The 144,179-nt window shown below is 38.7% G+C and overlaps 8 protein-coding genes and 4 pseudogenes across 10 annotated transcripts; 2 read left to right on the top strand and 10 right to left on the bottom strand.

Annotated features, from left to right (window-relative positions):
• The first annotated feature begins 836 nt into the window (after positions 1 to 836).
• Positions 837 to 3,462, top strand: LOC111336879 (protein YIPF5). The gene has a single exon (XM_022943047.2). It carries the CDS (start codon positions 934 to 936, stop codon positions 1,699 to 1,701), a length of 768 nt encoding a protein of 255 aa, XP_022798782.1. The 5' UTR covers positions 837 to 933; the 3' UTR covers positions 1,702 to 3,462.
• A 1,048-nt stretch (positions 3,463 to 4,510) lies between these two features.
• LOC111336892 (uncharacterized) lies at positions 4,511 to 8,486 on the bottom strand. Its single transcript, XM_022943062.2, has one exon. It carries the CDS (start codon positions 8,193 to 8,195, stop codon positions 7,002 to 7,004), a length of 1,194 nt encoding a protein of 397 aa, XP_022798797.2. The 5' UTR covers positions 8,196 to 8,486; the 3' UTR covers positions 4,511 to 7,001.
• Positions 8,487 to 11,677: 3,191 nt separating this feature from the next.
• LOC148720029 (adenosine receptor A2b-like) lies at positions 11,678 to 12,992 on the bottom strand. The gene has a single exon (XM_088738320.1). It carries the CDS (start codon positions 12,985 to 12,987, stop codon positions 12,031 to 12,033), a length of 957 nt encoding a protein of 318 aa, XP_088594446.1. The 5' UTR covers positions 12,988 to 12,992; the 3' UTR covers positions 11,678 to 12,030.
• Positions 12,993 to 16,165: 3,173 nt separating this feature from the next.
• LOC111336895 (vitellogenin-1) lies at positions 16,166 to 32,980 on the bottom strand. Of its 2 annotated transcripts, none has more exons than XM_022943065.2 (27): positions 32,844 to 32,980; positions 32,262 to 32,276; positions 31,394 to 31,539; positions 30,702 to 30,995; positions 30,077 to 30,253; positions 29,494 to 29,654; positions 29,090 to 29,133; positions 28,281 to 28,381; positions 27,836 to 27,999; positions 27,162 to 27,330; positions 26,515 to 26,664; positions 25,983 to 26,177; positions 25,332 to 25,573; positions 24,638 to 24,729; positions 24,068 to 24,192; positions 23,204 to 23,416; positions 22,461 to 22,608; positions 21,734 to 21,965; positions 21,446 to 21,628; positions 20,809 to 20,908; positions 20,173 to 20,380; positions 19,667 to 19,941; positions 19,304 to 19,559; positions 18,717 to 18,844; positions 17,973 to 18,209; positions 16,694 to 16,881; positions 16,166 to 16,397 (listed from the first exon to the last, which is right to left on the bottom strand). In XM_022943065.2, exons 1-26 carry the CDS (start codon positions 32,884 to 32,886, stop codon positions 16,696 to 16,698), a joined length of 4,284 nt encoding a protein of 1,427 aa, XP_022798800.2. In that variant the 5' UTR covers positions 32,887 to 32,980; the 3' UTR covers positions 16,166 to 16,397; positions 16,694 to 16,695. The 2 variants fall into 2 exon arrangements, with proteins under 2 accessions (XP_022798800.2, XP_022798801.2); XM_022943066.2 differs by having other exon boundaries at positions 16,166 to 16,394.
• A 12,505-nt stretch (positions 32,981 to 45,485) lies between these two features.
• On the bottom strand, positions 45,486 to 48,388 carry LOC111336891 (neuromedin-K receptor). The gene has a single exon (XM_022943061.2). It carries the CDS (start codon positions 46,840 to 46,842, stop codon positions 45,880 to 45,882), a length of 963 nt encoding a protein of 320 aa, XP_022798796.2. The 5' UTR covers positions 46,843 to 48,388; the 3' UTR covers positions 45,486 to 45,879.
• A 238-nt stretch (positions 48,389 to 48,626) lies between these two features.
• On the bottom strand, positions 48,627 to 66,374 carry LOC111336881 (glutathione hydrolase 1 proenzyme). Its single transcript, XM_022943057.2, has 11 exons — positions 65,949 to 66,374; positions 64,338 to 64,558; positions 63,093 to 63,194; positions 62,292 to 62,508; positions 60,960 to 61,092; positions 60,314 to 60,494; positions 59,819 to 59,952; positions 58,950 to 59,137; positions 58,371 to 58,602; positions 52,906 to 53,083; positions 48,627 to 49,632 (listed from the first exon to the last, which is right to left on the bottom strand). Exons 1-11 carry the CDS (start codon positions 66,089 to 66,091, stop codon positions 49,520 to 49,522), a joined length of 1,842 nt encoding a protein of 613 aa, XP_022798792.2. The 5' UTR covers positions 66,092 to 66,374; the 3' UTR covers positions 48,627 to 49,519.
• Positions 66,375 to 79,760: 13,386 nt separating this feature from the next.
• Positions 79,761 to 100,173, bottom strand: LOC148720028 (glutathione hydrolase 1 proenzyme-like; annotated as a pseudogene). Its single transcript, XR_015993296.1, has 12 exons — positions 99,959 to 100,173; positions 96,423 to 96,643; positions 87,385 to 87,486; positions 86,751 to 86,967; positions 84,785 to 84,901; positions 83,984 to 84,164; positions 83,653 to 83,786; positions 83,316 to 83,503; positions 82,678 to 82,906; positions 82,031 to 82,211; positions 81,577 to 81,707; positions 79,761 to 80,336 (listed from the first exon to the last, which is right to left on the bottom strand). The product of XR_015993296.1 is annotated as a glutathione hydrolase 1 proenzyme-like (transcript).
• A 3,414-nt stretch (positions 100,174 to 103,587) lies between these two features.
• Positions 103,588 to 106,652, top strand: LOC148720027 (uncharacterized; annotated as a pseudogene).
• A 7,784-nt stretch (positions 106,653 to 114,436) lies between these two features.
• Positions 114,437 to 115,049, bottom strand: LOC148720026 (uncharacterized). The gene is made up of 2 exons (XM_088737555.1): positions 114,903 to 115,049; positions 114,437 to 114,676 (listed from the first exon to the last, which is right to left on the bottom strand). The coding sequence occupies exons 1-2, from the start codon at positions 115,047 to 115,049 to the stop codon at positions 114,437 to 114,439; spliced, it is 387 nt and encodes a 128-aa protein (XP_088593681.1).
• Positions 115,050 to 115,284: 235 nt separating this feature from the next.
• Positions 115,285 to 116,102, bottom strand: LOC148720025 (uncharacterized; annotated as a pseudogene).
• A 679-nt stretch (positions 116,103 to 116,781) lies between these two features.
• Positions 116,782 to 117,957, bottom strand: LOC148720024 (uncharacterized; annotated as a pseudogene).
• Positions 117,958 to 126,700: 8,743 nt separating this feature from the next.
• On the bottom strand, positions 126,701 to 137,968 carry LOC111336890 (glutathione hydrolase 1 proenzyme-like). The gene is made up of 12 exons (XM_088738947.1): positions 137,717 to 137,968; positions 135,870 to 136,090; positions 133,427 to 133,528; positions 132,787 to 133,003; positions 131,501 to 131,633; positions 130,811 to 130,991; positions 130,480 to 130,613; positions 130,145 to 130,332; positions 129,528 to 129,756; positions 128,878 to 129,058; positions 128,419 to 128,549; positions 126,701 to 127,149 (listed from the first exon to the last, which is right to left on the bottom strand). The coding sequence occupies exons 1-11, from the start codon at positions 137,896 to 137,898 to the stop codon at positions 128,437 to 128,439; spliced, it is 1,881 nt and encodes a 626-aa protein (XP_088595073.1). The 5' UTR covers positions 137,899 to 137,968; the 3' UTR covers positions 126,701 to 127,149; positions 128,419 to 128,436.
• Positions 137,969 to 144,179: the final 6,211 nt, after the last annotated feature.

The following is a 144,179-nucleotide window of genomic DNA, read 5'->3' as shown; positions in this document are numbered from 1 at the left end:
AAATTGATCAATGTTGTTTCGCAGCTGTGAGCTTTGCGATAAGCGGATGAGTGTTGGTAAATGCGATTACCGAAGCCAGAGTTGATCTGCGCTCCAACCAACTTCTCAAGAACTTTATTTACACATGGTAAGAGAGTTATGGGCCGGTAGTTTTCCTTTGCATTCCTGTCATCCTTTTTGTATACTGGGGCCCAATGCTCATACTTCCATTCACTAGGCCATGCATTCTTGTTAATACAAGAATTGAACAAGGTGGTTAGTGGAGCGGATAATTCATTAGCACCTATTTTTAAAGCCTTTGAAGGAATTCCATCAGTGCCGGTGGCTTTGTTTATGTTCAGCGAATCGAGAACAGCAAGGACTTGTCCCTGTGTAACCAATTCGATTTCGATGGTCTGAGTGGAATTCCTATTTTCATGTTGTATCCTCTGAACACAAGGATGGTCTCTAAAGTCCTCTATTGACTTTCTTTCAATCGCTGTACCGCCAATGCCATCCGCCAAGGTAGCAAAATGCTCAACCAATTCCTCAGCCACTTGTTGTTGATTTGTTATCATACTGCCGTTTATTTTTAAGTGGATGTCGTTTCTTTCAGTAATCCCTCCCTCTTTCAGTAATCCTGTTTTTTTGCCACTTTTTTTTTCTGGCAACCTAGAGCCTGGATACGCTTTGACATAGTTAATCGAGGGATTAACTATGGCTTTGATAATCAACGAAGAGTCTCACCTGCTCTGCGCACGTGCAGATGTTATTTAGCTTGTTTACCTCCGTTTATAAATATAAACGCCTGCACGACGCCTGCGCTGTGTTTGAGGTAATTTTTAAATGTCATGCGCATTGTGAACCGGCGAGTGAAACGTGTCCTTTAAAAATCTATTAACATTGGGAAAGAGTTGCAAATCTCTGCGATCATAGTGGTTATTTAGAAGAGCTATGTCCAGTCACGAGGGTCCTTACCACCAAGGTAATAATTCATTCTATCAGGATGGTTTCTACCCAACGAATTACGATCAAAACACGTCAGTGCCGTATGAAAATTACGCCCATCAATATGGCGGAGCTTCTGGGAATTCGAGCGGTGGATTTTATAACTATTACAATGGAGGCAGTCAGTTTCAATCGCCTTACACGGGGAACATGAATCAAGGGATAACGCAAGTCGATGAAGCCCATGGCACAGATTTTGACAACGAACCGCCGTTACTCGAAGAGCTAGGGATCAACTTCGAACATATTTGGCAGAAGACACTTTCAGTTTTGAATCCTTTTAAAGCGACTGATTCGCATATTATGGATGACACAGATCTAACAGGACCTCTCTTGTTTTGCTTGGCATTTGGAGGTTTCCTTCTCCTCCACGGTAAAGTTCAATTCGGTTATATCTACGGTTTCAGTGCGCTAGGATGTGTGGCCATGTATATCGTTCTTAATTTGATGAGTCTCACTGGAGTGTCTGTCGGGTGCGTTATAAGTGTCCTTGGTTACTGTCTTCTGCCCATGGTGGGACTGTCTGGTGTCTCACTGGTCATGTCACTTCAAGGATATCTTGGATCAATTCTTACAGCAGTAGTCATCGGCTGGTGTAGCTTGTCATCATCAAAGCTATTTGTGACAGCTCTTGCTATGGACTCTCAGCAACCTTTGGTGGCATATCCTTGTGCTTTAGTGTATGGAATTTTTGCACTGTTAACTGTGTTTTGAGAGTCTGCTACAGAGCTCTTGCTAATAGTAATTATAAAACTTTGTGTAGCCCCCACTCTCCCGCCCCCCTCCTCTCCTTGCTAAGAGACAAACTGAAAAACTGTGTTGCATACCAGAGAATTTCTTTAAGGGGGCAATTGAATTATTCTTTTACTTTGAACTTAACTTGCAGACGAGTGTCAAGACATGCATGTACATTTAACCCTTCAGCTCCCAACCTCAGAAAGTAAATTCTCTTACCTGTGGACTTTACACTTCTGTTGGCTAATTGTCTGAATATTTAGTACAGGAATATATCCAGACACATTCTAGGTATTTATCTCAGTTTTATCAAATCTCTTTACCTTACTGTTTATATTAAATTTGTAAGGTGAAGTTGTTGTAGTTATTCTTCTTGGGTCAAAGGCTCGTGGACAAATTGTCATTTTGACATTGGAACAATAGTAGACTGTCAGATCCAAGTGAATTCTGGAACTCAAATGATATTGTCCCTCTAGACTGCTTGACCAAAAACTGCAGTTTGTGAATGCGTTTGCACAAAATCCTAGAAAAAAATAGCAATTTGCCCATGTGATAATTATGTGCAGCTAATTAAATCAATTATCTAAGTATTTTGTCTACAACTCTTCTTTACAAAGCTGAATCTAAAAAGTCTACCAAAGTGAATTTAGAGGAAAGGTTACCAAAAATCTTAAAATGGCATCAAAGTTCTTCTAAGATGGATTAGATACTTTGCATGTGGCAAGAAGAATGCAGTCTGCAATGCTTAGGTCAACTAATTTCATGCACAAAGTGTGAGCAATAACACGTTCTCACCAGTGACTCAATTGCTGTTTAATCCTTTAACTTCCAAGATCAGATTGTCAATTCTCCCCTCTAACTGCGACACATTTCCTTGTAAATTATTTATGAGAGTTTGATGTTAGATCAAGATAACTTTCACCTGATAAGTTTGAGTATTCTCATTACCTGTTTGCTTGATAATCTACATTTTGTATAGATAATATGGGGAGAAGTTGCATGTTGATCACTTCAGGAAGTTAAAAAAATGTTACAGCAAGTCTACAATTTAATTGTCCCATAATGTCTGAGTGGCATGAATTAGCCTAATTTTCGTTACAAACTGGATAAATTTTTAAGGGGTTTACAGACACCCTTGAGGCCCTGGATAGCAGTACATACTTCAAGTTAGTGATTTTAAAGGAAGGGAAAGCAAAATATTTCAACTTGTGAAATTTAAGATGGAATGGAATGAACAGACATACTGATAACTGCATCATTTGAAGACCATGTTTTAATCACAAGTTGGATCTAAAACTACTGGGGTCAATGTTATGAGTTCTGTTAGCTTTTATTCAAAAGTGCTATGTCTAGCGAAAAACCTAGTTCTCAGATTTTAATGTCAAGCTCAATCTATGTGAACTTTGAGTTTTCTTGCAGGGATTTTTACAGGTCTTGGCACTGTATTCAATTTAGCAAAATGTTTATGTAGCTGAAAAAGTATTGAAAGATTTGCCTTGCATGTTACTTCACATTTTGTGCCATTGTGAATGTTAGTGAACTCAGCTTATGTCTGTATTTGTTGCTTGTGTATTTTTGCAAAAAGAACATTATTTGTGTCCAGAATTGCTTCTACGCACTGTAAAGAGAATTTTAATTGAAGTAATAGATATACATGTATATCAAAATCTGCAATTCAGTAGAACGAATACTCAATGCAGTTCAGGGAATAGTATATATTAAATATTCTGTAGATGACAATTGAGAACATTTTTCATAAATAATGTCTATCTCAAATTGTAAGAATGTGATAAGCAATGCTTTTCTGTAATAAGTTGTGAAAGGTGAAGGTACAAGAACAGATAGCTAGAAATATGGGCCTGTGGTTGCGTGGAATTATGGAACAACATTGATCAGTGAAAATAGTGCTATGTTTATGCGTTGCTGTTTCCAACCAAGCAAACTAATTTTGCGTATAATACATGATCCTCGCAGTAGAGAGCACTATTTATGCAATAGCGAAAATCAGACCTGAAAAAAATCAGGCCTCATATATTCATTGTATCTGATTTATCATCACGGGTTTATTACGAATCAACTTAACGACCTGCTCCCAGTTGGCTTGTTAGCTCAATTCGTAGAGCGCTGCACTAGTATTGCAGAGGTCAGTGGTTCGAATCTCGTACAGGCCTGATTTTTTTCAGGTCTGATTTTTGCATTTGCATAAATAGCGCTCTCTACTGCGAGGATCGTGCATTACACATATCTAATACTGCAGTTCAAAATATATGAACCTCATATATTCATTGAAACTAATTTTGGGTTGTCCTCATTAGCTTGCACCAAGATTTGATAGCTATGAACAGCAGGTTGTCTGAGTTTAGCAAGTCCAGTGTTTATTGTACCCCTTTATCTGTTGTAGGAGGCATTTCTGAAATTGCAATTTCTGGAGGAAATGAAAAGACATCGAAACCATTTGATCATAAAAATCATTTACTCTGGGACTACATTGTATGAGGTTGATTAACTACAATTCTTTGTTTGCATATGAGCATTAATTCACTTATACTGCCCTCATTTTTTGCATGGCTTATGTACACTTGTCCACTTTCTTCAGTTATGGTATTGAAAACCAAAAGTGCAATCAGACATCAGCATTTTCACCCGAGTAGCAGTATGCACATTCTCCTTGCAGTTAAAAGGGGAATTTGCTTAATAAATGAAGAGCTTTTTGATCTTGCAACAATTGCCTTCAGTATACATCAGTCACACAAGTGAATAGTGCTTGTTGTGCATGCTCACTGTTTAGTTTGGAAGAGTATAGCAAGTATTATTCATCCCCGAGTAGGCAATGAGACAAACTCATGCATTAATGAAAGAAATTGAGTTTTTGGTAACTGAGTGGTAAGTACTAAAACAATTATTCACCTCAGTGTTAGTAAAAGTGGTGGATATTTACCTCACCGGTTTGTGGTTCAGTAGATATCCGCCACTATTCTTCTCCACTCTGGTAAGTAATTAATTCTTTCCATGATCTCATGCTTGAGTAAGGGGTGACACTTTTGGGAGAGATCAGATGCTTAGCACTCAGAGGTTAAAGGGTAAGATAATGGCGCTGAGTGACTTCACCTCCAAAGTCTATGATCAAAGGTGCCTGCGACTAGGAGAGAATCTTGAGTCTTGAGTGTGACTTGCAAATCAAGAAGCCAGTACTCAAGCCCACCCGGTTGGAGCTTCTCCAGGTTTTCTCAGCATGGAGTATTACTAATCCCCCCTGGATGGGATGCTGATCCACTGCAAGGTTACCCCCCACAGCATCTCTCTAGGCTTCCCTGACAAGTCACCAGTATACCAGTATCCATTTGTACTCCTGGGGGGGGGGGGAGGAGGTTGTGGGGGAGAGGCTCTGTGAGAGGGAACAAGAACACAGCACATTGACCCACCGAGGTCACAATATGGATCTCCACCCAGAGTCCAGTGCACAGACCATAAGGCCACTCTGTCATAATTGTATTTGCAAGTTGTTTCTTTTCTTTTTCCTGTGTATATGAAGCAGAGTTGTCATTAGACTTTAAAATACATGTGAAATATATACTGAGGCAAACAAGAGCAAAAGTCAATTTCAAGTTGCAGTTTTTATCATGTCTGAGAGGAAACAGCAACAAAGTCATTTTGGAAGGAAAATTTTCAACTTGTAGTATTCTGTTTAATCACCTTTCACATCATTTTTCATGTTAATTATTTTGTAAATTTTACACACTATCATTATCATTTACTGATAAAGTTTTCAACATGATTACTATAATTGTTATCTTCATTATTTTTATTACTATTATCATTATCATCATCTCTGTGATAACTGTTATTAGTATTGTTACATTATCATCATTATTATAATTATCATCATTTTTTTATCATCATTATTATCTTTATTATTAACATTGTCATCAATATTATTATTATCATTATTATAAATTAATCACAACTTTGCTAAATCCAAATCCTATCTAATAATAACCCTAAAAATTATATTCATTTTAAACCTGCATAGCTAAAGCAGAATCTAAAGTCAACTGGTAAAATTATCAACAAAAAATGCAACCATTCACTGAATCGAAATATTGCGTCCAATTTGAATTACCATTGTTTTAGACTTACTAGCCTCGTCTTCACGTGGAAACACAAAAGGATTATCACATGTATGAGAGGCTAGTAAGTCCAGAACAATGGCAATTCAAATTGGACGCTATATTTCGATTCGGTGTATTTGGAGGATGTTATAAAAACTATTTTTATCATTACCGTTATTATTTTTCATTATTATTAGTAAATGTCAATTTCTCTTTGTGGATAGAGAAGCATTCTTTTCAGTTTGGTTTCATTTTCTTGGAATTTTCTGTAATGCCTTTTTTGGCCCATGCAATGTTGTCTTAAACTTCTTTGCCATTTGTGGAACCCATTTTGGGGCCAGATAACCTCCTATATATGCACCTTCAGAGCTTTCCGCTCTGTACCTAAAATGATGAAAAATTCAGCGTCATCTTCCCTTTGAAGGGTAAACCGAATATCCTCCTATAATGGAGTCCACTTTGTTTTGGGGATTATTAGTTGAAGATTCACTGAACCTGCAAAGACAACCTGTGTATTTCTCACAGGAAAGGTGATTATTATACATCAATTTCATTTACTTTTAATATCTTCAAAGACATTTCAATTATTTATCTATTCAAAATTTTTAACATTTTGCAAGGGGTTAAAGTATAAACAAAAACCTCAAATAATTATTTGACAAGAGAATAGCTTTTTCGACTGTAGAAGAACAAATAACTTTTATGAAAAAATCTAAAAGCATGTTTCAGCGCCAGATGGTGGCAATTGTGTCATTTGCATTTTTGAGAGACTTCTCAGAACATGGAACCACAACAGCCTACCGTTGCAAAGTGATTTTGGCCTTTCAGAAAAAACAAGTTTGTCTTCCCTTTTGCAACAAAGCAAAACGTACCACTACTTTGAATCAACCTTAAAAGAAGACTTGAATTTGAAATAGAGGAATTAATACCAATTTTCAACATTTTTTCTGCAGGAGAATATTCGGTCACGTGATCCACGGACCCTCTCTACTCTTTCCCTTCGTCCGTCAGAGGCGTCTTCGTCTTAGTTGATAAAATGAACTAAATTATCTAAGCAATGGCACTTCAGAGAGTACTCAAGTTTTCCCCCAATTGTTCCTTCACGAGGACTTCGACGACGATTTCTTGAAAATGGGATTTCACTTATTGGAATATCTGACTTATGCCAGTTTACAAGTTAGGTTCGTTAACTTCAAGTACGGTCGGAATCGTTGGTGATGACGAGCGGGCTTCTTCATGTGGAAATTCTTGCTGAACTTTTCCCAAACGCCTCGACTGAGCTGAACCAATCCTCGGAAGAGTTGGCGAATCAATGCGCCTTTCAGAATTGTCAAATTTCGTTAGATCTGTGAAAGATAGGGAACGTCGGAAATTCGGAAACGGAAATGGATGGGGAACGTTCTTGTTAGCCAGTACAGAATTGCGCTTCAGAAGTTTTGCAGTGGTAACTCCTTTAAAAAAATTCCGACTCTTTGGTAAATCAGTGTTCTTTCTTGTCCTTGTATCACCATTCCTCTGTTCTTCAGATAAGTCCGATGCTGTATCAATCTGCTTGGTTTTTTTTCTGAGTTTGAATGAAGCTGTTAGTTGCCATTCGTAGACTTGATATACCTGTCGAAGTTGATCTTTGTACGTTCTTTGCCCCTTCCTGCAACCAAGATCTTGTTCACAAGCTTTCTTGCCAAAACATTGACTTTGCCTCGTTTGAGGGTTATCTTCTACAAGTGCCCCGCACATGTTGCCCTTGCTCAGACCATTATAGGTTGAATTGTCATTTGTCAACAAAACACTTTCCTGAATTCCCTTCGTTTTAGCCCATTCCAGCGCCGTTCTCTTGTGATTCCAGTCTCTGCTATTGAGGCAGGCATTGCCTTCTGTTATAAGATACTTGGCAGTGATGACATCTCCGTTGATACACGCTTGCATAAGTGGTGTAAATCCTTGAGTATTTGGCACATTCACACTGAGTTGAAACTTCTTAAGTGCTAAAACAATTGCGCTCAAGATCTTCAAATTTCCAACGTCTGCTGCATAAAATAGCGCAGTGTTTCCTTTCTTGTCTCTGGAATTAAGATCAAAATTTCCGTTCTCGTCCAAAAATAAAGCAACCAAACTTTCTTTCTGTCTTTTCACTGCCGTAGAAAATGCTGTTAAACCCTCGTTGTCCGTTATATCAACTTTTGCTCCTCCTTTTAACAAACGCACAGCGATCGCTACTGCCAAGGACTCCGGCTCAAGAAAACACAGTTGAATTAATGCTGTTTTTCCTTCTCTGTCCTTCAAATTCAAATTTGCTCCCAGATCGATCAGGAAACTAACTTGTTTGAAACGACGCTCGGAAATCGCTTTATTCAAAGCGGCCATTTTCAGCACTAGCTAGTTGGGTTATCTGAGACGGAAGTTCAACTGTTCCTAAAAGTGTTTTTCTTTCCTAAAAGTGTATAACATATCAATTCTCCGGCGGCGCAAGACTTCCACTATTTTATTAAGCTTTACAGCAGCTGTTAAGTCCCACATAGTGAAAATACTTTAAATTGAAAGTAAACTGATATGAAAATGATCTCTGAGAATCTTCGTAGAGAAAAAAAAATTGGCATTTGAGTTAAGTTCCTTTCCTTTTTATTTCTAAACTCAACTATATCATTTAGACGCGTATTCTGTATTCTGTGAGTTGTTGTTTTAGTAAAACCAGCGGTGGTTGGATATATAAGCGGGTCATAAAACAAATAACGGAACGAACACCAAAATAAACAATCCCACGTAACGTATAATTTTCAGATTATTGCATATTGACAAGTAAATATGTTAAAGAGCTCTTTCGCTCGATATGTATTTATCCAACTTATTATGTCTAACAAAGGAAAAGAAGGCAAAGCAATTTAAATTTTACCCTGTCGTCTCATTTGATAGCACCGGTTTCTTTTTTGATCTTGAACTTTTCATATTTGCATTTTGAAATAATACCATTAGGAAGCCGGAAACCGAAAAGTCCATTTATATTTAATGGTCTAAGAAAGCTTTAAAAGGCAGGTATTGTTGAACTGTTTAAATTTTTTGATGTTTCAAGTTAGAGTTGCGTTTGAAAAAAAATTGGAAAGGGTAATGTGTTTCTTCTGAAGATTAAAACCCAGACACAATGTAGCTGATTCACCCGCTGTGAACAAAAATAGTTTCGCATTTGATATATAAAGATTAACTAATTCAAAGGCTTCGAAGTATTCCATATGTAAAGATTAACTAATTCGAAGGCTTCGAAGTATTCGATGAATTAAACACGTAAGCTTTGACGAATATAATTACTGACCACTAGTCAGTTGACAGTGCGTTGTCGTGAGACTAGAGTGAATTGTTGTTACGGGAGCTATTTTCGCGGAAGTGTTATCTTTTCCACGAATGATAAGTCCCGTAAAGAGTTAAAGAGCTTCACATGAACCAACTTCTTGAGGGAAGTCAGTTGGCGGCCGTCGCTTGAAATCCACTCGATTCTTATGGTGATTTCTGGAAAAACTTGCAGCGAAAGTTGCCAAATTTGCAACTTCTGTTCAACAGCTTTGTAATATTTTTATTTCGTAGTATCTAGGGTCGTGAATTTAATTGCTTTAAATATCATGTAACATTGCTCAAATTTTTTCTGTTTCTTTTTTTTTTTTTTTTTTTTTTCATTCTCTTGAGTAACAGAAAGACAATTACTTGTATTTACTCTATGCTAATGACACTGCGATAAGCTACAGCAGTAAGAAACCAGATTTTACCTTTTTTTTTCCGCAGGCTAAGTGGTGCTTCAAAGGTCTCACTTTCAAAAAAGGATTAAGCAGTTCAAGGCCAGATAGGTGTTTTAGACAGCGGGAAATATCGGCTAGCATATTATTACTTTAATTTGTCCATTTCCTTGATTAAGCTTTATCAAACTCTTTACTCTTATAAAGGGAAGCAGCATTCTTTTGAGTTAATTCTTCTTTTATAAAAAAAAAAAAAAAATAACAATAACTCTGTGTCAGAGTATGGAGTGGTATGTTGCTCGCGCAAAAAGGGCACCGCATTGAGGTAAAACAAAATATATGCAGTATGTACATTAGTTCGTACCAATATGTTCACCGGAGCATTAGGGTATGCTTGCACCAATCAGAGTCTAAGGGTATTGTCCCTCTTAAGCTTGCCAATTATGTCATGGAATTAGGGTGGCAAAAAATGTTGCAATGAAATCAACTCAAAATTGACGCACACTAAAAATGACAGACAAAGAACTGCGATTTCATTTAAGCACTTAAATGGTTGATGTCCTTCGTGGGAACCTCTTTGCTACTCTCTGTTGGGATTAGAAAGGTAGAAATGGAATTTTTATACCATTTAGAGGTGTAAAACCAATACGTAGGGCCCCACTGAGAACTGCCGAGTCGAGTGAGCTCCCCAGATAAAAATTGATATTTTTTATGATAATGAAATCAATTTTTTCCATTGACTTACTTTTCATGCCCGGCTGTATAGTGCTGCAGGTAATTGTTAATTTATTTTTGCTTCAGGACTGTCTCATTTAGTAAACAGAAGCAAAGGAAAATTAAATGCTAAAGAAATTGTGGTTCAAAAAGATTATGGCATCTTTTTTTGCCGCATTTTCTTCGGCATGAAGCACAGTCTCAAGACACTACGGCTGCATGCGATGTTGCGAAAGAGGTAGAGAGCCAACATGCTGTGCCCAATGGAAAGAAATGGATTGGTAATGAGGAGGTAAAATGTTTCATTCCAAGCTCTCAGGGTTTTTAATTGTCTCATCAAGGACTAAGGTACATTATTGTGACTCAAGTGACTTGAGTCACCGGAGTACTCTGCCACTTCTTTTTCAATCCAATGCTTATCGTGACAACCTCAGTGGTTGATGGTGAGAAAAGCGTTTATGGTATTGATTCGAAGCGAAGTTTAGGAATGACATGTGCTGAGTTCCTTATGCTCTTTAAAACGAGCTTGCAGCTTAGGGAACTCAACTGAGTAGGTTTTCTGTTCTTTTTTTTTTTGTCTGACGCGCGGTGTATGGGAGACAGAAAACAAAAACTATATTAACAATGATAATCATAATAAAAATCAGCTCTACATCAAAAAATGTTGGGGCAAAACAAGCGAGCCAGACGTTTGATTTGGAATGCAGTTGTCGCTTTGTTTTCAGGCCTTTTAACATCATTGTTGTAATTTATCATTATCAATTTTGTTTATAGAGGGCCACCAGTGAGAATACTTTTCAAAGTAATTGGTGTCGCCCTCTTAAAATAAAGGCGACTATATATCATCAAGATGCTCGGCAAAATTGCAAGAGGACAGGTAAAGATACTAAAAACGTTAATAACCGTAAACGCAGAATAAACACAGGGAGGAACGTTTTCTTTTTTTGGGATGAACAGAAAGACGACTGTAACCATATCTAGGTACTAAAATGTTTTCGATGTTGATTTTTAACGTCCTAGTTTTAATTATGCTTTTTTCCATTATTTGATTTTTTTTCTAATTTAATTATGGCCATACTTTGAGCTGAAGGATTCTCCCCTTGTCTCTCATTTAACCGGAATTTTCTTCCATTACTACAACGAAGCCAATATTAGCTTCTCTCTCTTTTTTTTTTGAATAATTTCTATTTTACAATATTCACACAACTAGGATTTATACCATACTTGACAGTACTTTAAAAATTACTGACCTATTCATGACATTAACATTACTCAAAATAGCAAAATTATCTACAATGATAATGGTTGCTACGAATTTCTTTTCTTTGAAGAAAGCGTAGTTTTAATTAATGCATATGCGGAACTAGCCAACAATATAAACAGATAATCTATGTTGACAAGCGGAAAATTGCCCTGATGTTGGCTTTTGCTCTTTGAAATAAGAGCTGTTGGCAATGATTTTAATGCTAGAGAAAGCTGAGAAATGTTTTATTCTGAGTTCTAACAACTACTAAATTTGGCGATGAAAAAAGTCCATCCGTACTTTTCTTAAAAGTGCTGACGAAGACAAGCTAACTTTTCCGCAGTCCTAGTTTTTTATCCGAGTAAAACCACATGTGTCAGGTCTCAAGTGGATAAAGACTTCTTGCAAGGGCTTTTCAGTCTTGGTTTCCTTTGTATCCATGGAGAGAATAGTAAACTTCTATCAAATTTCTTAACTTTTCTCACTTTCTCACTCTTCCCTTTTTTCCGGCTGTGTAATCAGTTTATGCAATTCTCACTCGATTCGTTTCAAAAATCTTTTTTTCAAGTTCCTCGGCTTGAGAGAGAGTTTTTCTTGTTAACATCTGAATGAAAGCTACGCGAAATTGTCTGATTCTTATAGTGTAGATGAGAGGATTCATCGATGAATTCAACGCAACCAGAAATACACTAGGAAGGAAAGTGATATATCCAAAGTCAGAGGAGTCTCTTACGACAGAGTTAATGACAAGAATCTTATGAACACACAGCGGAATATAACAAAGAAAAATTGTCAAAACTATCACAACGGTCGTATTCAAGGCCTTCTTATTCTTGAGTAACTTTTCCTTCTCTGCTTTGGAAACTTGATTGCCAATGATTTGCTTTGTATTGCGACGAACTTCTCGGTATATCACAACATGAAAATAAACGACAGTGGAGATAATGGCTGAGACCAGAAAAACGTTGATTTCTTGAAATATGCTGGTTTTGCTGCCAGAGAAAATCGCTGCGCACATCCACAGCAAACCTGATGCCATGATAATACGAGCTTCAGTTACTAGGCCATTCTCATACGCGAAGGGGTGTTTAATCGCTAGATAACGTTCCCCGCTTATTAAAAACAAGTGGAAAAGCGATGCTCCAAGACATATTCGATTAACATCGTTGGTTACGTCAATAAAAGTGCAGTGAAGCCTGCCAACTATGAAGACCAAACTGAAATTGATTATGCTCAAAGGTTGAACAATCAGTCCCACAGCAAAGTCAGTTGTGGCCAAGCAAGCCAGCGAGATGTTAGATTTTGTACGGAGCTGTCGCTTTGTTTTAACGGCAACTATTACAAGAATATTCAGGAAAATGGCAAAAGGACAAGTTAATAAATTTAAAGCTGCATACGTGGCGAAAGCAGCATACACGCTAGAAGAGATATTTGTCGGAAGATATTCTAAACCACACAGAGATGATGTCGTGGTTGGCATGTTGATTCTTTATGGTCGCGTATTGAGTGGAGCAAATCCTTCCCTGTCTCTCTCTCATCTGTGTTTTATGGTGACTTGAACGAAACAAATTGCTATTGTTACTTGATTCTCACTTCAGTACAAGCGTATTGTCTGTTTGAATGTACAGACAGAAAGCCGACATGCCAAGAAGATCTGAGTAAATGAGGGAAAAAAGTACTTGCATGTTGGCTTTTGCCCTTCCTAAGAGCCACTGACCATAGCTATCGAGAATCCGCCGACAGATACAAAATTTCGTAATCCATTCTATTTTTTCTAAATGACCCTTTTAATGAACCTTTTCGATAGTTATATCGAAAGGATTTATCGTCATTTTAGCCCGAACTCTTTTCAAGCTGGACGCGCTGCTTGTGGCGGGCCAAGAAAAAAACTTTGATGAATTAAACTTTAAGAGTAAAGCCTAAGTTAAAGATTATGTATATTTTGATTTGTAGATATATAATACCAGAACTTTTAAAGGCCTTTAAATTGGTCGTGACAGCTGTTTAGCCGTTTGCACTGCATTTTTGACAAAATAGCTCAAACTCTTTTGAACCTGGGCGCGCCGCCTCTTGCGGGCCAAAATAGAGTATCAGAGGAATTAAAATACAAGGATAAAGCTTTTGGGTGGTGTATATTATGATTTATTACATGGATACTGATGAAATACCTGGATTTTTCCTTTTAATAAAAAATCATATCTTTATCGCGCGCAGTGAAGATACCATTTTCATCTTTCACGTGAGAGGATATTGATGTCGCCATGAAAGTAATGCTCACTCGTTCGCTTCGCTCACTCGCGAGAGATACTTACAGCACTCGTATCCCCACGCGACCATGTAATATCCTCTATTTGTAGATATATTAGGCAGACCTATAAATAGGCCACCGAAGTGGCTTACATAGACTAAACGCAACAGCATAACAAGAAATTTATATTTTCCAAGAGATAAGAAGACAATCTGCCAGCACACATAAGATTAGAATGTATGGGTGGAAAGGTATCCGGATATTGGCCTGCACTCTTCGCAACAATCTAAAGTAGTTTTTTAAGGATTTTAATGCTAACGATGCCGGACAGAAAGCTTGCCAAGGACATGATTCATTAAAAGGAAATGGTTTTTAAGAGCTAAAAATGAAATTGATAACTTAGCGGTAATTTCATTTTTATTTCCACTCGGAAAGCCTGAACAATTTTTTTCATTTTCATCATGTATTGTTGCTAATTGAGAGTTAAAGCGAATGCAACTAAAATAAAAGTGTTTTATACTTTATAAGTCATCAAGAATAGTGAATCAATTAGTAAGGGACTACAAACCAAACTGCTGGTGATGTAAGCTGGATCGTGGAAAGTTCTGATCGAACAAAAATAAGAACAGGGGTACCACATAGACGGAGAGATGATCAAGCTAAGTTGAAAAACGAACAAATCTCTGTACAATGGAGTCCAAATTGAAACCCAGCATGCCAATAAGAACAGCTTTGTTCATCTGTTTGGATTTCACAGGTATGTTTAAGCAGTGAGAAAACAGAATGAGCAGCACTTGTAGATCATAGTGGATTGTCTACTAAGTTCTGCACTTGCATTAAAACATACGATGCAACGTTTTCTTTGTTAAAAAATGATTGTTGTGGTCATGTAGTAAATAAGAGAATATATCAACAAAGTTGAAATTGTAAATAGGCCACCGTTACGATTATAAAAGCTGACGTTTCGAGCGTTAGCCCTTCGTCGGAGCGAATAGGGGAATTGTGGGTTGTGTGCTTTTCATTTAAGGCAGAAAAAGGAGCTACTTTCTGCCTTTAAAAGCCCACACAACCCACAATTCCCCTATTCGCTCCAACGAAGGGCTAACGCTGGAAACGTCAGCGTTTATAATCGTAACGGTGGCCAATTTACCATTTCAACTTTGTTGATATATTCATATTATTTCGTTACCCCCACCGACGCAGCCCCAAACAGTTTCTTTAGAAACTATCAGCCTTATTCATTAGTAAATAAGAGAGCAGTGAGTCTCCATACTAAAAATCCAGAGTACAAAAAAAGCAAAGCGCCATACATTGCCTCACCCTCGTTTTGTTCACTTTGTTATTTGCGATGCAGAAATGTTAAACAAAATAAAAAAAAAAAACATCTCCCTATTTCATTATCGAGCTTAAAATTCACCATACCTGTATTTATTTTCGCTTGTTTTGGCTTTCAATTTATTCTTCTAATTCTTCTTCTAAAGAGCAGTTTGCGCCTTCTAATGTACTTTTAATGTCTGAAAAAGCTTCTTTCGGAGTTCTAACATCGAATAATTGTGACGAGCCAGAAAAATAATTTCCACACTTTTGATGAGTTGTAATAACGGGAAACCGTAGAATTCTTGTTTTTACTATGTCGCCTAGGTCAGTTCAGAGTTATTAACCATTAATTCATGATAAACAATGATCGCTGTTTTTCTTTCGACCGGAAGTGGTATCCAAAGGGAGATAAGTTTTTGTAACTAATCTCTTGCTAAATAACCAAAGGTATAAGTGAACATATATAGCCGGGGACTTCCATGAAATTTAACTGAAGCTGAAGGACGTATTTTTGTGTTCGTGTGATTTTCTATCATCTTTTTTATGATTTTTTATGGTTTTGTCTTTAATAGTTCTCCTTTTAGGCTTGGTTTATTTTGGTTTGTTTGCTTGTTTTTATTTTTGTTTTTTTTTTTTCGAGGGGGGAGGGGGAGGGGTTGCGCTTGAAGACACAGGAACGAGAATGGGGTCTGAGCTCTAAGGTATTGTGTTTGCTGTGGGGGGAAGAGATGGGGTCCTTCTGAAGAGACTACCTTCTCAATCAAAATATTATATTGTTTTGTCTTAATTCATCATGATCGTCAACATTAAGTGATTGTTCTTGATAGGGCCTCTTGTAAAACGTAGTCTGACGCAGGCCATGGTCTAATTTCACTCAGTCAAGGGAAAGTCCTTGAGTTGTCGTTATAAGGGCCTTATTTATTTGAAGACGTTAACTGTTTTTCCAATATTGGCTATTTGCCTTCTTGTCAGGTTCAGATCAAACGCTTGACTCTTTTGAAGATGCTTTAGGGTAAGGTTTCATTAACTATCGTCATCAACGGTCCATAGTCTTTAGGACATAAACAGAAGAAAGGTCACAACAACACCAGAATGCATGCTTCAAATTTATTTAAAATAAACCATCACCTAACTGTAAAATCCCAAAAACGAAAATTTGAGAAGAAAAGAACATTTTTTTTTCTAGCGTTCTGTTTGTATTTCTGATAAACAATAAAAAAATCTAAAACTAAGCGAAAAAAATTGTAGAAATTGAATTAAAAAAAGCGAAGCCGTTTCCGTACAGGTTGGTCTGAGTCTTGGGTTGTTGTTCTTCAGTGTCTCTGCTGGGAAAATTAAATCAAGGTTAGATTCTTAATTTATTGCAGTAAAAAATCTTCTACAATAACCAACACACTGGATCCACAAGACCAAGGGAGGAGAGTGTAGAGGGATAGATGTAACCTCCTCTTTCCTCTTTGTTGTGATTCAGTGTGTTGACTGGATGTATTTTACCGTCAAACAAGGAATCGTTACTGAGAATGGCCATCTATGAGGCTCTGAATTCTCTTTTTTTTTAACGTGCTTTTTCCGTTCATCAAATCTACTTAAATAGGAAAAAAAAATGATGGACTGTTATTGCCTTCAACACTTTTCCTGCCAGGACTTGATGAACTGGTCAAGCTGCTGCACTTTGTCCTTTGGGTCCCTGTACTCATTCCACTCTTCACCATCAGCGTCACCGCACAAACCACAAACACGACTGCGCAGAAAAGGCGAGGCGTACAGGTCGATCCGCTGATCTTGATCCATGGTAGCGTGCAGACCCATCTGAGAGAAGTTACAAAACCACAGAGTTAAAATCAGTATAATATCATGTAACTCACATGGAAAAAGTGTTTTGATTACGATGAGAGTTAAACGAAATATTTGTATGGTTTTGTTTGGCGTTTGGTAAGGGTTTGTTGAAGCGCAAGGGAGTTATGATTTTCTTTCTCTTCAAGACTGCCTTTTTTGCGCTCATTTGTAAATGACTTGTGAATCAAATTCTGGCTTACTTATTCTATATAAGACGACTGTGATAGAAAAAGAGTAACGGTTTTTCAGCTGGATTGGGTCAGGCATTGGGAACGTCAAAGTTTACCTGATATGTCTGTAGATTAAATAAAATTCAAGAACACTCAAAAAAGAAACAACTTTGAGTTTAAATTTACAAGACATGTTTCGACATTCTCATGTCATCTTCAGTTGCAAATGAGCAATTAACTGTTGTACATTTGAATTTATATTAAGGTACGTTACAAACTACGTTTCAGGGCTTACGTTACATTTGAATGTTAAAAACGCGAAAAATGTAAATAGCGCGCGCTTGACTAGATCAAAAAATAATTATATAAATAAATAAATAATAAAAATAAATTAAAAGACCAAGGAACAACATAATTAAAAGGAAAGAGACAATTCTAGATGTTTCAATTGCTGATTAAGGATAGGTTTTAACTTGCAAATTTAAACTCAAAGTTGTTGTTTCTTTTTTGAGAGTTATTGTCACTCTGCTGTCTTTAAGTCCTTTTGGTAACAAAATTCAAGAACAGTATTTCCCATACTCGTTTAGCACTTTGTGTATAAACTACACGATTCTTTTTAGTGTCATAATGATATTTACAAGTGCTGAATGTAACGTAATTGCTACTCATGTCATGTAATTATTACTTACTATTATGGATATGTCTACCACGATTTATTTTGAAGGCAAGAAAAGAGAAAAAAAATTTCGCCCAATTTACAAAAAAGGCGGGAAAAAAACTAAAGATCACTATGGTTTTCTTTGAAATTTGACACCTTTTCCTTCCTGGCTAGTTTTGGCTTGTTTTAAATCGGCTCACATCACCTGCAGGTATTTGACAAGGAATATCTCCTACCTTTGTTGACAGCTGAACCTGAGTCTTCCCATCAGCCCGTTGTGCTTTGTGGACAGAAACTCCACCTAGTTTCGATTTACATGCCTTCTGAGAACAGTCCGCTCTCTTGCCGTCAATCAAAGTGGTGCCGTCTGGTTTAACGACACATCTAACTGACTCTTGGGCTTGTTGTTGGAATGAATGGCGGATGCTTACAATTAGGGTCTTTAGACCTTGCTCGTCAATTTGCACAGAGACCTGACAAGTAAGGAGAATTGAGTCATAGATAATTTTTGGAATAAATTATGATGGGAATCATATGTGTCGAATGTAAGCCAGGTTTGCTACCTCCCCCACCCCTCCCATGCGACAAAAAAAAGGAATACCGCTGAACCACGAAAGGGAAACATCGACGCGCCTCCCGTGAGGGAATATATCGTAACTCTTGCAAATGCAAAGGTATAACCTGAAATGGTGAAATAAGTCGACATTAATTAAATGCAGTGTTAACAATTATAAAATACTGAAATATCTTCAGTCAGCTAAAGCAGTTGTTAAAACTTCAGCTTTTCCTTATACGCTTAGACTACCTGATACAAAATCCAGAGCACCGAGATAACAAGGTGCTGGAGCATCCGATGGTTTTTTGATTACATATCGATCTGGGCATCAGTTAACCATCATGAAATCGGCCTGTGGTGTTTTTGTTTTATTTTATACATCCGACTTTCAAAGTCATCTGAGCTTTGAAAGAGGCAGCCTCACCTGGATTCTAGATTGCTTGTCTTTCCTTTGTTCCTTTGCAAGAGTATATGGACAACCGCCCTTAATGTTGTGTTCGTACTGTAGTTGGTCAAACACCTTAATGTTGTCTTTTTGGACCTCACACTTGGCTACGAAAGAGAAGATAAGACTTCGAAATAAACAATGAATACCTTGCAGATGTTTAAGCAACAACGACGAGATACAGTTCGAAATAAAATGCGGTAACTTTTGCCGTAATCATAGGTTTAATGATTGTCCATGTTTATCGTGTCATTTCATTTGTCTGTTTTTCATTTATCAGAACTTTAGTTGAAGAGGAAAGTTCAAAATTCCTTCAGGAATGCCCGCCCTATTCCAAAACAAAGCTTTACACCCTAATACCCAAAAGCCGAGTAGACGGTCCAAAACTCTATCTTTCTGGCTTTGTTTTCATCAGTGTTTACATATTTTATATCACAATACAAAATAGGATGTTTTGAAAGTTCTCTGAATTCTCTTCAAAACCCCGCAAGGCAGGTAAGGCAACTTTCTCTTTCTTGCGGAACTGTGATAAACGAGAACTCTCAAGCTTTTAATGATTATCTCACCATAGAAGTAGTTCTTGATTTCTTGTAAAGAAGACGGAAAATGATCCACTCTCAAGGGTAGATTAAGGCCAGTTCTCTCAACAATAGCGTCTGGAGTTCTCATCTTCAGCCTAGCAGTCAGAGGCGACGTAAGAGCAAACTCAATCTGTACTTGGTTTTGGGATTGTTCTGGACGCCTGATCCAAGCAAACTGTTGAAGGAAATACCAGATCTGTGGCTCCCAGTTGTAGAAGAAGGTTACCCACTGCTCTGGGACCTAAAAATCATGAAAAAAAGAAAACTCAGCTAAAAAATCTTGGGAAGCAATTAAAAAGAGAAGTAAAGTGTCAATTTTCTCTGGAATTAAAAGGAGTTTATGCTTACTTTTGTCCACTGCAACATCAGACGCGCCGTTTTTCCCTGATCTTGAACCTGCCCAGATGCGGAGACCTGATACTGAAGTTTTCCTCTTCCAAATTCTAGTTTCATTTCTCCGTACCTTGCAGTCATTCTCGCCATTCCACCATCGTATCCCTCGGCCTGGATATCTCCTACTTGGATAGCCATCTGGTAAGCTGCTTTGTCCACGGTCATCCTGTAAGGGATTCGGCGACGAGCAGTTTGTGATGAAGCGTTGATAGAACCTTCAACTTGCCATTCTGTGGGAACAAAGTCAGTGTCATTGATTATCATTACACTGCTCATCTTTGCTGTGCGTAATTGCAAGGACAATTACTATGCCGACCTCAGCAAATAGCGACCTGGACCGCGAAATATGGGGATAAAAAAAAGCCAAAAGGAAATCCACCACAGGATCAATATTGTAGTGATTTCCGGTGTGAATTGATGCTAACAAATTCAGACCACTGTCACGTTTCTTTTTTAGTTACCTTTTTCACTTTTTTGGGTGACCTGACCCCTGCAATGTACAGCGGTTGGTTTGTCCGCGGCTGGTGCCATGGAAACGCGAAGCTTAGTCAAAGCAACTGCTGGGAAGACAGGAACCTGTTGAAGCCTCAAGGTGGGGAGGTCTGGAACCCACCCTTCGGCACAAATCTGGACTCCAAACAAATCCTCTCCCTTACAAGGCACCTGAACCTTGAAAAGAGAGAGAAAAAAAAGGAAACTGGAAGCATTGCTCCTTTTTCCCGCTCTCATTATGCGAATTTGGTATCATTTCACTCGCATTAATTATACTTTCTGATAGGCCCTTGACTTTGATTGCAAATTATGTTTGCCTTCTTAGTAGTCCAATACATGTCTAAAAATGAAAAAAAGGGGACTAACTCTAAGATTAGCACCAAGCAGTGAGATTATATCTTTTAAAATATATCTTTTTGGCATTAAAGGTAATCTCGTATTGGATTAGGCTCGCTTTCCAGTGCGGCGGGATTTAGCCAATCAGGTGTACTCGTGGTTTTCCGTATGCGAAGTGCTCATGACATCCTGTGATATTTGACATTGTTTTTAATTTTCAAAACCCACTCCGAAAGCCCACGACAGTCTAGCTGCCACAATCCTTTTACCTGTTTAAGATGAGGCGTCTTAAAATCAAAACGAAGTTGCTTCTCCTCCTCTTGACAGGTCTTAGGGTCTTTTTCAGCAACAAATCCATGTGCGTCTGACCTAAAAATGAATTCAGTCATATTGATCGCCACATGATTGCCCTTACTCATTGGAAGAGTCTGGTTTGCATCAAAGCAAATATTTCAGCTGATAATTTGCCTCAATCTTTCACCAATGTGGTAATATTTGTGACGGGGATAATACTTGGTTCGAAAAGAGTTCGATTTGTTTAAATTTAATTCATTGTAACATTTTGTGCAGTAAACATTCTTGTTTATCCTGATACTTCATATAATCGGTTTAATTGTGCATCTAGTCAATATTTTAACTGTGCATTTTTATCATTTTATTCTGAAAATATTACCATCCCAACATTTAAATATCCTTCATTGACTCTCACTCGCTAATGCATTAAAAAATCCTTTCTGTTATAACAGGTAATGAAGAAATCAAAATAATATATACTTGATTTAGGTGACAGAACTCAATTTATGGAAAGGTACTGGGGACTATTAGGCGCGGAAAATTGTTTCCTTGTCACCCCATAACTCTTGCCATGTCCTTCCTTCCTCCGTGATCCCAAGGCGCAACACTTACTGCATATTTAAGATATTCCTTTGTTGCTGAGGTACGTTGTAAGTTATTGAGAACTCTTGACCGGCAGCATAGTTAGCATCAGCTTTATGTTCCGTGTTAGAATGTGCAGCGGCTTTCACCCTTACTCCCATGCGCAGGAAAGGAGTGTGAATTCCGACTTGTGCCTGCTCGTGGGCACCAATGCTGAAAAAAGAGTTATTAACAAAAATTACCAAACAAGCATTTAAAGAAAAGAACACAAAATAAAACATGCAGTTTGAGGAGACAAGTAGAAGAACATATTCGTACACTGGTTTTATCTCAGTGGTGGCTGTTAGTTTCTGGAGCAGTAGTAGGGTGGCGATGGAAGGCTCAACGTTAATTTTGGCGGCCACAGTGACCTTGGCAACTGCTGCAGTTCGGTGCTGGAAGTCAAGAGGGATTCCTGCCAGTGTTGGCACCACACGGCGCGCGTTGTTTGCCATGAAGGCTTTCTCAAAGGCTTGCTTAATTTCAATACCTTTCGGTGTGATCACGATTGCTGTGAAATAAGAGCAATTGAAAAACTGATGAACTATGCCAGAACATCTTGGCGCCGTGTAAAACTATATTCCGAGTTTAAAAGAGACTAAAGAGATATTTTTGGTGAAAAAACTCAAAAGAGGCCATTCTAAACTGATATGACGCCATGATATATCCGTAGTTGCGGCCCTCAAAAAACAATGAAATGAAAATTTATGGAAAGCATTTAGCCAATCAGAACTGATACAATCCGACTAATGAATAATAATAATGATAATATGGTATTTACACATACAAGAGTAACATCAAAACTTGTGGAAAATACTTTTAAAGCGTTTATGGTAAAGCAATTATTCGATTCGGTTTAATATGAAGCCGAGAATTTTTTTTGTGGCGTTGGTTTGGCTTTGTCCCCCTCAGCTTTTTGCTCCACCCAATTACCCCAACTTTGGCCTTAGTGACTCTTAGTATCGCGCTCAACCTTATCCTATACTGTTATTTACTGTTTATTTACTTCTGTCAGCGTTTTCAATTCGATCTTTCTTTCCCAGCATAAGATCTGCGACGTCTTGTGAAAACTGTTTGATATCTTCTTGTCTGATTTCCATGTATTTCACCTCGTCACCAAACAACTTCAGGTAAGCTGACATCCGTTGACGATTCTATAAATCATATCAACTGTCTTTTTAGCAAGTTTTGATTTAATTTTATTCGCCTTCTTTTATTATTGTTTTTTCTAATCTAAGTATCATTTCTGAAATAAGTAATGTGGTGTGATTTTCAGTTTTCGCGACGTGCACCTACCCAGGTAACCTAAGTGTGACATATCTACTCTTATATCAAAACCACTTCCCTTTTCTTAATTGTCCTGACAAGGAAAGGGAAGAGAGTCGTAGGGAAAGAAAAATTTCGGTACTCCATGCTTCATATTTTGTGTTGAATACATGACCTCGCATTGAAAACAAAAACTTTCCTTTCTAGTTTAATTAAACAACTACCAAATTTGTTTCACTTGAAATAGTGTGGCACTCAGCGCACTAAATTGTTCGACCTGAGAGGTTATGCGCTGAGTCTCCCAGGACAGTTTTTATTAGATGCCTTGTGCAGAGATTCTGCTGACCCACCAAGGCAATATCACCTAGTTGAATTATGGATCGTCATTTAAAGTCTGCTTTACATTGTCTTGAAACTGTAATGATAATTTATGCGCGGGTCATTGTTGGGAGCGAGAGGGCTAAACACGTCAGGTTGAATTACCTCTTGGTCATGACGAGTAGCGGGACGAATTATTTTTGGGGTGCCTTCTGATTCTCCATCTTCTGATTTCACTTCCTTGGAAGTCTCATCTTCCGAGCTCTCTTTGTTGAAGAAGGAGTTGATTGCTCCCCACAGAGATCGTTTGTGTCGTTTGCGAACTTCGGAAATTACCTGCTCAATAACGTAGTCCATGTTTTCGATTCGAGCACCAAACTTCGAGAAGATAAAATGAAAAATAAAAAAGGGAGTGTTCTGTAAGTTACTGAAATGTTCGATTTAGTTGCGAACACAATTCAAGATTTCTCTTCGAGTTCTTTTTAGGTCCAGGAAACTCTACAACCCTTTAAACAAGATACAACACTAAAACTAATAGTACATCACTCATTCGCATTTTGCCATGCCTAATGTACATACAAGCTGAGTAAATTTTCTCTGAGTTCTCACTGGCTGCTCATTATTTTCTTTTCATTCTGATTGGCTGTTTGTTTTTGCGACAACAAATAGAAAGTTATGTGACACACTCATAGTTAATCTTTGACACAGGTGCGGTCAACCTGTGAAGTAGAATGCGGTGCGAAGTTGCTTTCTGTCATTTTAGATCCATAGCAAGTGACCCTAAAGTCTGTTTCTTAACTTGAGGCTATCTAGCTTTCATTAGACAATTTAAAGAACGTTTATAAGACTCTAATGACATTCATGCGTTTAAAGGCTATCAAAGACGCCATGCCTTTGATACTATGATGCTGTATGGTGAAGTTCGTTACCCCGACATGGTGGATTCATGAGCCACCTGCTAATATGACAATTATATGACACTATTATGAGGTAGATACGGCGCAATTGCAGTATTATTACTATATTTACCTCCAATGCACTCATTTGGTAGCCTAACACCTGCATTCGGATCTGTGCGTTGAGGTTTCGTGGCAGCATACTGTCAGGAACATCCATTCTGTTTGCCTCGAACTCAAATCCCGCTTGGAATTTCTCTGTTTTTTAAAAATGACAGAGAGGAACTTAGATTTATTACAAAGTAACGAGCCTATTAACATGGAAACCTAAAGTATAGATATATCAGACATTTTATCAATAACTAAAAACGATGAATCGACCCAATATCGGATATATCACTCTTTCGTGAGATGGCAAATGCAACCTTTTGAGTCGCGGAGTGGACAAACAGTAAAAGAACAGCGGCAAAGATTACATTCAAAACGCAATACGATGAATCAGGATGTAGGTGATTAGCATGGACAACAGACGATGATATCGAAAAAAGCTAGTTTAGGATTTTTAAGATGTGCGTGATATGGCTCCAAGAAAGCACTTATGAAACCAGCGGTCTCAGGTCTGTACTTAAGCCCACCTAACCATTGATCAGGTCTTTGTTCGTATTAAACGCCTGCTCAGTATTCGTCGGCCAAATTGCCTTACCTGAATATTGCGCCCATCGCATTCCTTTAGAGTATCCTGGACCATAACTCATCTTAGGCATAAGACGGAGAGCCAGGCGAGCCTGCATGCACCTGAAATTAGAATAAGCGGTTCTTACAAACTGAGCATATTTCGAAACAATAATTTGAAACGCCAAATATGTAATCATTTACTAATTAAATCAATAAACAGAGGACATTAACTATTTTAATAATTTTTCATCGCGACTCAATGTGTAAAGGTAACATTTAATTTGCGTCTCTATTTAGTTAAAACTATGAAAGACTGGGCTCAGTAACGATCATCGGTAGTCTACGAACTGTTCAAAAAAATATTGGCATAGTACTACGTCGTCTATTAGAGGCAAATATCCAGAAAGTCTCTCTGCTAGTTGTTTGTAATTACAAAACACATCTACTCAGGTTAGAGTTTTGCTGTTTTTTTTTTCTTTATAAAAATCAAGGAAATCTCACAGATAAAATTTGAATTACTGTGAATCCTCCCTAAAAAGTAAATTTTGAAATAGGATGTGATAACAAAATGTTTAAGCTTTTTAAGCTACCGGCCTAAAGTGTCCGTATGGAAGCAATTTCACGAATTTCTGGTGGAAGATGGTCTCATTTGCCTGAACTGTATTTTTCTTATATTGGTTTGCTTGTTTTAATACATATTCATATAGAAAATGACTCATTACCTGTGCTTCGTCAAGACATTGTTCTGGTAGGCCAAAGCTGCTAGATGAGATAAAACAAATGAAGCCACCTGGTTACTGCGGGGGCCTGGAGCAGCACAAGTGATCTCACGTTTCACAATATTGGCGAGAGCCTGCAGTGTTGCAAAGTTGGGTTCGGAATTCAGCAACATAATGAAAACGGCCATGCGCAGTTCAGGGCTTTCTCTTGCGTCAGCAAAGATAGATATCAGCGATGGAGTAGCCTGGAATAAAACGAAAAGATTCAAAGTTAAAATCAGCCACCATAGTTATTTCATTTGATTAAGATTGTGATTACAAAAATTTGGCACATATCAGTCTCAAAGACTTTCCGCCTTCCCAAGACTGTCGTAGCCGGACCAAAAGAAAGTGTATGTATTGAAGTTAGGTACATAAAAATTTCGAGATGAAAATCGCTTCATCTGCGGTGAAATCATTTCACTTAATTTCGAATCGTTTGGTAAATTGCGCCCGCTAAGCATCTTCGGCGCTTGTACTCGTATCCTCAATAATGGCCAAATTACTGCGTTTCGACACCCCGCGTTTTGTTGCAAAACCAGTCTAATATGGCCGACGCCACGTCTCGTGTTAGTCATCCTAAATTGATAAGTCCTAAGGACTCATAGTACTTACTGTTTGCCTGGCCTGACGGATGATGTGTCTGTGAGCCCAAACACATTCCACCCTGATGTACAGTGACTCATCACGGTCCCTGAGAATCTTTTGCAGAACTGGTTGTGCTTGAGGGCTCGCTGAATTCCCAATAGCTTTGATATACATTACTCTCTCTTGTTCGGTCGTTTTGCCAGCAAGACGATCGAGTATCTTCTGTTGAGAGTAAGTAACGGTCGAAAGAATAGTAATTATCACGAGCATTAAGACAGAGTATGACATTTTTCAATTGACTCTCACGGAAACTTATACTTCCTATGGAGGTCATATGCTGGTCTGAATACACAAAATTAGGTTATAATTAGCTTTGGTTGATTGCCTAGAGTCTTTATGTAACTGCAATTTCCTCAGCACCATGCGACAAATTTCTTAAACACAAATAACCTGTCAAAATGCTCATTATTCAGTCAATATGAACATCGAAGCATTTCGGTAATTCATTATTGATAGATAGACTTGTCATAGGGTGATATGTTGGCCAGGATTATATTACCTGGGTACACTCATTACAAGCAGCCTTAGCTTTGGTGTCCTGCTGGAGACTGGGTCTCTGACGTATCTTTCGCACCAGGGCCCCTAATGTGAGCATGCATTGACGACGAGCTGATATATCCCTTTTAACCTCAGCGTGCTCGCATAGTTCCTAAAACACCAAAATAGAAGAAGAAAACAAACAAACAACCAATCAGTTGCTTCTAATCTATGAGTTTACATGGACTCAAAATATCTTAAGAACAGAATTATCATAGTTTCTTCCTCGAACACTTGACAAAACTCAGCCAAAAAATATTGTAGTATTTCGTAAAAAAAGTTTGTGTTTGTCCATTGTGGTAAAGCACAATAATAATAAAGTATTATCGTTTGTCTCACGATTTGGTCACTTACGACGATGTTACTTTACCATTATTACTGTAGTCGTTTGATCGCGAAAATGCATGTTGTATAGTTATGTTACACTTAGAGCGATATGAGCTAGAGTTGCCTTCGTAAGTTTCCCGCTAAAAAGCGCTTTCAATGGATAGATGATCTCAACTGACGCTTTTCACTTTTTAGAAAGATCGTTGCCTCTTCAGACAATTTATACTGCATTTTTATAGACGTACACGCTAGTTGGTCACTAGTCAGCTTTGTCTCACTTACCCAAGCAGCATCAATGTGGTCAGCGGTTGGTCGTGGAGCGAACGCCAGTCCCAAAAATACTCGTTTGAGTTCTTCTGCTTTGTTGATTTTCCTCTCTTGGATCTTTTTCTTTAGAACTTGGAAAGCCTCACGGGTCCCCACAAAGGAGAGAGCATCGATACAATATTTCCTTGTGAACAAATTTTCGAAACGTTAACCCTAAATGATCCCAATTAGTCTGCGATCAAGAGAAAATGGTTTTATCCTTCAACCTTTTGTTATAAACGGCTGTTAATGATGGAAGATTCAAATTCCAAAAATTTACACTATCAGCACTGGTTTTGTTGCCAAACTTGCGTAAGTCCTAACTAATCATCAGATCTGAGCCCAGTTGTTCCGAATAGTTCCGATGTAACCCAGGGTTAAATTTTAATCCAAGTTTCTATATTTCTCTGTTCAAGAGCCATTTTGGGATATTTTTTTTTTCAATTCTTTTCAGAGCATTCAATCATCAAGTAGTAGACAAATGGACTTAAAATAATTTTCTTTTAAAGCTTTCAGATCTGAAATCAAATTTTCTTTTAAAGCTTTCAGATCTGAAATCAAATTTTACATTAACTCTGGGTTATCTTAACCCACCTTCAAACAACCCGACAAGGTATTCATATAAAACACACATATATTAACTAATTTACCTCTCGGATGCGTCTCGCCGGGATAACATGTTATCAGCCAGTTTCATGGCGGTTTCCTGATTGCATTTTCTCAGCTGCTGTACCAAGTTAGCAAACATCTCAGCTGCCCTTTGGCCGTCTCTCTGGTTAATGGCTTTGCACATTTCGTCTGAAGCATTTTGCGCCTGCACGCAAAATCAGTTATCAAATTTATCCTTAACGGTATGATAATGTATACATAAGAATGATTTTCTGTAGCCGAAGAAAACTCTTTCGAACTATTACACCTTGGTCTTATAGTGATCCTCTGGACCGGGATATGTGCCAAGTTAAAGATGTAAGGAAACCGAAAATGAAGATCTTTTCCCCCAGCAAAAATTTGAGCTTTTTCAACTTTTGATAAATTTAGCAGTGGTAAATTCAATGTGAAAAACCGAAGAGAATTGTAAACTGACACTAGTGTTACCTGTCTGGAAGTTTCCTGCTGACATTGAGTATTATTGCGATCTCGTCGCTCGGGATTCTCAGCGACAAACCGATGAGTTGTTGTCCTGGCAAGTGTCTTAGCTGGTCAAAGCAAAAAACAAAACAAAATTAAACTAAAAAAGTAGGGACACTTATCCACAATTCCTTCAAGTGAAAAATTATCTTAAAAATTTTCCATCCATTCTCTCTCTTTCCCCACAGATGATTATTGTGATATTGACCAATCCTTGCAGTGGGCTCATGTTCAAGAATCGAATTTATGGCCTTGATATTTTCAAATTGTCAAACACTGTTTCGTCAAAGACTCAGAAGTATTAGTTTTCCTAAACCCCCATCGATGTCTAAAAGAACGGTGTTAAAATGAATATGAATGCGATCTTCGCAGTACTGAAAGGTGTTAAGTCCGGCAGACTGTGTATTCTGGGAAAATTGAGCTCATTTTTCAAATTCGTAATTTGCAATCTGTTTCAATCTCTTCCATCACTGGCTATTTTGGTTTCCTCTCGATTCCTCTTTGTTTCTCTATCCTACAGAGCTAATGCTATGTAATCTCCGTCCTTAAATTGATGGTTGTCTTCCCTAGACAAGAAAAAAGATTCAACACTAAAGACCCGCCCGCTTCCTTTTTCGCAAACTTGACATCAACCTTCTCAATGTTACTCTGAATATTATTTCTGAGAGCTTATATTGTAATCCCCGGTTAACGACTATTTCTACTTTCAGTTGCTGTTTTATCGGCAGTGAGTGATCATGTAGTGTAAGGAGAATGTGAACTGTCATAATACTCACATGGCTGTCCAGCGTCAGATGTTCCATGAAACTCCAAACATTGCCTGTTGGTGAGAGGTGAAAACGATGAAGTTTGAGAGATAAATCGCAACCTACTTGATTTCTGACCTGCATACAACCAGACTGAAAGGGGTCAAAACCACACTGAATGTTAGATAAGCCATAAAACAGTGTACGAGCGACTCAACCAACAGAAATCCGGAACAAGAACGAGTTACGTCAACGCACTTTTCTTCCCTTGCAGATGAAATTAAACTTTTCTGACCATATTTGTAACGTTCGTTCAATTCCAAGCCTTCCCGGAGCGTAAATTTTCAGTAAAGTCTTCTTTTAGCCCAAATCATTTCTCCAAAAAGAAAATAATTTTCACATTGCAAAATTACAGATCATAACTGGAACTGTACCTTGCTGAAGCCGTCAGCTGTCCTCCAGCTTGACTGAATGGTGTGACTACATGTTTTTCCACAGCTTCAGCCCATTTGATGGTATAACCGTATCTCTCATTTCCACTCAGGGTATATTCGATCTGACCAGCTGACTGGTGATATGGTACATTACCCACGCTCTGCAGGGAAAGAAATCTCATCGTATTATGCCTACTGCTGCTTTAGGTGTCACTTCTTTTTGGCACAATTTTCTATAAAAGCACAGCACTGGGAGTGACAAATCATCGAATATCCCATTTTTTCTCCCCCTTCCTTCCATGATTTCCAGTAGTTCCTCCATCCTGCACCATAGCAGCGTAAGTTTATCATTTGAAATATGTTCTATCCTCACTTCCTTTTTGCCTTTTCTTTGCCCATTTGTTGTCTGCTTACCCTGGCAGCATGCTGGTTGTTACGACCATTTTCTTTCTCGTCTTATCTGACTTGTTCGGGTTATGAAACATACTTTCCGATAGAAAAGAGTTAAATTCTCCAGAAGTATACTCATCTCAGAAGATGATAGGACTAGGAAAAGTCCCAAACATGTATAAGGGTCCCTTACCTGTTGGCATTTTTCGCACCATCTTCCGTAAAAATTACTCTGACTAAATTCTGGTCGGTGTCGGCATTTCTGGTAGTTAATAACTTTGGTTACTTTTGTAACCTGTTCCTTCTGTCCAGCTTGGCAGTTGTCACATTGAATGACGTACGAAACCTGGCAATCACCCACTGCAGTGGTCTATAAAAAGGTTAAAAAAGAAGTTGGACATGGTTTTGCTAAAAAAAACAAAAATACTGGCGAACCAAAAAGTAGGGCGCTTTTTTTTCCAACTGTAATTCGCTACAATCTTAGAAACACGACGCTTAGGGATCTCGTTTAACCACCATTCTAGTTCTTAGAATTGATAATAGTAGTAATTTTCAGCGAGTCATTCACAAAATATTTCGATACCTTTGTTGCCATTTCTTCCTTACTCGAAATACGAATACTTCAAACTGGTAGGGTACATCGCCAGAGCATAGTAACAATCGTAATCATTATTTTGTAACATCTCCTTACTACATTTACTCATGCTTTGAAACGAACCCTATCTTTTCAAACGCACATGGACGAGAAAGAATTACAGAATTGGTGGTCATATCACAGAAAAAAAAAACGGTAATGAAAGTTTAAATTAACTTCTAACCTCAAATTGAGTGACAAATCGTTTGCCGTTCTTCCCTTGTGATTTGTATTGTTGACGTGGTGACATTTGGAAAAGGTTTGCAAGACCGCGTTTGATGTTCAGCGACCATTCCTGGTCTTTAGGATCCGCATAGACTTGTTTAATACTGCCATCTTGTGCCTTAAAAGCAAGTTTCACTGGTAGGGCAAGGAAACCTTGCATTTTTGCCACGATCTTTGGGTCTGCTTCTGTCTCCTTCTGCTGCTTAGGGTCCTGAAGGTTTCCTTCCACTTGTACAACTTGAATGTTTGCCAGCTGAGGAGATGGAATTAAATTCAGTGCTAACGCATTCATTCCATCATTTGGCCCCATATATTCCTCATCCAAAGTCAATTTTAATGGATCCGTTTGGAATGAATTCACTCTGTTCCGTTAGCCTCCTCTAAGTAACCTTGTTCTCCCAAAAGCATGTCTTAACTCAATTTATATTTTGAATTTCAGTAATGATTCACAAAGGCAGACGAAACGCTGATAAAAAAACAACAACACACTTATAGTAAATCAGTCGAGCTTTGAATTTATGATTATGAACTGCTGCAAACATAATGCTTGGTCTTGAAAACAGCACATATGAATATAAGAAAATCAAAACTTTATTTCAAAGTTTATTTTGTTTTCATTGTCGAGTGATATTAGGAAATAAAATCACTTACCCTCAGTTGAAGCTCGGTTTTCTCCAGTACATCCACATGAGCTTGACACCTCGCCCTAAGTCCTAGTGTCTTTGTTGATCCGCCGGGGATGGCGTGGTATACATCAGTTTGGTAGTTGTAAGTGTAACGCTTTCCCCTTTCGAAAGCTGAAAAGATACAATGCTATGAAATGAAAGGTCTTCGACTGATAATGAGAGCCGAGAATATTTCTGTTTACGGTTGGTTTTGCTTCGCTATTTTCTGTGACTGATCTAAAACGTTCGCTTCTTGCAGCTCAACTAATAAGATACAAAAAAAATCGCGACTTGGCCGCACTCATTTTCCTGAACTTGTAGCCGCTCACGTGAACTTTGCGTTGAGTTTTCATTGGCTCCCTCTGAAAATCATTGTAACTGCTTTCAGTTCATTTTAGCCCCTCAAAAATGGAAGACCCTCGATCAAAGTGGTATGGTATGATCATTAGTGGTATGGGCTTATATAAGAGCAAACCGGAGGGAATTTTCCATCGTATGGGAGAAAGAAGTTCTACCCCCTGCATCAAAGACATTGTTTTTGAAAACAACCAGACAATATTTTCAAAGCATGTACAAATTTTTTTCCACAAAGAGAATAACAAGCTACATGCACATTACAAACGCTGTCGAAAGGATGAAATATTTTCAGAGAAAATCTGATTTATAAATGACGCCATATATGAGTAAACCAGCGAAATGAAGTGGATGATGTCACATACGAACTTAAACAAAATTTCTAGTTAATTAAGATCAGTACCTCTGCATGTGACCCGCCAAAGTTCGTTTTATTTTACTTTCAATAACCAATGTGAAATAAATCTAATGTATGGTGAACACAGAACTATTTCTCTTACCTAAGGGCATTGGAGCTAAAAGAGACAGAAAGGAAGAAGACAGTAATAAATGAGTTCATAAATGAATAGTACTTCCTTAATGTTGGTTAAGGAAAAAATATTACTGGTTGGTGTAATGGTGATAATGATGAAAATAATGATAACGTATTTGTATGACGGATATGCTCTAATACACGTTACAACACTTTGTGTAAGACTCGATTGCATCCCCACCAAATATCCCTTTCAGGAAAATTATAAAATGGTCAAACAAATGTGAAATTCTTCCAAGTCAACAACTTTGCCGTCCCTGAAGGAACTACCTGTACGCCGCAACTTTTTGTCTTGAACCGGAGAGATCGCCAAAAATTTACGGGTAATCACGTCAATCTCCACCATTATTAACGATTCAGATCCCTTCACTGTTTGTTCGTACCCCTTAAAAATTTCCTTTTTTCTTATGCTTTCACACTGTTGAGTCCTTCAATGTGAGAATAGACTTATTCAGCGCGGCAAGAGCAAGCGCTGGAACGTTGTCTAAACATAGTGAAAAATTAGAAGAAACATTAAATGAAAGGAGAAATAAACCTTGTTTGTACTTACAAACTGCGCCAAGTGCAAGGAGAATCACCACAAATGCATTCATGGTGCTAAGCTTCGCTCGTAGCAACTTCTGTCGCAGTGACGAAAACGACAACGAAGTCAACTTTTATACCTTGTCAAGGTAAACACGCTTGCACACGTCGAAACTGGTAGCCACAACATAAGTGAAACTTTGCACGTTTGAACTTGAGGGATTTTATGCCAACTAGACGCTTATTAACCATATTTTGAAGCCATTCGGGAGAGAAGAATAGCAAACGTTACAAAGTAGCCAAAACAGCTGTAAAATTGGGTTCAATGTTCGTTTTACCGGGAGGTTCATAAACCTCACAGGAGACTAGTTTTGGTGAGATTGGTCACAACATACGCTAATTAAGCTAGGAAATTTCATTTTGAACGTTATATTTCTTGTTCGATCTCGTAAATTAGACACAAGTGAATTTGAAAACAAATTTCATTCGCCATGAAGAATGTACAAAGTCGTTCTTGGTCCTCAGCGCTCATCTCTGAATTTTTTGGTGTCACATTTTTGAGAGGTGCTCTCGTTTCTCAGAGCTCACAGGTGGCCTGGTGTTTTTATGGAATGGCTCCAGATTTTGAGTAGAATAGTGGTAGTTAGTCAAGAAGGATGCAATTTTGTTAACTGTTTTACAAACAGTGAAAAACAATTGGGAAAAAAAATTCTTGTGTAACCTTTGTACTTGTCATTACATTACAATTTCTCTTATAATTGTTTCATTTTGTTTGGAAACTGTATTTCATCAGCGACCCCTCGATGGAGGCTGACCTTTATTTCACATCGTTGAGACTGTTTGAAAACGCTATATGAATGAATTAGACGGACCGAATTTCAAATTCTATCCCAGTCTTCAGCATAATATTAAGCTGCTAAAGGACAGTGTTTACCAAGAAGAGAAACATCTTCCGATAGTAAATATAACAAAGAAATTTCAAAGCCATAAACTTGGCACATATCAAAACACTGCCGTGGGCTGTGTTTTTTCCTTTGAGTACACTTTTATTTGTAAACACTCTCAGCCAACGTTAGCGTACGCTCTTAAAAAGTAACATTGTATCTACATCGGCTAGTTTTCTGAAGTTTTACTTCGTCTTTACAGTTGTGAGGCCAAGATGAATTTATTTCATGATTCAATTCTTGTTTTTTCCTAAATATTTTTAAGATATCTGTATTGTAAAACAGACAGGCAGTGAGAATCTAAGGGAATTAATGTACTCAAAGGCATTAATTCTTCTATCAGCTCACAAAACCTTGCAAAAATATTCGGCGTCAAAATACATCGTTATTTGGATTTCCAGTATAATCAAAGAATAATCAAAATAAAATAGGCTTCTTTAAACGCTTACTTTCTTTACTTATAATAACTTTTCGATGGAGTAATTGAAAAACATTTGAAAATTCATTTGCTTAAAATATTCAGAACCACAAAGCAAATTCTCGCTATTCTTTTGACCAAAACCCCCTCTCAAAGCATGTCGAAAATGTTGACCTTTTCATGATTCAGATACAATGAATATACGAAGTTCATATATTTTGAACTGCGGTTGTAGATACGCATGATGCACGATCCTCGCAGTAGAGAGCGCTATTTATGCAATAGCGAAAATCAGACCTGAAAAAAAAATCAGGCATGTACGGGATTCGAACCACGGACCTCTGCGATACTAGTGCAGTGCTCTACCAATTGAACTAACAAGCCAACTGGGAGCAGGCCGTTAATTTGATTAGTAATAAACCCTTGATGATAATAAATCAGATACAATGAATATATGAAGTTCATATATTTTGAACTGCGGTTGTAGATACTTATGATGCACGATCCTCGCAGTAGAGAGCGCTATTAATGCAATAGCGAAAATCAGACCTGAAAAAAATCAGGCCTGTACGGGCCTCTACTGCAGGCCTCTACTGCGAGGATCGTGCATCATACGTATCTACAACCGCAGTTCAAAATATATGAACTTCATATATTCATTGTATCTGATTTATTATCATCACGGGTTTATTACGAATCAACTTAATGGCCTGCTTCCAGTTGGCTTGCTAGCTCAATTGGTAGAGCGCTGCACTAGTATTGCAGAGGTCCGTGGTTCGAATCCCGTACAGGCCTGATTTTTTTTTTTTTTTTCAGGTCTGATTTTCGCTATTGCATAAATAGCGCTCTCTAGTGCGAGGATCGTGCATCATACTTTGCATGATTGTTTAACGAAAAGCTAGAAGTAAAAATAAAACGGACTTTGGACAAATGGCAATGCGTATTCTGATTGGATATTTGGAAGCGTGATGTCGCGTGAGGTAAGTACTGGCTTAAACAGGGGTTAGCAAACGCGGACAAAAAAAAAGAACGTAAAAAATAGACAAAATAAAAAGAACAAACGAGTGAGTATTTGTATGTGTAAAAAAATAAAATATAATCATAGAAATCAAAGCAGCGACATCAGAGGTGCTCAGTTTTACATTACGTGTTGTCTTTTTCTAGATCACACCAGTGAAAACGATCTCCTTTTTTTTTTAAAAAATTACCATACTAGGTGAGAACTAACTTTCAGATTACATATCAGACTGTTTTTTTGTCTGAGTTGAATTTCATATCAGCTTTTGAAAAATGGCGAGCTTTTGAATCCATATACACCAAAGACTCGTTGATTTAATCTATCTGACCTTAATCGAAATACCTCTTTATCGTTTCTTTCAAAACTCAGCCAACCCAAACAAGGCTTTTTTTAAGCCGAATTTTCCACCCCACACACCGTCTCTAAACAAACAACTGCTCTTATCGGGAAATCCATCATTTTCCTATTATGACTAATCTCGTCAACAGACATAGAAATATGCTTTCAAGGGTCAAAAGTTTGTTTTGGTACGAAACTCCTAATACGAGAAACGTGCTGGATTGACTTTTAAGATGAAACGCCACAGGGAGAAATTTTCCCTTTGTTAGCTAATTATGATGTGAAATTGTATTCCGCTTTTTAACTGATAGCTGCAAAACGTTGGAGAGAGAAAGTATGATTTTATTGGGGAAAAATGACAAAAGCGCCCATGCAGAAATTGAAGAGTGAAAAAACTGCACACCTCGATTGAAATTAAATGATGCCCCTAGGATGCCAGTTAAGCGCTACATGCGGCTATGGTACGAAGTCACATGTTAAAAGTGAAAGTGATTTTATTTATAAAAACAACCACCCATAGGTTGACATTCAAAGTGAGAAATAGCAATTGAAAACAACGAAAGAGAACAACTTTAATCGTAAATATGAGCTGAGCTCAGCTACATTTGGGTAAGGGAGATATTTCATGGCTAGTTTGCAAGAACAATTGTATACGTTTGAAATTCAAGACGATTTGTCAAATTTGATGTACAACTGATAACTTAATTGCACTAAATAAAAGGGTAAGGCCAAACTCTCCATTAACCAAACTTTATTTTAACCACCTATCGTTGAGGTTTATAAGTATATAGTATGGATGTCCTATAAGACAGTTAACTGGACGAGAACACCAAAAAAGAAACACTAAACGAATCACGAGGTCCTTCGAAACGGCTCTAAACATAAAACTAATCTAGAGATCCTTCGGAGCTGTTCTTTACTGAATACTCCGCTACTGAAATATACAACTACGCAAATACTACTAATTGCGAACAAGATTATTCGACAGTGTCACCAGGTCGCATACAGTTTTCGACAACTACAAAAGTTATTACGTAATTTTCTTTGTTATTACAAGTTCTTGAACACCTTCCGCACAGGTTTTGTAATCAGTCTTTTCCACCACAGTATAAACTGGTATCCCACAGGGCATGTAACAGATCTCTCCTACTAACTTTATAAAGCCGACTTTTGAGTGTCAGCCATATTCATCCAAGCTATCATGGCCATGGACATAACTTTAAAGTCTTGCAAAAGAAAAATAAATGGTTACAGCTTTGATTTGGAGTTCCTTTTCTTGCAGCGAGTTTTGATCCCTTGACATTCGTTGTTGACTGCGTCAGTCACTGGAAATAATACGTTCAAACTCATTTCTGTGCTATGCAGAGATATTGAAATAATTTTTTCATGTTTCTTTTTTTTTAATTGATCTTATCTTCAACATGTTTAACAGTAAAGTATTTTCTGTAGCCGTGACCTGACTTTTCATATCTTTATCGTTATCATGCAAATCCAGATTCAAGAGTTCAAGAAGATTTATTCACTCGATTTCCGCTTCTCTCTGAGGATCATTCTTCTTTAGGCCAGGCTCCCCTGCCAAACAGCGGTTGATTACTGATTTCCTGCTGTTGTTTTATCTAGGGTAAGAGTTTAGTTTTATCTAGATAAAAAGCTTATTGTGACGCGATGAATTAGGCGCGGTCCTAAAAACTGCACATATGTTATAAGGTATTTCTTTCAACTTCCACCCTGATGCTCATTTGACATTTGTGGTTTATTTCACCAGGCTTTTGACTCAGCTCAGTTTTGGCGGTTAAACATTTTTTTTATTTTTTTTATTTGATTTATTTGTTTAAGCAGGTTGAATTTATTGGCAACTATTAAGCTGATGTGGACCTGCTGTTTTCCCACCCAACCCACCCCAGGGGAGGACATCCAGCACACAGTAATCTCGTGCGTGGGAAATTAACGTCTCTTACCCATTACCCTTAAGAGACGGGACCTCCGGCTTTACGTCTTATCCGAGAGACGAAGCAAAGTGGGTAAAGCATCTTGCTTAAGGATACAGCGACATGTCCCTGGTAGGACTTGAACCCGGGCCCTTCGACCCAGAGTCCAGCGCACTTAACCACTGGACCACTGACGCCCCACTAAAACATGCCACACAATGAAGACATGCAGCGCAATTAGTCATCCATAATGATAACATGCTTTCTCGCTCTAGCCTACAGCCGGAGTCAGGATGTTATACGCTTATGATTGTGCAGCGAAGCACCGTGTATAATTTAGAGCAAAAGGAGGCAGAGAGAGGACACGACAAGCTTATTATCTTCTCTCTCATCCTCAAATCATTCAAAAGAAATTGATCTCCCTTTCCCGCTCTACCCTTACTCTTAGAATCCAGTGAGGCAGCCAAATTTCTCACGAAGAGATTCGTGCTCATTCTACTTTTATGATTCATCCTGTTGAAAAGACTTTGATTACAAGAACTGAGTGGAAAGTGTTTGACACAGGACAATTACGTAATAACTTTTGTTGTTGTCGCATAACTGTATGCGACCTGGTGACACTCTTCGTCGAATAATCTTGTCAGCAATTAGTAGTCATTGCATGTAGTTATAGTTCTCTAGCAGAGTGTTTTAGAGAACCGTTTCGAAGGACATCGATATTAGTTTAGTATATTGTTTTTGGTGTTTCGTCTGACCACATCCAATTTTACGTACAGTCTTTAGAACGACCAAAGTAGTTTTCTAAAGAAGAATAGCACCTATCTTTGATACTCAGGAAGCCTCTAAGTTTCTCCACTGTTCGAAAATAAATATATCTACCTACTAAAAAACAAAACTTACCCTGGTCAGAGCTTTAGATGAGGGGATCTAGTATTGTGATGAGTTAATGTTATCAGATCTCTAGTGTTTTACTGTCACTTGCTAGCAACTTTTGGAAGCAATTAACGTAAAACTTTTCCTTTTAACTATGATGTGGGACGAAAATAGGTCAGATTGGAGTTGTCATATTTTAAGAATTATTGCAAAATTCTCATGATCTTGACCAATTTACAATAAACTAAGTAGAATGGTGACCACTTGGGAGAATTTCGTATCAATTCTTCGAAGTTACGGTCTAAGCAAAATAGATGCGGGAGAGAAATGAGGAATGGATCTCTATCAGCTCGTTTTCTTTCCAATGACTCTCAGAGCATCGTCTTTTCTGTCGCAGCTTATCATGTGTCACTTAAATAGCGCCTGGCGACGAGTTCTGAGGAGGTCATTATTTCTTCTTTAATTTCCGTCATAATTATGAACTTGAAAGACCAAAGTTATGTTTTAGGAAGAAATGAAGGATCTTGCTAGTATCGACTGTCTTTCTCATCTGGACACAACAAAAGAGTTTGAATGAATTTCTAGAGGAAATGTTGTCTTCTTAAAACCTTAATTTTGTTCCTTTGATTTCAAATCGGCGCGATTTTACAACCATTAACCTCTTCGGCAAACTTCAACGTGGTACAGTCAAATAAATGTTATTTGGTGTGCTAGAGTCGTGTTATGGAAAGATTTCAGATTGCTGACATTCGACAATTTAGCTCATGAATAACCTTTCCGTTTCGTTTTTAAGACTCCACAACCCAATGCAAACACAGCCCAGCCAAACCTAGTCGCAAAATAACACCGCAACAGTATCTCGCAACACCGTCAGGGATTAAATTCCCTCTCAAGCTTCAAGCCTTGTTATCATAAAAGAATTAAAATTCTTTCAGGCTTTATTCCACAACTACCTTAGTTAGGTGCCTAGCCGCGATTATCTTTCGTTGCTTATGTTAGATATATATTTATCACGTATAAAAAATATGCCATTTTCATGTATTTTTTTCTAAAAAAAGTCTGAAATGTGTTCGAACGGATGACAAAACAGACACTGACCATAACCCTCATGTGGGGTCGCCCAGTCTAGGAAATATGAAACTGAGTAGATTCCTTGGTAGTTTCGTGATAAACGCTACCGGAAACGATTCTAATCTGTCGCACTTCTGGATAAGAATGTATCGAGCTCAACCTTATTCCTGTCGACTTCCAATTCCCTTCCAGCTAGGATAGAAAGATTACTTAGAACTCCGCCTTGGGACGTCCGAAAGAAATAAGTAAATTTACTTGCTGCTGTTTCGCCCGAGATCGGTAAAGCAGAGGCAGGTTTAAAAGTTCCTAAAAACTACTAGGTCAATGCAAGTCTTGCTTGTCTCTGGCCAGAAATTCACATTTTTTTCCACTCCCAATCCACTAATTCCCTAAATCCTTAATCAACCCTGTTTATTTTGGGTATTGCCTACGTCTTTTATGTTTGTCTTCAGTTAGTCAGAAAAACAATGTTATTATCACTATTATGTTTATTACTGCACAGGGTGAACATCGTTAGGTCTGGAGTTATTGCTAAGGGAGCCGGTCAACAACACGCTCAACTAGGAGAAGGAGCAAGTTACAGGAACTTCGGAAGTGTCTACTATGCCCTTGGCGAATATCAGACAGCTAAAGAATATCACGATCGGTAAAGCAGATCGGTAAAGCACTTGGCAGATCGGTAAAGCAGTTGGTTAAGGTTGCCTACGTTTCAAACGATCCGTCCCCATCATTCAGTGTTCTTCCACCTTTCTTAATATCTTATTGGTTCAAAGGAGAAGAGTTTTTTTGTGTTAGATCCACTGAGGGGGCCACACCATTACTCCAAACTCGCTTTTTCCAACCTCTCTTGCTAGTAGGCCTTTATAGATTATGCTAGCATAATTTTTGGTATAATTTGAGCAAACTGGCATAATTTCTGCCAAGTAGCGATGCTAGCATAATTCGCATATTTTGATAATTATCGGATCATTTTTGATGCTACAATTCGATCATTGTTCATCTCTACTCCCAAGCACTGGGTAACGTTATTCGATGTTTTAAGTTTTAGTTCAAGTAGTAGGATTTGTAGTTCACTGTGAATCATCACTGAGTGGCGTCTGAAATAGGTTTAAAGAAGACATCAAGCACGATAAAAGTCAACGATTTCATTAATAAAAAACCTAACACGGAACTTTTCACTTGCCAATGGATAACTAGCCAGCTAAAATGACGTTCGGCAAGACGTCAAATGAATCATGCGTTTTGTTCCGTTAGACTTAAGTATCCTTCAATTTCGCCCATATTTTCGAGCAACTCTTAAGCTAATTTAAAGCAGTTTTTCTTGACCGATGTTAGCAATTATTGCGAATAACAAAAAAATAAAGCTTTTATTAACTTTTATAATAAAAAAATATCAGGGAGTTTAGGAAACAACTTTTGAAATTTAGTCAGCAACTTTTTTGAATTTTAGCAAACTTTTGGGAATTTTTTGGCATTCCAGTGAGCAACTTTCCAGCATTTTACTGGCACAATCGGGACAGGCGAAAGGGAACCTCATAATGATAATAATTATTTTAGTGATTACAATGGTAGTTATTATGAACAAGCAAGGAAACGTGAGTCCTTCAATCTGACACCGCAGTTCCAGATTGGACGACACGGGTATTAGGGAGAAAAAAAGAAAAGGTTAAAAAATATGAACCCAGCAAGTAGACCTTTATAGATTATGCTAGTAAAAGTAGCATATTATCCCAGTAAAATTGCTTTTTTTTGGTGAAATTAATTATGCTAAAATTATGCTCTTTTTTCCAAATTAAACCCCTTTTTTTAAAATCATGCTCTTTGAAAAAATTGCAAATAAGTTCAAAAAATACATTTTTTAATTAGAAGCCTTTGGTCTACATTAAAGAAACGCAACAAATCCACAATGAAATTCAAATAAACATGTGGTTCATGTTAACCCGGGCTCAGACTTGACTTTGAATTTTTTTTCCATCATCTTAAGAGTTTTACGCTTTCTCCCATTCTTTAAAGCATTTACCTATTAGATGAATAGTTTTCCGCGCCGGTTACACCTTGATACAAGCTATTTCATGGTCATCGTCACCATAAATTAATGTATGTTGAAGAATGTTTAACTATTTGGACATTGACAAAACAACATCATCAACGACAAAAACACCACCATAATTGAGACAGTCTGGTGTTAAACTTTTAAATAGTTTTCGTAAAGGTCGGTTTTACAGGCCGGTCATCACAAATTTCTTGAACGTCTTTAATCCAGGGCCATGCAAATGCCTGACTAATTTCCACTAACCCGCTTACACCACTGATAAACTGATCACGAAAAGTTGCGTATTCCCTTAAGGCTTTGCGGGTTGGAAAATCGTTGTGTGTGGTAAGGCTTATCTTTATAAAACATTCCTTTGTTGAAATTCAGCCAAAAGTGGTAATTGCTCTTAATTATGATCTAGAAAACTAAAATCATTTTCTGCGAAAGTCTCGAGGAATGATTGGTAACAATAAAATTTGTTTTGTTCAAATTTCTAGTCTCAATTAAGTCCAGGAGACAAAAGTCACTTGAAACACATAAATCAATTCAAACATCGTATTTAATAGTCTAACATGAATCAAGGGGAATGAGCAAACTGTCCGCTGTTTGTATGTTAGATCGTTAAATGAAGAAAAAATTATATTCACTAAAATTTCATTTCAAGTTTATAACTTCATTCTACGGCATTATCGGAGAATCATTTCGATCACACAAAGCGCGTACTACAAAAGAAAACATAAAAGAAAATATGCCAAAAAAAAAATAAAAACTTGAAATTCGAAATCCGGTCAATATGCTGATCAGTTTAGCACATACTTATGCCTTAAGTTATACAAGATATTTTAGTTTCGATTCCTTTCAGAGTCCAACTTATAAAAAATTTAAACAGTTTCGGTGCAATGGTGGGTATAGTTTTACCTTTAATTTAACAGTGGCTCAATGCAAGGTCACTGAATGGATCGTTCGGTAAAGGTAGTATATGTTGCGTCAGTGTATGATGTCGAGAGGCAAATATCAAGTACTAAGAGAACTGTTACATTATTACATTGAGTCAATTTATTTGATCATTCGTCCACAAAGACGTGTAAGCTTGTGATGTGTTCGTCAGGGAAACTCGTACCATCCGACAAATGCCTATTGCCAATAAACATCTTGATGCACAATGAAAAGAAAAAAGATTTTGCACCAACAAAATACTCTGTCATGAAAGAAGCATGCTATGTCCCACCCAACCTGTTAAACGAGATGTTTGTTCTTTTGCTTGGCTAATGTTAAACTTACGCCCTGTTTGTTTGCGCGTACTTGTACGCTTGTGATTTAGTGTGAGGCGTATTTCTTCTCAAACTTTTTGGTCATTTTTCCGGCATTTTTCTGTCTCTTAGCCCGACTCTCTGCATTTGCCGACGCTCATTCCATGATCAATTTGTTTTCAATTGATTCATTTCAATTTTTTTTTTCATTTGTGAAATGTAGAGAGGGCAAAAAAAAAAAAAAAAAAAAAACCCAAAAAACCCAAAAAACCAAAAAACACAAAAAACAAACAAAAAAAATCAAAATAAAGGATTGTGTTTGTTATTGTTAATCGGTTACATATACGAACGAAGTAAACTAGAAGTGAGTAAGTGAGTGCACTTGTCATTATGATCCTCAAGGAAAATCTCCTTCAAGTCTATTTTAACGAAAAAAATTTGTTGGAACAGTCGTCAAGAGAAATTCTTTTTGGAGGGAGTTTTCATGGGTAAACAACGCTTCGTGTTTCTACTTTCCTCGCTTGCGTGAAAGGTCACTGTTGATTTTTGCACAGGAAGATATAATAAAATGATCAGTGAGGAAACAAAGATTAATGATTAAATTTGTTTATGTGGCTTAAATACTAATGTTTGTTCTTCATCATTCTAATTACACCCCACAATAACCTAAGCTTTAGGTTTCAACCTATTCTTGAGCAATCTTAAAATTCCATAACTTTTGGCACACTTTCATTACTTTCTGATTGCAGTCTCGCTTTGATGAACCGTTGAAACTTATTTTGAAATAAAACATTTGCTCCAGTTAATTTCAAATTAATGTCTGCTATTTTGGTAAAACCCTTGTCTACTAGATTTCACATCAACTGCCACTGACAGAAATAATTTAAATTATTTCTGTAATCAAGCTGTTGACGAGCTCTATAATATACTATGATATAATTGTTTTGTTAAAAACGTTAAATTAAATTATTAAATTTTATTAAATTTTATCAAATTTTTAGCTCCCTTTTAATTTTAAGCTGACAGGTACGCTTGCCATATTTGTAGATTATGGTATATTGGCAGATATACCATAATGGCTAAGCCAATAAAAAGTCTTGAATTGCATTATCAATGATCTAGTTTTTAATAATTTTATTTTCTTGCGTCTAAAGGATATCCGGAAAGAAAATTATTTATCGGAATGTTCCTTGGATTTCTAATGCTTTGATTCATATCCAATCCTTATGAATTTTTCTTTTCAAAGCAAAATCTTTACGTACAACCGATTCGTGAGGAATATAAAGTATTTATTCAGGTGTCAACGTTTGTTTTGGGAAGGACCCCGTTTTTCCATGAAAGCCGGTTTATTTTCTCTTTTTTGTGTGATGATTTAGCCGAAAGCTGCATTCTCGCTGAGGATCGAAACATGCCCGCATTTCATAAATAACATCGGTACTAATTGGATGAAGACAACGTGACAATTAAATTGAAAGTGACTCATTGATCGGCATGTATGAGTACTATGCTAATGTGGCACTATTTATCATATGCTGTACTGGAGTGGTTCTAAATCGTGTAGTTTAGTTAAAAACCACTACGGGAAACCGTGTGCAATGATTAGTGCCGTAGAGCGGGATCATGGACGATCGTGATCCGTAGAAGGAAATTAATATTTGTGGAAGGATGTCCACAAGAACTGGCTTTAATTGCAACACTTTCGACCAGTTTTAATCGTGTCTAATCAGGTAGTCTGCAAGGACTCGTCGAACACGACGAAGCTTATGAATTGCGGCATTTTTTAACCGTTAAATACCAGTCTAGACCAAGTTTATAGGGGGAAGTCACGAATAAAATGATTACTTTACTCAGTGGCGAGTTAAATTGTTTATTAAGCTATACAAAGTAGTCCCAGCATTAATAACTCTTAATATGAGATTCACCGTATCTCTATTCAAAAGAAATCCAGTGACAGGTATTTTCAGTTAGTATTTTTAGTTTGCGACATCTCCCGAGCAGAAAAATTTTAATTCCAAAAAAAATGCAATCTATCATAGCTTGCACCAGTTGGAAAATATTGACCAAGTTAAGCGGGTCATAAGGGGCGAGTTATCATCCCAAAAATGTATCGCGTGGCAAACTCGACAGCCAAAATTTAATTAACACGCAGCGCTAATTAGATGTCTCAAGATATATTTTAATAAGGTTTTTTAACTGTAAAAAAATTTGTATTAAAAGCTTCACAAAATTGGTGCACCGGCGCAGAAAAACACAAGGCTGCTTGATAATTAGGGTAAAACATGCAAAATGAAGCAAGAATTGTTAGAATGATCGGTGGAGATGGTTTGTAAGGGTAGAAGCGTATCGGGCTAAACGGTCTGACATCCACTGACAGCGGTTTCACTAGGATAGATAAAAAGAAACTTAAAGTCACGCGCTTAAGGTTGAACAATGAAATTTGAATAGGATTTCTTAATGATTATTTTACCTTGGCCATGAAGAATATTTGAAGAATATTTGAAGAATATTTCAATTCCATGGCTCAAACGAAACTTTGGTGACATCTCGTCCCATCAAGAAGGAATAAAGTGGAATCAACGGGAATCGATGAATGAGTTTGTAATATTTAAAAGCGCAAATTGGTTTGGAAATAAAAAAAACATAATTAGATTAACATTCTAATATTTCATACACTGAGAGAACTTTAAAAGACCAAGGTGAAAACAAGGACAAATAATTCTTTCCAGAGACGATTGCATTTAAAGTTTCACTATCTGAGGATCATTCTTCAACATTCATTGTACCGCTAAATAGAGCAACTGTTAATTGCAGGCAGCAGTTTATTCTTAAAATATCATAGGTAAAAGTTTTAGGACTCATTACACATCGCTAAAAATATCATTTTCATAAATTTACCGTCAGCGTTTTATTCAAAACTGTAACCATTACTCTAACTCAAACAATATGTACATCAATCGAAATAAAAAACTTGAGAACCTTCAAGATCTACTACTTGTAATATTTTTTTGCGCAATCCTATAGAATGTGAAGGAATAACATACAACACTTTGTGATATGTACTGAATGACTACATAACATCATCTAGACTACAAACGTAGTGAAGTCTCCTAAAAGAGTAGTGCAAAATGGTATTTCTCTGAAATGTTATTTGCAAAGTCACTGTTAATTAATCCTGGCGAAAGAGTAGAGCCTTAACATCCGCAGGGCCTCAGTCCAACCCTATAATCTTTACTCATTGTACATAAAATTAATGGATTTATGGCACTATTTGCATAAAGAAGCGAAAGACATGTTACCAAGCCAACATTCACATAGGGTGTTCGCTCCATTCCCGTAAATTCCAAAACGAGCGCAAATGTTACGTACGGCAGTAAACACAAGCTAAAGGCCACCACGATAACAATTAACATTTTAACGAGTTTTCGCTTCTGCTCGAGTCGCATGACTGTGATGGAGTTCTTAGCCGTATTGCGGTTATCATGTATTATTCTGACTTTCCACAACGCCAAAACAACTCTGATATAACAGTACCCGATAAGAAACAGAGGAAATGTAGCCAGACACGCCGTTAGCACTTTGTGAATTGTTCGTTCCATATTGCTCTTCCAGTAAGGAAAACACACTTTTACATTACCGTCTGTTGTGACGAGTTTAAGAATGATAGATGTCGGAATTCCTACAACAAGATAGCTGATGATCCAAATGAACATAATGCAGAGTTTCGCTTGAGCCTTCGTGAAACGCGCTTTAAACGGCGTAACTATCGCACGGTAGCGATCCAAAGCGATTGCTGTCAATGTCATGATTGAAACGGTCAAAAACACATCGCCGAAAGGAAAGAATATCTTACAGGCAAGTTCGCCGAACGGCCAAGAAGCAAGTTCTTGTAGAAGTCCGACAGGTAAACTTAGAACCAAGACAGCCAGGTCGCTCAGGGCCAAGTTCGCAATAAAACAACTGCTTGTTGTCTTGGATGATCCTTGTTGAAGAACTCCGTATATCACGATGGAATTCCCGAAGAACCCAACCATAAAGATAATTGTGAAGATGACTAGCTGAAGAATCGCATGAACTGGAAGACTATCCGAGTAACTCTCGGCGGGCACTTCTTCAAGAAAAGAGTCATTCGATGAAATATGAAATTCGTCCGCCATCGTCTAGTACAGTCGCCTGCTTGTTAGTTGATTAAATCTTCTGAAGATACGATTTAGTCCTCACAGTTGGGACAAACACCACCTCTTCAAGCTTTACAAACGAACCCCTCGTCAATAAGGATTGAGTGTTTCCTTGCAGGCTGTGGTTATAAGCATTAAGAGGAATGCTTAAATTTATCATTTGCTGCAATCGGCGCCTCCGCTGTCAAAGGTAAAATTTCCCTCAACTCGGGTAATTAAACAACTCGTCACGAGCCGCCGTTATCAGATCGATCCAAACAGTCTACAGTGAGGCGGAAATCGTGATTAAGCCGCGCTCACTTGAACAACATACAGCACACCTTTAAGATTTGAGGCTAAACTTGGCCTCACGGGCAAAGTTTCTTCGACAGTGAGTCTGAAGGTACGCAGTTGACAGTAATTACTGGCTTGTATCCACAATGAAGATTGCCAGAAATGTTTACATTACACAAAACTATTTTTCTTGAAATCCGACGCCTAGCTGTGTCTTTCTGCTATTCCGGGCCTGTTTTTCTACATTTTAATACCTGCCTGGTGCAGACCATTCACACATCTTAACGTAATTATTTTTCCACTTGGATTTTGTCATGCGAAAGGGCGCCTCGAATTTCGTTCGTGCGCAGTTGGTTACAAGTGTGCTCTCTCCAACTAAAGGATTCCTTTCTTAATCTGGAATGTTATAGCGCTTATTTTTGGTGAAATCTTACTTTAGAGACTCTTGAAAGCTTCAATCTGTTACACGCTTCCGACATATCGGGAAGACATACAGGCTCCAAAATTCCCGATGATAAAATGCTGCTGATAACAGAAAAATAGCCGGAAATGCTCCTTTTGTTTCGCATCAGTCGGAATCACGCAACCCTGGTCCTTTTAATAGGTTCTTTCTCTGAAATGGCGCGATTTTTCAGAGATTGAACCTTGCAGAAAATCAGTCTTTGATTTAAATTAAACAGGCTTTTTTCAATTTTCATTAGAAGCTATTTAAGCGTTATTTTCATTCCAAAATCAGCTTAATCCAACTCACTGAGATCTAAAGGTTTGTTCCATTTTTCGACACTTGGAAAATTTCACACGTAGAGGACATTTGGGTCCTGGCGACAGACAAACGCAGATAGGTTTACTGCTAGAAATTCGATCTTCAACACGTTTTTTTCCTTCTTCTGGTTTGTAATCAAAGGCGTAAGGCGGCTACAAACTCTTTCTCCTTCGAGCGAAACAACAAACGCACAAAGCATTGATCCATATCGGCAATTCAGCTTAATCTGGCGTCTCCCTGACTCGAGGGCCTCGAATGTCCCTGCATTAAAATTAATTTTCCATTCGTCAAACACCGCAATAACAAAAGAGTCATTCACGATACATTCATTGAATTAAAATTCCAGTAATAACCTCCGAGAATTAAGTAAATACGGCTAATTATAATCAGGGAATTTCTTGTTCTCTGTATACGAAGTTATTTTACACCATTCTTGTAAATCCTGGTAAAAAGGCGAAAAAGACTGATGAAATGTCTTCTAATCGCTCAGAGCACATGCTCGAAGGCTACCAGAAGAAAATTCGAACGAAATAGATATTTATTCACCAAAACTTCCCATTGCGTGACATGTAATTATAGATCTAGAGAGAGCTCTGCAAATTGTAAAATTTCAAATGTTCTTTTTTCCTAATTTTCGTTTGGTCGGAAATGTCTCAAATTCAAAGGTGAGGTTTTCAAATTTCTCATGAAATTTTAATGCAAACAATATTACAAGACTGACCCAGTGTACAGCTTTGAAGTGATTTATTACAATGGAAGGATGCGGACTACAATAGCTAATTGCATAAATTGGTTGCTTCTTTTGAATAACAATTATTTACCGAAGTGGAAGTGAATATTGGTGAGTATTTACTAAGCCGCAAAGCGGTGAGGTTAATATCCACTACTTTCACCGCCGGAAACTGAGATAAATTAAAATACACCACACAAAAACAAAAACAAACCACAAGTTTTTTTTTTTCCTGTCGATACATCGAAAAATGGTCGGAAAGTTTATAAGTCTTGAAGCGTGATTTTTTTTTTCTAAGGATGTTTATAAATATTACTTGTTGATGATTTCCGAACTAGCTAAATCGTGTGCGTGAGACTGTATCACTGTGAATACTACTTGATAATATTGTTACATTTCTCGTTGATTTGATCCGTTGTTTTGGTTTTAGGTTACGTAAGAATTAATTCTCCAAACGTCTGTTTTCCATATATGCTCGCCCCGATCTACACTTTCACGAGATCGTTTGAGTTTCCTATACCTTACGCGACGCGATACTTTTTTCAGGTCGGAGCATGTGGAAATCAGGTGATAGTAAGGGTCGTTAGAGAACGTTTGGCCTGGTGAGTTTTCTGGCTTAGAAGGTGACAGATGAAGGTTATGAAGTAAGTACCGTAGGAGGAGTCATCCCACTCAATTTTCCGCCGCTCATAACCTTGAAAGAGCAGCCGGTTCTTTTCCCGGAGTGCAAGATGCCTTGATTTTTAAATTAAGCCTCGCGATACCTCATGAATAACTACAGAGCGTGCATTGTCTTCAAGAGTAAATGACAGCCTCAAAGCAGTATTAGGTTGTGAATAGTGTTGGAACTGTGTTGTAATCTATCATTTTACACAGGCATGTTCGTTTGCTCAGCGGTAACCTGCGGGTTCACCTCCCTTCCTATGATCAGCAAGAGCGAATATCTCGCCGTCCTTGTCTCGATAGACGAGTTGAACCACTCCGACGATTTGATGGGGAGTTCCTAAGTAATTCGAATAAAGCAGTTAATAAATAAATAGATGAACGTATAAACAAATAAACAATTCAGTAAATTGTCGAATGATTGAGAGTTCAATGAATGAGCAGCAAGAATGTGTAGTAGTTCATATCGCATATATAAACATCCTCTGTTCGGAGTGTGGAATCCATGTCTATGTTAACCCCTGCCTGTAGACCGTCTTATCCCCCAGCCTCCCCACCCCCAGCCGGTCGGATAGCAACTGCTGCAGTAATCTGTTTGTGCGCATGTGCAAGAGAAGTTGTCAAGGCAGACATTGTTTGAAGAAATATAGTATTTGTGATATTTTGAAGAAATATAGTATTTGTGATATTTTAGCCACCAGAGATAGCAAACTATGGATCAAGATCACTTCAAATATCACTGCACTTGATGATCTTTAACCGCCGAGACGTACTAGGCAATTACGCAGCAGGGGCCATGATTATATATTACCTAGAGTTCGTACTTCACGTTTTAAATCCACTTTGTAAATAGATGTCGTTTTAGCATTGTCTGCCATTGATAGTTAGTTTTATTTTCTATCTTAATCTGTTTTATATTTCATTCTTTGTAAATAATGACACGGTTGATGCATTATTGCTTTTAATAAAGACCATTATTATTATTAACTTTTCAAAGGTTTTCGCGAGGCAGGAGTTCAAGGATTGAGTTTAGAATCGCGACTGACCTTTCAACACGGCATGAGCGTTTTGGATCGGTCAGATGCTATTTAAAAGTAGAATTTTAGAGTCAATTTTTCAAAGAAATATTGTAACTCTGGCAAAAACAGTGAACGATCAGTTTTAGCAGACTGAGCTCTTGCTGATAATCGAACCATCGTTGTCAGATGAAAAGCACGACGCCCCGTGGCCCAGATCTGTTCTTCACTGTAAAAGCGGCTCTTTATATTGAAGAACATTGAAATTAAAATAGTAAAGCTTAGACTTGTTCAACCTCTTAACACAACCACTCGGAAATTGTAATGAAAAGTTTCTCTCAGTTGACTTCTCAGTTTTTGATTCATCGTGAACTTTGAATGCACGAGGCTGAGATACGTTGATTTTTTTTATTTATTTATTTCTTTTTGCGAAGAGAAAATAACGTTTAAAACAGAGACATGAGCCAGAAAATATTAGTTTGGTAAGAAAGAGAAGCATCCAAGGGTAACTAAAGAATAAATGTTAACCCAATAGCAATGGTGGAGGATGAAGAAGATTACTGTTCAAGAATTGCAAATGAAATGGGAAAACATTCATAAACTGTGAAAGCACGGTAGCCACTCCACGGGCGGGTGTATCTGTAGCCAATCTGATCTCATTAGTTTCCAAAAGGCTTTATACCGGTTGAGGAGAATTTCTAGCGTCCTTTAGTCTTAAGTCAGTTTAACGAGGTTAAATTCATCTGCAGACAGAAGATTTTATGCGATCAAAACGAAAGAGTGAGTACGATAACATAGATAGGTAATTGTCCCAATGGAAACTGAAATTATCTTATAAGGATACACAATGGTTTAGATTGGAGCAGTTTTTCACTAGCTTAAATGGTGATTGAAACATTTAAAGACCAACCGTGACTTAACTTACATTCGCAGCCGATCTGATCTTATCAAACTCGTGAGATGCTTTGTTTAAGAGAAAATCCGGTGTACAGTCTTTTGTTAAGATTAATGAGGTTATCCTAAGACCATTGGTAAACTAAAATAAATAACAGGATCTTTTTTATCTGGCACGAACGACTTACTAGAACATGCGCACGAGTCAATGTTATTCGTCCCTGGAGACTTTGTGTAACTGAAACTGAACGATGAGCAAGGTAGATAATTGTCCAAACGGACACTGGAAGTATTCATTAATGATCCACCTTGATTAAAGTTGGAGTAGGTCGTCATGGATTTAGAATGACAATTGAAACTCCTAAAAATTAACTGTGACGTAGCTTTAATAAATAGCCGATCTGATCTTATTGACTTGCGAGATGCTTTTTCAAGAGAAAATCCATCCATTGTTCAATTGTTTATAATATAATTATTTGAATACTGCACTTTACAAGATTGGTGGTTGAATTGCTTATGGTGCTAAGGATCTGTCAAAGTTGAGATGCACAGTTGACATCATGAAGAATTTTCCAAGTTCTTTGTTTCTCCAACTTGGCACACTATTTTGAAATTGTCGCCAGTTTTCTCCCGAGAAATTATGCGACTCGAAAAAATTGAACGAAAGCTGTTTAGAGGTTAATACAACTAATTCATCATGGTCTTGATAAGTTGTTCATGAGAATAGTTGGCTTTTGCAGCAATCACTTAGACGCGGGACACGCTTCAAACGGTAAAATGAGTGGCGTATATTTTATAAATCAAATCATCTGATTAAAACCCAGCTCAGACTTATTAAATGTTCCGTTTCCTATCTATCAATAGAATAAACTTTCCGCTCCTAATTGGCTATCTAATGTCTTAATTGGGATTTGGTTGAGGTTTCCTTTACCTTGTAATTTACTTCACTTGCGCTGAGAAATGTTTTCATAATGCTAGTGAGGTACGATCTTATAATTTATCACAAATAAAATTTCTTATTTAGAGCACAATTCTCGTTCACCAAACTGAACATGTTCTTTTGTGATGGAAAGATGTGTAGATGTCTAGCCAAGAGTTTCATGTGTACCGTACCTGGAAGTCTTTGTCAGGCTTAAAAGACTCTGCCTTAACACATAGGGTATTAGGTTACATTTAGGAATACAGTGGAATCTCGATTTCTCGAGCCCTCGATTTCTCGAACCTTCCGATATCTCGAACCAAACCTTATTTCCCTTGAATTTGCTTCACTTGTAATTTCACCCCCGATTTTTCGAACTCCCGATTTCTCGAACCAATTTGCGTTTCCCCTAGAGGTTCGAGAAATCGGGATTCCGCGGTAGCTTTTCTTAAAATCATAAGATAAATTAGCATCTCTTTTATACGTAATCTTAGATGCAGGTAAAAAACTGGGCATTTCAGAATTATAAAGCCCTATTTCCTCAAGCTGGTAGCCCTGATTTTTCAATCAGTGGATTATCCTTGTCACGTGAAAGGATTATTGTTGTTGATGACAAGTAACATAGGCGGACATCATCAGTGGTCAGAGCAAAGGAGGAGCTGCTTTGTAGTCAAATCTGACTACTCAGTTTTGCTGTGATATTTACGTGAGCCAGCTTTGATTGGATTACACTGTACAATCGAAGATTAAAGGTCCTGAAATTTTCTTTCCTTTTTGCTCTTACCTGTAATATCTACGGAGTCGTTTGTAATTTTATGTCCAAAACGTTTAAGCTCGTCGACGTACTGTTTAGGAAAGGTTTTCTCGACAAGGACCAGATTCGGAAACAGTTGGCTGTGAAGACGAGTCTTAGACACAGCGTCCTTTAAACTATCTCTAAACCAGAAGTAGTTCATCAGAACCTATGATTATGACAAAGAAATACAATACATGTATTCAGCAGTATTATTGTACTGATATAACATACGAGATGCGCGCGATACCCCAACGAACTGCACGCTGAAGCCTTTAAGAGGGTCTAGATGGGGAGGGGGGGGTACAAATGTCAGTTAAAATCTCGGCCATTTATCAGTTCTCAGTTAGATTTTAGGCCATTTGTCAGGTGTCAGTTAAAATGACAGTTAATGATTAACTTAGCGAGTTAATTATTACTTTCCGACCCTATTTTTGACTGAAAAGGCGCATAAAGCGTAAACTCGAAAACTAACTGAGTCGAAAATTGATACAAGAACTCCTTTTTGTCAATTCTGGATTGAAATAAATCCAAGATATTCCAAGTGACTTTCCAAGTGTCTTTGTTTGAAGGGTTTTTAAGTAAGTTACATCTCTTCTGCACACCAAACTCTGTTTGCCCTTGCGCAACATGTCCGAAAGAAGATCATAAGAAAGACAGAAAAGTTGTGAAGAGTCTTCAGGGTCAATATATTGGTTTACAATGCGTCGATTGCGATTGGCTCCGATGAAATGATAGGAAAAGAACGTTCTTTTGCCTACTTTTCAAGATGGTTATTAGAGACATATATAAAGGGTACCCTAGAGATCCAAGCGAAAATGGGCGCGAATTGGTCGCCCGGATCTAGAAACTGTAATTGGGGTGATACCTTCATCCCCTCGGTCAGAAGTCTTTTTCTGGGTCCGTGTCTGGGTCCGTCTGTATATGTTCTCACCTCAGAAACTGCCACTTCAACGATACAGTCGTCAACAAATGTGACATCTGTCTCATTCCCACCTTCCGAAGTAGCTCGAACGGTACCTTTGTCGCTGCTGAGCCCTACTGGCTGATCTCCAAAGTTAGAATCGTTCCCTGATCCCAAGTTCACTTCGGTGGAATCTTCTTGCGTCGTGTAGACGGCTGGTGGTAAAACCCCTGTTTTATTCTTGGTGGTTTCCTCCCAAACTGTCCTTTGCCTCAACGGACGATACTTCCCCAAAAATTTTTTTCATGGCACTTTCAGTCTCGGATTTTATCTCTTCTGAAGGTAGAGGTAGCATAAAGTTGACATCTGCAAACTCCGTGCAGGTCTGAGGGACAGGGTAGTAGGATTCTTCATGAGTAAAATACTTAGCTGCCCATTTTTTCACTGTCTTCAACGACTCCTTGGTAATTACGTGTTTTCCAAAGTCTTGTGAATATTCCAATGCGGTGAAGGTCGCCTGCTTAAGATGGGAAACTGCGTGTAGATTTTCCACTACTGTTGTAAGTAGTGTTCACAATTCAATGTCTTTGAAATAATCGTTTATGCTGCTGTACAGGCGGCGCATTCCCTTAGACTTAAGTTTTATTAGACACAGTTCCTTCAGGGCCGTTGGTTGCTGTGGTTTCCATGATTATACTGTGCCACTGTTTCACCTTACAAACGCCGGTCTCTTTTCGCGATGGTTTTTAGACGAACTTTCAGTCGCATTGTCGCGACGCTTTGAGATAAAACTTTTTCATAAGGTCACTTTAGCTATGTCATTCATAATCTACATAGAACATAATCTACATGAAATCAAGAGTAACGAAATTCTGAGCTCTTAGACATCGGCATTTAATGGGCGTTCTACAATACACTTTTAGCTGATGTATTTATATCAATACCAAATACCAAACCATTCCAACACATACTGTTTACTTCGCTTCCTGTTCCAGCCACCATGGTCGGAAGCTCCAGATTCAATTATTTGTCAGTAGCCAGGCAAAATTGTCAAAATCTCTGAGGTCATATTTATGGGACAACTCCTTTAGAGCAAGGAATGAAGTAAGGTGCTTTTTCAGCTCCGGTACGGTGTTTGCATTAATAATAGCTATTAGCGCTCAAATGCGTTTCCGAATCAATTCGATAAAACTTACTTACAACAGCTTTTAAAGGTAATTTTAATTTAATTTATTCCATTTCACTGCAATTACATGGGAAAATAAAACAAAAGAACACACAATAATAACAAATTGGGTTACATAACAAGGCAGTGGGGAAGACTAGAAGGGAACTGACGAACCATACGTGCTAGTCAACCCATTATGAAGAAAATATACGGATATATAAAAAACTTAATCAAGGTATGTAACTGGCTAGCTGCTAACTACCTAACTGAGTAATCTAACTAACTTACTAACTAACAACCTTACTAACTAAGTGCTGGTTTAGCCCAGGTGGTACATGGGTGCTCAGGGTCGAAAACCCTATCGTTATAAAAATTAGTGCATAGTCTCTTAAAAGAAGAAACACTACAGCTAGCCGTCCTCAACCCATCAGGCAGATTGTTCCATAGATACGGAATCCTATTAAAAAATGTTCCCTTAAAAAGTTCCGTCCTGAATCTATTAATTCTTAGTTTATTACTTGCATGCGATCTTAATCTCTCATCTGAACAAAATTGAAAATACGACTTAAGTGAAGAGTTAAAATGCCCGCACTTCAGTTTATAAAAAGTTGAAAGATCCTTGACTTCTCTGCGGTAAACCAGTGGTAGCAGGTTGAGACGTTTTAGGCGTTCATTATAGCTAAAATCGGGTAACATAAGCCGAGTCGCACGTCGTTGCACCCCTTCTATTCTTTTTATCATAGTAATTGATTTTGGGCTCCAGATTTCAGAGGCGTACTCAAGGTGAGAACGTACGAGAGCCACATAAAGGGATCTCAGAGTTGGTAATAAAATTTTGCTTCCGCTGATAGTGCGACGAATAAAACCCAGCATTTTGTTAGCCTTGTTTACCTGGGCTTGGATGTGATCATTGAAGCTAGCTGTATCTGACATAAGTACCCCGAGATCGCGCTGGGCTCTCACCCTGCTAAGAGCCTTCTCTCCCATTCTGTAGTTGCAAATTATGGGGCTGCGTTTCCGTGTTACTGTGCAAAGTGAGCATTTGTCAACATTGAAGGCCAGCTTCCAGTTGTTACTCCAGTCAACCAGCTTGTCAATTTCGTCTTGTAGCAAGGCACAGTCAGCATAAGATCTTATGGTGCGGAAGCACTTAGCGTCATCAGCAAACAGAGCCAATGTGCTTGAGTGAGATAACGCACTCGGCATATCATTAATAAACAATACAAATAAAGCAGGACCAAGTAGAGAACCCTGTGGGACTCCTGAGGTGACACTGAACCAATTTGAGCTTTTACCATCAATTACTACTCGCTGTAGCCTATTGCCAAGGTAGCTTATGAACCAGTGCAGCAATGGTCCCTTAATTCCAGACTGATCCAGCTTACTGATTAGATGTGCATGAGATACTGAATCAAATGCCTTGGAGAAATCCAAGGCATTTGTTGACGATCGAGTTGGTTATCGAAGATCATAAGTTGGTTATCGAGTTGGTTATCGAAGATCGTAAGTTGACGATCGAGTTGGTTATCGAAGATCATATAACCAATGTGACATATGACTTTGATGTGGATGGTCCATGCGGTAATTATTAACGAAATATGACACTCTGGCGTACTCCTAATGATATTTAATAAAAAACGTACTTATATTAGTCTTCTCGGATAGGGACGAATAAATGGAGGTCCCGTTTCCTGCAGGGTTGGGGTAGGAGACGTTAATTTCCCACACACGAGATTACTGTGTGATAGATTTCCTCCCCTGGGGTGGGATGGGTGGGAAGGTGAGATCGATAGACTGAAGCGGCTACCAGAGGCGCCTGATTTGCTGACGTCTGTTCTCAACCTTACACTGCACCCGTAATTCAGCGTCTGGGCTGCAAGTGGTCAGATATAAACTATATTCCTATTCATATTCAAATAAATAAACTTTCCTTATTTTACATCCAGTTTTCAGGATATTTAGGGCGATACGATCATTTGTCAGTTGTCAGTAAAAGCCCGCCACAAATGTCAGTTAGATTTTAAGCGATTTGTCAGTTGTCAGTCAAAATTTTGGTCATTTTTCAGTTGTCAGTTAATTCTATCCAGACCCTCCTTTAATCGGAGCGCTGCCCGGACCAAAAGACTTCAGTTTATGTTCACCTCACAACTAAGAGATGAAAGGCTGAAGGGGCTTAACAAAGGACTATTTGTTAATGTAAGAAATAAGGGACCTTAAGCAACCACGACGGCGACAGCAACGTGGACGTGGAAAAACAAGAGATCTAATTGGCAGAACAATAGCCCAGCACGTGCATTTTGAAACTTTGTACATTTCTTAGCCGTCTTATGCAAAAAACAACGTGAAATCGCCAAAATTTGCGTCGTTTGCGAACCGAAACCGCGACGGCAAATTATTTTAATTTCCATTTGGAACTCAACGCTGCTTTTATACGTCATGCTGAAATTGAGCTGTGGCGTCGTATGCAGCCATTTTTAAAATTCTAACTAAGAGTAGAAATTCATTTTTTAAACGAAGTCTTCCTTGGCGTTGCCGTCCTGACTGCTTAAGGTCCCTATAAACTTCTTTTAGTTCTTCAGGTAGGCCTTTCAAGAAAGTGTCAGTAATATTATCATATCATGCTATTAGCATTGCTCGATTTGTTCCAAATTATGCTCAAAATTAATATCTTGAACATAATGCTACTTTTTCTCAATTTTAAATTCATAGTTATTGTTAGTTAAGCTTAACATCGTCTCCATTTGAGTTACACATTCGCCCTGATAAAACACAATTAACTTCTGCATATAATTCCAGAGTAAACACAGTGATGTATAGTGTCAAAATGTATCATGTTAGCATCCCAATTCTCTTCGACGCACGCCATTCTGTTGTCTGTGAGAGCAGGAACTGGGACCGACACAATCTTTACTTACGGTGTGTCCGTTTAGGCGATAAACGACTCAGTGTTACAGTAACCCGCTTCACCCAAGACAGAACAAAATTGAAAGTACACTGAACCATCAATCTTAGATACCAAACAAGCCATAACTCTAATAATTTTTCCATAAAGAAAAAAACTAAAAATATGCTAATTATGTTAGCAACGCTACTTTTCTAAAGATGGCAACTATAGGCTGCTCGCTTTACCAAATTATGCCAAAAATTATGCTAAGGCAATCTAAAAGGTTTCTTCAGGGGAAAAGACCTATCAGATTGTTCCGTTCTTGCCTTTCACCCGCCAAAAAAATTAAAATGAAGACAAGGAAGAATCGAAGAATGTGAAAATTACCAACAAATGCCCAACGCAAACAAAAAACAAACCAACCAAGGGATAAAACAAATCATTCTGGCACTCAAGCCTTACAGCAAATAATAGTCACAGAAAGATTGACATTTACTTACTTGTGCCAAAGCCGTTGTGATGAATTTCCCTCCAGCAGCTCCAAAAACCATTTTGACGTTCCCAGCTTTATCTAAGATGATGGAGGGTGAAGCAAGAGACACGGGTCTTTTGTAAGGTTTGAGTTCGTCAATCGCCAATTTAAATTGCTTTAGCCTTACATTCTCGTAAGTGTCCAGCAGCTGATCATTGTAAATTATCCCAAGCTTAGGACTTCTAAGTTTTGCTCCAAAACTGTAAATCAAAGCAATAGCATGGTTTTAATCTCTGAGGCGTCTGATGTAGCATCGTGTTGTACAGAAATCTAGTACTTTTGAAACATTTCGAGAGATTTCGTCGAGCATCGCGCTCAAAGTCCCGTTCGCGAAGTCAAGATGTTAGCAGTCTGGCCCTCTAACGCAAAAGGACTCCCGAATTTACGAAAAGCATCTGACGAGTCTCTTGGCCGAGACGAAACGCAGCTTCATACCAGCCACGAAATATTTTTCACAAGTATTTGCAAATTTTTCATTGTATATAATTATCTTAACTCGTGCGAAAATTGGGTTCTTGTCAATCTATCGTTCTTTGAATTCACTCACTATTTATTGATTGACGTTGTTAAGGAAACAGCATTTCCTTCTGCATCGAGAACAGAGACGTGAGTTGTGCCATCTGTAATGTCGACATTGTAGTTAATTGGACCATAATAATCAAAGGAATGTGTCTTATCGCTTATCAATCTGCGTATCTGCTCGCTTTTCTCAGGATCCAACATTTCCTTCACAATCTGAGGAAGGAGAAAAATAGGCCAGGTCATGATACTGCATTGGAGTATAAATAGGCTTTAATGTTTTCAAATGAATAAAGGCTGATAGTTTCTAAAAAAACTGTTTGGGGCTGCGTCGGTGGGGGTAATGTTTACATATGGATTCTGCATCAGCGTGGAAAAGTTGTTCCGATGCGCAAATGAAGTTACTGCAAAAGAGTACATTTGGTAAATTTGCCTTATGTGTTAATGTGGCTGTAAAGCTGGGAAAATGTAGAGGTCTGCAATCTGTAGATCAGTTCCACTAAGATGTAACAGGTCCCCTATAATGAATGTGTCGACTCGATGAATAAACGTGATTGGTCAGCAAGAGTAAAGTTACGCTTCAATGAGCAAATAGCGTTTCTGTAATAGCATAATAATGGGTATCAGCATGTAAATGTTGATTGTTGATTGCTACACAAAAAATACAGGTCCGCAATGAGTAGGTATGCTATGCTAGGATGTAACCGTTCTGTAGCGAGAGTGAACGAACAGCTCTTTTTCCACTGAACATTAGATGAAGTCATAAGGTTTTATATAAACCTACATATAGACAATCTTGCCCGTTCAGGATCTGAAACGTTAACAGCACCTTAACGACAAATCTGTAACGAAATTGAACTGAACACATCGATGTTTTTTCAACATCAACTATCTTACCTCATTAACGTCTTCATCAAAGTCAGGATCTGTAAGATAAGTCTGTTTGGCTGCCACGAAGTTAAACGCTTCGATCATGCGATGATACGTCAAAATAGGCTGATGCTTCATATCATTTGCACTAAAATTAAAGCCTGGACCAAGAAAAATAATTTAGTTTGTCGAGAACATATGACGTGATACATGAAAAAATAATTTTAGAGAAAATAACAACATTTTCCTATGAGATGGCTAACATGACATATGGAGTCAGTGTGATCTCTGAGAGCACTATTCAAAGAAGGAAGGCTTCTGGGCTCAAGTTCAGGAAAACTATCCACAAGAGCCAAGCGCGGGAAATCACAGTAGTGTAAGTCATTATCTATTTTTGGCTTATCTTTTCTTTGCAAATTAACTGATGGGCGAAGGCAATCGAGATGGGTGCGGGAAAAAGAGAGAATGAAATTAATTGAGCTTTATTCTGTAATGCTATCAAAACTGAAAGAGTGTGCTCACCTTTGAGAATGTTCAATATGTTGATTAATGCGGCACCACCGGCAGGGGGTGGAACGGTCAGAAGTTTGTATCCTTTGACCCCAGGGAGAGAAACTTCCAATGGTTTAACTTCAGTAGCTCTGTAATCTTTCAAGTCTCTTAGGTTAATACAGGAACCTATGGATTTGACGTCTTTGACGATCTGCCAAAAAAGAAGTCTTCACTTTTCTTGCCTTAACCCATTCACAGCATAACAAATAAATTTTGTAGTCCTCTCAGAGATTTGGGTATCACCTCTAAACTTCAGACAAATCGAGATGACTACTTTGGTTCCTTTTCGCAGGGAGAGATCAGTCCAAGGCATTGATTCCTCTCCTTTCTTTTATAGCATTTTTTTTATCACATCCTCCATAAGAAATCATACGAAAAAGTAGAAATAAACCGCTAATCTACCAAAACTGAAGAACACCAGTCATGCAGTGAAAAAAATGTTCAATGCCTAAAGCCCGACAGATCAAAACGTGACATGGATGATACGGGATGGAATTCTGTTAACAAAATCCCCCAATCAGCATATGAAAGAATAATTTGTGATGATTTATCTATTGTAAGTATTTATTATTCGCATATTACGAAAAATCTATCATGATTTTGGACCTGTCATTACCTTATTCGCTATTTTTCCAGTGTAGAAGAGGTCAGCTCCTGAGTTAGCAATTTTACTAAGGGTTTTTCCATATTTTGTTCTCTTGATGATGTCTCCTTCTTTAATGATTCGACCGTTTCTCCTGAATAACTCTCTGCAATGAAAGTAAATAAACCATGTTACAGACGTTTTTAAGAACTTTAGTCGGGTAAGGAAACGAAAGAATTGCTTGAGACCTAAAGATCAATGGAGATTACCTCACACCCTCCTGCACTTTTTTGAGGGCCTAAGGCTCACTTTATCAATATTTAGGCTCGGGATCGATGAGATGAGGGCATTCAACAATCACCTTGGTTACGAAAAGAACGAATGCCTTTTGAGAAAAAGAAACCGACCTTCGAAAAGACTAAAACAAGAGGATAGAACAATTTTGTTTTCTGATACTGAAAATTAAATGTTGTCTTATTGCGCCATCACTTCGAGGCAACGACAATTCGTCGAGAGGAAAGGATATACCGCTGGGCTGTTAATGGCTGTTCGATCCAAACAAGATATCACCAGGCAGTGGCGATATCTCGTTGGATATAAGCGATACATCGTGGGGCGGAAACGATAATTTATCGCTGTTAAAGCAGTATACTCTGAGATATATAGTTTCTACTTAACCATCGTTCAAATATCATCGATAGCTCGCGATTTTCACGATGATGCTCTATTACCATGTGATACTATAGCTCAGTACTGTATTGCACGTGTAAGACCTAGCTCTCTTTTTATAGATGTGGTCCGGCATTAAAGATAAAGGCCGTAAACGCGATTTCTTTCACGATTTTTTTTTCTTGCTTTCCTTGCTCTTTATTCATTTTATTCCTTTTCATTGATTATTACGTTTTTTTTTTCATTTAATAAATAATGTGATTGGTCCTTAACGTCTTGTCAGTGAAATCATGGTTTAAGAACACCCACCTAAAATATGAAACGGGTTCAGGAGCAGAGGGTTTAAAAATAAAACTCAATTTGCTCATTTAAACGTTACATTATCAGTGAAGCTCCTCTGGGTTTAACTCCGTATAAATGACCTATTGAAACACCAACATTTGAGCATGTGCTTCACTGTCAGAGTATCCATTCTTAGCTATAGCTTTTCAGAAAATCAGTGGTCACTAACGATGCAGGTTTGTAAGAATAATTGCTCATGTGTGGAAAAAAAAAAACTGGCAGAAAACTTGTTACAACGGTATTACATATATCTTATTAACCAAGCGCGAGGGCCGTACTGAGAGAATATTGGCCCTCGGTCTTTTTTGTACGGACCTCGCTGCGTCTAAGTCTAAGAACGGTAGAATATCTCACCTCAATCCAGAGTCGTGCGTAACATTCACCCAATTAATTCGTACAGCCTTCACGAGTGCACGATGCGCTGGAAAGCCCTTTGTTGCAATTTCGATAGCGGGTTGAAAAAGTTTTCGCCAAGGCAGTCGACCGTACTTCTTCCAAGCCAGTTCGAATCCGCGAAGCTCGCCAGGCACGCCGATAAATTCTCCTTCGCCTGATATATTTTTTCTCCTCTCTGACAAAATCGAAATTAAGTAGTTTCAATGAGCTTGTTTAGGCTACCTATGCTCTCTCTCTCTCTCACTGTGAATAATTTTTATACGTGTTATAGGTAGGAGAGTGGGGGGAGGGGGAAAGGTTTGAAGCGGAGAGCAGCGAGGATAAGTGACGTCCTAACTTAAGCTGGTGCCCAGATCTTACTTGCATCATCAACCCCTAGGTTTCTCGGGGCTTTAACGCGAATCCTTATGACAGTGACCCACCCGGTGATTTCTTGCGCCAATCGCGTTGCTTAGCAGAAACTGCTAAATGTCCTTGATGCAGTTGTTATGACCCTGCTTGTACTTGTAGTTTCTGTATACCTGGTATGAATGAATTTTCTATTATGCCCATTCTCACGACTTTCGTAAATCCTTGCGCACCGCCAGCAAAGTCAACGAATCAGTTGCGGGTATTAAATCACATCAACTTTAAGAATTTAGCCCCTCAAGAGCAAAATTAAAATGAAGGGCCATATAAGCAGATGAGTCACTGGACTAAGATGCTGATTTACCGGTGAGCTCTAATTTTAAGATTGAAGTGGATCAAACTACTCTTTACCTCTTTCTTTCCATTTTTGCTTGAGGTTTAAAAAGTCTTTCATCGTTCTAGCATGTTCGTGGCGAGAAACCATCTCCCTGAAGTTTATTGCTGTAGTTTTCGCTGCGAAAAATAACAAGCCCGAGACAAAAGTAACATTGCTACATTCCATCACCAGAAATCGGGGACATTTCGAGCCCGTGACGAAATGTCAGCGGTATATCGTATTACAGACAATTCAATATGGCGGCGGTGGAAGTGAAGTGAACACGTAACTTTCTATTTTCGTAAAACTCCACGAGAGAAAGGCCTAGTACCTTTCTATCCCAGAAAGCCAAAAGAGACGTCAAAACAAGGAAAATGGCGGTCAAATTGTGCAGTTACTGGGACTTGTATCTTTCGTGTTCTTCCTTCCTAAAAGTGGGGCACTTAAAAATGGCGTGTTTGGCTTTTGAACTCTGTGAAAATACGAAGAGTTTTCCCGCTCGAGGAAAATTTGTGGGCCAACATATTCGACCGTTTACGAGCGATTTAGTTGAGCAAACGTCTGCAGAATGCATATCGAACTACGCACTTGCGAATCTTCACAAGGTTGTTCCCACGACAAAAGAATTGTAACACCTAGTCGAAGCAGATTTTAAGAGTTTGTATGGGAAAATGGAGTCAGAATTATGAGTTTACTCGTATATCTTGGGAAAATGTAGGCTTGAACTGGAGTATTTCTTTTTCGTAGCGATGGACGCCTTAACCAATGCAGGCTGCATTTCCAAGTACGCAGCGAAAGAATATCCCATTCTCAGACAGCTATTTTGAAAAAACAATCTTTTCCCATACATTTTCTTATACTGTTTCGGCGCCATTTTGCTTGTAACACGAGAACCACCTCCGCTATAATGTCCCAAATCTCTGGCAATGATTATTCTCAGTTGGGGTAAACGCATGGAAGTACAAATATTCTTTGGTAGTACAAATAGTCCTTTCTTAATTATTAGTTTGCTACGTTGACTGACAGAAATGAAGGTTAAGTTTTTTAGAGAAGAAGAAAAAGTGGGCATGACCATAAGGTGCGAACAGCATGTGTATACAAAGTTATAGCTACAGTGGGGTTGTGTTATGAAATAGCTTTCCAAACGAAATTAAACAATCAAACTCCCCAAATAAGTTCAAAATAAAATTGAAGAAGCACATCTTACAAAACCGATATAATTGCTACTACTATTCGTAGATGCAATTGCAGCACTTTGATCGTTGTTTGCAGTAACTCACCCCTTTTCTTGTCATAAATGATCATGAATCCTCCACCTCCAATACCCGCTGAATGAGCATTCACTACACCCACACACAGAGCAGTTGCAATGGCGGCGTCCACGGCATTGCCATGCTGATCTCGTAAAATTTCAGCTCCATGTTCTGAACATTTTTTATGATCTGCAGCAACTGCCGCAGTTTTGAACTTCACAGGCACGGAGTACTTTGGTGAAAGCGACCTACAAGGAGGCGAAATTTATAATGATATCTTCACGCACAGTCCATGAGATCTTTCCCTCGCGTGTGACTGAATTGAATGCGTCAAGACTGAATACGCCTCAGGTAAACTGTCCAATGATATTTTCCATCATAACCCACCAACTAATTTTTCGATTTTACAGCCTACTTTATTTCACGTGGTGAAAAAACACGCGAAAGCTATCATGCAATAATTCCCATCTGCTTTGATATTTTTACCCCGGATATTTCCCCCGATAATAATCAAAGCCAGAAGAGAAAAGTCAGCTCAAAAGTTTCACCTTTTCATCTCTATTACAATAACCTTACATAGACGAAAAACAAACTCGTTAGGGAATTAAGAAAGCAGGTCGCTCATGAATATTTTCCGCCAAATACTCATTTTTTGGACAATCTCTTAGCCGCGGACATTATTTGCGAACATACAGCTGCCTAATGAGTTTTATTTGCAAAATGTTCAAACTACACGTCCACTGACATAAAATCTCCATCTGGCCCCGGTTGTTGGAAGGTTGGATAACGCTGTCCACTGAAGAAATCTCTAGCCGGTGGATAGCGCAGTATATTTTGTTAACACTTATCCGCTGGATAGTGATTTATCCGTTGGACAGCGTTAATAATAATAATAATAATAATAATAATAATAATAATAATAATAATGATAATAATAATAACATATTTATGCAGGATAACCAATTCAGTTATAAAAACTGCTATCAATATGGGTCCTGCGGAAAGAAAAAAAAAACAGTGTGTAAAAGTCAGAGATGCCACATACACAATCTAAGAACATATATATAAAAAGAGATAGGAAGACTAGAACTAGATTCATAGATAATCATTAAATATATCGGCCCCCTTATACAAAAATGCTCTTTTGGTTGATTCTAATTTAACCCTGTCAATAACCAATCTGTCCTTATTCCTAATGTTATAGTCATGAATATCATTACTATAATACCAGGAATTATCCATTGTTTGAGCAACCGGGTCCAGATATTTTATTCAAGGAAGGGGAACCTTTTGCTATCGTTTTAACACGATAAGAAAAACACTTGAAGACCAATGTGGCCTCCATTTGAAAAGAGCTGGGCACGTGCGCTTTGCAGACCCTTCATTAGCCTATAATTGGCCCTTTCATACTCTGTTTGTGACAAGCGATCCCCAATTTATTCCTCGCGTGTTTTCGGTAGCAGTGTCAAGGTACTTCTCAAGTCCTACTTGACCAAACATCGATTTGAACAAGGGCACTTCAGTAACAAGAGGAAAATTGTTAAGAAAAGCATTTTCTTTTCAGATGACTTGACAGATAATTTCACGGATAATCTGAACTGAAATATATAATTATATAGGTTATTATTCGTCTATTACCTACTCTGTTTTATGTCAGCTCTACTACCGTTCTTGAGAAGCTCTTTGATCTGTTTTCCAGTGCCAGTTGCGTAGTTGCCAGTAGCTCCTCCAATGCAACACAATATGGTAATTACAACCAGGCTTCGTTTCACCAAACACATCCTCCGAAAAATGACATAGTTTTTACTCTTGCACTCCACCACTTGAATTCAAATTTGTTCTACTCAAAACTTTTTGGGCTGAAATGCTCTGAAAGCTATTTTAAACGCATAGGAATTTAGTTGGGGAGCGGACTTCAAATATTCTCTTTATGAGCAATAAGTTGGCGTCGACTGAAACTATAGTTTGGATTAAATAGCAAGAATTTCTCCCTATTTTTCTTTCCTAGTCCTGATTAGGTCCGATGAGTCATTTATCTTATTTTGAAAACAACGTTATCAAATGAATAATTCAGAAAGCTAGTGACCTTTTAACGGGAGCAGGTTGACAATGTTGTGGAAAAAACGTTTTGTTGAAACGGTCTGAGGCAACTGCCATGGTAGACGTAGGAAATCTAGACTTTATCTCTTAATGGAGCTAACATGTAAACTTTCGTATGCGCTTTGGGAAATTTGTTTGTGTTTTAAGAAACTGGTATATGTTTTAGTAAATTGAACTGCATTTTTGGAAAATAATTTTTGTTTTTAGAAATCAATTTGCGTTTTGAGAGATTAATTTGTGTTTTAGGAACTGGTCTGTGTTTTGGTCTACCGTTAATGGTTTAAAGACAGCTATCAAATAAATAATTAAGTGGGCTAATGGCCTTTTCAGCGGAACAGGTTGACAATATTCATTTTAGGTCATTAACGGACGTAATAATTGCTTCTGACTGACGGAACGACCTTGAGTCGTTGAAGAAGTCGTGTTTTAAGCCATTGTGGTAAAAATCGTATTAAGTTTAATGATTCTGTCCGTTAGATGCATGTAGTCACTTCCTGAGCATATTTCGAAGATGTTATTGCATACTGTTTCACTTTCACTCAACTTTGCTCATCAGTTGATCAGGTCGACTGGTTACGCATTTTCTAAAACGCACGATTTTTCATTGTGACTGGTTGGGTTTCTACGCGTGACCTACCCAACAACAGAAGATGCATCAAGAATCGCGTTTTTCCTAAAAAGAACCTGCAAGTGCACGCAGAAGGATCCACGCAACCGACATAATCTACGAAAATCCTAACAGACCAGGAGCTATTCGAGGGAAGAAACATTTTCAAGGTTCAAGGGTATGGTCGTTTTATTAAGGGACAACTGAGGGACCAGTCATTATTTATGGCGTAAAGGGTAAGAGGGTAGGGTTAGGAGGGGCGGAGAAGATGAGGAGTTTGTGGGAATCACACAAATTTCAGGGGAAACGAGGGGGGATGAATGACTACCAATAATCCCCCTTTAGAGGGAGGTTTATAAGAATACTATAGAGGCTTAGGAGGGATCAGTTGAATGTTATCGTGACACAATCTAAATCCTCCATCCCCGACCCCCTCCCTCTCTACTCATGGTAAAATAATGACCGGTCCCTAAATTAAAATATCTTTGTTTTACGTTTAGCGCCCCATTGGCTGAAGGAGATGGGTCGATAACAAATATGGATAGCCACATCTATTGAGATTTGGCAATATAATTATTTACCCTTTAAAAAAAATTAATATCAAAGAGGAGCAAAACAACCATGTCTTATTTTTCAAGTAAAAGAACAACTGGATAATTCATTTAATTTTATCTAACATTAACTCATAAGTAATGTGGCGCACTACTTCTCCTACCATTTATCGAGGTTTGGACTGTGAATCCTTTTGGATCCTTCTGGCGCGACGTCACTGTTGGCTCGAGGCCTTTTAACTTGTTATATATATATATATATATATATATTATGAGAGGAAAAAAGGACGTAACTACATTTCCCGACAAGCCTGTTTCGTGAAGAGTGAAGCGATTCACGAAACAGGCTTGTCGGGAAATGTAGTTACGTCCTTTTTTCCTCTCATAATATTTATATATATATATATATATATATATATATATATATATATATAACTAACTGCAGACAGTACCGTTTCGGCCTTCTGGGCCTCATCAGTGCAGTTTTTTTTATGTTTAAGGTGGACGGCCGGGCCCCCGATGAAGGGCGTGTGCAATGCCCGCCGACCAACAGGACTAATCCCACCCATGGCTTGCGTGCAATGCCTTAGGGTTAGGGTCCACCAGAAACGAGGGTCACCAGACGCCAAACTCGCTGGGGAATCGAACCCCACCTCACAGAAACAAAAATTGGGTACACAGAACTAAAACGAACAAGGACAAACAGACCAGTGCAGTACACCAACAAAGGAGACCAGCACATGGACAACAAAACAAATACTCACGAAAGGCTACTGTGCAGTGCACCAACAAAGGAGACCCAGCACAAGCAGCGGACAGACACACTTACAAAGTAGACAGAACGAACGATACTAGCCCAGTGCAGTGCACCAACGAAGGAGACCCAGCACATGGGTTACGAAACAGATACTAACAATTAGGCTACTGTGCAGTACACCAATGAAGGAGACCCAGCACAAGCAGCACAAAGACACGCTCACTCAAGCAAAAGATCACACGTCACTCAAGCAAAAGAAGAACGAGGCTACTGTGCAGTACACCAATAAAGGAGACCCAGCACGAGCCTAACCGAGACACACTCATTCGAGCAAAAAAGGAAACTAAATAACTACGGGGAGCAGGACTAAATGGAAAAGACAAGGGAGTCGTTTACCACTGAAGCTATGATGCCACGGGCGCCCCACTGACGATGGAAGACGCGACGACGCCTGTCAGACTTGCACCACCTGAAGGAAATTGGTAAATAAAACTTCAGGCGGGCCTTGATAGAAGCAATCACCGCCACAGCGCCAGGACGAACGTTACGGAAACGGAAATCGTTCCTACTCCGCCAAATACAAAACTTAGAAACATTGAGCAGATAGACAAAGACACGCGGGACAGAAACCAGTTCACTAGAGTTGAAACCAAAGAGGACATGACGTAAAGAGATGGCAGGACACATAGGAGAGAAGGAAAACAGCAAGGACTGGACCCAGGCGAGAACACTCTGAGCAAGTGGACAGTAGAAGAACAAATGCTTGAGTGACTCGACCGTGGGTCCACAAAAACACGAGAGAGGAACAGATAAACCAAAAGAGGAGAGACGCCGGGCGGTGTACAGGACGCCGTGCGCAATCTTCCAATTTAGGTCGATGACACGACGGTCAAGATAAAAGAAGGATAGGGCACGCCACGTGGCAGGCCAGTCAAGGTTGGGATAGATAAATAGAAACTTAAGGACACAATAAGGCTGGACCATGTTCTCAGAGAGAAGATATAGGTAGCAAGACTTGGTAGACATAGTAAGAACGGGAGAACAAACAAGAGGGCATGAAGAGCCGTAGACTAAAGAGTTTTTTGACGTGGCGAAGGCCCCGTCGAGCTTACGCCAAGCCAAAACCAGAGCTTGATAGAAGGGCGGCAAGACCCTGAAGTCGAGACTAAAAGGACGAGAAAACACAACAAGAGGAGAGACACCAAACAAAGAGTTAAACCAAAAGGACATGAGAGCGACCCAACTGGATGGGGAGGAGACGAATCTCCTCACCCATTGACCAAGGAGGGCCCTCACCTTGGACTGAATATTAACCACAGAAAAACCACCAAAAAGGGGAGATTGAACCACGGCCGAACGGGAGACAAGCTCAACCTTGCCAGACCAGAAAAACGAGAAAACAAGACGGGAAAGCTTCGCCTCCACCCAGGCCGGCATGTGGATAAGAGAGGCCACATACCAAACCCGGGAGAGGGCGAGAGCGTTAATGACTAGGACCTTGCCATGAAAAGAGAGAACACGAGAACGCCAAGACTTGAGAACACGGTCCACCGCATTAATGCGAGGACGCCAGTTGTCTTCATCAAGGTTACCGGGGCCGACAAACACCCCCAGCACCTTGAGCTTAGCAGGAGACCAGTCAAAAGGAACCGGGGGGTCCGTACGACCCCGCCAACCACCCAACCAGAGACCCTTGGACTTAGAAAGGTTGATCTTAGATCCAGAAGCTAGTTCAAAAAGCTTGTAAGTCTCAAGGGCAGCCAGAATGCCAGAATCAGTGGTAAGGATTAAAGATGTATCGTCCGCGTACTGCGAGATGGGAGACAGTACGGGACACCCAGGGAGAGACAGACCCTTGATACGGGGGTCTGCACGGATACTACACGCAAGAACCTCAGACACAAGAACATATAGGAGGGGAGAAAGAGGGCACCCCTGCCGGACACCACGAGAAAGGCTAAAGAAAGGAGTCAGGAACCCATTCACATTGACCGCGCTTTGAACATGAGTATAGAACAAGTCGACCCACGTGACAAAGGAAGGGCCAAAGCCCATGGTGACAAGAGTGGACCGCATGAAGCCCCAATCCACACGGTCAAAAGCCTTCTCTTGATCGAGGGACAGGATGGCGACAGGGGTGCCAGAAGACTCAGTATAGCTGACAACGTCTCTAAGCAGAGCAACATTTTCTCCGATAAAACGGCCAGGGACTCCGCATGTTTGATCTCGGCTGACAACGAGGTGTATTACCCGGAGGAGACGCCCAGCTATGGCACGAGAAGCAAGTTTATAATCCACGTTTAGAAGAGATATGGGCCGCCAATTTTTGGGGTCAAGGCGGTCCCCCTTCTTGAAAGACAGAGTGATGATACCTCTGCGCTGAGAGAGGGAGAGAAAACCAGAGGAAGAGCATTCATTAAGAACAGAAACAAGATCAGAGCCAACCACGTCCCAGAAACGGAGATAGAATTCCATAGGCAGGCCGTCTAAACCAGGTGCCTTGTTACGAGCCATGCCCTTGAGAGCGACGAGGACCTCTGATGATGTAAGAGGGCCCTCACAACTGTTGGCCTGATCTTGAGAGAGAACAGAAGACAAATTTTCAAGAAGAGAAGATTGAACATGAGGGTCAGTAGGTGAGGCTGTATAAAGACTAGAATAGAAGGAACCAAGAGACGCACAGAGATCGGCAGAAGACGAGACGATAGAGCCATCAGGCTCTCTCAGCGCAGAGATATGACGGTCAGCGGAACGTTTTTTCTCGAGACGAAGAAAATACTGCGTGGAGGACTCACCCTCCTCAACCCATCGGACTCTCGCACGCACCTGAGCCCCCCTCGCAGCATGGGAATCAAGCCGGGCAAGCTCAGAACAAGCAGACCGCCAAGGGTCAATGCAGGAAGTAATTCCAGAATCAACTTTGGCCTGAAGATGTTGGACAAGACGTACCAGGGCATCTCTGGATGAAGATGTTGTGCGGGCTTTATTTGCACAAAGGCGGATAGTAAGCCCCTTGATTTTACTTTTCCCACGATCCCACCACTTAGCTAGAGAAGGAAAGCGGGGGATGGCAAGGCGCCAAGCAGACCATTCATCACGGACTAGTTGCCGATAGTCCGGATCGTCGAGGATGGAAGTATTCAGCTTCCAGTAGCCTGGGCCAGGTGGAACGGCATCGGGAACAGACAGAGATAAACACAAACCGCGATGGTCCGAGAACGGACACACATACACGGAACAAGACGACACTGATGGGACCCACGCAAATGGGACCCCAAAAAGGTCAATACGCGACGCTAAACTGCCATTCCACCTGGTCCAGGTGAACCCAGGAGTAGTGGGGTGGAGATAACGCCAGATGTCAATGACGCAGGACGCCTCAAAAAGATGGTTTAGTGTGGGAGAACTATCTCCAGACAAGGAGGCGGGGTCTGGGCCACGCCTATCTCGAGCCCTATCAAATACAGCATTGAAATCTCCAGCAAGGACCGTAGGGATGGAAGGGTCGATCCTTGAATGAAGGCCATCGAAAAACAGGTCTCGTGCAGGGTTGCAATTAGGAGCATAGACACAGACAACTCGGAAAATTTTATCATGAAACGAGAATTCACATTGTAAGAAACGACCATCAGCAGACCAAGACTTTAGAAGGGAGATAGAGGGACGATAGAGAACAACACACCCACAAGAGTGAATAGAACCCGGGGCTAGCACAGACAAGAAACCAGACGAGGAAAACCACGATGAACATTCAGTTAAGGAAACACAATGAGTCTCCTGAAGGCAGATAACATCCACCTTCACCGGGAGAGAGCGCAACCATTGCACGAGACCATCACGCTTCGACCGGTCCCTGATGCCATTGACATTTAAAGTAAGGAGAGACAAAGCCATGAGGAAGAGATGGATGACCCTCATGAAAGCCAGGGCTGGGGCTGGGGTTTCCCCTTCCTACTGGGAAGATTGGGGACAGCCCTCGTACGCTTAGAGACCGTACTCGCCAACTGAGTATGAGAAGGAACCATGACACGTTTCTTAGAGCGTTTCCTGGAGACAACTTCAAAACCGTCCGATGACATGCTCCTCGTGAGAGGAGAGGAGAATTCAGAAATATCAGGAGACTCTGAGCCCTGAACAGGGGTAGAGTCCTGAGAGGAGAATTCGGTGATATCATCATCGACATTAGTGACACTTTGGCCAACACTAGTATTAGTGGTACTTTGACCAGACTTAACTATTTTACTGGTACTTTGACCAAACTTAACTAATTTACTGGTACTTTGACCAGACTTAACTATTTCACCGGTACTTTGACCAGACTTAACTAAAGAACTGGTACTTTGACCAGACTTAACATTATCAATAAATAATTCACTGGAATTAACTAAAGTACTGGTACTTTGACCAGACCTAACATTATCAATAACTATAGGACTGGTACTTTGACCAGACATAACACTATCATTAACTAAAGGACCGGTACTTTGACCGGACTCACTATTATTAACTAAACTGGTGTTTTGACCAGCGATACTATTATTAGGAACACTATTTATTTCTGAGGCCTCAGATTGTTTAGGAACGTTATTTAGATTACTGATTTCATTATTACTGGCTTCGCCAGGAGCAGAGATAACCATTTCTTCAGACGGAAGATCAACAGATTCGTTGGGTGGACAAGGAACGTTACCCGGCAGATTTGCCACATCTCCAGAAGAAATGGGCGGGAAATCAGCGGCCGGGGGAACAACATAGGGCGTAGAGCCCCAGACATTTCCGGTACGGCGGGAAGGGCAGTTACGGGCGAGATGACCAGCTTCCCCACATTCCCTGCATTTTCCATTGAAGGGACAGTCAGCAGCTTTATGACCCATGGTTTTGCAGATAGAGCAGAATGGCTTGATACCACGATACCAAATGCGCACAGGGTAACCGTCAATGGTGATTTGTGCGGGGATAGGTTTCTCCATGGACATGGTCAGAATTCGTGATCCAGTAAGAAGATGTGGACGCCCCATGAAAGCCTGACGTTTGCAGAAGAAAACTTTGCCAAAGGTCTTGAAGTCCTCGCACAGGATCGCGTCATCCCCTTCAGCGGGGTAGTGATGGATATAGACGAGCGTGTGTGGACGATCGGAATTGGTGACACTACATTCCACACCATCGAGATTTATAAAACCGGACTCAACAAGACTCGCCATATCGTCAGGATCTTTGAAAGTGAGGCGAATAAGGCCTCCCGGAACGAACTGAACCGCAGATAGTCTATTAAGGTCGATCTCCTTTTCCAACATTTTAAGAACAGCTGGTCTAGGGTGGACCGTAACTGCCGCCGTAGCATGGACAACACAAGTTCTAGCACATATTAACATTTTGAAAAGGAATAGGAAGAGAGAAAAAAAACAAAAAGGAAAGAAAAAGGACTACAACAATTGCCAAAAAAGGCAAAAAAGGCAAAAAACCCACCAAGTTCAGCAAAGCTGAAACCTAGATGGGTTCCCAACAAAGTTCGGACCCACCAAAAAAAACCAAAAACGAGATGGGTGACCGAAAACAACAAGACAAAAAAGACTGGCGTTCCACTCCCGGCAGGTACTTAGCACAGTCGAATAAATTTGAAAAATGAGAGAATACTTACAAATCCTTTGCCCACGATGAGGTTTCGGACCAACACTTTACCTTGCAAAGATGAAATCCCGCGTCAGGTAAGTAGGGCGCACACTGTTTCGACCTATGTGGGCCTCATCAGTGCAGTTTTTTTTTATGTTTAAGGTGGACGGCCGGGCCCCCGATGAAGGGCGTGTGCAATGCCCGCCGACCAACAGGACTAATCCCACCCATGGCTTGCGTGCAATGCCTTAGGGTTGGGGTCCACCAGAAACGAGGGTCACCAGACACCAAACTCGCTGGGGAATCGAACCCCACCTCAACAAAAATTAACACACTCACACCAAAAATTGAACACACACACTCGATAACTTAAATAACTTAAACTACTTTTTAGTTTTCATTTTTAGGTTTTAAATTTTTAAACTAATATTAAACTATTTCTTCGGAGTGTACTTTAGCATATGTCTAGGAGGACCATTTTGCGGGTTGAGAACAAAGGCAATTGAACCAGGAGGAACTTGAAGGTGTGATGTTAACCGTAGGAGGTCTACTCTATCACCTGAAAGGCCAGGAGGTGTGGATAGCAATTCGAGAATTTCACTTCTGGACTTGGAAGAAATGACCGACGTAACGGAGGGCGGCACGGTTATCTTATTAGCGACTGGTACGGAAATCGACTGGGTTGTATCCGTTGTAGCAGGCTTCTTTACAGTTCCTTTTGAAACCGGAGAAGTCTGGGGAGCAGCGCGTTTACGGGAGACATTGACTGATGGTACTTGGTCAACCGATGTGCAGGTTGGAAAACGGTCCTCGCTGGCCTCAAGGTTATAATCGCACTCTTCAGACTCAGCAACAACGTCATTAGGGACGGGAGCAATTGACTCAGCTGTCACATCATTTTCTTGAGCTACAGACGAGGGTATGTCCATCTCTACTGATGTGTCTACAGCAGGTTGAGCACCCACGGTCGTCTGACAGTTCCTAGCTAGATGTCCACCTTGACGGCATCGGAAGCATTTGCCCCTAAGGGGACACTCTGCCGACTTATGACCAACTTTATGACAAGTAGTACACTGGAGGGGTTGCCCCCTATACCAAATTTTACAGCGGACGCCACGGATAGAAATAAACGGTGAAATGACATTCCTAATAACCATTTGGACAATGCGTGACCCGGTGGACACTGAAGGCCTTCCGGGCCAAACCTGATTGCGAACAGATTTGACCGTACCATATGCAGACAAAGCTGTGCTGATGGCGTCGTTTGATCCCTCAAAGGGAAACCAAGAGACTACAACAGTAGTAAGCTGGGGAGGAGGAGGAGGGGGTTTAACCACCCTACACTCTACATCCCCCAACTTGATGACACCTAGCTCCTCAAAAAATAACTTAGCAGCATCGCCGTTCTCAGCAAAAGTGACTCTCGCAACACGGCCAGGACATGCCTGCACCGCAGCCACCCGATGGTCAGACTCACGGTCAAAAAAACCCAGCAACAAACCAACCGCTTCCGAGAAAAGTACCTCCTCAGGGAGCCCCTGACAGTCAACGTCGATGGTCCTATTAAAGGACACGACCATGCTGAAACTCGGACCCAACCCAAAGACAAGTCAGAGGGATGGGTGACCGAAACAGAGAAAAAGCAAAAAGGAAAGCAAGTTCAGATCGACCGAGAAATCCAAAAAAAGGGATGGGCGACCAAAACGGAACCAAAGAAAACAACCACTGCCAGGGAGGAAAAAGTCGCAAGTTTTCCCTCCCGGCAGGTACTCACTTATCCAACTCAGACCTCGAAAAACACCAGAACCAACTTCAAACTACAAGAGTATGAAGCAACACTTACCATGCGAGACCTGGGCCTCATCAGTGCAGTGCTAATGCTAGGATGGAGGAGAACCAATATGGTCACCCCAAACGATCCAACCTTTGTGGTATCGTCTAAGCCATGCCAGAGTGCTCAAACTAGAGTACACTAGCGAGCATGCGCAATTGCAGAGCAATGACTCATCCTAGTTAGAGTGCTCAATTTGGACATGAAAGCAAAGCTTTGTATGCCAAAGAGCTATATCTAACTGCAGACAGTACCGTTTCGGTATATTTATTTATATATATATATAAAATTAAGAAATATTACCTCTAGCTTTCTTTTCTTCAACTTCTCTTGGTTTTCATTGAGAGGGAAATCAATAATTTGAGAGATGTATATGGAATACTAAGATCGGTAATCTTTAAACATTGTTTCCATAAAGACTGAAATAAAATTATTTTCTCTGAGATCTTCTTTTGTATTGCTTATCCATACCTTCATTCCTTGCCCAACACGTTTAAAGTATTACCAACTGATCGAATGATCGAATCATTGAATGGCTTCGCTGTGATATGCTATCATCCCTTTTCCACCACTCACGTGAGGAAGTACAGTGAACACTAATCACAATAACTTGCCAGTGATTGTAGCCTGTTACTTCAATAACAGACATAACTGCAATGGCTTCGCTGTGATATGCTATCATCCCTTTTCCACCAGTCACGTGAGTATTTAGCAGGAAGGAGGTTCTTCCTATTCTAGTATCTTTGTTCTGAAACTATAGGAAGTACAGTGAACACTGATCACAATAACTTGCCAGTGATTGTAGCCTGTTACTTCAATAACAGACATAACTGCAATCGGTTTCTGATCAAGGGAGTTTAATGGCCATTTAAGGCAGCGACGCATGTGAGGTCTTCTTCATCTGAAACCGCTGATTTAGTCCATTTTGAATTTATTTCTATTTCCTTATATGCCTTATATTTTACACGTACTTTTTAAAGTGCATATGACACGAAAGTTTTTCTCTTGATTCTTGTAGTTGGATATCTATAGAAAACGACTTGATGCTTTGAAAGTGCCGGAAAATTAAAAAAAAAAAAACATGTTTTTGTTTGCTTTCAAAATTCGTGCAATTTGCCTTCAAATTTGTCTCGGTCATCGCGCGGCCAAAATCGCACGTGATATCGGAACGCACGTTACATTGTGTATCTCATGGAACATCAAATATGGCGGAAAAGGGAAAGAAGCCGAGTGGGGGTGTTTTATCGCCGATAAAGCACGACCCGTGAGTTTGTTGAATGGCTTCAAAAGCGAAAATCTCAAGGGAATATGCGAACTTGTTTGTTTAGCGCACTCGTGCGATAATTTTTGGTTTAGCGTACTGGTGTGATTGTTTTGAATTCGTGTTATACAAATGAGTTTGAAGATGCTAGCACGCAGATGAAGTCACCCTGAGAGTTCTTGTGAGAATTATCATTGAGAGTGGTTTTGGACTGTATGAACAATTCATGACACACCACATGCTTCGAACTAAACGTTTCGCGAGCTAAAAAGCACGAAGGAAGAAAGTAAAATATTCAATGGAAAATGCTGTCCCAAAGTCGACCCGTTCGGTAAATAATAATAATAAAAAATGGGCGATGAAGATTTTTAGGAAGTGGCAGGCAGGAAGAACAAATAAGGAAGCCTCTTAGGAAGAAAGCAGATTTGCTGTGGAAACCTCTCAAACTGAATGCGCTCAAAAAGTATTGTGTAATAGAAGATTTTGCGTCAAATCGAAGTTCTTCAGAATTTTCAACATAACGCTGCGCAATTTCTGGCCTTGGAGGCAAGTAAACAACGATGAATTTTACCGTGTGGGCTTTGTACACGTAAGAAATTCGTACATTTTTCGCTTATAACAGCAAATCAAAAACTGTTTTGAATAAATCTGTCGTCCCGAATTATATCAATATATGTAAAGAAATTTTATTGCAAAATTTTCACTTATTGGGAGCTCCGCTTTTAGGCTTGGCTAAATCTATATGTTATCTTTTGCTGTTGATGGAAAGTGAAATGCCATACGATGGAATTAACAATAGCCAGATCTAAACATTTAGTTGTAACCCCAAATAAAAATGTAAATTTATAACTTTGGGCGATGTTCCAAAACTAAACGAAACCTTTTAGAGGACGGAGGAATTAAGTGGGTAAGTTTCTTAATAAACTGTGATGTGTTTCGGTGGGGGAGTATAACAACGCAAGTTTGGTTTCGTCAACTGAGCTGATAATGTAAATTGGCCACCGTAAAGAGTTTCAAAACTGACGTTTCGAGCGTTAGCCCTTCGTCAGAGGGAATGGACGAGTTGTGGGTTGTGCGTGTGTTTATATGCAGAACATGGAGCTGCACTATTGTGAAATAAACTTAGTAAGTGAAATAAACTTTTAATATTTGAAGTATGAGAAGCAGAAGTAATAAACTTACCGTCTGTGGGGCTGTTTGTCTGGGGTTGTTGTGCTGCTATGACATAAAAAGACAGACCGACTTTGTTTCTCATTTACAGTTTGTGAGCTTCAGTGGTAATCTGAGGGGTAATAACATATTCTTGAATGCAATAAATAACGTCTTCAAAGTACTTGGAGACGTTTTTGTTTTCTCCGAAAGCATTCATTTTGTAGAAATGAATAGACACGGTTGCCATTGCGTAACTTATGTGTCACGCAATTGTTAGATTTATATTCTTACTTTGCAAGTGGTTTGAAATTTCTTAAATCGAAAAGTTGCAGGGAATTTTTCCTACGTGTAAAAACAGTCTATTGTTCTCCTCTCTTACCATAGAACTATTGAGAAATTTTAGGCAATAGATTGGTATTGTTAGGTGTTTGTAGGTAAATTAATAGAAAATACCGGAGTATTTTCCCTCAGAAAGAAGCTGGGAAAGATTATTCAAAAGCAATATCGTCTAAGTGATTATTGCATTGTCCAGAATAAACAGAATAGTTTTAAATAACATACGGGATTAAATCGTTCAGCATTTCCTAAGTAAGTTTTCATGGCCTAAGTTTAAATTTTAACCTGCATTCCCGTGGTTCTTATAACATGTATTCTGAACAAATATTGGAGATGCTTGAACACACTTCTCCGTCAGAAAGTGGTCACATAGCACAGGCTCAGTTGAAGGCCTACTCTGGGACCTTAAGGTGGCTCGTACCAGTTTCCTCGCGCGGGGAACAGACCACTCTTACATCACGCGCGAGAGAAACGTGGGAAGGAAGCGCGAGATTAAAAGACGAAAATTTAAAACAAAGATGGCGACGCGAGGTTTTTTTTCTACTTTTGTGTGAAGTTTACAACACACTTGTTGGAAATGTTGGAATGCCTATAAATCACTCTCTTCGATTTGTGATTTGTAGCTTTCCTTAGGTTCTCCCATCATTCTGTGTGGCTTTATCTCGGTTAAAGAGCCCGGCAAAATGTGTTCTATTGCTTATGTAGACATTGGTAATTTACCAACCAGATAGGGTATTTTGTCGAGTATATTATAAATGTTCCGATTAATTAGGGAAGTGACGAACACGTACAACTGTATTGCAGGACGTTGCATCATGGAATGGAAGGAGATGTCCTGTTGGTGAAACGTTTTGTCCGTGGAAACGACCAGAAAAGTATGGATGTTGTCCTGCATCGTATGTTATTTTTTTTACTTGACCGCATACATGGCCGTCTGGCAGGAGAAATTCTCTTTCATGATGGGCATCTTCGAGTCCATTTCGATAAAGGTCCATTGCAAGTAGACTGAGAAATTAGTCAAGGTCAGCGGTTCAGGTCGCCTGCGTATTCAGGAGTGTAACCTGCATGCAATACCCATACATGCTGCTATCGTAAAACGATAAAATAGGTTGTATTGAAAGTCTTCGGTGTAGCATTGACGTTCTCCCGTTATTTCGGTGCTTGGCGTGTAAAAGAACAGAAAATATATGCATATCTATTAAAAAAATGGTTTTGGTATTATCTAATTTCATCTTATCCTGAATATGCAACACAAATGGATTTTTACTTATATAACTGATTGAATAAAATGCATCAGCACCTATTGTTGCCACGTTAAAATAGCAGTGGCGTAATTATTTCACTGAATATAGAACCTATCTCCTTTGACCTTCACAAACAGTCGGGTGAATGTAGACGGCGCTGGAAATATTTATAGCAAGAAATAATACATGAAAGTAAAAGTACCTAAAGTAGAGTAATACACTTAAAAAAACACTAAAAATAAAAAAATGTATATTCTTGAAGCACCTTGAAGTAAATGACGTTTTGGTCACGAGATTCTTAAAATAGAATGAAAAGTCACCAAAAAATCGCAAACAATAGCACAGATTATCTTATTTATTTCGTTCAGAACTTAGGTTGCCTAAAAGCTCTCAGCGGCATAGATTTTATTTGATAACTCCAAAGCAGGCTGTCTGTTTGACGGAAACCGTATTATTAGACAAAATTCAATTACAGAACTAAATATTTGGCCACGGCTTGAAAGGGCTCAGATCTTGGCGAGTCTTGGGTTGCCTCGTACTAGTACCCAGTGTTTCAAAGTTCACTTCAATGCAGGATCTGCAAAAACGAGACAAATAAGAAAATGCAAAATTTATCGCCATTTATTTGAGAAACTCTGCTCACATTTTTCCCAAATCAACGCAGATAGCATTGTTATGAAAAAAAAAAAAAAAAACCACTTTCAACATCACAACACGAACTCACAAAAAAACCGAGAGAAAGATAGGGGTAATGTTTCTTGGCCTTTCCATCCAATTTACATTGTCGCAAAATAAAAAAAAAATGGTTGCTGAATCGAGGTACATACGTTTTATTTCAAGTAGATAAAATTCAGAGAAATATTGCATGGAGCCATTTCCTAGCTAAACGGACCTATGAAATTAGCGTCATGTGCAATATCATAAGCAAGAAACAGCTTAGAACGTATTGAAAATTTGCATTAATTTTTTTGATAAATCAAAAAGAAACTTTACGACATAGAAATTTTATGGCAACTAGATCTAATTGGTTAAAAATAATTAACAGTGGGGCCTTACCCCGAAAAAAGGAAAATCCCGAAAGAATGAAACCAAAAAAACATTGAAGATTTTTCGAGACCGTCCTCAAAAACTGCACAACGGGATTTCCCAATAAAATTAGCGTTATGACACCGATCACCACGTCACGTCACGCCCACTATTTCAAACCCCTATCCCTACGTAATAACATGTGTTAAAAACGTACGACTGCAAATTAAGGGGAGCGCTCTTCTATATATTGCCAGTTAGACGGCCTAGGAAAGCGTTTCCAACCACCTTAAACTTGGTAAAGGTGAGCTTATTTAGAGATAACACAAGCTATTGTAAATGGTAACTGAGATTTTGATACGAAATCCTCTTTAAAACCAAAATATCGAGAATAACGCCCTGATATGTATTGTCTTGTGCGAAAGTACCTGTGAACTGGAAACTGGGGTTATATCTGTTGTTAGTATAAATTTGCCAATTTATACGCCTAACGGTTAAATAACGATTGACGGTTAACGCCACTGAGACCATCTCAACTGTGCTATTACATTAGGTTGAGCACGAGATCTCTCCCAAACCCTGGTTTGGCTAAGATTTCTACTATTAACCTTTAATAAACCAGACTGGCTCGGCAGCAAACACCTGGGTGGTTACAGAAAGATTCCTGGTAAGTGCATCATTGTATTCCTTTACTATGGCAAAGTGCGAAAACAGAGAAGGCTTCAGGACACAGCTTCATTAAAAGGATCAGAGAAAATAACCGATGTATTTCTCTTCACTGCATATGTTACCTGCAGTCTTTTGATTGGTCAGCGGTAACCAGCCGCGACTCCACCCTTGCGATAATCTGCCAACGCGAGTAGCTCTCCGTCATCCTTTCGCACAACAAGTTGAACCACGCCCATGATCTGCAAAGGGGTTCCTGAAAGAGAAACAGAACTAATGCTTCAGCTACATCGTGACCCTAACTTGAACCTTCCAACTGGTGTAACAGTCCGACCACTAAAAAAAGATGATGGTTTTGTTGCCACGGTGATATTTTACTACTTTAATACTGCGGGCGCACTGGACAGAGAGACTTCTGAAACGTGGCTCGGTCTTCCGCTGTATTTTGAGAAACTGATGGAATTAAATGGTGCAATCTTCAACCCTGCGAGTGAAACATTGGCTTTTCTAATGTTTGCGAGCAACCTGGACACCAAGCTAGAGTACAGACTTTGATTTCTAAAATAAAACTGTAATCACTTGTGAATAAGGTGGTATCTTTTGTGATTCGCTTGTGACCGTAACGCTCCAATCCTTTGATGTACTTTTCTGGAAAATTTGGTTCAACTAAGACAATGCTTGGGAATAATTGACTGTGAAGACGTGGCTTGGATACAGCATCCTTTAAACTGTCTCCAAACCAGAAGTAGTTCATAAGTACCTATGGAGATACAAGATGTGCGTAGGCAAAGAGCTTAAAAAGCTTCTGCGCATGTTCCGTGATTGCTCGGGTAAGGGACACAGTGGCAAAATGAGTGCGCATGCTCAGCAGATAGGACGCGTTCAGGGAGTATTTTGTGGCACTAGCAGGATGGAATTTCTTGAGGAATGAACAGATTATCATTTTTCACTTTTTGTCAGCCAAGTAGAAAGTTTGATAGAATTTGCTCTGGTAGAAAGGTCTGGAAGGTAAATAGCATTGTTTAAATTAGATTTTATCGTAAGCAGTTTTAAATTTGTCCAGACGGCTAAAGCGAGGTAACTCCCCTCGAGTGTGGTAACCTCGCCTCTAAGTGGACACACTTGAGGATGTGTGGGCAATGTACTTGAGGCGACATGGCAATAGAGCGACTTTACCGACAACCTAAAGGTATATACATTCCAAATGAGCGTTAACAATTACTGACCTGTGATAACGCAGTTGCGATGAATTTTCCTCCCGCAGCTCCAATAACCATTCTAACATTCCCTTCCCCATCTAGTATGATGGAAGGAGAAGCAAGAGACATCGGTCTCTTACGAGGTCTCAGAGAATCCGTTTGCAAATTGAATTCGTTAACATACAGGTCTACGGCATCCCACAACTGATCATTGTAAATGACACCGAGTTCCAAGCTGCGCATTTTTGCTCCAAAACTGAAGAAGAGCCAAAAAGCGTTTTCTGAAGAGGATGTTTATAAACTTACTCTAAAAAAGGAAGAATTCTTTGGTGATAGTGTCAACAACAGCAAAAGAAGTGACGATAATTATGATAATGATATTAATGATAATAATGATACAGATGATGATAAAAATGATCACCATTACTATTATTATATATGATTCGTGCTAATGAGTAAGGAATTACTAGATACTCTCCGTTTTTACAAAAGGAATTTAGTTATCTAATGGTATGATTCAGTGTTCTCCAATCATATGGCAGGTCAGAGCCACCTTAATTTTTGGAATTGTCAAAGGCGGCTCAGTTTAAAAGGATACGTAAACCATTATTTTAAAACTGGAAAGGTTAGTTGAAGGTATCTATGAGTAATTATATTTTACACACTATTTATTGATTGACGTCGTTATGGAAACAGCATTTCCTTCTTCATCCAGTACAGACAAGTGAGTTGTACCATCTGTGACGTCAATATGATAGTTAATAGGTCCATAATAATCATAAGGATGTGTCTTGTCATCTATTTTTTGCCGGAGTCTTTCTCCTTCTTCAGGATCCAGCATTTGGCGAACGACCTGTTAAAGAAGATGGGTCGTAAACATTCCAGATCAGATAGAATGGTAAGCTAATCCTGGATGGAACTTTCAAAAATCAACCAACAACGAGTGTTCAAAAAAGTAAAAAAAGTTTAACGAGAGATTTAAGATAACTGTTTATGGGTTACCTCGTCTACTTTATTGTCAAACGCAGGATCTGTGAGATACGTTTCCCTCGCGGCTACAAAATTGAATGCTTCAATCATTCGGTGATAGGTCCGAGCAGGGTGTTTTTTCATGTCATCTGGTCCAAAATTGTAACCTTTTTAAACAAGGAAATAATAGGCCAGCCACATTACTGTCAAAAATTTATTGTAAAAGTGGTTTTAGAGCAATTTTCTACGGTCGTACAAGCAAAGCGATCTAGATAGTCTTTAACATAATATTTTGCTATGACAAAGAAAACGGAGATATTAGTTCTTTTCCTGATAGAGTTTGAAGTGAACTAAGCTGACTCACCCTTGAGAATGTTAAGAATGTCAATCAAGGCTACTCCTCCTGCAGGGGGTGGGACGGTCAGAATTTTGTATCCCTTCACCCCGGGCATGTCCGTCTCCAATGCTTTGAGTTCAGATGCTTTGTAGCTTTTTAAATCTTTTAAGGAAATCTTGGAGCCAGTAGACCTGAGATCTTTAACAATCTTTGAATTTTGATAAATATTTTAGTTTTTGTTAGTCAAAATATCAAAGAGTTAGTTTATTTTTCCTTTATCATTTCATTTGGCTGTTTGTTAGTAGTCTCATCGGTTTATCGTTATTTTGATATCGTTATCGTTACTCCCGATACCGTTGCTTCGTCAAAATCGTTGCTTCCTAAATGCCTTGCGACATACGACCATAATCTTCATCGATTTGTACTACCATCATCATCATCATTTCTGTTACTATTACTTTCATTGTCCATAATTCAGTCCTTATGACGATAACATCCTTTCGCTTACCTTCTTTGTTTATTCTTACCATGAATCACGCTCTAGGTGAGTGAACACATCGTTTAACTATACCAAACAAGTAAATAAAGGCTGATAGTTTCTAAAGAAACTGTTTGGGGCTGCGTCGGTGGGGGTAACGAAATAATTTGAATATATCAACAAAGTTGAAATGGTAAATATACCAAACAAGGACTTACTCAATAGAAGCTCAATTAAGAAGAATCATCTAAAAGCTTAAAACCGCCTGGCCAAAAATACTGTTATGAAAACACAGGCTGATCATCGCAATCTTCAAAATTAAGATGACATTAATCTTGACGTCATTTTACCTGTTGCGCCATTTTTCAGCACCGCCCTCAGCTATCTTAGTTAAAGTTTTTCCATATTTTGTTCGCTTTATCAAGTCGCCATCCTTAATGAATTGACCGTTTGGCTTAAACAACTCCCTATAAGAGAATCCAAAGGGGCTTTGTAACAGAAAACATCTTACATCATTAACAAATATTTCTGCGACAGATTACAAAGAATAGACAAATTAAGCTGGATCATTGAGATGAGAGCAGTTCTGGGAATGACTGTTGTTGACAGTAGTGACTGACGTTTCCAAAACCTGAAACTGAGAAATTTTGCATCGAAGTCAAGTCAAGTCAAGTCAATCCAACTCGACTCCAATAACGACTTCTACTTAGGTTGTCGAAACGTCATTCGCAGATACTGATAATAGTGTCTTTATTTCATTTTTTTCACCAGCGCACATTGCTATAGTACTCAACATACACACTATCAATGACGAAATAAACAAAGAATAGCGCAGCCAATCAGAATGCAGCATTCATCAAAGAGTGCTCCTAGAGTAGGAAAAATAATCAACTGGAGGGTGTGAACCTGATTTTAAATAACACAAAAATCTCTTATTTTAGTTCAGAAGGAAGCGCCAGCAACTAGAAGTTAGATTTTAGGTATTCAGGGGTTAACCTGTCTTTACAAGGTTTTTAGTTTGGAAGGAAAAAAGAATGGGCCACCCTAACTCCATTAGATGGTAAAATTAGATGAAAAAAAATTAGGAGCAATTGATTTTATTTGTTGTGAAAACTTTTAAGCTCATATTCAAGAGAGGCCACACAATCCTTCAAACAAGACGTTTCTAGCACTTTAATAAGACAGTAATGACTGTATATGAGAACGATCCTTCGCAGTAAAGCACTATTTGAGCAATAGTGAAAATCAGACCTGAAAAAAATTTCAGGCCTGTCACTATTGCTCAAATAGTGCTTTACTGCGAAGGATCGTTCTCATATACGTCTCATAACCGCAGTTCACACATATGTTTCATATGTTTGTTGTTAGTAATGACTGTGTTAAAAAATAGAACGCAATTTGAACGAGTAAACATTAGAAAATGGACTTAAAATCTTTGAATATCTTGGTTCTTCTTGATTCATTGGTTTATATTCGTATTGAACTACATATTTTTTTCCTAAAGATTTTCTTACATAGAGTCATATTTAAGCAATAGAATAGATTATTCCAGGCTCTTTAACGCGACAACGCCACGCGGGATGTTGGGAAAATACTCGGAAAGCTTATGAATAACTCGCCTTGGGCTCGTATTCTCCCAACATGTCAAGTGGCTAGCTTTATTACGCTATAGAGCCAGGAAAAAAATGCTTTCTTTTACTTTTAAGACATAATTAGTTACATGCGGGCTCTATTTAAACAATAGTGTTTCTTTCGAGGAACTATCGGCTGATAGTTGCCCGGCGAAAATTTGATGTTCTTAAAACAAATATGCTAGTTTTAAGAACAGCAAATTTGCAAGGGGCAACTATCAGACCGATAGTTCCGAGACATAAACACTCATTGTTTTCATTGTTCACCACTAAATTTTCTTCCGCGCATACAGCTTGTCACAAATGTCAATAATTCGCAACCGTACATTGGCTAAATAATACATTATACCTGTCAGAATTGAAAAGTCACTGTTTTTCCGATCTGTCTAACTTCGCGGCCGTCAAACTATTCAAAACTTTTCACGGATGAGTACTATCAATCCAGTTATTTTCCGCGGACGGGCACTATCCATCCGGGTATTTTCCGCGGGCGGGCACTATGGGCTGATAGTGTCTCTCCACGGATGAACACCATCGCGTCACGTGATCCATTTTAACCAATAAGAACCGGAGAAAAATTAGTGGTGAACTATAAAACCTGATAAGGCATCCGCTTGGAAACTGAATTAACCAATCACACGATGCGCGCTATGTTCATTATGTTATAAAAAATGATAGTGCCCACCTTAATCCTGGATCATTTGTCACATTTGCTGCGTTCTTATTAATAGCGGCTAAGATAGCCGGAGTCGCGGGGAAACCATTGGTAGCAATCTCAATGGCAGGTTGAAACAGATCTTTCCAGGGCAGTCGGCCAAACTTTTTCCAGGCCATCTCAAACCCTCGCAATTCACCAGGCACACCGATGAATTCCCCTTCTCCAGGGTTTCCCGTTTTGATCTCTTTTAGGAAATTTAAATTACAACGGAGTCATGGTATTGTTGTTAAACATGAAATGAAATAAAATGAAAAAAGCAAGAAGACGACGACGAAGATAAAGATTCGCGCAGATCTTCTCTTAGTTTCACGCCCTCTGGATAGGATGCTGAGTCTATCACTTGTTCCCCTGAAGTATTTCAAATTTCCCCCAGCTGTTCCATCCTTGTTATCCATTTATACTCCAGGCATTGTTATAGGAACGTAAGTCCCTAAAGATCAAAACGACTTGAAACGACTTTACCTCGGGCCGGACCTCTCGATCCGAGGACTCTAGCAAGGAGAAACGCTCGCACTGATGAAATGAATATCAAGGAAATAAACTAGGGAAGACACGCCATGAATATCAGTATGAAATCTTTGCAGTTTTCCCTTGGTCTCACCTCTTTCTTTCAACTCAAACATAAGATGTTGGATTTCTCTTGTGGTTTTTGCTTTTTCAAGGGCTGCAACCGTTTCTCTAAAATTGATTGCCCTTGTCTTTCCTGTGATTAAGACGAGTATGTTAGTGTTTCGGTTATATTATGTTGCGGCGAGATCAAGTAAAAGGCCTATATCTGTCCTATTGGCCTTCCTTGTTTCAAACGGAGTTCTTTCAACATTTTAGCCTGAAAACATAATGTCTTCCGAGAAAGTTTTTACATGCGACGGCGTGTTTCTTTTTAGTATGTTATCAATAGACGCTTTGTGAGATTTCCATGCGGGGAATGATTCACGACTGAGGATGCGTTATTTCTAAGCCCTCCAGGAGCCTCTCAAACCCTCTTCTTCACATGAGCGATCTAAGTATAGCCAGGGAAGAATTACCCCAGGTGTAGGGGGGTGAATTGCCTCATCTTTCGCTCTGACGAAGGGTTGGTGTGCGAGACATTAGCTTTACAAAGTCTTTACGACGCTTAAGTTACATTATCAACTCAGTTGATAAAACTTGTTACCCAAGGTATATTGAATGTAGCTTGTGAAGAGGGTGAAAGAGAGGAAGTAACATGACTTAATATTGGCATTGATTACGATTATGTACGATTATGCACTGTCACTTTATGTCGCGGCTAGATCAGAACGGCTGCGCCTGAAAACGTCTAAACTTTGCAGTTTGTATTCCTTGTGTGCTTGATACGACGTGTTGGTGTTCTTTGCGACAAAATCCATTAAAACACTGATCGAGTCGACTATACAGACTGTATGTAAATTTGTTTCGCTGGAATCTATAAAAAAAATTTGCATAGAGGCCGAAGGAGCTTGCGTGACAGTTGAATTTGTTCATGGAGAGGGGAGGGGGGGGGAGGAAGTATGCAGATTTCTCTTTAGATCGCTGATAAACTGTTTTACCAAGAATTTTCCTTTCTTTTTACTTACTTTTTAAGAATCGAACACCTCAATTTTATGCAATTAAATTAACGTCATTAGTGCATGCTTTACTTCCCACGTGAACTAAATAAAAATTCTAAATTTAAGAGAGACAGTACTCTGTGTGTTCCTGCTCTTGGAGAAATGGTGGAGGTTTTTGCTCTTTCGGGAGTATAGTCGCCAGTCCATGTTTGCAAATTTATCATATTATAATGTCGTGCAAATTACGTAGGGTAGTTCTGTCAATTGAAAACCATCAAGACCTCTTTCCTATTTTGAGCTGATTTGATTGAAAACTTCGGAACAACAATCGTCAAAAACAAAGGAATATAGACAATCTTGGCCACTGAGAATACCTTATCCACCCTATGTACCAATTACTGTCACCCTATGTACCAATTACTGATACATTTAAAGGCATTCAATTGATTGAATGCCTGGGCTAGAGGAGACAACTTATCCCTCAGCCTCTTCCACGCGTTCGATTAGTTGAGTCATAGCTCGGAAAATTGGTGAGCGAAAAAATCGGGAAAAAGTGCTTTTTTTACTCTGTTGTGCGTTAAAAGCCTTCAAGTACTGTGTATCAATTTAACCTTACTTCCACCTTGAAATCAGTAAATTTCTTCCAGAGAAGATATTAGATTCTTGTAGAAAAAAAAAATACATGGTCGCGGTCACGGTAGTTGAACGTAGAATTGACGACACAAGCAACCCTGTGCCGTTAAATGGCTTTTTTGGGAAAACATTTTATTTTTATAATTTGATTTCTCAAAGTGCAACTTTACCTGTGTATTGACTTGTTTCTCTATTTGTCAATGTACATTTTTCATCTTACTATTTTTCAGCGCTGAATATCTTTCAAGGTTTTAGTTTCAGCTTTGCGAGAAATTTAGGACGAGCAGTTGACAAGTTGTGAGAATGGTTCAAGGGTTAATTCACACGGGCAGTTTATTTTTGGAAAGCAAAGCTTGAGATTGTTTCGAGGCAGTACGGCTTTCCAGCAAAACCGATGGTGTATTCTACCTCACATTTGCATACATTCCGGCAGAGGTCACGTGAGATAGCAAGCATGCGCTTCGAGCTCAGTGCGAGTTTGACTTCGAGCGCATGGCGATGTAATTTCTTGACAGGAATACAAAATTCACTATTTTAGCGGAATTACCCGTTTCTCAGAGCCAGTTTTTTTTAACTATGGCAGAGAAAGACCTCGACGATCTCTCCTCGGAGTTCGAAGATGAAGGTGACTGCGATTCTCCACAAAATCCAGATGTTTGTGCCCCAGCAAAATCCAAAGGCGCCAAAACGAGTGGCACAGCGTCAACTGAAGAAACCAACAGCAAAGCAGCTCAGAACGTTAACTGAGGCAATCCTGCAATTAACAAAGCCCATGACTGAAAACCCCTCCGTGAGGGGAAAAAAGGAAAATTGAAGGTAGTCATGCTACCGAAGTTCCCGCTGCAAAAAAGGCCAAAGTGGCTGCTAGCCGAGAAAGCTCCATGAGTGAATCGGTGACGAAAATGACGGGAAAAAGCTCCACGAGTAATGCTTCAGAAGATTGCGAAGATCTTTTACAGAATATCTTAAACTCGACCGATTGTCAGGATGGATTGGGGTCTGATAATGACAAAAAATCCCCAGAACCTGAAGATGAGCTCCTGAATGAGCTACTCAGGGAGTACGAATCAGATGACGCCACAGGAGACAAGCTAAGAAGTGAACAACTCACTAAGCTCCTAAACAAAATGTTTCGGAGTAAAATTGCTGAGAAAACTTTGAAAGATAAGATGGAAAGGCAACTAAGGCCTGTAAATTGCCCTAATATCAAAGCAACCCGAGTAAACGGGGGAATTTGGCGGCGTTTAAGAGACTCCACGAAGAAACGTGACATGTATGTTTCAAATGCAGCAGGCCTTGGTGAAGGGAATAATTCCTGTAGCCCGCTTGGCTGATCAACTTATGACAGCCAAAACACTTGATTTAGAGCAAGTGCAATCAATGAAAAAGTTGAGCCTAGAGGCACTATTCTTGCTTACCCATGTGAACTATGAGGTTAACAGGCGTAGGTTGATTGTGATATTTATCCTAGTTCCTGTGTTAGAAATCTCAGTGCATGGTTCGATAATAAGTTGTCAATGTCAGCGCATGTTAATAAAATTTGTAATTCCACGTTTTATCACCTACATAATATTAGGAGGATTAAGAATTATTCATCTCGTAATTCGTTACTAACGCTTATTCATGCTTTTATCACTAGTCGTTTAGACTATTGTAATGGACTTTTGTATGGCCTTCCTAAGTCGCAAATAGCCAAAATGCAACGTGTGCAGAATGCTGCGGCTAGACTTGTACTGAGTTTAAGTAAGTATTCGCATATTTCTCCTGCACTTTGTCAACTTCACTGTTTACCAGTACAACATCGTGTTCATTTTAAGATCATAATTTTAACATTTAAAGCTATTCATGGATGGGCGCCTAGGTATATCATTGAACTAATTAACATCAAGCCTAGGCCTGTATATAATCTTAGATCAAATCAAAGTTTATTACTCGACCCTCTAAGGGGAAAATGCTTACCACGTTGGGAGACAGATCATTCTCTGCTGCTGCCCGTACTTATGGAATGCTCTGCCAGCTGAATTACGTGATATTCAATCATTTTCCATTTTTAAATATAAGCTGAAAACTTATTTATTTCGTGCAGCTTTCTCAAAGTACCCTGTATGACAATTACTTTTATTAGTCTTACTAATTAAGTTCCTTATTAAGATCCTTATTCCTAATTAAGATCCTTATTATGGATATTCCATATTATTCTTATTTTTAACATACATTGTTGATATTAATGTAAATGGAATTAGTTTTATAAATTTGAATTTACTGTAGTATTCTAAGTTGTTAAGCGCTGCTGATGATTGAATGAAAATAGCGTTCTAGAAGTTATTAAATTAATAAATTAAAAATTAATTAATGTAAAGGAGGTTTTTGATGAAACCTGATATTGGAAAAGAATTTTCATCACTTTGCTCACCTCGGGTCCCATTCACAGACTCTCTGTTTGGGGACGACTTACAAAAGCAACTAAAAGATATTGGGGATGAAAATAAAATTGGAGTGAAATTACACAAGAGCAAATACCCATCCAGCAATGGAGGCTCTTACGTTGGCAAAGGCACATATAATAACAGGGGATCATTTAGGCCAAAAAACTTTTATGCCCGGGGGCAGAGCCACCCTGGGAACAAGAATCACGAAGGGAGTTACCAGAGCACCAAATGATTTCTCTGGTGAGTAATTGTTTACGTATTGACAATGAGCCCTTCCAGGCTGGCAGGTTATCTTACTATCCGCCCAAATGGAAAGAAATTACTAGTGATAATAGAATCCTTGATATAGTCCAGGGCTGCCGTATTGAGTTTGATTCTGAGCCTATACAATCTGGTGTTAAAACACAGTTTGTGTACAGTCAGAAGGATTCGCTTATTATTTCGAGTGAAATAACTAAACTTCTTAGAAAGGGAGTCATACATGAGACAGAAGCCATCCAATTACTGAAATCCTTATGTTTTGTATTACATGATTCCAAATCATGCACTAAGCCTTCAAAGGTAGTCAAATTCCTAGGTTTCATCATCAATTCAGATACTATGTCTGTATTCATGACTCCTGATAAGATCACTAAAGTTAAGGAGGCATGCTTGTCAGTTTTAAATAAGGGTTCTGTCACCATAAGAACGGTTGCCTCGCTAATAGGGCTAATGGTATCAAGCTTTCCTGGAGTGTTTTATGGGCCCCTTTTCTACCGAAGTTTGGAGAATGAAAAAACGGATGCTCTAAAGATGAATGGGAGGAATTTAGAGGCTAAAATGTCCCTGTCGACTTTAGCCAAGCAAGACACAAGTTGGTGGGTCAAAAATGTTGATAAAAACCCCCGGCCTATTACATTACCACCAACAAAACTCACCCCTAGGTGTGACAGCTCACTACAAGCGTGGGGGAGTGTTGTTGAAGGATCAAACAACCCATCAGGGGGCAGATGGACAGCTTCTGAAGCCTCTTTTCATATAAATTACCTAGAATTGAAAGCCATCCAAATGGGTCTGCGTTCTTTCTGCAGTAATTTACACAACACTCACATTAAGATTCTCTCTGATAACCAAACTGCTGTTGCCGACATGCGCAACATGGGTGGAACACACTCTTCTCTTTGCAATTAAATCACAAGAGAGATTCTCCGTTGGTGTAAGGATAGGGAATGTTATTGTTACAATATTCCACTTACCTGGACATTTAAATGTATTAGCTGACAAAGCCAGCAGGGAGTTTAATAATGATGTGGAATGGGCTCTTGACCCAAAATGGTATGAAATGCTAACAAGGAAGTGGGGGACACCACAGGCTGACATGTTTGCCTCAAGGTTAAATTATAAAGGAGAGAGATATTTATCTTGGAAACCTGATCCCTCAGCATATGCAGTTGATGCTTTTTCCCTTAACTGGTCCGATTTTGTGTTAATTTACTGTTTTCCATCATTTAGCCTCATTAGGAAAGTTTTACAAACACTGCAATTGTATCAGACCACAGCAATAGTGATAGTCCCAAAATGGGAAACGTAGTTTTGGTACCCCGTGTTGCTGAAGATGCTGATAGAACAGCCAGTGGTGATACCAGTTCACAAAACCACTTTGACTCTAGCTCACGACTCAAGCAAAGTGCACCCCTTGTATCCGAAGTTGCAACTTCTTGGGTGTCTTGTATCAGGTGAGTGCTTCAAAAACATGGAATTGGTCAACAAGCTATAGAAATTATGCTCGACTCTTGGAGAAATGGAACTAAGAAACAGTGTACTTCAAGTATCTCTCTATGGATATCGTATTGCAAACTATACAATATAGCCCTACAACACCCCCTGTGATACAGGTTTAGGAGATTCTCACCCATCAATCGAACCACCTAGGATACAGTGCTATTGGAACAACAAGAAGTGCTCTATCATCCTTTATAACACTTCATGGTGTTAATTTAGGTGACCATCCACTGGTAAAGAGGTTTATGGCAGGGATTTTCAATAGGAAGCCTGCCCTCCCTCGTTATGTTGAAACTTGGAACCCTCATATTGTTCTTGACTATTTCAAGAGTCTCCCAGAAAATGAAAGTTTGGAATTGAAACAACTGACAATGAAGCTTACTGTTCTGCTTGCCCTTATCTCTGTACAACGTTTCCAGACATTAAAAGCCTTGTCTCTTGATGGTATGTCAAACACTGAGGATAGTTCTAATTTTAGGCTGCTTGAAGTTCTTAAGCAAACTTCAAGACATGGGGGTACGAACAGACACTTGGCCCCCATAGTTCTTAAAATGTACCCACATGACTCAAAGTTATGTCCTGTTAGATTGTTAAAGGTTGTTAGAGTCGCTGTTCTTACCAGAACAGCGACTCTAAGAACATCCCAGCAATTGCTACTTTGTTACAACAAGCCACATGGACCTGCTTCACGGGACACCATATCTCGTTGGATAAAACAAACACTAGCCACGTTTGGCGTCGACACTACAGTATTTAAAGCACACAGCTGGCGCAATGCAACAACATCTGCGGCCAAATTGGCCGAAGTCCCTATGGAGGATATTCTGGCAGTTGCTGGATGGCGTTCAGACTCTGTTTTTGTTAAATTCTATAATAAGCCAGTTAAACATGCACACGATGCCTTTGCAGAGGCAGTGCTTTAAAGTTTATTAGTTGCCTGTTTAGCAGTCTCCCTGTTTTATTCTCTTGGAAACTCTGTGTTTAAGTCTATATTTGGTTTTACTACTATTGTACACAGCTGTTATTGACTAAGACTGTTGTTATTCAGACTGGAAGTATTAAATTGTGTTGTGACTTTTCCATGTAACTTTGTTATTTGGTGACATGAGCTCTGAAGTCTCACGTGACCTTTGAATGTGTGCAAATGCGAGGTAGAACTGTGAAATTAAACGAGACTTACCTGTAAGTTGAAGTTTGATTGAGATTCTACCGTAGCATTTGCAGAAATGAGGAGGTCACACCCACCCTATACTTTACCCACCATGGATATGTCATCAAGTGGAACACTTGGTCACCAAATAACCTTGTCTTTAAAGCCTGAGCTCGAAGCGCATGCTTGCTATCTCACGTGACCTCCTCATTTCTGCAACGGCTATGGCAGAATCTCAATCAAATTTCAACTTACAAGTAAGTCTCGTTTAATTTTGCAAATTCCTCGCATTTTCTAGACATGGTCAAAACTGGACTGTTCTTTACTTTTTTTTCCGTAAAAGTGAACCGTGAAAATGTTGAGTTTAACATACCATATGAACAGTCCACTTCAGGCGGCGTGAATTTTTTAATAATAATTTTTTTTATTTCTTAAATTTCTATTTCTAGTTTATCTCTGTATTTAACTATTCTTTTATTTCTTTTTTTAATATTTTTTGACTCCGCACTCCGCACTCCGCACTCCGCACTCCGCACTCCGCACTCCGCACTCCGCACTCCGCACTCCGCACTCCGCACTCCGCACTCCGCACTCCGCACTCCGCACTCCGCACTCCGCACTCCGCACTCCGCACTCCGCACTCCGCACTCCGCACTCCGCACTCCGCACTCCGCGTTTTCGGAACAGCCGATTTTGATCGTGGCTGCAGCGGCGGGCTTCTCTGTTCATGATAAACTTCACGAATGAAATTAACCAAACGGTAAAATGAAGCACTTTGAAAATTCGAGAATATCATATCCAAGTTGGGGTCAGGATATTTGTATTGTTCTTTACGATTTTTGAGTTGCCATGATGGCGTGATTTTAGGTATTTCCTTGAAGATTTTCAACAAATTGTTAAGAATCCGGAATTCATTTCCCCAGAGTAAACTTAAAATATTTTGAAAGATCGTTAACTCGGGTATTGTCACTCTTAATCTTACGAAATTCTAATCAAAGGCACATGCTCAAAATTATCGTTATTCTTCGCCTACCGTTTTACGTAGCACGGGAGAGCCATAACTCCTTTACTTCTCTTGAATGCTCAGATAAATCTAATGTTTATGAAATCATGGTCTTTAGACCATGTCAAGTTATACAACAAATCGGTACTATGACGGCTTTTTCTAGCGAAGCAGTTTTGACAAGCGAGTCAAGTGAATCATGACTAATTTCTACCCTGTTTGCACGCGTTTGGGATCGCCAAATTGTGCCTAAGTTGAAAATGGCTTCCATCGTTTTTCTCAGGAATTAACAGATATTTCAAGGAAAAAACTCCATGGCATTCATATACTTACTAAAGGCTATTTATATGCAAAAGACGAGTGAATTTGATTTTTTTCAGCTTTGCCGAAGATTTGCGATTTTGTTTGATTCTTGCACGTATCTGCTCTTAAAATTGTACCTTAATAATATCACTAGTAAAGCGTGGCACAAGATCTTCGATCATCGAAGCGCCTCCTATTTTTTTGTGACCACTGTAGTGTTACTGCAAGGTGTAAATCCTTTATTTATTACAAACGTATTACTGACCAAGTGTCAGTTCAAGATGGCTGGATATCGTTTGAGCTCTCTTTTTGGCGTTTTTATGGACTTCTACTTCGTCTTGGTCCAAAGAAGAATAAGGCTAATATCCAGTTGCCTTGTCCAATCACATAGAATCAATTACATGGCAAAAGCATTTCGCTTTGATATAATCGTGAATGACTTGTTTAATTGTAGAGACGGGAGAAAAACTCGACCAACTGTGTTTGTCGCACGATTAACCCTAGAATTAGTCATTTATGTTTTCTTTGGTTTTATCCAAAAATTTCGAACTTTGTAAGTCCGCTTTCTGTTGTTGCTGTTGTTTATCGTGTGCGTTTATGTTTTTTTGTTTGTTTGTTTGTTTGACGTAGGAACAATATCCCGACAATCCCGAGCGGGTAAGATAGGCCCATCTCTGAACGTTAGACAGCCAATCAGAACAGGGGATTTGCTTCCTATTGCCCACGGGAGCTGCCAGCTATAAATTAAATAAAACTGCGGCATAGTCGATGGCGCAGAAGTTAATAAACCATTTGGATGGGAAAGAAACTTACCACTTTTCTTATCATAAATGATCATGAATCCTCCACCTCCAATACCCGCTGAATGAGCATTCACTACACCTACACACAGAGCAGTTGAAATGGCAGCGTCTACGGCATTTCCATTTTTATCTCGTAAAATTTCTGCGCCGTATTCTGAGCACTTCTTGTAATCTGCTGACACAGCCGCAATTTTAAACTCCAGGGGTTCTGAAGGCGGTGCCATAGGTGGACTAGAAAAGAAATATTTGTTGTAAGTTGAACCTTATGCCTGGTTTCCTGATCTTTCTATTTCCGCAAAAACTAGGGCGATAGTATGGGAAACATGATATCAACTTCGGAATAGTTCCGATCGTCTTTGCACTGTTTCAGACAGTTAAGGAGATCCAGGCCATAACATTTATTGTTCCATACCTTAGTTAGTACTTGCGGTAAATATATTTCAATGTACTGTACGTCATGTAAGTGTTTATCTACGATATTTACTCACTTGCTTGGTTTCACAAAACGACGGAACAAGGGAGGCTTTAAGGTGAGCAAGTAAGTAAGGTGAAAACACTTAAGCCGATCCTCCACTCGGCAATGTTTCAAACAATAAGTTTTTAATGTCTGAGCGTTTTAGCGATCTGCAAACGTCCGTATTTATATTTGTACTACTGGCTGTAGGACGTACTTAAGACCTCGGGCAGAATTTTTGCCAATACGGACTTTAACCTCGTTCCCAGGGTCTCCCATCTTCTCGCCCCCTGGAGCGAGCGAGGAGAGACCCTGGGTTTAGGCTGGTCACGTGTCTCCCAGATTTTAGGAGATTTCAAAATGGCGGTTTGAGGGAGGGGCAGATAAGTGGGATTTTCTCTCCACTTAGTCCACTGGCGAGTATAGCTTATTGGCAATAAAAACAAACTACACGTGAAGCGCTTCGAACCGAATGTCAACTGAGAATATTCAGCAGACGCCCAAAAAGATCAGTAAATCTTCCACTACGGTAAATATCAATTGTTGTGGGCGTTGTAAATCAGTTGGAGACGTATCTTTCTCGAAGAACATCTATGCGAAAGGAAATCGCGCATCGCTCGCTGCCGCCGAGGACATTTATGGCCGGCCGTTGAGACGAGAAAAATTTTTCCACATCTATTATGTAGGCCTTGAAAAGACGCTTGAAAATTTTTATTTCTTTCAAAACGGTGATCAGTGAAAGTTAGAGTTTCATCGAGACGGTGAAGCGATGTACAGAAATATCACAGTCTATGTCATACCCCCTGGCTATGATGCAAGGAAATCTGAGAGAAGCCGTCGCGGTCTAAATTTCGTAAAAGCACCAACACAAATGCAGTCTTTGGCTGGAAAACAGGTAAACAACTGTATCTTCGATAGTGTTTTGCCAGATTTGTTTTTTGTTACCTCTCGACGGTCCCGAATACCTCTTTGCCACTTCTGAGTTGCGAGTTTTTTTACGAAAGGTGACAAATTTCTTTCAGAATTGGCTGCCTTCGATTGACTCAGCCGCTGTCAGATATGCCGGTGCTCGTTCTTATTTGATCTTTCAAAGGCGAAACAACATAAACAACTGGACGAAATGACAAGTGAGGTAAAGGTCGTTGACTGTTTAACTTCTCGAAGAAGAGTGAAGAATTAAGAAGTTGAAAAATCAAAGATTTACCGTATCCCGTCGGTATAACGGCCACAACATCTCTGTGCGAATACATCGCTTCTAAGCACTGGACTTGTTTGGGTTTTAAATTAAGGTAAAAATACCAACTCCGAGATATAGCGACTTGAAGGCTACTATAAAACGTGGCGACGATTTGAAGATCGCAAAGGATATGAGGAAAAAATCGAGCAAACAAACGACTCGTCCCGAAGGAATTTTTTTGCTCTCTAAACTCGTGAGCAGCTTAAACCAGGGTCTCTCTTCGTTCGCTCCAGTGGGCGGGAAGATGAGAGACCCTGGGAACAAGGTTGTACAGACTTCCCATTCGGTAAAAACTGTTTGTGGTCATTTTGAATCACAATTATCAAATTCCATGTAGCAACTTCATCAAACGATTATTATTACAGCTGAAATTCAGATTCTAATACTGAAATGGCAGTATTTACAGATAAATTTGTAAGAAAGAGAGACAAAGAAGGCAATATCACAACAGGTTTAGCCAGAAAAACTGCATCTGAGTGTCACTGATTGCATGCGAGACAGACCACCCTAAGGATAAATATTCAAATCATAAAAATACACAAGAGACCAGTTATTACTTAGACCCTAACGAGAGGGGGGAGGGTGGGGGATTCAGGGGATTTTGGGGGATTCAGTCGTCGCCAACAGGGGATGAACGGAGGACTCTATAAAGTTGACTGCCAATTAACTGCCAATGAGGGGCGATCGTATAGAGCCTTATTGGGGAATCAGATAAACTTCAAATATTGACAGCTCCCTAATGTAGATGTTAGTGGTGTATCTAGTGGGACGTCAAGATAATCAAGTACTGTTGTAAAGCTGATCGTCTCATGATCATGTTTTGTGGGATTGATTTCTATCTTGTTATTGCTGTTTATCATGAAGGAATTAGCATATTGAAATATTTTGTATCCACCACGCGATATTTGACTCCCTCAGAAATTAACCATGTTCAATTTTTCTCTTTCTTCTTGTTTGATAAAATGTGTAAATTTTCATTGCAGTAACTCGCAAATGTCCGGCGCCCAGTATGGGACATCAGATGAAAAACACTTTTTTTAACACACTGCCACTTATTTATCTAGCATTGCCACTTATTTATCTAGCATTGCCACTTATTTATCTGGCACTGCCACTTATTTATCTAGCACTGCCACTTATTTATCTGGCACTGCTACTTATTTATCTGGCAGTGCTACTTATTTATCTGGCACTGCCACTTAATTATCTAGCACTGCCACTTATTTATCTGGCACTGCTACTTAATAAGTGGCAATGTGTTACTAAAAGTTTTTTCACCTGATGTCCTTTACTGGGCACCCAGTACAAATGCAAACAGGCAAGAACGCTATTTTAAATTTTTCCCACATCATTGAATATAATTTGTTCCAAGACAATTTGAAATGTTTCAGATACTTGTTGTGATCAATTTACGCAGGATCCTTGTTTTATTGCTTTCCTAGCAATATTCCTATTGAATATTGTAGCTCCATTTTCTGCCTTTAAAAGCACACGCAACCCACAATTCCACTATTAGCTCCGACGAAGGGCTAACGCTCGAAACGTCAGCTTTTGTAGTCGTTACGGTGGTCAATTTACCATTTCAACTTTGTTGATGTATCCAAAATATTCCTTTTGAGAGATGTTGTAATACCCTTCTTTTCCGAATCCGAACTGATTTCTTTGCTTTTGTTACCTACCCTTATGTGTGATTTGTTTCGAACCATACTTTTAGAAAGGGACATCTGAGAAACATTACACTGAGCAAACAAATCGATCAGAAACTTGTCCACGTTTCGCTTGATCCAATTTTAAACATGTGATTCAAGAAATTACTTGTTTACAAAAACGTGTTTGTTATTCGTTTATTTCTTACCTTCTTCTTTTTAACGGGGCTTCCTGTTGTGGGACGATGAAATGACCTATAGCTTGATGAATCTGTCTACCAATTCCGGTTACATACACAACTCCTCCCAAGGCACACAATACTATTACAAAAGCGAGAAGCAGGCGACTCACAAAATGCGATTTTCCGCCAGAAATTGTTGAATCGGCCATGGTCATGAAAAGCCAAGACCAGCCAGTGAATAAAAAGCCTTATTCCTCCCACTCGAGAGAAGTGGAAATTAATATTTAAAGCAATCTTACAAGCGTTCAGTAGGCTTAAATTTCACACTAGCTCTAACTTTTCTACCTGCTATAAGACGCCCGTTTCTTTCCCTGTGCTTAAAAAGCGTAAACAAACGTGCAGGTTAAAAGAAACTGACACAGCTATTCACGCAAAACAGTAGAACGGAATAACTCGCGAATCAAGGGCCCACGCGCGTGACAACCGCTTCGCTTTTATCTCTGCTCGCCGGAGGCCTTATCTGTATGAGAACCTGCAGCAAACCTCCCCCCTCGAGACAAATTGACGCGAAGTAAACGATCAGCAATCTCTCCCGGGTAGGTTGGCTATTGTTTTCCCGCCTGACAGAGTGATCTTGCCTGCCTACGCGAGAAAAACCTGACTACCCAAGTCCCCCTACCGAGATGAAATCGCGATTCTCGTGTAAACAGCTTTCTGAATACTTAAAATAAATAGCTGAGGAGTCAGTAGACTAGGGGAGGGGGGAAGCTTTTCTTTTTGAACAACGTAAACCGAACAGATAGACTCCAAACATCTGAGAAAAAATTAAATTAACTGGAGTAATTTCGATCCTATGGCGACCGATGGCTAGAAGCTTTGGAAAGGTGCAAAGTTGTGAGAACATCCCTGAGACCTTGATAAATATTAGAAATTAATATATAATAAAACAGTGGATAGCGTTGAAGGCGCGCTCTGATTGGCTCGTCAAACTCCGAATATCTTTTGCTATTTACCTCCGAGCAACTCGGGAAAAAATGGCGTCCCGGTTTGCATTCGTGACAAGCGAAGAAATCACTCAAATCAATTTTTGGTGGTGTATATCATCTCACTGTTTTAGTATATACTAAAACAACTATTCACCTTGATGTCGGTTGTTAGCGGTGGATATTTACCGAGCCGCTTCGCGGCTCGGTAAATATCCACCACTAACCACCTCCACTTCGGTGAATAGTTGTTAATGATCTTAAGATTCCCACAAGCCTTCAACGTATTTGTCAAATTCATCTCCGAAGACCTGATTGCCTTTTCCTCAAAGTATGTGATGTTTATAGCCTCGTTTTCCGCCCCTCTCTCGTGTCCGGTCTTCTCCTCGAGAAGAGTGGTTCGGGCGAAGGAGCACGGGCTCGTATTCCCGAACAGCGTCTGAAATCGATTTTACTTGTTATATTAAAAATTCAAGTTCCATGCAATCTCCGACTCCATCAAACTATTGAAATTTAAAGTTTGGCCGCAGATGCAAACTTCTTTTCTCTTACGTTTTGCAGCTTGTATCTCTTCATACATATATGGACTTTATATATTCATTGTATCTGTATCTCTTCGTTTAGTCTCCGATTAGAACTACAAACAAAATGGTAAGAAGAGAAAAATATAACGCTATCAAACCATTTCCGACATATTATTTTTCATTCTCTGTTTGTTCTCCTCCTTTTCGCCAAAAAATTCGTAGTGATTGCGCTGAGTGATTAGACCACCAGCCTTTAGATTAGAGGAAATGAGAACACTACCAGATTACCAGACTCCAGATTCAATTTGTTTGCTTTCCAAGTCTTGTTCGCAATAAGCCTAGAAAAATACTTTCGTAGCAAATAAAATTAAATCAATGAGAGCTGCACGAGGTATTTATCTTAGACAAGAAAACTCGATATTTTTGCTTACTAAAGAAAAAGCGCTTGATGTTAACGCCATATTGCCAAACAAGCTGATTCAGTTATCAGTTATGGTCTCGAATATCTTTTAATTAGTTATTTGTCCATTATGTTCATAGATATATACGTGAAGATTTTTTGTCACCTGAATATGTTAACTAAGTTTACGTAAGGAAGTGGAATAAAATTGACCCATTGCAGAGTTCCCTTTCAGATCTTTTATTTAAAGGGGAAAATGATATCGAATGAAAATATTGTCGAATTGAGAAAATGTGCAAAATAAAGGGTCGCTTTAAATCTATTTTAATGCTGATGTATGTGTAAGTTGTCTCCAAGTCTTTTGATTCTATCAAAAGAGAGATTATTGTGTCTAACTATCACTTCTTTTTTTTTTTAACTCGTTTTGCAAAGCCGGATAATGATTCAACTTAATTACCGGCTTAAAGGAATGACAGTCTATCTAAATATATTGCTTAATCTGTCACACAAAAACTGACAACAGAGAGTTTTCTTATCATATCGCCAAACAAAAATATAGCCGATGTCTTAGTGTTTGCCAAGGTAATTAACTTTTAGTGTTAATCTAAATTTAAATTAAACTTATCTATTGGAATAAACAACTGGCTGTGACATATGAGGGGTGATTACTGCCAAAGTTAGAAATTCTCTTCCTTGCAGTTCTAACATGGTGTTTAATGTTTTAGACTTCTCAGGTGCTCGTAGGGCATTTTAAAGTCCAATGCAGAACTTAATTTATATCCAACCGTCTTGCTGAATTGGATTGTGTTCTCCTATATCGTATTATGCTCTCCTGTATTATATTATATCCTCCTTCAAGCATAATGTTTTCCTGTATTGTATTAAGCTGTGTTGAATTTTGGTGAAGTGAATTATGCTTACGTCATATCTTGTATGGCACTCAGGGAATGAGTAGGGAATGGGTCTAGTGAGTCAAAATAATAATAATAATAATAATGATAATAATAATAGTAATAATAATAATAATAATAATAATAATAATCAAGATCTCACAAGTAAACGTCATTATAGATGTACTTGGAGGATGGTCTACGGCCATGGAAACTGAAATGAAGGGCTTCTTTGGTACAAGATACAAAGAAATATTGCTGAGAATGCAGAAAGCTGTATTAAGTACCGCTCTGAACATTGCAAGAACATTTAAACTGGTTACAGCGTAAGAATTTTAATGACATTATGATTTGGTTTTTATGCACAGGATTGTATGGACATTTTAAGTTAAGGATACTTTAAGAACCGAACAGTAAATCATGAACATTTAAAAAAAAAAAAAAAAAACATCTTAGTATTGGGCCAATTGACACTTTTATCGTTTTATATTGATCATTTATATTTAAGTAGTATCAGATATTATTATAGTTAACAGTCTTGTCATGCAGATAGGTTACGAATTTTCGCCCTATCTTGCTTAGCTCACTAGCATCCAAACGTGTTCACTGCATAATAGTAATAACTTTTATTTATATAGCGCTCATATCCTGAGCTCATGGCGCTTTACAACACTGTCCGGGGGACTTTACCAGACTGCTAGGCAGTTCACAATCAAATAAAGGCGAATCTAACAGATGCTCCCTCCCCCAATTCCCAGTAAACAGGCCAAACCACATCACAGTAATCTCGTGAGTGGGTTCTTTAACGTCCCCTGCCTAATCAAATTAACCAATTAATAGATGCAGGGGACGGACGGTGATGGACCACGCGGACAATGATAACAATCCTTCGCCTATCGATCAAGGTATTAAGCTGTTACGAGAGGAGACAGAAGTACTTTTCGGTGCTACAGGTGGTAATAACCGGCCTTCTACAACTACCTCTACTTGTATTGTAAACAGGATGGAGAGAATTGCCACAAATCTGCGCACACTTTTTTCTGGCTTTGATGAACATGCGACTAGAGACAGCGCGTCACCCAAGCCGAAAATGGTCTGGGACCGAAACAAAAGAAAGCGTAAATGGTATGGGACAGAAATAAAAGACGCCTGCTGACTTTTTGCTGTTGTTGTCCGAAAGACGATATTTTTGGTGATAATATATAGATTTAGCCAAGCCTAAAGGCAGAGCTCCCGATAAGTGAAAATTTTGCAATAGAATTTCTTTACATATGTTAAACATTTTTAGCCAAAAATTAATTCAGTATAGATTAAACCCATTGACACTTACGTGTAACACGTGCCTGTGAAAAGTCAAAAGTTTGGAGAAACCAAGAAAGTAAACACAATACGCAGTAAAACAAGCCCCAGTGAAAGAAGACTGATTAAAGAACTTATTTCCGACGAAAAAAAAGCGACAGGTGCATATTACGTTTTAACTAAAAAATCAAGATGAAAGATAAAAATCGCTAAATATTTTAGCATGTGTGCAAATGGGCATGTTGGTCATATTTCAAAATAGAATGTACGAATTTGTCCGTGAGCGAACACAGGGGGCCCATACAATCTGTTTGTGTAGCCGACTGTTGTTTTATAGTGAATGTACCAGATTTACCGTTTGCTTCACCTATAGCGATATATTGCTGACTATGTACATAAATCATTGATAAATAAACGTTGAATTACTTTACCTTTGGTGTATAGTCATCCTTTTGCCTTAAAAATGTTTTTTTTTTTGAGCGATTTTGAATAAGTCTGAGCTCGTCGTTAATGTAATGCATAAACGAAAGACAAGGGTGGAAGCCTTGTTTTGAGAGGGTTCAAGCGCCCGAGCGATTTTCTCCCCGAAAATCGCATCGCTCCGCTTTCAAACTTCGTAGCGTTAAGGTCAAAATATGTACGATTCTCCTCGTACCTTCCAATCGAAAATCCTTCCAAACGGACCGGAGCTAGCCCTCGAAGCAAATAAAAATCCTAGAGTATTTGAGCGCCTGGGATGCGTGGCAAGATTCTCATGTGCCAGCCAGAAACCGTCACGCTGATCGACCAATTCAAAATAACGTCGTCCAATCAGAAAAGGGCAATCAGCGTGACGGTTTCTGGCTTGCACATGAGAATCCTTGCTACTGGCAGGTAGGGGTGCCATCCCTAGAGATAGGAGTGCTTCCCCTTGAGGTAGGATGCAGGCTGTACTTCCTAGCGAGATGCAGGATTTAATTCCATTGTTTCTATAGTTGATGATAACTGGGAACCTCCCCTAATGCTTCTGTTCCAAAAAGTATCTGAAGCAACAGAAGGTAGGTATTATTTGGAATAGTTTACATCAGGTGGAATTTTGCCCTACTTAGACTCCTCTCTGCAAGACTGAGGGTCCTAACAGGGTTAATCATTACCTGTTAATGTATTAGCAAAATAGTCATTCATAAATCATTGTCATTATTGTGGGAAGTGGAACAGTAACAACAGTTATGGTGATGATAATGAAAGTGCTAGAGATAGTGAGAAACAGTTGAATACATTTATGACTGCTTGAACTCGTTTAAGGTATGCTTGCTGATGACTTTCTCAAGACCTTAAAAGAAAGTATTGTTAAAGCAACTGGTCCAACTATGGCAATTGCCTTTAACTAATCAGAGAAGGCAATTCAGGAACTTAGCAGAATTTACAAGAACAGCTCTGGTAAGCTCTCAAGGCCACCAGTGGTGTACTTTGTTTCCAGCAGTGGAGAGGATGAAGAATATGAAGAGGAAGTGGCGAATGTAGGTTGACCTTTGAAAGAGCCTCTTACACTTGCTGCAGAAACAGTGCTTTTTTCTTCAGATCCTCAACTATTTGAAGGGGATAATGACCACAAAATTCCACTTCACTCACAGCAGCTGGTTACTTTAGAATGGTAGGAGAAATTATGGCACACGCCATCATCCATAGACGGGTGTGGATTACTGGTTCAGCAAAGTCTGTAAAAGAGTTTCTGTCAACTGGTTGTGCTGAACTAGCCTCACAACTTGCCTGTTTAGAAGATGTTCCAGACGTAAATGTACGTGGAGTGTTGCAGCACATGGCTACATCTAATGAGGAAGATATCACTTCCACATTCAGAGGATATGGTTACTAACCTGATGTGTGAAAGTGGAGTTAGTGTAGCAGTCTTGACTGTTCATAATGTAGCACAAGTTGCCTATGAAATCATAGTGTATCAAGTGGTACATAAGAGAATGAGAGAATTAGAGGAAATCAGGTAAGGCCTTGAGGCTTTACAGCTTAGTCCCTTGTTAAACTGCCATCCCACCGTAATCTCTTTGATATTTCCTACAGTAGACAAGACTGGCATTGATGCTGATGTGTTACTAAAGAGGGGATCTATACATTCCACCACTACACCAAGTACCATAAACAACACTACGTGCATGTTCCTTCTCGACTACCTTGGAAAGGTGTGCAAGAGAACAGAGCCACATGGTATGTCTACAGTAGTTAAAGGGAAATGCATGGTGCTTTTTGATAAAAGAGTAGCAGTGTCTAGGACTCAATAAAACTTGTGCTGTGAGTTTATTGAGTCACTTAAAAAACATTGCAAGATAAACGTGTCCAAGTAGAGTTCACAACAATTTCACATGCATCGTATATATATGCTCACGAGAAAAAAAATGGAATTTTGATCCAATATCATATTGTTGTTATCTTACAGAAAATGGGATTAAGTCAATGTTGGCTTAATCCCAGGTTATCACAGGTTCCTAACTGTTGCCACAGGATATAAACATCCAGTTCTTGCCCAAGAACAACAAAATTGTTTCCTTGCCAGATCCTGACACCTGTACCAGTTTGCTCAAAGTTCCAACATGTCATACTACTTATGAAAAATTTCAATCAGCGTGCATTTGATGAAACAGTTATCCCCACAGGCAAAAATTGCCTTGTCTTTACCCGGAGCGTTTCGCACATCACGTGGTAAGTATCAATTCATTTATCTGAGAAGGAAAAAGTAAAGGCAAGGGCGTACAAATTTTTTCGAACCTTTGCTTGAGTCGATTTATTTTGGCAAGAAATTCCTTTGCGTTTTGCCGTTTCGGGGCATGCGACCTCGAGTGGAGATCAGAACTTTTTAAAACGCAAGTCAGTGTTAGTAATAAGATTTATTTTTGTTGTTGTTGTTGTTGCAAGAACGCCCTGTTGAGTTTTCTTTAAGAAACACGATTTGTGCTCTAGCAGAGGTAAAACTGGCAGGTCTCGTCTATTGTTCTAAATTGTTCATTTTCATTTGCAGTTGAGACTCAGTCCCAAACTGCTGGGCATCATAAACGCTATAAACGCACTAAATGGAATCCAAGTGTTCAGAAATTATACGCTGTTTTGTGAGGTAAAATTAAAATGAATGTTATATTAGATAAATGGTGGCAAAAGCTTACAGACACATAATCAATTTTACGGATGCGTTTTTGTAGCAATTTGAAGAGGCACTCCTGTTTAATTACACACTCTTCTGTGACTTCAATTCTTGTTAACATAAGCTTTATCTATCACCCCATAAACACTAAATCTGCTCTTCTCAGGTGGTTAACGTCTTTCTAGGGTATGTGACGGAAAAAGAGGCACTTGTATGGCATGGGAGGGAATGCAGAGTGGTCATTATCGATGAGAGCTTACGGCCTTTCTTTCCAGGAGATCAGGATAGAAATTTCCGGAATTACAGACTTTTAATGTGGGTATCATCATCATGATCATGATCATCATCATTTATTATTATTGTTATTACATAAAAACATACATTTAAAGTATGCTTGTGAAGTTTATTAATTGAAGGAAAGTTGGTTTTAAACTTAACGTTTTAAAGGGTAACCTCTCAATCACTGTAACTTTCACCTCTATCTAGCGGTTGCGGTCACCTTTAAGTAAGTCCCTATCGCAAATAAAACTAGAAACAATCTTTCTCTAATCTTTCATGTTTACCTCCCGAAACCAATATAAGTAGTATTTTTGAGGGAGTTTTAGTATGTTAGAAGTTGAAATATGTTACAAAATGGCGTTTCTTATGTTTTTTTTGTTTTTTTTGGCATCAGCCCTATTCTTTAGAACCTGTCTGAAGTGTTCACGCAGCCATTCCTTATGGATGATACAGGTTTGACTTAAGTTCAATGTTCGTTTCTTTTCCAGGTACCGCATAAGCAGAGAGATGGCCTTCGTAACTAGAATAAACAGTTTCTTTTCTTAATTCACTATTTGTAAAAATTTGTAAATAATAATTATTGTAAATATAATTATAAGACAACAATTAAAAATGTGATGAAAAGGGTTTTTGTCGGTACTGCTACCGAACTATCCATGATTTTAAGTGTATCTCTACTTTAAACTTAAGCTGGGTGAATAAGATCATATTTTTAATGGGGAAGGCTTTTGGCTCAGTGTAGTGTTGGAGTTCTTCGATTTAAGCTAAATGCTTAAAAATTAGGATTTGATGAAAGACACAATAGTACAAATAACGCCAGTGATTGGGAACTAAGCAATACGAGTAACATGGAATTTACCATGTATTGCAATGTAGAAATCCAAGCTGAAGGACCCGAAACACAACTACTTCTTTACCAAATACCAAATTTTTTCTCAAAAAAGAAGGATGTTTTCTTTGGTGCGTGACATGGCAGCAAGATATTTACAGATATGTATTTCGTTTTCTGCGAGCGAAACGCAGCGCGTATTTCATTACAATTCAAAATGTTGACTGTTTAATCAATTTCGTTAAGAAAAGGAATTTTGGAAAGGACATTTTTATGGCGGCTCATTGATCGATCGTGATCTTCCGAGTTACGCCGCTAAAGTCGCCGGATAAAACGCTTCGATTGAATTACACGCGTGACTTGCTCATGTGCAAACTTATTCCATAGAACCTTTCGGCAAATGAAGGGAGGAAATTCGTTTAGTCCAATAATAATCAGGCCCTTTTGAGAAGAGATGATAAATGAGCGTAGATTACTTAGTTCGATGAGTAAGCTCTCGAAATCGCAAGAAGCACTCTTCGGAAAATCTTGAAATGAAGATTTCCGTAACGAATGGACCACTCGAATACATCGAAAAGTTTTTTTCTTTTTTCGGTAAGGGCACAATGTTGCAAACGTGTTAGAGTACAAGGGAAAGGGTATGGAAGACCCTAATCATTACTGTATAGGATTGCAAATTCGTGCAGTGAAAGAAGGTTGGAGTTATTACTTAATTCAGGGAACTAGTGGACAGCTACATGTAGTGGACCTGTTGCTTGTTATGGAGGCCACCTTGGTTATGTTGTTGTTAACAAGACTGGATGTCCAGTCCAATTACTACCATTTGCAAGCTACCATTGACGACTAACTTTTCTTTGCATTTGTTCAGGCAAAAAACGCAAAAGTTTCTCTTGGCAAGCGACATGTACTGCATTTGTCACGCCAAGTTTTCTTTGATCATTAAAATGGTAAATTTGTTTTGTCCAGTAATACGCGTAAAATATTTCAATGTGAGTGATTGACATATATAGCTTAACAATGGAGAGCTAAAAAAATTGTAACAGTTTTTGTGTAAAATAGATTTTGATATAACATTTTCTTAACCAAACTTCTAATATGCACCAGACCTAAAGGCAGAGCTGTCAAGTGTGACATGGATAATGTTAAAAGTCCAATGGTTGGTCAAGACATACTTGCAATTTTCATATTCGAAAAGCATGCAAATAATTGAGCTGTTTATGGTTGCTCACAAGTCTGGCAAGTGTTAGTAAAGCTATATTCAATCACTAACTTTCTGCCCCAAATAATGTATTTGTTATAAAAATGGCACGGCATAACTTGTTGACTGGCCTATTCTACTAGACTGCTGCAAAAGCAGTTTATTTCTAAGTGTTGGCATTTCATGTGTCCATGCTCCCAGGGCTTTCCATTGAAAAAAATAGACTGCCCTTGAGCCAACGAGATGGTAAATTTAGCTTATTGCTAGTTATTTAGTTATGCTATTAGCATTAACTCGTATTATTGTTAATCCCACTGTTGAATCCCACTGGCCGAAACAGTACTGTCTGCGGTTAGATATAGCACTTTGGCATTACAAAGCTTTGCTTTCATGTCCAAATTGAGCAATCCACCAGGATAGGTCATTTTGTGCAGTTGCTCACTAGTTACAAGTTAGAGCACTCTGGCGTGGCCTAGATAATACCACAAACAGGGAATCAATTGGGGTGGCTTTATATAGATTACTGCAGACAGTTACACGATGTAAAATTCAAACGTGCAAAGCACATTAGATAATGTGTTATTAGTTAGGCAAAGGATAGAGTTTATATTCAATCACTAACTTTCTGAGAGTTATAGATTTATATAAATATAATATTGATTTATTTCATTCACGGAAAATGGTATTTGATGAAAATATGGTCATATTCCCTCATCTCGTAGTAAACATTCTCTATCCATATTCTGTACATTTTGGAATGTCTTATTAAAAATATTCCTTTTAAAAGTTTAATTGATCATGTTTCATTTTATTACGTACGACTGCTTGTCTCTAAAGACACGATGAAAGAGAACCTTCATTACTGAAACGTTCTAGCGTTAAACCAAGAGACAATAAGGCCGCCAGTTCTTGAGGGAATTTACTTCAGTTATAATTTGCAAAGTGTCTCATATTTACGTATGATGCACGACCTCGCAGTAGATAGCGCTATTTAAGCAATAGCGAGAATCAGACCTGAAAAAAATCAGGTCTGTACGGGATTCGAACCACTGACCTCTGCGATACTAGTGCAGCGCTCTACCAATTGAGCTAACAAGCCAACTGGGAGCAGGCCGTTAAGTTGATTCGTAATAAACCCGTGAAAGTGATAAATCAGATACAATGAAATATATGAAGTTCATATATTTGAATATTTCAATATATTTCAATATATGAACTTTTAATTTTAATCGAAAATTACTTAACTAATTACTTGTGATTGAAGAGAATTTAAATCGAATAAAATGCTTTGTTGAACATTAAACACTTGTGGCTTATTGAGAGAAGAAAATAAAAGATGAGACAGAACTAAACACTTGCTTTATTAATGAGAATACCACCAGGCAAAAATATCAAGTTTATTAGCTGTTTTAAAAATCCGGCACATGCGTACTTTTGAGCACCGTATTTTATCCAAGATTTTTGGCGGGAAAATTCACCAAATTTAACAGAAGTTACAGAATAAATAAATACAAAAAAAGAAAAAAAATTGGCGCATGCGTATTAAAAGCGCCCGTACTTTTCTAAGTTTTTTGGCGGGAAAATTTTGAATTTTTAAACAGCCCGTAATTGGGTGAGTTTCTAAAAATTCAACAAAATTGCGATGTAGCATTTGCTCACATCTGGCTTACATCTGGCTCTCGAGTGTAGCTTTAAATTGCCAGTTCCTCAGAAGAAACTAGTTACATCTGTTTTGTACCCCTAAATACATCCTGACCACAGTCCTGGTTTGATTCGCGTCTAAAGAATCAGGGATATTCGCCGCTCAATCTGAAATTAAATAAAAGATAAATTAGATGTTAACAAATGCAATAAATCTTACGCCGTTAATGATTTAATGTGGCTCAGAAGAAAAGATAATCCCTAGTAAATAGGTAAAAATCTGTGGTAAGTGCTGGTAAACTATAGGTGGTTTGCAACCAATCTCCAGAGACACAGGTAACAATGGTGAAAGGAACAAATGTTGGTGGACGAACAAAAGGAGCTAAAGTGATATCTATCGTTTACTTCCATTAACATGGCGGCAATGATATATCGTGGAAACACCTTTACGAGCAAACGTGAAAGTTACCTGGATTTACGCAGAAATTCAATTCGACCGCTCAGGAAGATTCTAAGAGGCTCAAGAAATTTGTAGTTGTTTCGGGGATGAATCTACTTTGCTGTTTTTATGGTCTTCGTCCTCAGGGATTTAGCTTTTTTAATTCTGATTAAAATTCATCACTCATGCCACTAGTCTAAGAAGCAATTATTCTCAGTGTTCGCCAGCAATTCGTGTGAGATTATGACGGAGTTCAAATTAAAAATTTGTCGATGCGAGTTTTCGATAAATTTTCTATTGTTTCTCGCGTCTTTTATTAAACTGTAAAACGCAAACTACTGTGTTCCTGTTTATAGTTTCGATGAAAAAAGCCAAAACATTTTCCATTTATTTTCGCAACTTCAGATAGCGTTAAGATGAAACTAGCAATCCTACTGCGTGAAAATTTGTGAAAACTGGTAAATATTTGAGTAACACTAAAAATTAGGATCCCCAAGGGACTTTTTTCAAAAAGAACAAAATGCAAACTATCCGGCATGCGACAAGTATTTGTAGAATTATTCTTCTTTAAATATCTTTGTTAGAATGTGCTTATCTTAAAGATTTAAGCTGAAAAATTATGGCCAGCTGGAAAACTTATTGTATAAGCAGCCCCCGTATGAAATCAAATGGTTCTACTTTTGTATTCAACACAAGTGCTAGTTAAGCTATAGGTTCCTTATCGAATATTAAGAACATTAGTAAGGTTAAAGATCAAATGCAAGATCAATTTGAGAATAATCAGTTTTTAGGGCAGACTGTTTTAATTTGTTCTTAGCGTCAAGAACGTTTATTGAATTACCGTTCATAAAAAAAAGTGTGTATCAGTAAATGGTAAGCTCTCAAAGCAATTTAATGAATATCTATCTTTGCACCATATACTAATTTAATTTTTAGTTTCCTTGTGAGCTTTAACATTTGAAAATAAGGGTCTTATTCCCCATTCACACCAAACTTAAACACGTTTTATCTTCTGTTAAGCACAAGTTAATTCTTCTTAAAATGCTGTATAAACTAATATGTCGACGTCCCATTTAGCACTTTGGAAATACAAGTTTGCGATTACTTCAACTCTATGGGAAATGCAGGCTTTTGGTGTTGTTACCGATTATCAATAATTTAAACCTGCTTTAACTAAACATGTTTTGCTGGTGTGAAGGGAGCATAATATTTTTTTTTTTACTTAAAATTAACAAAAATTCTAAGAAGGCTTGGGAAATATAGATATTTAGAGCATATTGCATTTGATTCTAGCCTTAAAACATTTGATAAGTGGACTATCAGGTTATGGTTGAATTAAGAAAAAATGTAAATTTTAATTTTGAAAACATTAAATATCAGTTACTTTGTCAGGCAATTATCATCTAAAAGTATTGTAAAAAAATGCAAAAAAATTATCCCTTTTAGGCTTCTTTGACCTGATTCTTGCCTTGGAAGCTAAGAAATTAAAAATATGGGTCAAAGGTTTACATCAATAAAATGGAAAAAACTGTAATTTTGAAAAAAAAAATTATATCTCAGTTCTAAAAAAAAAATCTTCAGGAAAATATCAGCTTTAGAAGCATTCTGTACCGTTCACAGCTTGAAAGAGCTAGGGTGTTTACATAAATGTTATCACCCATGATAGAAAGAATGCTAGCAAAGGGTCTCAGAAATACATTAGTGTTTAGAGCACATTGTTTTGAATAGCCTCCAGAGCTTACATACTTGACAGTTAAGGGCTCAATATATCCATTGAAATAGGCAAAAGATATCTAACTTTGCAATGCCATTTGAGTGTTAAACCTAATGAGCGATCTTAAAAACATAATTTTAGGAAAAAGCCCTAGGACTTTAACTTTGAGAGCAGGGTGTGTTTTTTATGGACTAAAGTGAAAAAAACCTATAAGAACTGCATTTATTAAAGGTTCCAAAGTATATATTGAATTGTGGGGAACGGTTTATATTGAATTGTGGGGAATAATGTTTTATTTGGTTGATGAAAAAGCCAGGCCCAAAGTGATCAGTGGATTGGAAACTAATCCTTTCACTCTTAGATCTGATTGCTTAATATAGAAACTTGACGTTTAGGCCTCAAAGCTTTGTTACTTTAGTAGGTTTTTCTGATCTATATTGCAAAAATTATTGGAGCATCAAACTAATTTGGGAATTCTTCAAGTATGATTGACTGCACCATAGACCACTTTCATTGATGGCTGCCGGATTAATATTCTTTTGTTTAAACTTAAATTAGCCCTTCTGGCCTCGCTTGAGATAACGTATTCTTTTGAATTTTTTACTGGAGAACGAGTTAAGAAGGGCTATTAATGCTCTCAACCTACTAGCTAGAGACCACAATAAGAACACATTTGTGGGGTAAAGGGGTAGGGGGTTAGGCCCTCCAGTCACAAAATAGCTGACATAACATGCAGGTCGGAAGTTAGTTAATTATGCGACAAAATAGATGATAATTCTCTATCAAGGGTGATAATCCCTTGGCCCCCAGAGGGGTAGTAATCCCCTCTTGGAGGTGATAATCCTCCGGGATCCCCCAAGTTCCCACGGAAACATGTAGCGGCTAGTGGTACCAATGCCACAAATAAATAGCTGCCACGAGTCTATGGGTGAAAGTGTGACCAGCATGGGAGCACTTAATCCCAACAATTACGCAGAGTGTATTCCCCATAGACAGATACAAACAATGGTATAATATACTTCTATGACATGTTTGATAAATATCCTGCTTTAAATATAGTACGTAAACAGAGTGAAGACACAATGATACAGGGAAAAACCTACTTTTTTTAAGGAATTGTAATAAAATTGGAATGCTCTACTTTCAAACAATATTATGAAACCACTTTATGAGTTCCTGTCTTCACTCTATGTCAGCAACTGTATTGGGTATTATATCAACCATGGTAAACAACAACCGATTTAAATTGTTAACTAGCTTGAAAGCAACCTCAGATAAAATAGATTGAGGGCATTGGATATATCTCTCGTAACAGTCAGATGACCATCTTCCTAATGTTTTACCTAACCATGTGGGAAAACCTGCTGATGCCACGGCTGTGGCCGCACCAATTCTATAGCTGTGCTCTGCATAATCTGACGCCTTGAAACCCAGGAAGGAAAGAAGTTGAATTGTCTCGGCAGTTAGTGCATCCTTTGTCAATGGACTTCCCGAAGCAAATTGAAAAAGTAGTCCCTGTCTAGTTCCCTTTTCTTTAGGTGACACCTCATTGCATTTACAGGTCAGATAATCTGATTAGTTTTTCCGATAACAAGGGTATGCCCCACCCTGAAGGGATCTGTCTTCGATACCTTAACCCTTAACTTACTGAGAGGTAACTAGGGTTTGACTGGGATGGGTGAAAGATGACATCATGAGGGGTAAGGTGAGTGTCTAGGCTAAACTGAGAGTTGCTGGTCAATTCTCCTAACCGCATGAAACCAAAGAAAGCCAACGTCATAGCAGCCCAGATCATTAGAGAATCAAAGTTAGATGTATATTTAATTGCTAAAAGAGAATATAAAAAATTGAGGTGAGTTACGCTAATTGGCAACCGAGTTCTAATTGAGCTACCTTGAGATCGCTTAATGCCACAGAATATAAGATGTAAACGAAGGAATTTTCTAAGGTTAAGTTGATGGCCGCAACGAATGTGAAGGTGGCGTACAGCTGCCAAGTAGCCCTTGATAGTGGAATGTTTGACTATAGGTTTAATTTGTAGATTCAGCAATTGACAGATTGAGATAACGCTGAATATCAGCTCTTAGATCATCAGGAGAGCTGGGGGGGACCAGAAAGGGATCTCGGTTTGCATGCGGTGCTACCTCTCTGAACCGGTCCATCTGAAAGCGAGAGAGGGAGTCAGCCATGTCATTCCTCTTACCCTCTATATGCTCTGCTCTTATGTAGAAATTGAACTTTAGAGTCAAAAGAGTCAAATGACGCACTAGGTACATAACCCCTGGAATACAGGACCTTTTTGTGTTAACAATATTGACAACTGATTCGTTGTCACAGAAAAACCTTATTCGTTTGTTAGAAAAAGAGTTATCCCACAGATGACAGGCATCCACAAAGGCAAACAATTCTTGCAATGTAATCGAGATGCCGGGCTGTCCTAGCATTTGGGTAGGTCCCCATGAGCCCTGAAACCAGTGAGTTTTAAAAATCCCACCATAACCTAGGGAACCAGAGGCATCTGTGTAGAGACATAGGACGTCCGATGTAATCCAATGGGGGCGCAGAAAAAAGCTTGCCCCGTTCCAATTGCAAATGAAATCCTCCCACATCTCCAGGTCTTTAAAGAAACCCTGGGTTAACTTAATATGATCGTGAAGTAAAGAAATGCTCCTAGTGAGGCTGACCATACGTTGCAACAAGGGCCGGCCCAGAGGAGTAACTTTGCAAGCAAAAATCAAAGTGCCAATGAGCGACTGTAACTCTTGTAAAGTACAGGGCTTCCTGCCTTTAAATGTTGTAAAACATGATGCAAGGCGTTGTACCTTGTCGGGGGAAGGCGAGCCTCCATGCGCTCTGAATCTAAAACAATCCCCATGAACTCAAGGGTTGTAGAGGGACCCTGTGTTTTATGGGGTGCAGTAGGAATTCACAAATTTTAGAATGCCAAGAGCATGCTAGACAGGCTCTGTTGGCAGGACATGTGTTTGGGAAAAGTAGGGGACAGGGACTCAATAACAAGAAAATCATCTAAAATTTGGCAGACAAAGGCAATGCCACAATGATTTAGAAGGATCCACTCGACTGCATCTGACAGCTGATTAAACAAAAATGGTGCACCTCTTAAACCGAATGGGAGAACTTTATCATAGTTGAATTTTCCTTCCCATTGCATACCAAATAGCTCGTAGTCACAAGGTCTAAGGGGTATCAAACGAAAGGCAGAGTGTCCATCGGTTTTTGCAAGGAAGCAGCCCGGACCTGCTACCCGCCCCAGGGATACCTCTTTATCCAGACTGGCCTTCACGACGTCAGGCTGTGCCAAGGCAATAGGTAAATGTTTGGAGAATCGGGCACAGCGTTGTCTGAAGAAACCAGTATTTGCTCCCTGACGGTAAGTTTGTAGTAAATGTGAAATAAAAATCCTGTTTGGGTGATCAGCTAAAGCCATCTCAAGTGTATTTACATTAGTAGGGGTGGGGAGGGACCCCTTGGACTCCTTATTTGCGTCGGCTGGAGGAGTTACTTGATTATGAGTGGTGGGGAGGTGCTGCATTATCTTTGGAGTGTGCCCCCTTGTCCTGATGCATGTTATAGTGAAGGGATGGGCAATCACGCCCTGGGTGGGGACCCTTGCATCTGTTACAGATGTGTTGGTATTCGCATGGATCCCTGGTACATTGCCCGACTCTGTTATATTGATGGTAGGTGCCTCTAACGCCCTCCTTTGAGGCACTGCTGTGGGGTCCATGTTTGAAAAGAGGAAATTCCTCACTGAGTGCCAGAGGGGACACAGTAAAAATTGTAAGCCATAAATGCTTGTCAATCTGGGACCAGATCAGCGACTTATCCAAGCTGGCCTTTTGGCGGAATTTAAGGTCATAAATCGCCCATCCCAACCCTTTGTAGACTCTAGCGGCATATCTAATAAGACTAAGATACTGAAGTAATTCCTGTGCCCTTAAGGGGTATTTGTAAGTAAATAGATTCATGCAAATCGTGAATGCTGTAGTCCATTGTTCAATCTTTGTAATTTGTTTCTCACTTTTTTTTTTCTTACAAAATTTAATCACTGAATTTTCCAGGGACAGCCTTAAGTTATCCTCATCATCATAAACACTCAGATTTTTACGTATAGTTAAAAAAACTCACCGGTTTGAATTTGCTTCATGTAGGAGGCTGGTATGTCCTGATTGGGGACTATAGATGTAAATTGTTCTGATTCCTGGGCTGGTAGTGGATCTCTAGGAGGAGGGTTCTCATAATAAGTAATCGTAGTAGGTTCTCGACTTTGAATGGCATTCACAGCGGCACGAGCTGCTTCGGTAGGATGTCCCGACCTGACTCGGCGACTGTTGTTTGAACGATGGTCCGTATTGTAGCTAGTTGATCCTCCGAAAAAAGTTGAGCCGTCGTTTCTGATTCATGATTATAGTTTTCGAGGTCCTGGTCTTGTTGTTGATCGTTATTTTGGATATGTTGAGGCAGAGAGTCGACAGTAAGTGACTCTTCACTTCGAGTTTGGCGTCGTTTCGATGGTCGTCCAAGTGGTCGCGGTACCGCTTGCGCTCGGCTGCGTTTCTTCGTTCTCGTCGAAGGCATCGCTTGGAACAAGCGTACTTAGAGAGATGTTAATATTTTGTGTTCACTAAGAACTCTTTGAAACGTTAAACAGTGAAGGAGCAACCAAGGCAAAGCAAATTATTCATCCTTGTGATCTGTATTACTATAATAAATCACTGAACCGAAGCAGGCATGCTAAGCACAGTTTGATTGACGCAGAGAAAGAACAGCTGTGATTGGACGATAATTGGCTGCACGTGCAATCAATGCAAGCTTATCTGACCTTTGTACTCTTACTATTATTAGCACTTGACAACTGTTTTCTGTTTACTTTGCCCTTATATGCTAGTTGTTTCCTAATTAACTATAATTTATAATTTATAAATTTGCTATTCAAATTTAAACAAAAGAATATTAATCCGGCAGCCATTATGAAAGTAGTCTATACAGTACACAAATTTTTGTATTCATTGAACCAATACTTCAACAGTTCTGTGAATTCCCTTGTTTTACGTTTCATACATGTCGACTTAAAATTGGTTTCGAACAACAGACAACCGTAAATCCAGGTTTAAGCAGTTTATGCAGACATTCAAGGCTTACAAGCCGAGTTAATTTTTTTTTATAGAAAAACAAAGACAACTAACCCTGTTAGAAATTCATTTTTTACCCTTTCTTCCCTTGAATTTCTTGATATGCTTGTCCTTTACTTCATGCTGCCCTGAATAGAAAGAAACGATATACTTTGTGAATACATGCACAACTTTCTTTTGTTATATAGTTTATATTGCACAAGACGCATATCAATATCTGGATAGAAAAAACTCAATTAGAGCCACTACATACACACTGTCTATTGACAATTCCGTTTCCAAGCAGATGCTGTATCAGGTTATAGAACCCGCTACTCAATGTCAGGAAAGCAATAGAACGCATTTTTCCTGGCTCTATAACGTGATAAAGCTACTTGGGATGTTAGGAAAAGCTTATAAATCACTCACTTTCCTTGTGTTCTCCCAACATCCCGCGTAGCTTTATCACGTTACAGAGCCCGGACAAATGTGTTTAAGTGCTGTAGGCTGCTGCAAATCACTGTAACCACACAAGGATGAAAGAAATTCAAGATTGAAGAAAACAGTTTATTCCAAGTTCCATTGAACTTTGACATAATTTAAAAATTTTGAATGGCACACTTTCATTGGATCTTGGTTTAAGCTTTGAATACTGACCACACCTACAGGCACAGATAGCTTAGTATGTATCTAAGAAACTAACCTTGTTAGAAGTTTTCTGTTTTCTTTGCTGTTCCTGGATTTAGTTCTTTTGAGATGCCTTCATTCTAGGCTTCACGTTCACCTGTACAGAAAAGTAAAGCAGAAATATTGTAACCATATGCATACCTATCCCAGGTTACTCTCACAAGTCACCAATGCCCATAATGAACAAAAAACGCATCCTCAGATTGGTCAATTCAGTTTCCAAGCGGATGTTTTATCACGTTCTAGAGCCTATATGTAATTAGATATGTCATAAAAGCAATAGAAAGCATTTTTTCTGAGCTATATAAGCTTTCGAATTCCTCGTGTTTTCCCAACATCCCGCGTCGCTTTTTCACGTTGTAGAGCCCGGAAAGATGTGTTGTATTGCTCAGATATACTTATAGAAAAAAATAAGTCACTGTAATATATGAGTCCTGCCTTGACCTTGTCGGAACTACAACCCTGAGACATCTCGATCGGGGTCCACTTCGAGATGTTTAGTATTACAATTAAAACGAGATAAGAGGAAGTTCCATTATCCGTGACCTTTGCTCATAGATAGTACGAAATCTCCGTTGAACAGGAAAAGACTTCAAAACGTCAAAAAATTCGGCAGAGGTTGGGGATCGGAAAAGGAGAAACAAATACGTTTAAAGAAAAATTAAATGTGAAGATGCCATCATAACGTAATTCATATAGCATAAAAAATAAGAACAGATTGAAAGAATTATAAGAATAATTAACAGAATTTTGCGCTGCCACCCTATTCGTCACGTGGCTCAACGAGAACTGTCATTACACTGTGCTATGCGTAACAAACCACTCTTTTTTATCTTCAACAAGGCAGTTTCATTTTTCTTTCCAACAACAAGAAACATGAATACCTTATTTCTATTAAAAAATGAATTTAAACGTAGATTATTTACTTTGAGAAAAGTCGTGACGACATGACATCTATTGATCCTTGTCTTTGAAGTTAAACCACGCGATTTAACAACCTTGAATCGACATACAATGACTTAGAATAAATGAAAGAGGTCAGTTGAAGTAACATTGTTGAAATATCACATTTTCCTAGCCCCAGAGTTGCGGGAAAAGGCGGAGAGATTTCCTGTACTTCGTAAGCTCTATCCACGTGCAAGGCTTATCACAAATATGTATATTAATTTTCAATAATATTTGCAATTCATATAAGTTTTCCCACTTTGGTAGGCCAAACGAAAATTGAAATATCCTTTAATAGTCACTTTCGTTCAGTGGGATAAACGGAAAAGCAACGTTTCCTCAGCAAATAGTAGATGCTGATTTCGGCTTAAATAAGTTTCATGCAGAGGAACAGCTCTCTTATCGTTAGGTAGTGACAGCTGTTCAACGGTTCGCATTACATTTTTGACAAAGTAGCTTAAACTCTTTTAAACCTGGACACGCCGCTTATGGCGGGCCAAGATGGAGAATGATAGGAATTAAAATACAAGTATAAATTAAAGCTTTTATATAATGTACATTATGATCAGTAAATTTATAGGGCATACCTTTTTATAGGCTATAGAATTTGACCTTTATAATTTTACCTCTACGAAAAAAACGTGATGTATTTTATTTCAACGGGTCACGATTCAGACTTTAACGTAACGTCATAACAAGAAATTTATACTTTTAAAGAGATAAAAGGATCATCTGCTCGCACAAGAAATTTGAAAGCGGGTTTCCATCGCGTTGTGGCGTACGAAGTTGTATAATTTTTCATTGCTTTACTGAGGGGACAACGGCCATCGAGGCGTATTTTGAACTTTTCGATTTTTCGGATAAAGAAAAGCGCGATAGAAATTTTTAATATAATTTTTTAAAAAGGTTCATCAAAAGGGATCTTTTAGGAAAAATAAAGTGAATTACAAAATTTTTCAACTGTCGGCAGATTCTCGATATTTACTCTCAGTGGCTCTTAAAAGCTTTTGTCTCTTTTCCACCTGTTGTGAAATTTGCTGTCGACATTATTTTCTATTCTTTTCCTTTTTCTTGCAGGTCATCTTTAATGATATTCGCATAGAGAACGCCTCATCACCTTTTCCTCATTTAAAATAGGTCAGAAAATAGTCCAATGTGTCAAGAAAGCGATTTTTTATCTACACTTGTCAGATGCCTCACGTATAAAATGACACTAAAAAGCAAATGGAGAGACATTTGTGCACGCGATAGTCGTAATTTGAAAGGGCGACCAACAATCCCTCTTCACCCGGATCAACTTTCATTGGTAGGGTGCTAATCAAGTGTCCATATAATCGGTGTGTGGTTGAGACTTGAATCATTTTCAGCCATGTTATACTGGAAATAAGAAATTCAAGCTGGTGATTTTACTTGGTCTATGAAAAATTAATATAAATAGTAAATAATTTAGCAATGAACATTCCACTGGGGGGCTCTTCTTGTCCACTGTTTCCACTTGTTCACAATAACACGAGAAAAATTAGTTCATTTCAAATAAAAGTAAACCAATGAGAGTCGTTCAAGGTATTTATGTTGGACAAAAAAAATTCTATTTTTTTGCTTGCTAAAGGAAGGCGCTTGGTGTTGACGCCATATTGCCAAACAAGCTGGTTCCGTTATGGTCTCGATATCTTGGGTTATTTCTCCGTTATATTTATAAATATATATGTGAAGATGTTTTTTCACCTGAATATGTTAACTGAATTTACCAAAGGAAGTAGAAAAAAATTGACCCAACTTCTTTTTCAGATCGAAGGTTTCTTTATTTTTTAAGGAAATCTCTTGTCAAACACAAAGACATCGCCTCTATCATTATTTGATATTACCGTATGATCCGTCCGGCCCTGCTCGCGCAATCCCATAAAAAATCAGAGTGAAAGCTGACAGGCAGGGCCGGACAGGTTTATGTGAGCCTGTCCGAAAAAAGCCATCCGGCCCTGCTGCCCTCACTTCGCTTTGTTGCAAAAACTTACAGGTAAACAGAAGTGAGAAAAAAAAAAACTCGCGTTTCTCATGTAATTTGGAGTTTCTTCTTCTGACTTACAAAAATAAAGGAAAAATTGACTGCAGAATTTTTTTTTTTGTGCTTGTGTGATGGACATTGAGGCCTCGAAACTGGACCGCCTCGTCTAGTAATTCAACGTCAGCATTAAAGGCTTTCTTTTAGTAAGAAAAAAAGGTTGAAATTGCTTTTACGCAACATGCAAATACCTCGAGCAACCTTTTTAAATCATTTTTTTTTAGAGTCTCGCTCAATGTTTTCATTTTTCTAAGAAGAGTAAACGTGAAAGTAAAATACATGAATATATTGTCTTTAACTATGAAATCTGCTATTTAAGCGTAATCTGGTATCATGAGCTTCACCCGAACCGATTCTGACTTAAACCGCATTGTGAAAATGATAATTGAAAATGTGTTACAAAACGCGATATCTGGATTTTGAAATATTGGTGATTTTTAAAAGCATTCCGTGATGTCAAAATTAAATGAAATGGTCCCGTTTTAGACTTAAGCCATACCTCAATCCCTCCTATACAAATTTGTCAAATTGATACGAGCTTGCTCTCTTTTGCGCTTTTCATGAGCAAAGTTCGTTTGCCTCTACTCGGGGCACTGATTTTCGCCATTTTACGGCTACCGACTCTCGTTTCAGTCTTCGTGAATTTTTTAGGATAAAGAAGCAAGTCTGGGAAAAAAAACCTTACCACGTTTCTAAGTTCACCATAAGGTATCTCTGGGCAAAATATGAAGGTTTTCAATTTTTCGATCATCTGCCATATTTTTCGATTTTCACTCGGTCAATTCAAACATTCGCCCTTAATTGTTCGATCTTCTATATTATTTAACATCATTTGGATAAAAATATAGAGGCTGCTTTTCAATTTTTAACATGCAGCTTGTAAATTGAGGCCATTGGTTTGGCCAGTGATGGCACAATTCCAGACAACAGCTTCACAGCCTCAACATACTTTAATGATCGATATAAACCTTCTAACGGTCGACTTAATGAAAATAGCTGGGGTTGGGGGCCCAGGAGAAAGAACGATTCTTATGACTACCTAGAAATCGACCTGCTGTATGAGCATGTTATCTGTGCTGTACATACCCAGGGAGCTAAAGGTATTGATGAGTGGACAACAAAGTACAAGATTCAGTTATCACTGGATGGTACCACTTTTGTCTCCTACCAAGAAAACAGGGTATATATGATTCTATGAAGGTTATGTGTATATAGATATATTAATAAAGCTAAAAAAGTAGGTCTTGGAACACTGGTTCAAGTTTTTGAGTCGAGAGGAGGGACACAAGAGAAGTTTCCACTTGGTTAAGACAGCCTCAATTCTCTTTCAAGTAAATGATAGTGTGTTTTTGGAACATGCATCTATGTGCTATATGTAGTGCGCACATTTTATGACACAGTTCACTTTCATTATCTTGTAAAAGTCAGTAAGTCCACGTTAGGTGGACTTGCTAACTTTTACTTCTTAACTTCACACTTTAATTTACGAACATTTATCGTGTTATCTCGAAAGTTTAGGAATTGTTGAAAAAAAATTCAGAGGAAATATCAAGTAAATCAACTGTTACACTATCGCACATAAGAATGATAACAATCTTTGGGCGCTCGTTGAAAAAAAAACAAAAGTAGAACAACGAAGCTAAGCGTGTATGTAGAAATACATTTTTTTTTTCAATTTTGTAAACTTGACCGCGTTTCGTCTTTTAAAAAAACTTTGCGGACAAAATGAGAGTTTCCACGTGGGGTGTGATGTAAAATGTAGCTTATTTTAAAACATTGTCTGATTAATCGGTTCATATTGTTATTATTGCCATTGTTATTTGCATAAATCAATTTTTTACACTCGAAAGACTATATTCGACTTAATGTACCTACATGTACATTTTTTTTCTATTGAGTACGTTATTGAGACCTTAAAATAGAGTACGTTATCGAGAGTGTGGAAAAGTAAAAACATTATGTGCAATTAAATGCCTTCAAAAATTTTTTCTTCAACTTCTAATGCAGAGTCACATACTGGCGTTGTGCTAGTTTTATACCAAAATAAACAACAAGTATTTCAACAACATTACGGCCATTAGAGACATTTACTTGCACAGTACTTTGTGGTTCATGGTTCAATCATTTGACCATTAATTTTCAAACAGTAAGTCGCTATTTATGAAATAGTTGACACTTATAGTGGTTATACATTAATGATGCAGCATATTTGAAAAAAATATGATATAATTATTTCAAATTATGCACCACAAACTATAGAGTTAAGATTTAAGAAGTAAGATTTAGACTACCGGTTTGAAAGAGGAACTTTTGTTCAAGATTTTTACGGCTTTCCGCGCTACCTACGTGTAAGGAAAGACCGCAGATTGTCATATGTTGCTTAGAATGATTAGGTAGATTAAAATGTCTAGCGACTGGTTTCGATGTGTCCTTGTCATTCCTTTCCACGTCTCGAAGGTGTTCTCGGAATCGGTCACCTAGTCTTCTGCCTGTTTCGCCGATGTATATCTTTTTGCAATAAGTGCAAGTTATGCAATAGATTACATTGGCGGAGGTGCACGTGAAGTGATCGGTGACCTTAATAGATCGTTTAGGTCCCGATATTTTATCAGTGTTGTGAATGAAATGACACGTTTTGCATTGTGCACGAGCGCATTTAAAAGTGCCTGGTTGGTCATTAGTCTGAAAAGAACTTCTGACCAAAACATTGCCTATGTTTTTGTCGCGTTTGAATGAAATGAGCGGAGACTGTGAAAAGTTGACAGGGCTTCCAGGATCGATATGGGAGGAACTACATCACTTTATCCGTAGGAATATGTTTGTTTATATTCACTTGGTAGGTTCTAGAGTTGTTGGCACCAACAACCAGCTTGGGATGATGGGAGAACACTTGTCGGAATGCCTATAAATCACTCTCTTCGACTTGTGATTTGTAGCTTTCCATATGTTCTCCCATCTTTCTGTATGGCTTTATCTCGGTTAAAGAGCCCGGCAAAATGTGTTCCATTGCTTATGTAGACATTGGTCAGTTACCAACCAGATGGGGTGTTTTGTTAAGTATATTAGAAATGTTCCGATTAATTAGGGAAGTGACCAACAGGTACAACTGTATTGCAGGACGTTGCATCATGGAATGGAACACAAACGGAAAGAGATGTCCTGTTGGTGAAACGTTTTGTCCGTGGAAACGACCAGAAAAGTATGGATTTTGTCCTGCATCATATGTTATTTTTTTTACTTAACCGCATACATGACCGTCTGGCAGGAGAAATTTGTTTTCATGATAGGCGTCGTCGAGCCCATTTCGATAAAGGTCCATTGCAAGTAGCCTAAGGAATTAGTTTCACGTAAGCTTTCAAGGTCAGCGGTTCAGGTTGCCTGCATATTCAGAAGTGTAACCTACATGCAATACCTATGCATGCTGATATTATAAAACGATAAAATTGGTTGTATTGAAAGCATTCGGTGTAGCATTTGACGTTTCCCCGTTATTTCGGTGCTTGGTATGTAAAAGAAGAGAAAGTTTAGCATATCTATTAAAAAAAGGATTTGGTGTTATCTAATTTCATCTTATCCTGGATATGCAACACAAATGGATTTTTATTTATATACACAGCACGAAAACGCAAATTTACGTCGGCTTAAACGCGACGTAAATGCAACGTAAGTTTAGATTTACGCGATTTTACGCTCACGTAGACGAACCGTAAAGTTAACCTTTAATCAATGGCCTAAAGGTGCGTAAATGAACACATTTACGATTGACGTAAAGTTGGCGGAATTTTGACGTAAAGCCGCTTTTAAACAACAGCGTAAAGGCAGTTTAATAGTTCTGTAAAAGTAAATTTACGCTTCTTTACAGTGCAATTTCTTTAGCATAAAGTTTGCGGAATTGTGAGGCACGGTCATTTCACTCACGTATCGTTAAGCGTGAATGATCACTTCCGTCATATTAAGGAACTTCACCAAGGCGTAACCAGCTAAGTCTCATTTGCGCCCTCAATTTCAGATAAGGTAAGCACCCAATTTATCCGCCAGCTCCACGTTAAACATGTGGTAGCTGTTGAGAACTATAAAACAGTTCTCCCACCGCGTGCGTATGGAGATAAGATCATTTGTAACCTGTGTGCTCAAAAAATAGTAAACAACTCTAATGACAACACTAAAGCACACATATTACAATCCCGTGGTACGGCTCATATCGTACGCATGCGCACAACCATATCACCCGTAAAGTGGCAGCCATGGACAGCTGTTCCGCCCTTGTTGTGGCTTATTAGCATGGCATAGCCAGCAGGGTCTGTATTTGCAAACGCAAGCTTTTGAACGAATCAATTGAAGTCCTCTTAGTGATGGCACTGAATGTTACCATGACATACAATAAGATATTTACATACCGACCTTTAATATGCCTTTACGCGGGTAGTGTAAAATTGATCTTAAAGAGCACTTTAAGCGGCGATGTAAACAAGCGTAAAGCTGATTAGACACCTTTACGCTTGATTTTCATGCTGTGATAACTGATCAAATAAAATGCATCAGCACCTATTGTTGCAGTGGCGTAATTATTTGGTTGATTACAAAACCTTTACCCTTTGACCTTCACAAACAGTCGGGTGAATGTATGCGGCGCTGGAAATATTTATTGCAAGAAATAATACATGAAAGTAAAAGTACCTGAAGTAGAGTAATACACTTAAAAAAATACACTAAAAATGAAAAATATATATTCTTGAAGCATCTTGAAGTAAATGACATTTTGGTCATGAGGTTCTTAAAATAGAATGAAAAGTCACCAAAAAATCGCAAACAATAGCACAAATTATCTTATTTATTCGTTCAGAACTCAGGTTGCCTAAAAGCGCTTAGCTGCATAGATTTTATTTGATAACTCCAAAGCAGGCTGTCTGTAGTGTCTATAGCTTCATGATTTGACGGGTACCATATTATTAGACAAAATTCAGTTAGAGAACTAAATATTTGGCCACAGCTTGAAAGGGCTCAGATCTTGGCGAGTCTTAGGCTGCCTCGTGCTAGTACCCAGTGTTTCAAAGTTCACTTCAATGCAGGATCTGAAAAAACGAGACAAATAAGAAAATCTAAAATTTATCGCCATTCATTTAAGAAACTCTGCTCACGTTTTTCCCAAATCAATGCAGATAACATTGTTATGGAAAAAAACCATTGCCAACATCACACCACGAACTCACAAAAAAACCGAGAGAAAGATAGGGGTAATGTTTCCCGGCCTTTCTATCCAATTTACATCGTCGCAATATAAAAAAAAAAATGGTCTCTGAATCGAGGTACATATGTTTTATTTCACGTAGATAAAACTCAGAGAAATATTGTATGGAGCCATTTCCTAGCTAAACGGACCTATCAAATTAGCGTCATGTACGATATTATAAAAAAATACTCGTAATTTGTCAAGTGGTAGTTTGTCATTGATACCAGTAACTGTTTTCAACATAAGCAAGTAACAGCTTAGAACGTATTGAAAATTTGCATTAATTTTTTTAATAAATCAGAAAGAAACTTTGCGGCATAGAAATTTTATGGTAACTAGATCTAATTGGTTAAAAATCATTAACAGTGGGGACTTACCCCAAAAAAATGAAAATCCCGAAAGAATAAAAAAAAAACATTGAAGATTTTTCGAGACCGTCCTCAAAAACTGCACAACGGGATTTCCCAATATAATTAGCATTATGACACCGATTGCCACGTCACGTCACGTCACGCCCACTATTTCAAACCCCTATCCCTACTTAATAACATGCGTAAAAACGTACGACTGCAAAGGGGAGCGCTCTTCTATATATTGCCAGTTAGACGGCCTAAGAAAGCGTTTCCATCCACCTTAGTCTTGGTAAAGGTGAGCTTATTTAGAGATAACACAAGCTATTGTAAATGGTAACTGAGATTTTGATACGACATCCTATTTAAGACCAAAATATCGAGAATAACGCCATGATATGTATTTCTAGTGCGAAAGTACTTGTGAACTGGAAACTGGGGTTATATTTGTTGTTAGTATCAATTTGCCAATTTATACGCCTAACGGTTAAATAACGGTTGACGGTTAACGCCACTGAGACCCTCTCAACTGTGCTGTTACGTTAGGTTGAGCGCGAGATCTCTCCCAAACCCTGGTTTGGCTAAGACTTCTACTATTAACCTGTAATCAACCAGACCGGCTCGGCGGCAAACACCTGGTCTGTGCATCACTGTATTCCTTTACTATGGCAAGTGGGAAAACAGAGAAGACTTCTGGAAACAGCTTTATTAAAAGGATCACGGAAAATAATCGATGTATTTCTCTTCACAGCATATTTTACCTTCAGTCTTTTGATTGGTCAGCGGTAACCAGCCGCGACTCCACCCTTGCGATAATCTGCCAATGCGAGTAGCTCTCCGTCATCCTTTCGCACGACAAGTTGAACCACGCCCATGATCTGCAATGGCGTTCCTGAAAGAGAAAGAGAACTAACGCTTTAGCTGCGTTGTAACCCTAACCTGAACCTTCCTACTGGTGTAACAGTCCGACCACTAAAAGAAAAATGATGGATTTGTTGCCACGGTGATTTTATCACTGTAGTACTGCGGGCGCACCGGACAGAGAGACGTATAAAACGTGGCTTGGTCTTTTGCTGTATTTTGAGAAATTGGTGGAATTAAATGGTGCAGTCTACAACCACGCGAGTGAAACATTGGCTTTTCTAACATTTGAGAGCAAGCTGGACTCCAAGTTAGAGTACAGAATTAAACGTCGAGTTCTAAAATAAAACTGTAATCACCTGTGAATAAAGCGGTATCATTTGTGATTCGCTTGTGTCCGTAACGCTTCAATCCTTTGATGTACTTTTCTGGAAAATTTGGTTCAACTAAGACAATGCTTGGGAATAATTGACTGTGAAGACGTGGCTTGGATACAGCATCCTTTAAACTATCTCCAAACCAGAAGTAGTTCATAAGTACCTATGGAGATACAAGGTATGCGTAGGCAAGGAGCTTAAAAGGCTTCTGCGCATCTCCCGTGACTGCTCAGGTAAGGGACACGGTGGCAAAATGAGTGCACATGCTGAACAGATAGGGTGTGTTCAGGGAGCATTTTGTGACACTAGGCATGAAGGAATTTCGTTGAGGAATGAACAGATTATCGTTTTTCACTTTTTTGTCAACCAAGTAGAAAATTTGATAGAATTTGCTCTGGTGGAAAAATCTGGAGGGTAAATAGCATTCTTAAAATAAAATTTTATCGTAAGCAGTTTTAAATTTGTCCAGACGGCTAAAGCAAGGTAACTCCCCTCGAGCGTAATAACCTTGCCTCTAAGTGAACACACTTGAGGGTGTGTGGGCAATGTACTTGAGGCGACATGGCAATAAAGCGACTTTACCGACAACCTAAAGGTAAATACATTCCAAATGAAAGTTAACAAATACTGACCTGTGATAACGCAGTTGCGATGTATTTTCCTCCCGCAGCTCCAATAACCATTCTAACATTCCCTTCCCCATCTAGTATGATGGAAGGAGAAGCAAGAGACATCGGTCGTTTACGAGGTCTCAGAGAATCCGTTTGCAAATTGTATTCGTTAACATACAGGTTTACAGCATCCCACAACTGATCATTGTAAATGATTCCGAGTTCCAAGCTGCGCATTTTTGCTCCAAAACTGAATAAGAACCAAAAAGCGTTTACTAAATAGACTGTTTATAAAATTACTCTAACAAAAGAAGAATTCTTTGGTGATGGTGTCAACAACAGCAAGAAAGGTGAAGATAATTATGATAATGATATTAATGATAAAAATGATCACCATTACTCTTATTATATATGATTCGTGCTAATAAGCATGGAGCTACTAGTTACTCTCCGTTTTTACAAAAGGAATTTAGTTATCTAATGGTATGATTCAGTGTTCTCCAATCATATGGCAGGTCAGAGCCACCTTAATTTTTGGGATTGTTAAAGGCGGCTCAGTTTAAAAGGCTACCGAAAACATTATTGCAAAACTGTAAAGGTTAGGTGAAGGTATCTGTAAGTAATTATATTTTACACACTATTTATTGATTGACGTCGTTATGGAAACAGCATTTCCTTCTTTATCCAGTACAGACAAGTGAGTTGTACCATCTGTGACGTCAATATGATAGTTAATAGGTCCATAATAATCATAAGGATGGGTCTTGTCATCTATTTTTTGCCGGAGTCTTTCTCCTTCTTCAGGATCCAGCATTTGGCGAACGACCTGTTAAAGAAGATGGGTCGTAAACATTCCAGATCAGATAGAATGGTAAGCTAATCCTGGATGGAAGTTTCAAAAATCATCCAACAATAAGTATTCAAAAAAGTAAAAAGTTTAACGAGAGATTTAAGATAATTGTTTATGGGTTACCTCGTCTACTTTATCGTCAAACGCAGGATCTGTGAGATACGTTTCCCTCGCGGCTACAAAATTGAATGCTTCAATCATTCGGTGATAGGTCCGAGCAGGGTGTTTTTTCATGTCATCTGGTCCAAAATTGTAACCTTTTTAAACAAGTAAATAATAGGCCAGCTACATTACTGTCAAAAATTTATTGTAAAAGTGGTTTTAGAGCACTTTTCTATGGTCGTACAAGCAACGCGATCTAGATAGTCTTTAAGACCATATTTTGCTATGACAAAGAAAAAGGAGATATTAGTTCTTTTCCTGATAGAGTTTAAAATGAACTAAGCTGACTCACCCTTGAGAATGTTAAGAATGTCAATCAAGGCTACTCCTCCTGCAGGGGGTGGGACGGTCAGAAATTTGTATCCCTTCACCCCGGGCATGTCCGTCTCCAATGCTTTGAGCTCAGATGCTTTGTAGTTTTTTAAATCTTTTAAGGAAATCTTGGAGCCAGCAGATCTGAGATCTTTAACAATCTTTGAATTTTGATAAATATTTTAGTTTTTGTAAGTCAAAATTTCAAATAGTTAGTTTATTTTTCCTTTATCATTTCATTTGGCTGTTTGTTAGTAGCCTCATCGGCTTATCGTTATTTTGATATCGTTATCGTTACTCCCGATACCGTTGCTTCGTCAAAATCGTTGCTTCCTAAATGCCTTGCGACATACGACCATAATCTTCATCGATTTGTACTACCATCATCATCATCATTACTGTTACTATCAGTTTCATTGTCCATAATTCAGTCCTTATGGCGATAACATCCTTTCGCTTACCTTGTTGTTTATTCTTACCATGAATCACGCTCTAGGTGAGAGAACACATCGTTTAACTATACCAAATAAGGACTTACTCAACAGCAGCTCAATTAAGAAGAATCATCTAAAAGCTTAAAATCGCCTGGCCAAAAATTCTGCTGTGAAAACATAGGCTAGTCATCGCAATCTTCAAAATTGAGATGACATTAATCTTGATGTCATGTTACCTGCTGCGCCATTTTCCCTCGATAGAAAACATCAGCACCGCCCTCAGCTATCTTAGTTAAAGTTTTTCCATATTTTGTTCGCTTTATCAAGTCGCCATCCTTAATGAATTGACCGTTTGGCTTAAACAACTCCCTATAAGAGAATCCAAAGGGGCTTTGTAACAGAAAACATCTTACATCATTAACAAATATTTCTGCGACAGATTACTAAGAATAGACAAATTAAGCTGAATCATTGAGATGAGAGCAGTTCTGAGAATGACTGTTGTTGACAGTAGTGACTGACGTTTCCAAAACATGAAACTGAGAAATTTTGCATCGAAGTAAAGTCAAGTCAAGTCAACTTGACTCAATAATGACTTCTGCATAGGTTGTCGAAACATCATTCGCAGATACTGATAATAGTGTTTTTATTTCATTTTGTTCACCACCACGCATTGCTATGCTACTAAACATACACACTATCGCTGACGAAATAGAAAACAAATAGCGTAGCCAATCAGAATGCAACATTCGTCAAAGAGTGCTTCTAGACTAGGACAAATAACCAGCTGGAGAGTGTGAACCTGATTTTGAATAACACAAAAGTCTCTCATTCTAGTTCAGAAGGAACTGCCAGCAACTAGAAGTCAGATTTTAGGTATTCAGGGGTTAACAACCTGTCTTTACAAGGTATAGTTTGGAACAAAAAAGAATAGACCACCCTAACCCTATTAGATGGTAAAAATAGATGAAAAAAAAAATAGTATCAATTGATTTTATTTGTCGTGAAAACTTTTAAGCTCATATTCAAGAGAGGCCACACAATCCTTCACACAAGAAGTTTCTAGCATTTTAGTAAGACAGTAATGTCTGTGCAATTTGAACGAGTAAACATTAGACAATGGACTTAAAATCCATGAATATCTTGGTTCTTCTTGATTCATTGGTTTATCTACGTATTGAACTGTATATTTTTTTCCTATAGATTTTCCTACATAGAGTCAAATTTAAGCAATAGAATAGATTATTCCAGGCTCTTTAACGCGACAACGCCACGCGGGATGTTGGGAGATTACTCGGAAAGCTTATAAATAACTCGCCTTGGGCTCGTATTCTCCCAACATGTCAAGTGGCTAGCTTTATCACGCTATAGAGCCAGGAAAAAAATGCTTTCTATTACTTTTAAGACATAATTAGTCACATGCAGGTTCTATAACCTGATAAAGCATCCGCTTGGAAACTTAATTAACCAATCACACGATGCGCGCGATGTTCATTATGTTATAATAGATGATAGTGCCCACCTTAATCCTGGATCATTTGTCACATTTGGTGCGTTCTTTTCAATAGCGGCTAAGATGGCCGGAGTCGCGGGGAAACCATTGGTAGCAATCTCAATGGCAGGTTGAAACAGATCTTTCCAGGGCAGTCGGCCAAACTTTTTCCAGGCCATCTCAAACCCTCGCAATTCACCAGGTACACCGATGAACTCCCCTTCTCCAGGGTTTCTCGTTTTGATCTCTTTTAGGAAATTTAAATTACAACTGAGTCATGGCATTGTCGTGAAACATTACGAAATGAAATAGAATGAAAAAAAGAAAGAAAACAACGACGGAGATAAAGATTCGCGTAGATCTTCTCTTAGTTTCACGCCTTCTGGATGGGATGCTGAGTCTATCACTTGTTCCCCTGAAGCATTTCAAATTTCCCCAAGAAGTTCCATCCTTATTATCCATTTATACTCCAGGCACTGTGATAGGAAAGTGAGTCCCTAAAGATCATAACGACTTGAAACGACTGTACCTCGGGCCGGACCTCTTGATCCGGGGACTCTCGCAAGGAGAAACGCTCGCACTGATGAAATGAATATCAAGGAAATAAACTAGGAAAGACACATGCCATGAATATCAATATGAAATCTTTGCGGTTTTGCTTTGGTCTCACCTCTTTCTTTCCACTCAAACATGAGATGTTGGATGTCTCTCATGGTTTCTGCTTTTTCAAGGGCTGCAACCGTTTCTCTAAAATTGATCGCCCTTGTCTTTCCTATGATTAAGACTAGTATGTTAGTGTTTCGGTTATATTACGTTTCGGCGAGATCAAGTAAAAGGCCTAGAGCTGTCCTATTGGCCTTCCTTGTTTCAAACGGAGTTCTTTCAACATTTTAGCTTGAAACATATTTTCTTTCGAGAAAATTTTTACATGTGATGGCGTGTTTCTTTTTAACATGTTATCAAGAGACACCTCGTGAGATTTCCAGGCGAGGAATGATTCAACACTAAGGATACGTTATTTCTAAGCCCTCCAGGAGCCTCTGAAACCCTCTTCTTCACATGAGCGATCTAAGTATAGCCAGGAAGGAATTACCCCAGGTGTAGGGGGCTGAATTACTTTATCTTTCGCTCTGATGAAGGGTTAGCGTTCGAGACGTTAGCTTTACAAAGTCCCTACGACGCTAAAGTTACGTTATCAACTCAGTGGATAAAACTTGTTACCCAATGTAAATTGAATGTGGCTTAGGAAGGTGGTGGAAGAGAGGAAGTAACATGATCTAATATTAACATTGATTACGATTATGTAGCTTTTGCCAGCAGCAGACGAAAGTGCTTAAACTGAATCTCTTTACCACTTTTTGTGCATAATGAAAAACAACTAAAGACAAATATATCATAAAGCTCTCTCAAGTGGTTTAAGGAAACAAGCAACAATTTGTATCAGCCACAATGAATATAATTTAACGAGCATCATCATTTTTTTTAGGGCTTTTTTGAGTGAAATTCTAAAACTTAAAGGTGCCTATCAAGCTGATTCTTTAATTTTTGTTTTTCTGTTTTTTTTTAATCGATATGTTCTACAGGAGAAACAAAGGATTCTTTGAGAAAAGAGAAAACTCTGAGCTAAATTGATTCTGGCTAATGCAAGCAAGAAACCATTATATTCCTCTTTTAGAAAAAAAGTGAATTAATCGCAGTCTAAACAATTTAATTTCTAATAAAAATAATAATAATAATAATAGCAGTATTAATAATAATGATATATTAATAATAATTCCCTTGGACAGAAAACCGTCACCAGGAAGACCAGGAAGACACAAAAGTACGCTGCTCTACGCTGGGAGCTTAAACAGCAATACCTTGGATTCGAGATATGTTAAGTCAACTTAATTGTAGATGTCTTATGGGGATATTCTAAGAATGTTGGAATAAGTGTTAGAGAATTGTTAGGTGCAAAGAGAGGGAGAGAAGTCCTTCGTCAGTTGCAGAATGCTGTCCTTAGCGCCAGTCCGAACATCGCCAGAACCTTTAAGGTTCTTAGTTAGCATAGAGCTCTCGCACATGCCCGCCAGCGAGCTACTTAAGGACTCATATAGGTTTTTATGGTGCATTATTTGTTTAGATTATTGATTTTATGTGACTTTTTCCTTTTATAGTAGATTAGCAATTTCATATAATTTTAGTAGTAAATAAGACGTAGGCTCGCCACGGTCAACGCCTAGCCTGAATGAGTAGGATCGGCACTCACTAAAATAAACTGTTTAAAATTGTACCTTAATAATATTTAGAAAATAACGTTAACGACTTTTGAATTTAGGAGGTGAAGGAATATTCCGAAGTAGACATAAATTTGAAAAAAAAATTCAGCTTGTATGATTTCGAATCAAAATGGCGCTTAAGTATCACTACTAAAGCGTGGCACAAGATCCTCGATCATCGAAGCGAGTCATATTTTTGTTGTGACCACTGAAGTGTTACTACAAGGTGTAAATCCTTTTTCTATTACAAACGTATTATTGACCAAGTGTCAGTTCAAGATGGCTGGATATCGTTTGAGCTCTCTTTTTGGCGTTTTTATGGACTTCGACTTTGTCTTCGTCCAAAGAAGAGAAGGCTAATATACAGTTGCCTTGACCAATCACATAGAATCGATTACATAGCAAAAATACTTCGCTTTGATATAATCGTGAATGACTTGTTTAATTGTAGAGCCGGGAGAAAAACTATACCAACTGTGTTTGTCGCACAATCAACCCTAGAATAAGTCATTTATGTTTTCTTTGTTTTTTATATTTTTTCGCGACTCCATTACCTACATTATGCAAAAATTTCGAACTTTGTAAGTCCGCTTTCTGTTGTTGCTGTTATTTGTCGTGTGCGTTTATGTTTTTTGTTGTTGTTGTTGTTGTTTGTTTGTTTGTTTGACGTAGGAACAATATCCCGACAATCCCGGGCGGGTAAGATAGGCCCATCTCTGAACATCAGACAGCCAATCAGAACAGAGGATTTGCTTCCTATTGCCCACGGGAGCTGCCAGCTATATATTTAATAAAACTGCGGCATAGTTGATGGCGCAGAAGTTAATAAACCATTTGGATGGGAAAGAAACTCACCACTTTTCTTGTCATAAATGATCATGAATCCTCCACCTCCAATACCCGCTGAATGAGCATTCACTACACCCACACACAGAGCAGTTGCAATGGCGGCGTCTACGGCATTTCCATTTTTATCGCGTAAAATTTCTGCGCCGTATTCTGAGCACTTCTTGTAATCTGCCGACACAGCCGCAGTTTTGAACTCTAGGGGTTCTGAAGGCGGTGCCATAGGTGGACTAGAAAATAAATATCTTTAGCAAATTGAACCTTATGCCTGGTTTCCGGATCTTTCTATTTCCACAAAAACTAGGGCGATGGTATGGGAAACATGATATCAACTTCGGAATAGCTCCGATCGTCTTTGCACTGTTTCAGACAGTTGAGGAGATCCAGGCCATAACGTTTATTGTTCTATATCTCACAAAGTACTTGCGGTAAATATATTTCAATGTACTGTACGTCCTGTAAGTGTTTATCTACGATATTTACTCACTTGTTTGTTTTCAAAAAACGAGGGAACGAGAGAGGCTTTAAGGTGAGCGAGTAAGGTGAAAACACGTAAGCCGATCCTCCACTCGGCAATGTTTCAAACAATAAGTTTATAATGTCTGAGCGTTTCAGCGACCTGTAAAGGTACGTATTTATAGTTGTACTACTGGCTCTAGGACGTACTTAAGACCTCGGGCAGAAAATTTACCAATACAGACTTCCCACTCAGTAGAAACTGTTTGTATAGTCATTTTGAGTCACAATTATCAGTTTCCAAGTAGCAACTTCAACAAACGATTATTACAGCTGAAATTCAGATTCTAATAAATGGCAGTATTTACAGATAAATTTGTAAGAAAGAGAGACAAAGAAGGAAATATCACAACAGGTTTATGAATGGAAGACTGTATAAAGTTGACTGCCAATTAACTGCCAATGATGGGCGATCGTATAGAGCCTTAGTGGGGAATCAGATAAACATCAAATATTGACAGCTCCCTAAAGTAGATGTTAGTGGTGTATCTAGTGAGACGTCAAGATAATCAAGTACTGTTGTAAAGCTGATCGTCTCATGATCATGTTTTGTGGGATTGATTTCTATCTTGTTATTGCTGTTTATCATGAAGGAATTAGCATATTGAAGTATTTTGTATCCACCAGGCGATATTTGACTCCCTCAGAAATTAACCATGTTCAATTTTTTTTTCTTCTTGTTTGATAAAATGTGAAAATTTTCATAGCAGTAACTCGCAAATGCCAACAGACGATAACGCTATTTTAAATTTTTCCCACATCATTGAATATAATTTGATCCAAGAAAATGTTTCACATTCTTGTTGTGATCAGTTTGCGCAGGATCCTTTGTTTTATTGCTTTCCTACCAATATTCCTATTGAGAAATGTTGCAATACCCTTCTTTTCCGAATCCGAACTGATTTCTTTGCTTTTGCTATCTACCCTTATGTGTGATTTGTTTCGAACCCTACTTTTGGAAAGGGACATCTGAGAAACATTACACTGAGCAAACAAATCGATCAGAAACTTGTCAACGTTTCGCTTGATCAAATTTTAAACATGTGATTCAAGAAATTACTTGTTTACAAAAACTGTAAGAACTCTAAAACAAATCGAACGCTAAGGATTTCATAGGTGTCTAAAATTTCTATGAGAGCATAACCAGCCCGGAATCATTATAATCTTTAGACAACAGGAAGAAATTAAATCATGGCAAAATCGACCGGTACCGTGAAATGCCAACTAACGATTTCCCCGTCATCATTGAGATCGATTGTTTTCTAAATAAGAGTTGTACACATAATTCAACAAATTAAACCAAAGCATTAGAGCGTGTTTGTTATTCTTTTATTTCTTACCTTCTTCTTTTTAACGGGGCTTCCTGTTGTGGGACGATCAAATTGCTTATAGCTTGATGAATCTGTCTACCAATTCCGGTTACATACACAACTCCTCCCAAGGCACACAATACTGTTACAACAGCGAGAAGCCGGCGACACACAAAATGCGATTTTCCGCCAGAAATTGTTGAATCGGCCATGGTCGTGAAATGCCAAGACCAGCCAGGGAATAAAAAGCCTTATTCTTCCCACTCGAGGGAAGTGGAAATTAATATTTAAAGCAATCTTACAAGCGTTCAGTAAGCTTAAATTTCACACTAGCTCTGAGTTTTCCACCTGCTATAAGACGCCCATTTCTTTCCCTGTGCTTAAAAAGCGTAAACAAACGTACAGGTTAATTTGAATTAACTCTTTTATTTATCCCAAAAGAAACTGACACAGCTATTCATGCAAAACAGTAGAACGGAATAACTCGCGAATCGTAGGCCCACGCCCGTGACAACCGCTTCGCTCTTATCTCTGCTCGCCGGAGGCCTTATCTGTATAGTCGTATAAGGCCTTATATGTATAGTCGTATAAGGCCTTATATGTATAGTCGCAGGGAACCTGCAGCAAACCTCCCCCCTCAAGACAAATTGGGGCGAAGTAAACGATTAGCAATCTCTCCCGGGTAGGTGGGCTATTTTTTCCCCCCTGACAGAGTTATCTTGCCTGCCTATGCGAGAAAAACCTGACTACCCAAGTCTCCCTACCGAGATGAAATCGCGATTCTCGTGTAAACAGCTTTTTAAACATTTCAAGTAAATAGCTGAGGAGTCAGTAGACTAGGGGAGGGGGAAGCTTCTTTTTTTTGAACAACGTAAACCGAACAGATGGGCTCCAAACATCTGAAAAAAAAAAATCAACTGGAGTAATCATTTCGATCCTATGGCGACCGATGGCTAGAGGCTTTGGAAAGGTGCAAAGTTGTGAGAATATCACTGGGACCTTGATAAATATTAGAAATTATTTCAAGATTCCCACAAACCGTACAAAACGTCAACATATTTGTCATATTCATCTCCAAAGACCTGATTGCGTTTTCCTCAACGTATGTGATGTTCATAGCCTCGTTTTCCGCCGCTCTCTCGTGTCCGGTCTTCGCTCCTCCTCGAGAAGAGTGGTTCGGGCGAAGGAGCACGGGTTCATATTCCCGAACAGCGTCGGAAATCGATTTTACCTGTTATATTAAAACTTCAAGTTCCAAGCAATCTCCGACTCCATCAAACTCATAGCCAGAAATTGTGGACGGCAAGCGGAAGTCAACGCGGGCGCAAAAATCAAAATAAAACAAAATGGCGGTTGGAGCGAATAAAAGAGTAAGTAAAGGCTATTACAAGGATTTAAATGATGTGAGCACTGCTGTTGAAAATAAAGTGAATAAAAAAACCTCCTCGGGTAAGTTGGAATACCAAACGAAAATATCTCACCTTCACTGTGATCAATCTCTTGAACCTTTTCTTGGCCTCTGACAAGATAGTGCCATTCTTTAATGGTGCTATAGGCCAAGGCAATTGCCTGGCTACTTTTCTTGCTTTTCTGTCACTTGCATATTGCAGTGAGATGTCCACAACGTTGATTTTCCAAGGTTCAAATTATTTAACTGGCGGTATATCAGACATGGCACATAAGAATATAATTATTTTAGCAAAAAATACCTTCCGCGTTGCCGCTTTTTTTTCGAAATTTATTTTCAGCGGCTTTTCTATTTTAATGTAAATACTTCGTGTATGGGGAATTACAATAGTTACTAAAACAAGGAATTACCTGGAATGAGCTGGAATGATCCAGAACGAGCTGGAATGACCAAGAATGACCAAGAATTACCCAAGAATGATCCATAAAAATGATTTTCGATTGAATTTGTCTCCATATACTTGATTTTAACTTGCTAAACAAACTCTTTACTTGTTCGCCGATGATACTAGTTTAATTTATGCAAACGGCGACCTCAAAAAACTTGAATCTGAGATTAACGAAGAACTTAGCAAAGTTTCCTCGTGGCTAGCTGTCAATAAATTAACCTTGAACATCGAAAAAACCAATTATATTATCTTTCGCTCACGCCAAAAGACTATTTCTTTTTATCCTGAAATTTAAAATGGTAAATAGGTTTTCAAACACCAGTCAACTGTTACAAATAAAAGACTACATCAGATATCTTGGTGTACTCATAGATTCGAATCTTTCATGGAAAATTCATGTAGATTACATTTGTCAGAAAATCAGTAAAACAATCGGAATTATCGCCAAGCTCAGACATTTTGTTCCCCGTCAAGTACTTCTCACTTTATACCGCTCTTTAATTTTTCCCTATATCAGCTATGGCATTTGTGCTTGGGGTCGCACTGCTGAAGCGCATCTTCATAAACTACTAGTTCTTCAGAAGAGAGCCCTTAGGCTAATGTTCTTCGCTGATCCAAGAGCTCATGCAGTTTCGTTATTCTTACAAACTAAACAGTTGCTGATATCATCCTTGTGCTTTGAGCAAATGAGTCTTACAATGTACGATGTCCACAATAATCTCGTTCCTGATAACATTAAGAACATGTTCACGAAGCTGACTGCTGTCCACAGTCACCAGACTAGATCTGTTACCAATGAAAATTATTATGTTGAAGAAGTTAGAACTGAAAACATGAAGAGAGCCTTCTCTATTTCTGGCACCTTGATCTGGAACAGTATTCCACTTCCTATCAAAACACTTAAAAAAAAATCAATTTAAAAGCACAATAAAGGAAAAACTCTTTGAAATTCTTAAAAAAGAGGATGATTATATAAGAATTCCTGATATTAGAGTACAATTCTCAAAATTATAACTGTGTGTACTTCCAGTATGGACTACAGTCTGCTCTCCTGTTTCATTCTGTCTGTAAGCCACACGGTAAACTAGATTGTTCGTTTATATATTATAATTATACATATGAATATTCATTTTCTATATAATTCTTTTCTTTTTTTTTGATTTTCCTCTCTTGTGCCCGCCTCGAATAGCCCTAACTACTTTCGGGCCAAAGCATTGTAATTTTCCGTATTAAGCTTAAATAAAATTTGTTGTTGTTGTTGTTGTTGTTGTTGCCTTTACGTCCTTCTGCCATTTTCTCACTCAGTTGGAAAAGGCTGATGGGATAGTAGCCACAGGAAGCCCGATACAACATTTCACGATGGCGGCCGAGTTGAATTCTAGTGGAAAATCGTGACGTGGAATGGCGTGAGTATTCGTGGATTTTATTAAGAAATGAACTGGAATTTCCGAAGGTTTTGCTGAAGGGCGAGAGATCAAACTCTTCGGCCATGATGCTGGAGGTTTGGCGGGAAATATCCTATCCCCTGATGCATTGTATTCTGCCCCATGCGATCATTTGCATTAGAAATATATTATCGGGCTTCCTGTGGCTAATATCCCATGAGCCTTTTCGAACTGAGCGAGAAAATGGCGGAAGGACGTAAAGAGTTTGTTTAGCACGTTAAAATCAAGTATATGGAGACAAACTTTAATCGAAAATCATTTTTCATGTTTCATTCTTGGGTCATTCTTGGTAATTCTTGGTCATTCCGATCGTTCTGGCTCATTCCAGCTCATTCCGGCTAAATTCCAGCTCTTCCCAGGTAATTCCTTGTTTTAGTAACTACCCGGGAATTACGAAGAATAACAAAGATGGCTACCAAATAGATGCCGAGAAGAAGGAAAATAAACCGTCTATGGAGCGTTTTCCCCTCAATGATGGCGCCGATTCCACATTGGTCTCACTTTCAAAGAAGCCTGCTTTTCGTCTTGAAAAGGCAGTGCCCTAGAGTGTGTTTTTTCGGGAGAAAAACGTTTGGTTTGCTAGGGTTACATCTCATCTCTTAAATGGGAAGCTGGGAAAACTTTTCGGGACAAGAACGTTCTCTTCTCACACTCAGAAAGGCATGAAGCTAAGTGCTGTTTGAAGAGGTTAGTAAGGGCTTCATTGTGTTTGTCTGGAGTTCTTTTGATCGCAAAAGGCAGTGGCTTGACTGAAATTATTTTCATTTCTTGTGCGATAAAAATGTAGTTCCATTATTGCTTTATTAATTTTTAAGCTGGAGAAAGTACCCATTTTAGTGGAAATTACAAAAATTAGGACCGTAAAAAATCTCCCCCATATTTCCTTTATGTTCTGCCGCCATATTTAATCTCTTTTCGTTATATATACGTATGCCTACGGCCAAGTTGGCAGCCATGTTGTCCGAAATTTCTGGCTATGATTGAAATTTAAATTATGGCCACAATTGCCAACTTCTCTTCTTTTACGTTTTGCAGCTTGTATCTCTTCGTTTAGTCTCCGATTAGAACTAGAAAAAAAATAGTAAGAAGAGAAAAATATAACGCTATCAATCCATTTCAGACATATTGTTGTAGAGTACTTTAAAGGATTGCTATTTCGAGTATTTTTAGGTTTACATTTTGTTTTATTGAGTCTCGCCTTCTTACGCATTCGTGTTATTTTGATAAATTTATAGTTTTGATCTTTTATTTTTAGTGTGTGCTTGAACTTGGCTCAGTTCTTTCCGTGCTAGACATTTTAATCGCTTGTTGTGGTTGAGGATAATTAGTTTCATAGGTTTAATTTAATTTTAGTTTTTAATTTAATTTAACATAATTTATATAGCGCTAACTCCACTAATTGACCAAAGCGCTTTACAATTCATAATATTAAAATAATTAAAAAACTCTTACTGGTAATAAAATATGAATAAATTAAAAACCTATTTGCAGACTTATTTATAAAAATATCACAATAAATCCTATTTCAAATTATCAAAAAGAAACATTGTATGCTTTTTTAAAAAGATCAGTCTTGAAGTGTTTCTTGAATAAATTAAGTGTACCTAAACTTCTAATATCTAATGGCAGCTCGTTCCAGAGATTAGGTGCAGCAACGGAAAAGGCCCTGTCTCCGTATGTTTTAAGTCTTGACTTCGGAACTGCCAGAAATTTTTGATCAGTAGAGCGTAGCGTACGTGAACATGTACGATAACTAAGTAATTCCGTGATATATAATGGTGTATTTTCTAGCGAGATGTGTTACTCGGTCGCCGAATAAACTTTGAAACTATTGAACCATGTGCTTTCTTTATTCTCTCGTCTTCTTCTTTTTACCGCAAGGGCTTATGGGTAAACACAATCACGGGTGCTCATGGGTCACGGACCTCACAGATGCATGATTTAATTCCATTGTTTGTATAGTTGATGATAATTGGGAACTTCTCCCAATGCTTCTGTCCCAAAAAGTATCTGAAGCAACAGAAGGTAGGTATTATTTGAAATAGTTTACATTAGGGGGTATCTTGCCTAATGAATGTATCAGTGAAGCGAGATACCCTCTTGCAAATTTCGCACGTTGCTACATCCTCCTACAACACACTTAGTTGGCATATTTTCGGGCAATATCGACTACAACTTTCCCAAACAAGTGAAATTGTGCGAAATGTAAAGTTTCGTGTTCTCGATTTGACATCACATTACCCGCTGGAACCATTTTTCTTTAAACTCGGTCGTGAGCCAAGATGGCGGCCGATTTTCCGTATTTTGACGGGCACAGAAAATTGGAAATTTGTACAGAAATACTCTAAAAAGTACGCTTATTCCGTTAAGTGAAAAACAATTTTGGGTTTAGGTGCACTTTAACAGTGTAAATAAATCTAACATAATAAAGGGAACTAATAAACGAACTAAGTGCCACGGCATACAAAATATATATACAAAATAAAGACGAAAGAGCTTGCTCGAAACGAGATAAAGGAAATTTATAACTAGAAGTAGCCGCTTGACGATACGAAGGCGGCGACTAAATAAGACACACACACAAAAGCATAAAATCATAGCAAGAGAAACGCTACCTTGCATATATGGGGCAAGCTACAAACGTGAAAACAAGCGAATACAACTTGCTTATCGGTCCCTAGACGCCGGTGGCTTGAAACCAAAGTTTAAGAAGTTAACTTGGGATGAATGCCGGACGTGAACAGTGAGTAATGGAAGGGCGTACGATGCAACAACTAAAAATCAGCGGGAGAGAAAGACTATCCGAAAGAATAAAATGGCACAAAGGCCAACTGTAACTCAAATGTCACGCAAATTTGAGGTCAGCATTTACATTGCTTTTGACATTATTCTGTATTTTTTCCTTTTTCCTGATATTCACCTCATCACCTTTTCCTTATTTAAAATGGGACAGAAAACTTTCCAATGCATCAATCTATTTAAATTTAAATTTTGGTCACAGATGCAAACTAATTTGAATTTAACTAGACAATTAATTACGTTTTGCAGGTTTTTCCCTCCGTTTCGTTTTTTCATGACTAGAACTAGAAACGAAATAGCAATAAGAGCAAGATATTAGGCTATCAAACCATGTCCTTAATATTCATTTTAATTCTCTCTTTCTTCTCCTCTTTTCCCCAACAAATTCATTGT

Source organism: Stylophora pistillata, chromosome 11 (genome assembly GCF_964205215.1).
Source record: "Stylophora pistillata chromosome 11, jaStyPist1.2, whole genome shotgun sequence".
Classification (NCBI taxonomy): domain Eukaryota; kingdom Metazoa; phylum Cnidaria; class Anthozoa; order Scleractinia; family Pocilloporidae; genus Stylophora; species Stylophora pistillata.
This window is presented reverse-complemented; position numbering and strand designations above follow the sequence as displayed.

Bases quoted from the DNA above. Each gene is read 5' to 3' on its own strand.
- LOC111336879 (XM_022943047.2), top strand. From the start codon at position 934: ATGTCCAGTCACGAGGGTCCTTACCACCAAGGTAATAATTCATTCTAT.
- LOC111336892 (XM_022943062.2), bottom strand. From the start codon at position 8,195: ATGGCCGCTTTGAATAAAGCGATTTCCGAGCGTCGTTTCAAACAAGTT.
- LOC148720029 (XM_088738320.1), bottom strand. From the start codon at position 12,987: ATGCCAACCACGACATCATCTCTGTGTGGTTTAGAATATCTTCCGACA.
- LOC111336895 (XM_022943065.2), bottom strand. From the start codon at position 32,886: ATGAATGCATTTGTGGTGATTCTCCTTGCACTTGGCGCAGTTT. The intron at 19,942-20,172 runs GTAACTAAAAAA...TTGTTCCCACAG, and splicing joins CACCCAAAAAAGTGAAAAAG to AATGGCAAGTTGAAGGTTCT. The intron at 18,845-19,303 runs GTGAGATAATCA...TCTCTTTCGTAG, and splicing joins AATCAAGAACTACTTCTATG to CCAAGTGTGAGGTCCAAAAA.
- LOC111336891 (XM_022943061.2), bottom strand. From the start codon at position 46,842: ATGGCGGACGAATTTCATATTTCATCGAATGACTCTTTTCTTGAAGAA.
- LOC111336881 (XM_022943057.2), bottom strand. From the start codon at position 66,091: ATGTGTTTGGTGAAACGAAGCCTGGTTGTAATTACCATATTGTGTTGC. The intron at 63,195-64,337 runs GTGAGTTACTGC...TATTTTTCGCAG, and splicing joins CATTTATGACAAGAAAAGGG to CGAAAACTACAGCAATAAAC. The intron at 59,138-59,818 runs GTAAGATAGTTG...CTCCTTCCTCAG, and splicing joins TTGATGAAGACGTTAATGAG to ATTGTGAAGGAAATGTTGGA.
- LOC148720026 (XM_088737555.1), bottom strand. From the start codon at position 115,049: ATGATCTGGGCTGCTATGACGTTGGCTTTCTTTGGTTTCATGCGGTTA. The intron at 114,677-114,902 runs GTAAGTTAAGGG...CTGGGTTTCAAG, and splicing joins CAAACCCTAGTTACCTCTCA to GCGTCAGATTATGCAGAGCA.
- LOC111336890 (XM_088738947.1), bottom strand. From the start codon at position 137,898: ATGGCCGATTCAACAATTTCTGGCGGAAAATCGCATTTTGTGTGTCGC. The intron at 136,091-137,716 runs GTAAGAAATAAA...TTTATTTTCTAG, and splicing joins GCCCCGTTAAAAAGAAGAAG to TCCACCTATGGCACCGCCTT. The intron at 133,004-133,426 runs GTGAGACCAAAG...ATTTCCTAAAAG, and splicing joins GTTTGAGTGGAAAGAAAGAG to AGATCAAAACGAGAAACCCT.